This window comes from Hermetia illucens, chromosome 4 (assembly GCF_905115235.1).
Source record: "Hermetia illucens chromosome 4, iHerIll2.2.curated.20191125, whole genome shotgun sequence".
Lineage (NCBI taxonomy): Eukaryota > Metazoa > Arthropoda > Insecta > Diptera > Stratiomyidae > Hermetia > Hermetia illucens.
Genome location: NC_051852.1, coordinates 80020306 through 80164484, shown reverse-complemented (window position 1 = coordinate 80164484; position 144179 = coordinate 80020306). Strand labels below are relative to the sequence as shown.

Sequence of the window (144179 nt, the reverse complement as noted above, 5' to 3'; positions counted from 1 at the left end):
AAACGACAAAAATAAACGTCTACCTTAGTGGAATTCTTACTATGTAGCTGCAAAACATCTCACCACCATGACCATTTTTGGGTTACAGGAAATAATGTTCGGACGAATGAAAATGACCTTTACTAAGAATCCACACATAAATATGACGTTGCTCAGAACTAGTTTTGGGTGTTTACCTTCATGATTGAAATTATTTTTAGCAAACATGAATTGGCTTCGTTAAACTTTTGTGTAAAACCAAACCTTATCAAAATCGGTTTATTGTCTGTCCGGCTGTCCGCCTGTCTGTCCGTTACACGCATTTTTCTCGACAACGGTTAAAAAAAAACTTTAATTAAAAATTAGAATATTATGAATAAACATAAAATCTTTACTGACCATTAATTTGCTACACCTAGTCCATAAACCTTCGGTTTCTTCAAAAAAGGCGTGTAAGGCCTTGGCGTCAATTCTTGCTCTTTAATCAAGGCATTTTTACTTCGTTCGGACGGGTAAATTCATGTTTCATTAAGGCGATCGACATATATCTGACATATGACACTTTACCAGTTTAACACTGTAATTTCCGAACGATTCAGAATATTGAAAAATCATTTTTGCCAAATATTCTACACTACGTTGGTGCAACAAACCATATTGGATCAGGGTCTTCAAGTGTCTTAGAGCACTTCATTCAAGACCGCAACGGTACACTACGGTAACATTGTAGGAGGTAAAGTGGTCAGCATTGCGCCCGCCTGAAGTTATTACCCTGACTTGACTCAGGTACTCATTCATAGCTGAGTCGACTGGTATTCGACGTCAAATACGATACAAATTCCACTGCGGCCAGTGAGATTTGAACCTCGTCGTTCCGTACGAGAGCCTTGTGCTCTAACCACTCAACTATCCGGACACGCTCTGCATTATACCTAGATACAATTGATACAAAAAAATTGATTCCACGAATGTAACATATCGGCTGACCCTTAAGAAGATTTTAACTTATTAAGAACATTATTATACTATGTTCTTACTATTCATCATCATCATCAATGGCGCAACAACCAGTATCGGATCTAGGCCTGCCTTAGGAGGGAACTCCATACATCCCGGTTTTCCCCCGAAGTCCACCCATTCGATATCACTGAAAGTTGTCTGTCGTCCTGGCCTACGCCATCGCTCCAACTGATCCAGGCCCTTATAGACTTCCCGGGCTGGTTCATCTTCACCCATACGGATTGAGTGATCCGCCCAATCTATTGAATCGGATTTTATCCACAACTTAACAAATTTCATCGTTATAGCGGCTACAACTTACTATTACTTATCAATAAGGATTATATCATGAAGTCTCTATGTTCACACATTTCAGTTTTTGTCGACAGAATTTTATATAAGTGTTTACAAGGGTTTTAAAAGGCCTTTCTTCAAATTACAACGGAAAGTTAAACCAGCCAAATCAGACGTAGTTCAAAAGTTATAAAATGTAGAGTACCTATAGAAACACATGAAGGAATATTTTAACTTTTTCTAGTACAAATGGAAAACCTTGCACCCAAATTTTCTCACATAAGAAAAACCCAAAACGGAGCATCCTTACGGTTTGCGGACCTATTTTTCTTGAGTTTCTGATATGCGGCATCGATGGTTTTCGCTAAGTAATGTTCCTGGAAACATGCGCACCTCGTGGAAAATATATCGATCAAACATTTGCAGCTTTGACATTAAAATCAGCAAGGAATATTTTAAGTCATGGTGGAGTAATCGTAAATGATCATCATCATCATCATCAACGGCCCAACAACCGGTATCCGGTCTAGGCCTGCCTTAATAAGGAACTCCAGACATCCCGGTTTTGCGCCGAGGTGCACCAATTCGATATCCCTAAAAGCTGTCTGGCGTCCTGACCTACGCCATCGCTCCATCTTAAGCAGTGTCTGCCTCGTCTTCTTTTTCTACCATAGATATTGCCTTTATAGACTTTCTGGGTGGGATCATCTTCATCCATACGAATTAAGTGACCCGCCCACCGTAACCTATTGAGCCGGATTTTATCCACAACCGGACGGTCATGTTATCGCTTATATTATAGATTTCGTAATTGTGTAGGCTACGGAATCGTCCATTCTCATGTAGGGGCCAAAAATTCTTCAGAGGATTCTTCTCTCGAACGCGGCCAAGAGTTCGCAATTTTTCTTGCTAAGAACCCAAGTTTCCGAGGAATACATGAGGACTAGCAAGATCATAGTCTTGTACAGTAAGAGCTTTGACCCTATGGTGTTGGCTGACAACAACCGTGCGCGGATTTCATCATCGTAGCTGTTATCGGTTGTGATTTTCGACCCTAGATAGGAGAAATTGTCAACGGTCTCAAAGTTGTATTCTCCTATCCTTATTCTTCTTCGTGTTTGACCAGTGCGGTTTGATGTTGTTGGTTGATTCGTCTTCGGTGCTGACGTTGCCACCATATATTTTGTCTTGCCTTCATTGATGTGCAGTCCAAGATCTCGCGCTGCCTGCTCGATCTGGATGAAGGCAATTTGTACGTCTCGGGTGGTTCTTCCCATGATGTCGATATCGTCAGCATAGGCCAGTAGTTGGGTGGACTTGAAGAGGATCGTACCTCCTGAATTTACCTCAGCATCACGGATCACTTTCTCGAGGGTCAGGTTAAAGAGGACGCATGATAGGGCATCTCCTTGTTGTAGACCGTTGTTGATGTCGAATGGTCTTGAGAGTGATCCTGCTGCTTTTATCTGGCATTGCACATTGGTCAGGGTCAACCTAGTCAGTCTTATTAATTTCGTCGTGATACCGAATTCTTTTATGGCCGTGTACAGTTTTATCCTGGCTATGCTATCATAGGCGGCTTTAAAGTCGATGAACAGATGGTGCAACTGTTGTCCATATTCCAACAGTTTTTCCATCGCTTGCCGCAGAGAGAAAATGTGATCTGTTGCTGATTTGCCTGGAGTGAAGCCTCTTTCGTATGGGCCAATGATGTTCTGGGCGTATGGGGTTATCCGCCTTAGCAAGATAGTAGAGAATATCTTTTGGATAGTACTCAGCAACGTGATACCTCTATAATTGCTGCACTGTGTGATATCTCCCTTTTTATGTATGAGACAGATAATGTCTCGTTGCTAATCGTCTGGCATTGTTTCGCTGTCCCATACCTTGAGCACAATCGTAAATGATGGGTTATAAAAACTGTGCATTTCGCCATTTTTCTCTTCCGTAGAAGCATGAGTATTGTCAGGTCTTCAGAAACTTATTGCTTACTGGGATCGCGTACAATTGTTATTTGATGGGTTTGAAGGCTATAACTTGAAGTTTTACGTGATTATCTACAATAATTGGGACCCTAAACTCTCGATTTGACGAAAATTTCCCACTCTTGGATATTCGAATAGTACAATTCGGGCGTTTGTGTGCGTTTCGTAACCATTGAGTCAATCCAATTCAACAGATTCTAAAAGGTTTCTAATAAATGAAGCCGAGTTCTTGGCCATCGGCTAATTCTATACTTGGGCCTTAGGCGATGGTGAAATGCGCATTGACTGTCATGTACTTTATGCCTTGGCGTTGAGACCCAATTCGGAAGGAAGGGCGAAGACTTCTCGGAAAATCACGGAGGGTGCTAAAGTGGATTGCTAGATACTTTTAACAATGGCGTGCAGGTGTAATTGATGACTATGCATGTAAGATTTTATGGTAGCCGCATATGGTAAGATACTAATAATATTTATATTCATCATATAGGGAAAATAGTAAACTTTTCACTTTAAACGTAGCTATAAATATTTAGTCAAATCAGCATTATTTACTACTTTGTCTTCTACAATATACCGTAGTCTTTGGTATACCGTAACGGTCTTAAAATCAAGGCCCAGATTCGATTGAATTGTTGCGGAAACGATTATTATTATTAGACTTACTATACTATACGTGTTCATATGTTCATAGTTCAGATCGTAATTAAAAATGCACGTCGTGCCTTTCCTTTAAATCCTTAAAATTCTTCTTTAATAATTTGACATTTGTCTTTGTTGAGTGCGTGGATATTGACTATATTGGTATTTCTAAATATGCACTTATTTATATCCTATAAACCAATAACTAGAATCCAAAGCAAATGTCACTTTGTCCAGGCCATTCATATGTATCTTAATAGTTATTTTCAGCATCTTATGCTAATCTTATTGAATTGGGAATGATATGCCGTTGTTCTGTACCTTTTCAGAACTAATTCTATAAAAAAGTAAATTCAAACTCTCTTTTCTGGTCATGATTATTTCAGCTGAAACTTCGAAATATGTCATTTCTCGACACGCGCCAAAATATCTACTCGAGGTAATGCTTCAAACCAATATGTTACGGCAGTCATCTGTTTTCGGGGTTTCAAGAAATAATTTTTTTTTGCATATTTCGAATTTTAATTTTATCAGAAACATGGCATAATTTCCTTTGTAGGCATTTTCAAGGGCTTAGCGGACCTCAGTTTCTGGTATAGAACCTTTCTCAGAAAAATTTAGGCTACGATTGTTAACAAGCCAAAAACAATTCCCCAGACGAAGAGCGAGATCCAACTAAGTGTACTTTTGCGGTGTTTTCAGCAATTTAATTAATGTAAACAATTAGATGAGTTTTTATTATTTTAATACGAATATATCGATATTTCGATAGCCATACCCAATAGAGAAGCGATCAAGGCGAAGGCGACTTCACGACTTTTTTTGCGCAAGAAAAATATATAAGGCCATTTTTAAGGCCTTATGTAAAAGAACACGTAATTAAATTCTATTAAATGTCTGTCTGTCTATCTGCCTGTCTGTTCGTCACAGCCAATTTGTTCCGAAACGACTGGACCCTATTCTCACGAAATTCGATGAGAGCGTGTGGTCTGTGAGTCACGTTACATGCAATGACCGGGGTAATTTTTTGTCGGGGTTAAGGGAGAGCTTTTCATACATGTGAAAGGAGTGTAAATTGTTAGAACTACTCAAAAATTTCATATCAGCTTGAAGATGAAGAAACTAAAACCCAAAATGTAGGTACCATAAATTCTAACTAAATCTGAAAATAATCACGAAAATGCATATATAAAATCTAGGCCTCGAAATATAACCACATACATGGAATTACTTTATGATATATTTAGACTCTTGAATGACTTCTGTTGGCGGCCATGGGAGCTTTAATTGTGGCTTGAATTTTTCGGTGATGAGCTGCAACTTTTCTATAAATAAATGGTCCTATTCTTATTACAGGATTTTTTTCAATATAGACTCAGATCACTATCTCATTGAAATTGTGCTCCCGGCTGGAATAACAACACCGCCTGATATTCCCTCTGGCAATCAGGTGAGAGCTAACACTGAAGCCATCCACAACACAGCCCTCCGTAACACCTCTAAGAGGGAAATGGATGCCGCAATAACCGCAGTCAATAGAAGTCCCGATGATTAAGCATCGGCTTCAACCTAGGCAAATCAGAAACAGATCAGATTTTCTGTCTCGGCAAGCGCGTGCTCTGAGGTGGCGGGGAGGAAGACGGGGCGGCAACCCTGTCGGCTGAACCAAAACCAAGTGGCCGAGGAGAACCTCCACGTGGTGGCACCGGGAAACGCTGTATCGCATTGGCTTACCGGCCGTGATGCAGTAGGCGAATGCTCCAAGGCCTATCTTGGGCGATCAGACCCGAGTTTGCACGGGGACTCATCTGAAGTGGCTTCGGTCACGAAACCTTACCAGAGGTATACTGGTACCATGGGAACCGAGGCAGCCCCTGGACTCTTATACTTCAGGAATTCCTGTCTTATCTGAGTACAGCTCGGTTGGCTGCGGTTGGCCCCCTAGTGGGAGTTTCATGGGGGCTGTGGTTGTGCTCGAGCGAGAAGAGACCTTCGGGCCTCGACATGGTGTTGCGTATCAACACGGGTGCCGCACTCCATAGTTCGGTAGAGATTTAGGTAATTCTTGCATCAATCAGTATGAATGCTAAGCCATGCACTTGGTATAGACTGGTACCGTTGCGCTTGTCTCAGCGGGGCTCTGATTGTGGCCACAAAATCAATCCGTGTCTGAAGAGGACTATAGGATTAAGTCTCCACGACAGGTACCTACGTAAAACACCGAGGACTTCACTGTCTTGGCAAGCGATAGAAAACTATTGGAATGTGGCTGTCAATTGACGAATAAGCCAGGCGAGATCAAAGCAATAGGATCACTCTCCAGACCATTCGACATCAACAACGGTCTAAGACTTAGCCCTGGAAAAAGTGATCCGTGATGCTGAGGTAAATGCGAAAGTTAACATTTTCTTTAAGTCCAACCAACTGCTGGGGTCAAAGATCTTACTGTGTTGACAATGATGTCGTCATGCATTCCTCGGGGCTTGGGTTCTTAGCAAGAAAAATTTCGAACCCTTGACCGTGTTCGAGAGCAGAATCCTCCAAAACATGTAGCCCCTATGTAGATTACTCGCTCATCAAAAGCACCAAAATAAAACACGGCCTTCTCTCCATTTTTAAGGTTTTGTGTAAAAGAAAACCTTATTAAAATCGGTTTACTGTCCGTCTGTCTGTCCGTCACACGTATTTTTTTCGGAGACTAGCAGCGATTGACCCCAAATTTGGCGGGAAGGTGGGAACTGTGAACGCTCATGCACACAGTGAGTTACATCCTTTTACGTCGAATTTACATGCACACCAAATATATCCATGTGGGCTATTAAATGAAAGGTTTCGGTTAGTACTTTTCAAAGCTAGTCTTAGTTTTGACATTTGCTGGAAAGGTGGCGAGTTCGAGAGGCCGAACGTGATCATTTATTTAACGGGGCCATTCTCAGAAACTGCACAATCGAAAAATCTGAAAAAAAGCAAGAGGCTGCCACTATATGGTGGCTAGGCTCCGAAATACCTTCCATACCGATATCCCTTCAAATAAAGTTAATAATAGTATGTTACTATAATTTTTAGTAATCGGCTGCAAAACCGCCCTTAAGTCCATCCAAATCACACCATTACTAACAAAGTTATAATAGGTCAAAGTTGTCATTTCTTTGGAAATTCAAGATTTTGAATGTCAATATCACCCGAAAGTGAATATTCTCACATAGTATATGCGTATATTACGTGTTACGTACTAATGGGACAAATTCACACTCAAATGTCTTTATAAAAGAAATACACAAAACCTTTCATACCTGAAGCGTCCCGACTGGTTTATACTCTTTGCCTGGTAGGGGTACACAGAGTAAATATTAGTATTAAGTTGGGTTAGGTTGTAATTTAGTTGTAGGTAGTTTTAAGTAAGTAAGTAATATAAAACTTCCTAGTGCTTGTAGTGTGAGCGCAATTTTCTAAAATATTATTTGTCTTTAAAGAAAAATAGTTATGATTGATTTATAATGTAAAATATACACAAGTAAAGCAAATCACGGGGAAGGTCGGGTAGACCAAACAGCTGCAATGGCCACCCATTGGAATAAAGATAAGCTAAATTTATCTAAATAGACTACGTTAGAAGTAAGACCCTTTTCCTTTGAAAGTAATGGTGGGTCATGGAATTCAGACGAGTTTCAGATAGTAACACCAGGTCCTGGCTGTTGTTTGGCAATTAAATCTATGCGCTTCGCTCTTCGATAGATTCGTATTGTGGTCCCTAGGCTAGTGACGGCGTATGTTCAAAAATTTTACTATATATGCGATTTATTTATTTTCAACGTGTCGCATGCTTCCTCATTTCATCAACATGGTTTCCATCTCGCCACCTAACTCCTACTGTGGCTTTCTGCTACTCTGAGAGAACTATTTTCGCAAATGGGAGTCCCAGTACTTTATACACCAGAGGTGTGCTCACTTTCATGCAGTTATTGTCGCCCCATTTTGAACAATGCAACTTAGGTGATATTTAGCAGAATCCGAAGGGTTAGGTGAATTCAAGTCATTCAAAAAAAGGTCTGAGAACGGAATTTATCTAATTCCGTGCCCCAGCTTGGAACCATGACTCTAATGGATGTTTGTATTTGTTACGCAGCTGCTGAAACGCAGTCTCATTGAAAATGGAACGAGGGATAACAGCAAGGAAGAAGTCACTTGGATATGCCATATGTTCCCCAGAGTAATGAATAAGTGCATTTAAAATAATTACAATTTTTATAGAGTATTTTTCGCAGTATCAATTTCTTCATCCATATCGTAGTCAATTTCAAAATACGCAACTGCATTCCGTTGTCCGTATTTCTAACAAAGCGTGCGATACAATCATACAAATTTTGGAGATTACCATAATCAAAGTATTCGCCGAAAAAATATGAAGCAATTCTAACTTTCTATGAACATCCAGCGCATCGAGCCAGATGCACTACTGCTAGCTACCACTTTTGTCCACCATTTATCAAGATTAGTTGCTTCTGATAAAGCTCTCTAGTGCCATTACCTGCATTGTCGTTACCATAAATATATAGGTCACAAGAAAGTATAGCCTTCATCATAGTTCCAGTTTAATAAATTGAATTTTTGGTTTCATGGAACCAGGTTAAGTTATTGACCCACTATTTATTGGGTTATTATTTACGCCGGTCTTGGAAATCTGATGGATCTTACGATTCATCTTCAGCGTCTTCTTAGCGGTTTTGTGTAAGTTTACTGGAAGTGGTTAGAAAATGATTTTACTTTTGAGCAGATTCGTTCTAGGAAATTATAGAAGACTTTAACTGCTTGGATGATAATGATACAGATAAGAAACTTAGTGGGATGCGTAGAACATGGCAATGGAATGGGATTTCGTGATGGGCTGGAAGTTTTGATTTTTATGTTTTCAAGATTATTGTTGAAAAAAAAAATTGTTCTATTAGCAATTCCAACGATTCTTCAGCCTACATAGCCTCAATCTGGACTTCTCTACCTTTATATTCAAGCAGGCCATGACCTGACTCTAGTCGTACAAGTTTGATATTCTGGCATTGAGTTTGCATAGGAAAATCGACCCACTTTTCAATCTACATTAACATGAATGCAGCTGATTTGAATATATTTAGTTTCTAAATATGCCCGATTTCAACAAAATCATAAAGCCATCGCAGTTATAAGATTAACACAAATTTCCTGGGAGAAAAATCCATACTGGCTATACACTAGATTCGACGAGCTTTAATCTAGAATGGGCATATTCTAAAAGTAAAAAGAGTCAAGTCGAAGAACGATTGAAAGTAAAATTGTTTTTCCGGATTTTCTAGTGTGGAGCAGTCCCGGCTCTGACCGTTATCTAGAAAAGATTTATGGTATTTTTGATTTCAGCATCTCGCTACCACTACGGGGCACACATTTGTATCTATGAGGGTACCTATTGCCAAATCGAAGTTAGTGCCTTACACGAAACGTTACCAAATCGTCGCTGGCTAGACCTGCAAGTATGATGGTTGCAAGCTGAGACTATCGACCGTTGTCGTCGAGTTGGATCTGTGAATTTTTTTCGAGTCAATTCCACCTGAGTGCTTCTGTTTTACCTGTGCCATGCTTTCATGATAAATAAACACACTAAGTAGATACTCCAGTGTGTTATTGTGGTGACGCTAGACTGCAGTGGTGATGTGCATAAACAGTACATGAAATAATTATGAGTTCAGCTATGCATACGTTTATGCTCTAAATAGATGAATGATGCTACATGCTGTTGAAAAACTGTATCAGCAAATAGTGCATATTGTCACAATTCGGCATATGGAAAAGCATGAATTGCTTTTTTAACTAACAGTAAACTTTATTCTTCAAATTGTCGGAAGGGACCTTTGGAGTTTCTTTTGTGATTAGGGTTATTACATGGGATATTTCATTAACAGTATACAGTCAAATAACGAAGTTTCCATTTTGAAATCCGGTCAATGTTATACGTTATAGAATATAACAAATTTCGATTTCCATGGAATCACTTGCATGAGTGAATGCGTTAGGCCCAATTCTTCACGACTTACCCCCAAAAGACCGTGAATATTCCAGGAATTTTACCATGCTCTTTTCTGGGTGCTGTAATGTTGTGCCCAGTTTCGTTGCCATATTGAAAAGTGAATGTTTTGTGGCAGAAAAACTAATTTTTAAAATATTTCTAGCTTGTTTTTATACAAGATTGCTGTTGATTGTGAATCAAGGAATGCCAATAAATAAGTCGGGAAACCGGAAGCTCGGCTCCTCAGGTATGAAAGGTTCTGTTTGTTTCTTCTGTAAGCATATTTGTGTGTAGAACACATTTCAATGTGATATTGATACGTAGTATTTTGGGTTGCAGTAAATTTACACGGTAAACAAAACTTTGAGCTACTGTTACTTTGTTAGTAATAGTACGTTTTTCATCAAATTTGGGGATAATACGATTCATACTATAATCAAAAGAATCCACACACCACACGTTCACGCCGAATTTCGTGACAATAGGTTCAGTCGTTTCCGAGTAAATCGGATGTGATAGACAGACAAATCGATTATAATAAGGTTTTGTTTAAGCACAAAACAGACAGTGGTCAGCCTACGAAAATCTTGTCAGAGCAAACAAAACGGGAGATTTTGCGGAACGTTAGGAACAATTCCAAGTTAACTGCAGTAAATATTGCAAGGAATTTTGGAACAAAGGAATGGTAGCAACTCATCCTCAACCGTTCGACATTTTTTTCGTAGAGAGTGATATAGGACTTATACTCCAAGGATGAAGTCATTGATTTCGTAAAGAAATATTGAAAAACTATTTGAACATACTCAAGAGTTTTTTAATAAGGCAGAAGATCTCTGGAAAACCGTTATTTTTTTCCTAGTGGAAATTCAACATTTTCGGTTGCAGTGGCCCACAATTGGTCCGGAAAAGAGTATGCACTACCTTAGAAGATCGTAATATTGAGCCAACAGTTAAACCACGCGCTGCTAGCATCGTGGTGTAGGATACTAAAGGACCAGTGTCACTGTATATAATCCAAGAAAATGTCACTAAAGCACACTAAACTAGTATACTAAGGCACCACATGCCAGCTTCGGTAACTATATTGGACTTGTCATCAGATATGATGGCTCTTTCTCAGAGCCCGGAACACTGCGTAAGGAACAAAAAGTACTTGAAGAATCACATTAAGGATATCTGCGGCATAGTCAAAAGGGTAACACAAATCGATATGTTTTCTAACACAGTGCAGCCCTTTTTGCACCTCCTTTTGTATTTTATAGCATTCAGGTACACACCCACACTACGATCTGGCAATACGATGCTTATTTCAATTTCGGTAATTTGGCCGCGAAGTATGTTTTTTAAATTAAGCACTTTCTCGGGCTATAGTAACGATAATACAGTCTGTTACATAAGATTGTGGTCACTGTTACACGTAGATAAAAAATCAGAGCGTCCTGTGTCTTTTATTGAGTGGTTTTTCGAAATGAGTGCTGTTTACGCCTCTCGCTTTGAGGCAATTTTTCTATATTTGCATGAAAAAGGACCCAAATTAACGCCAACTGCTGCTGCGAAATATATGGGAAAGTCGAAGCAGTTCGTTAGCAAGTGGATACATCGCTATAAAAAGGTCGGTAACGTTGATGATTTTCCTGATGCGGAAGTGCAAGCAAAGTCTCAAAAAAGACGAAAAAAGATTCTCGCATTGTTCTCGAAAGATCCAACTTTGACTTTACGTGGAGCTGCTGTGAAATTGAAAGCAAAAGGTGTTGACATATCTTACGGAACGATTCGCACGCAACTGAAATATCGCAGTACTTTGGAAAAACCAATGTTCAGTGCAAAACACGTTGAAAAACGAATGGAATGGGCGAAGGAAAACTTGGACCGCGATTGGAGCAACGTAATTTTTTTCTGATGAATCCTCCTTCTGGGCATTTCCGAGCATCAAACACGCCTGGACAACCTCCACCAGTAGGATGCTTCAACGGACTGTTAAACACCCCATCAAGGTCCATGTTTGGGGGTGCTTCTCAAACAAACGTTTCGGTACTTTGTTCTTATTTACCGAAAATTTAAATGCCGAAAAAATGAATAAAATATATTAAAAGGCTTTGTTACCATCTGCTAAGCAATGGTATATTAAGAAAAATGAAAGCTGGATCCTTCAAGAGGACAACGATCCGAAACATCGGAATCGAGCGTGTAGCGTGTGGAAGGCGCAAAACGGAGTTGTCACTTTAGATTGGCCATCTCAGTCACCGGATGCAAATCCCATAGAAAATGTGTGAGCTCTGATGAAAAAGCAGCTTCGCAGACGCAAGCCATGTAATTTACATCAACTTTCTCGATAAATTCGGAAAATTTGGAGGTCTTTTCCGGTAGAATATGCAGAAAAACTAGTGGAAAGTATGCCCCGACGGTGCCAGGCCATAATTGACAATGCAGCAGATTGGACTTGCTACTGAGGTGTTTGCATTGAGTATTGACGTCAAATTATCAATAAATTTGCGAATTTTCGAAAAATCAATTGTTATTATTTAACAGTGACCACGCTCTTATGCAACAGATTGTATAAAAGAAATATGAATGAACACTTGCCACCAGACTTTGATATGAGCCCCTTTTACCAATCGGATATGGGAAAACTATCTGCGATATGAAGGTTCGGGGATATCGATCATCGTTAATTTTACACAGATTCTACCCATTACATTTTTGTGCAATACTATCCGAATCTGATGATGACTTATAATCCGACAATTTTTGAATGAGGCTTCACTCCAGGCAAATCAGCGACAGATCAGATTTTCTCTCTGCGGCAAGCTATTGAAAAACCGTTGGAATATGGACATCAGTTGCACTATATTTTCATCGACTTTAACGCCGTCTATGATAGCATAGCCAGGGTAAAACTGTACACGGCCATGAGAGAATTCAGTATCCCGACGAAATTGATAAGACTGACTAGGCTGACATTGACCGTTGTGCGAGGCAAAGACCACGTTTTGCCAACTGCTTCAAAAATTTTGAAATACTTTGAAAAGAATGCCTAAATCAGGTTTTTATAGTTACTTTTCGTAAATGTGTTACCATTACTATGGATGGATAATATGGAGGGATAGGTAAAAGCACACTTTCTGGAAGAGGGGAATGGGAGTAGGATTTCCATTTAGTTCATATTCTATTCAAAAGTCTTACAGGTATAACATGAAAGGTTTGTTGGGAAAATTAATATTTTTAAGAAGCTATATCAAAAAATTCTCTCAGCTGGGACTGTAAAATGTTTTCTTCCCATTATAGGAGTTACAAAAATTTTTTCACTGTTCTGGAAATGATGTCATTTTAACCTTGTTTTGGTACTCTACCCTCGATTTAATTAACCTGAATACTGCTATGGCCGTGAATCAATGCAAGTTAAATTTTTCACATTACAAAAGCCAATAGACATCATAACAGATATTTGAAATTATTTTCTATAAATAACTAAGAAATTCAAAAAAGGAAAATTTAAAATGTTTAAAATGACGTCACACACGCCTTAGGGTACAATAAATTCGCGTTAGGTATACCACTCTCACCTGCAATAACTTTGTAATTAATGGTTGGATTTTCTTCAAACTTTATTATGGCCCATATTATCCCTAATAATGGTGCCAAAATTTGTGCTTCTGGGATGAATTTAAGAAGGTTTCCGGGAAGTTTCCAAAATTTGGTAATATACTACTATTAACTTTATTTGAGTAGATATTGGAGTGGGATGTATTTTGAAGCCTGGGATATATTTTGAGGCCTTTACTCCGCTATGTTCTACCCAATATCAGAAATAGGGTCAGTTTCGAAAAGTACAAATTCAGTCCATTCATGACCGTGTTATGTGAAAAAAATTTGCGCTTCCTTTTCCTATGTATGGGACCCCCTTAAACTCAACAGAAAGTGGGGCCACTTACTACATATAAAGGGAGTCACAGACCATATGATCTCATCGAATTTCATGACAATAATTTCAGCCGTTTCTGAGTAAGTCGGGTGTGACAAACAGATAGACATCGATTTTAATAAGATAAGTTTTTTTATTTTACACAAAACCTTAACAAGTTGGAAACCGAAAGCTCGGCGCTTCAGATATGAAAGTTTTTGGTGATATTTTGTTTAAGAATATTTGAGTAGACGATGATTCGAATTATACATACACACGTATATACGTTGAATATACCCGAAATTCAGTTCGATTTGGTACTGACAAATAACAGTAGGATTTCTTCCCAACCAATCCAACTATTGGACCAAAACTCCATACAAACGTTACTGATGCTGCCTATTGGCTCTATAATAGAACTTTTAGTATTATGACTAAAAGTCGTATTGCGGCTTATCCTTTTCCATGTTTACTCGAAGTTCATTCGGTGCCACCCAGTCTTTGCAATGGAGCTAATGAAATATTACCGCTCAGCCGATAATAAACCATTTTAGCCCATATTCCCTGAAAAACACAAGCAATGAACGTTATTCTCTACAAAACCTCCAACTTTGAAATAAGCCTTAAATTTGGGAACTGCAAACAATAGAAAACTTTTGTGTTTTATTTATGTACGAATGAATAACGTTCCATTCTAATATAGTACTGAGAATCTGTGATATCTAATATGATTGGCATTATCTCCAAAATGGGACAGCTCAATCACAGGTGTTTATTTTTAATCTGACTTTTCTTGCCTCCTCTAAAAGTCTGCGATCTGGTGATAGAGCAAGCATATGTCCTCGGTGTAGTGAGGGTTTTTGATGAAAGATGTTAGAATCTCCCGTCCTCCGGAAAAAGCAGTATAGAATGATTACATTCTGTACTTCAAATTCTTCTGAAATTTTACCTCGAGACAGCACGTGACATTTTCGGTCGTCATGTGTCGCATTATATTTTTCCAAATATAAAACGATGACGGTACCACAATGAGCCACAAAATGTTAATGTGGCCAGCGTAAGAGACTTCAAAGTGTAAATTACCCTGCTCTCTGTGAATCAAACTTTCAAGGTGTTTTTTTGCCATGTTCTAGGATTATTTGGACTTTTATCTTTGGGAGTACGCAAATACTCCTAAAATGATCGTCATTAAGATGGACGCCGCTTGTTGGAATCGTAACAGTCATTCCTTTCTTCCATTCACAGGGGAAGATCTGAGATTTCTGGAATTGCTCTGAAGAAACTGCAGGGACGACAAAGAACAGTTCGATTTTATTTGGAAGAACACTTTGTATTTACATGGTATAGTGGCGTCCCATGTAAACCACAACAGGTTACGTCCGCTATTTAGGTCCAGTCTCATGGTCTTCTTTAGATAGAGATTGATTTGGTAACCACAATCAGAGCCCCGCTGTGACAAGCCAAACGATACCAGTCTATAATCGATGACGAGTTTTCCTAAAGTCTCTACCGAACTAATGGAATACCGCATCTGGGTTGTACAGCGCAACTCCACGCTTGAGGCTCGAAGGTCTCTGTCCGCAATATGGACGTAATAGTAACTTCTTCTTTTTCTTCAGTTTTTGTCCCGTTTACAAGCGGGGTCGGCTCGTCGCGATCGGTTTTGCCATTTGGTTCTATCAAAAGCCTGATCTGGATGCAATCGCGAGGCTTTCGAATTCCCATCCAGCGTATCAAGCCACTGTTGTTTCGGTTGGGCTTTTGGTCGTTTACAATAGACTTCAATGTTCAGACCAATCTTGGCAAGTGAATTCTCTTGAGACATAAGAATTCAGAGGGCTATTCCGGTTCCCATGGTACCAAATAACTTCTGTCGAGGCTTTGTGTTCAGAATCACTTCAGATGAGGGCAGTGCAGACTGTAGTTTCATCACCTTACCGCCGACCAGCAAGTCAATATGAATAGCGTTTCCCGGTGCCACCGGTAGTGTGGTGTTGATTCGACGACAGGGTTGTTACTCCGTCTGCCTTCTCGCCACCTTAAAGCCAACTCAAAGAAGTGGAACTTCACCCGATCTTATAGGGTTGGGGATCGTGGTGGAGTGTTTCTTGCATCTCTACAACCACTCATCGTAAATGCCTTCAGTTAAAATTTTTCACCGGGCCATCAAAAGACTTGCCACCATCTGGAAGTTTTTTTCTTGTGATTCGGGATACGGTACTGATATTGTCATTTGCCCAAATGTCTGCCTCTCTAACTAGCGCAATGACAAAGTATCTTTTACTACGGCAAACACTATATTGTTTTTCCAAAGATTTGCCGCTGTGGCGCAACTTAAGCGCATCACGTTCCTCCTCACTCGCAGTGATAATAAGCCTTCAGTTCCTTACACTCCGCGATACAGTTGCCAGCAGTCAACCAGATTTGATTACGCACTATCGGAAAGTGGCCGACAACTTGACTCGGGCCAAAGAAACACAAATTTTGATGGCGACAAGATCACATCAAAACTCAAGACATCAACATTCTCCAGTGAGCTGTTGAAAATGTTTGAGAACGGATTCTCCCGTTGCAAACGACAGCCGGATTACGTAAGCGCATCGCATCTAGCTTGGTCGATCGAAGCTTACTGTTCCTGCGAGTAGATGCAGATATTACGCCCGCGATCATCAAAGGATGATCTCGCTTGTTGCACCTCTCTTGTTATACGCATCCAGAAGGCAACTCCTAAATCCACTGATGATGTGTAAATGTTCAAGAAAAGCATGCTTCCGAAATCCTATGACTTCGTTAGTTATGGTTACGATCGAGCAGCTTAATCGCTAAACTACTTGCAGGAGCGAACCACTGTAAGATTCTCTGCTTACGTCCTTTTCTTTATCTCCAGAAATTGAACGAATGGTAATAAAAAAGAATGAAAGAGAACAAAAAATCTGTCTACAACTCTCGAATAATCTAAGGACAACCTGAAATATGAAAATTGTTGCTTAAAAAGATTCTAGTCAGAAATTAACCGCTGATTCAATTCCGAAGAGGTGGGATCGCCTTGAGTCTAAAGTTTGGAAAAAATTTCTTTGTTCTTGCAGTTCTAGAGATAATAGCGAAAACAATTTAAGCAATGAACATTAGGAAATATGTATATGCATCTGCAAGGTCTCCTTCTTGTTTCGTTATTTTCTACTCCTTTCTGATTGTCATCTCAACATCACGCTTGATGATTTACAAGTAATGTGGGGCATAACATAGCCAAACGCAAATATTCATAACGAACTGAGATTCGAACCTGGGGAGACGATATCGAGAGGCTGCCGTTCAACCAATTCGGCTACCGCACCTTCAAACCCAATCAATTTATTCATTCATGATTTTTATGAAAGAAAATTATATTATAATAGTTTCCATTGCAGATTTTTTATATCAATCTCATGAAACAGAGCAGAATTTTTATTTTCAATCTATTACCACAATGAGAACAATTTTAGGTTTAGATTATGTTTAGCAAATTGCGGCTTAATTGCTAGGAGGTGAAGTTGAATATGCTATTGATCTGCTTCCTGGACCATCTTTGTATATGCACTGGACAATTGGAAGTAGAGTTTTTTTATCACCAAGGAAGAGGATGCATCCCAGTACAATTTCACTATTGTATGTAGTGATTTGGGTGAAATCCTTCAGGAGACATATCTCATCCGCAATCTTTTCTAATTTCATCAGAGCTGTCGCGCAATATCATTGTAAAGGAAGATATGTTCTATTCTATAGATATGGTTGATACAAATTGTTTACCCTCAATTAGTATATTTTACCACTTCACGCTTCCTGACGTTTAAAGTACATATGTATGTACGTACAATTTTCATGTGTGGTGTTAATTTTATCAAGAAGCATTTAGACCGAACATTTTACAATTTTCTTCCGAATACTTTCGAGCCACAGTGCGACGAGGCCGCAGCACGATGCATGCTCTTTAGATTCGCGGATACTTGTTTACTATGGTAGCTCGGAAACTAGCCCATACCCGCCGTAAACACCACTCCAAGTTCCGAACTACTGCTGCTACCAAAGCAGAGACTTGGGGGCTCATAGGCACATAAGAAAAAGAGAGCACTGGAGCATGGAGTCATGGTGAACGTTCAGAGGACATTGGCACATATTCGCGGGAATGCGAACGAGTTTCAAGTCAGTTCTTTTTTCTCCATCTTTATTCATTTCGATTCAATTTGTTGTCTTCACTTGTGCTCTTCACGAGCTCCCCACATCTGACGACTCATTCGCGCACTCGGGCCCCCAATGCCCCATTCATCATTTCGCTTGCTCGCTCGTTCGCCTGCTCGGACGCATTTGGCTGGCTGCAGGTTGCCCAGCTCGCTGGGTTGTATCTTTCGAAAGCTTGGCGCGCTCCATGTCGCAATCGCTGGTTGATTTGGAGGTTTCACCTACATTCGGGAATTGGTTATCTCCGTACAGGTTGGACGGTTTTTCTGGCCTAGTTACCCATTTTGATGCTATGCCCCAGTTCAGCCTTCATATTTGCTAGTGCCCGGGCTTTTGAGCGTAACTTTCGCGCCACATATCCATTGTGGGTCTGCTGCATACACATGTAGTTGGGAAAAGGTTAGTTGGTTGCTCGGTTAGTTGCCGGTGAGGAGACAAAATGAAATCGATTGTACACACGAACGTAATAACAATGTGGGACTGGTACTTAAAACATGGAGTATTATCTAGAGTATTATGCAGCATTGTGTGTGGAATTCATTTTCTCTATCATATTCCAAACGTACCCAGGAGCACGGGCTTGAACTGGAGTCTTTGGGGCGCTGGGTACTTTGGGCAGAGCTCAGGTTTTTCCGTTACAAGTTCGCATCGACCTCTTTTGCCCATTCGATTAGTGTAGCGTTAAATTCTAATTGGTGAAATTTCTACAGGTTTCGCTTGTGTAATCTTGTGCGAAGTAAATGAAGGCACGGATGGTGGGTTGGAAGTGTATCAGAGATTATATTTGGAACATAAATAAACGAAGAAAGTCTGGTTAGCTCGGGAAATGCAATTAAGACCGAGGAACAATGAAGTCGACAAATGAATCGAAATGGAGTTTTCATTATTACAATGTAGAGCGGCGCTTGTAATGGGTGGAAATATTGTACTTCTAAATGCAGAACAATATGTATTCCTCAAATTTATATATTTAAGGGAGCTACAGGACCTCACTTTGCTGGACATCAGCTTCCATTTTGTACTAACGATAAAGGATTTAGGTATTTGAGTGCCGGATTAAAAACAAACTCAGATGCACGTAATTTAATTTAAAGTAAGGATTTATTTATTGATTGATTTGATATTAGACGGATGTGATTAAAGGGTAATGACAGCAAATAATCACTACGAGATAGATAATCGCGCCGTTCTTTCTACGCTTTTTCGCGTTGGTTGGTGATATCAACGATTATGATATTACATTAAGGTTTTGTGTGCAAATTAAAATAGGCTTACTGGGTGGGTACCTGCCTGTTTTTCACACGTACACTTGTACCACCAAATAGGAACTGTGGGCTTCCACGCATGCAGTGATTAACATCTTTCTACGTTGAGTTTAATGGGGACTCTGTAGGAGTTAACAGTATAAAATTACTGTAACTTTTGGTAATTAACTCTAAACCTCCCTCAAGTTTATCCTAGAATCATGAGAGTTTTCAGTAACATAGGTTACAACATGATCTTACCAAATTTGGTGGTAATAGCACTATTATGAAGAAAGTTAGAATAGATCAAAGTTGTCGCTCCTGTGGAAATTTACTGCAGCCTAATACTTTGAATGTCAGTATCACGCTAAAGTGAGTAGTCTGACATAATATATGGGTATACATACATTATGAGCTAGTTATGAAAGGATGTCTTTTCAAATATTTTTATATAAAAAATACACAAAACCTTTCGTACCTGAAACGCCCAGCTTCTGGTTTCCCGACTTGTTGAAATTACTCCTTCGTATTAACTAAGATAAATCAATGATAAGAAATGGTTCCTCAACTGAAGATTTGTTGTTTTATATCGATAACTCCTGCATAGCGTGAGCATTTCAAGTTGTCTTCGTTAAAGAGGAATTGAAGAAGAAGATCTATCATAGAAAATTAATCCATGTTATATTTAGAATCAATGAATACATATGTTTTTGAATCTAATTGTTAAGTATATGCTCCCTGCATAGAGAACGAGAGAAAGTCTGCAATGGTCCCTGTAAGTGGTAATGACACTTATAAGCAGTGGAACTCCGAAACCGCGAGAAAAGGCACTGGAGTCAAGAATGTCGTAAATGTCGAAAGTGATTTTGGTTTTTCTTATTACAGCATGAAAGCGAACAGCGATAGTAACGGAATTTATGAATGTTAAAATTGCTGAAGTGCGATATGGCTGTTGGAAATTTTGTGCTTAATCATATCCAATGACACTGTCGTATTCTTACTTAGGATTCTCTGAGTCTTGTTCCATATTGCGAAACTTGTAGTTTTCAACGTTACATCATCTCGATTAATCTGCTTAGAATGAACTGAGTCCACTATAAGCAAAAGCTATGATATTTCATTATATTTGCTTCTAGGCTCTTATGTTGAAGGAAAAGCAGGTAAACCTTACATTTTAAAATAAACTTGGGGATTACTGGCTTTTAGTTAGCTTATTATTTCGATAGTGAAAGTACTAAGGCCTGGTTTTACAAGGTAATCACGTATACATTCATGGAATTAGAGATTATTTGGAATCTGACTACAGTTAAGAAAACACGTGTTATACAGAAGATCCTAACCGAGTTAGAAAATGAGTGATCTCAAAATTCCCAGTTTTGGGAATTTTCAGTTTTGAAATGAAAGAATCGATAGAATCGTGCAGAAGCTATTAGATCATTTTGCTGCAGATGGCGACTCTAGCATTCTGTTCTGTATTCGTGATAAAATGGGTAATATGAGTCAATTTTGAATAAAATTGATTGTCTGTAATATGGTACTGTTTTTTTTTATTTTTGAAACACAAATTTTTTTAAACATGCTATTTTTAAGGTTTTATGTGAAACAAAAGGTAAATCGAGTTGGTGTCTGTTTGTCTGTCTGTCACACTCGATTTATTTGAAAACGGCTTGACTGATTATCACGAAAATCAGTAAGAGTGTGTAATCTGCTGTTTCCTTTACATGCAGCAAGTGGCGCCATTTTTTGTTAAATTTTAGGGGGGGGCTCCCCATACATGTGAATGGAGGGTGCAATATTTTTTTTCATAAAATGTGACCATGTGGGGTGTCAAATGAAAGGTCTCAATTAGTACTTTTCAAAACTGGTTACATAAAATATAGGGGGAGTGAGGGCTCATAATATGACCCACAAAAAGTGTAACAGGTTTCGTTTTCAGGACCTATCCTACTGAAAAATCTGGAAAAAAATCACAGTGGTGCCGCTCTACAAAATCTAGGCCTCAAAATAGATCGGGTTTCGATATCTGCACAAATAAAGTTAATAATAGTATATTTCTACATTTTTGAAATTTACACGGCAATCTCCCTTATGTTCATCCTAGAAGTACAAAATGCATGGGTGTAATGAAGAACATAATGCACAATTTGGTCAAGTTTGAAAAAATCCCGCTATTATTAACAAAGTTATAGGGGGTGAAACTGCCATTTTTTGTGAATTTCGTGCATTCTACCACCTGTATGACGTCATCATCACGAATCAGTTCATCAATACCATAACAAAATGAGTTCTTATGAATGGAGTCGCAAACAATCATTTTGTTTTATTTTTTTAGTCGTTTGTAGATGAATATCAATTACCCCAGCCAGACATGTGTGTATATAGGAATATAGTAAATGCATGTTAATGAAGTTTGCGGGTAGTGTCTAATTCAGATAGATATATTTGTACATTAAACCAGCCGCATTTAATATACGTACTATATATGTACTTATGTATGCTTTTGTGCACGAAGTAAATCGGAAATATGGGTACGAGTTTATATACGTGCATATAAATGTACAGTATTTGGAAATAGGTAGTTTGTTTGCTTAGGGTGAGTATAATATGGCTGTAATATGTGCGTATGTTTTGTAGTTTGGAAAAATATGAAGGGATAGGATGGATTTGTAGCTATATACGGATAGAAAAATGTGCGTTGAAGTTTCTTACATAAGATGAACACAAAACCTTTTTACCCGAAGTGCGCGATTTCGGTATTCCGACTTGTTTTCTGAACTCAGGAATATTAGATGTCATTGTATTAAATAGAAAGCAATAATAATAATCTCCCAGAGTTTCATTACAATTGGAGTTATGGATTTTCAGATAGGATGCAAAAAAGGTGTGAAAATAATTTTCTGAGAGGACCTGATCTTGTTGGTGTGCCTTTGTCTCCCTGTCTGTCACACATGTTTCTTAGTGAGTAATATCGTTCTACGTGGAATTGAGAGGGCCTGCATATAAACAAAACCGAAGTGTCCATTTTTTCACCGAACACCGCAACTTTCCGCTACGACAGAACAACGCTCTAACCACTTGAGCCATTCGGATACGAATATAGTCATATGGGGCATCAAATGGAATATGGAATGAAAAGGGGATTGCGGGGGCTGGAAAGTGATCCATTCTTTCATGGACCCTTCAATCGCAGCGTGTTTTGAATAATTGCGAACTATTCGCGGGAATTTCATCTTTCAAATCGATTGCTTGGAAATGTTAGATCTGCACTTGGAAATGTTGGAACTATTCAACTTTTTTTTTGGTATATTCTACCCCATCCATTTATTTTTTCCGGGGCGCACAACTTGGTAGTGCATAATGGGTTTTTCATTTCCATAATAATATGAAAGTGAACTTCACTGTATTTCTAAATAAATTGATTGTCAAAAAAACACGAGAAAGTTTCTTCAAAAAATTATTATTCCATAAACAAAAGGTACACGCATTAGGCTATCGCAAAGTAAAAGTTATTTTTTTTTGATTCTTTGATAAATGCTTTGTTAATACTTTTTCATTACCAAGTACGTGAAATGATATCCATGGTGATTCCTGAAAAATGCTAATACTAGCAACAAAGTCGACTCGTCTAAATCGAATTCGCTACTTTTTTCGGCGATAGGCTTATTTCCAGTAAACTCTATACTTTAGAAATTGTCTAATGTTTCGAATTCTGCGCATTTTTCAATTTCTACTGTGCTTTCTTAAAAATTATGCTACTTACTAATCGGAAAAATTTTCGGTAATGATTGTTCTGAAACTTAAAATTAAAGATTGATAATAAAAAAAATATTTTAATCCGAGATATCCCCTCCTCCCGCGCTCTAATAATCACTTAAGAAAGCTATCTTTTCATAAATATAGCGTGGTTTATAACGGAAAATTGTAAAGTACTAAACTAGCATAGACAGTGAGAATGATATGTTAAAGTGGAAAACATTACATACCAATAGTTTCTGTGGAATAGCATCCTTAGTTACGTTTATATATGACAAGCACAAAGCGTTGATATCTGACGCCCCAATTTCCAGTTTTCCAGTTTATTTAAACCAGTGTTTGAATTCAACGAATTGGCCAAGATTTATGATTTCTTATTTGTTAATAGTTACATTGCGATTGGACTTTGACCGTTAAGGTAGTTCTGGCTAGCGTCTCCTAATTAATGAAGACGTGTGGGCACGTCTTCATTAATTAGGAGACGCTTTTCCCCTATTACCCTATTTCTTACTGAAATTTGTCTTTACACAATGGTGCTTTCCCTTTTTGCTATTCGTGAAAATTTGTTCGGAAACGATCGTGTTTAAAAAAAAGTTACATAAATATTAGAAGTAGAAACCACCATGAACCATGAAATCAATGAATGTCAAAATATAGTAGCTTCGAAGGATTCTGAACTTCAAATGTAAAAAATGCATGTCGAATTTTTACCCGAATACTTTACATATCGATTAGTATTTCTCAAAAAAAATATCATATTTGGGTTTGAATAAAAAGAGAGTGGGTAGGGGGAATATAAAATTTAAACAGCGAAGCCAGGGGGTTAGAAATTATCCAACCGCAAAATGATATTAACATATCTTTAAAGCACAAATCATTTCGAGATCTTCATAATAACAGTAATTTTTTTTTGGAAATCAACTAAAAACCCAGCTTAGGTCCTTGGAAGAGGCCATTTTGCTCTGTATAAATGTTGTTCGCATGTTCCTGAAAAGTTTACCATAGGGGAAACAAAAATCTATCAGCGGTGATCCTTCTTACAGGATGTCAGTTTATTTTTCACCATTTTATAGTAGTGTTTCCAGGAACTACTTCGTACTCCAAAGTGATCTGCATCTGAGCGATTACTTCACTCAACGGACAAGGTTTTTGTTATTATTCTAAACTATAAACTGGATATCATACATTTCGTTCATAAAATCACTTTGAATATTATAGATAGATATTTTTCAAACCTACTACGAAAAATAAGATATTACAATCCATTGGCCTATTGCTCATGTCGGACTTGTAGAGAGGGAGCTTTCAATCAGCTGGAAAAATACAAGGGGATCATGTTGCTGAATATGTATGTAAGCAATAGAAACATTTGACGAAGCATAAGCTTTTTTATGGTCTACCAGCACCGTGAACTTATGAGCTTAATTTTTAAATGAAAAAACCATTCACGGGAAGTTGGGAACGAGGTGATTAATCGGCTCATGTTAGTTGAGAGATGAGCCGGAAGACAGCATTCTTACGAGATCCAATAAATCGTCAACTAGCCCATTTGGATTTCTGAGTTTGGTGGATTTCTACCTTAATTTGGTTTTTCCCGGTGTTTCTACTCTTCTGACATCCAATATCGAAATAAAATGATCCATAATTTTATGCTACCTTACAATTCCCCTCAAGATTAGAGTAGCAATGGTTCCACGACGCCGAATGGAATATTCATATATGCATGCAAGCATGTACATCATACACAATAGTAGTACGACAGCAAACTTGAGAAATAATAATACAACCTCGACCGCATGGAAAAGTTCAAAAATAGCAAAGAAACGACCATTAAGAAACCGAAACCAAAAGCGAACCATCCATCGTCAATCCAAAAGTGAATGTTTTTGGCAAATATGGGCCAATAGATAGACGCTACCACACTCCATAGACACTACGTATTTCGAAACACCCACCTTTCAGTTCGTTAGTCGAAATAAGAAATAAGTTCAACACAATGATTGTAACTTTGGGGGCTTTTCTTTTTGGGCAAAATTAGACAAAAAAGACGGTTCAATCCTCTTGTGTTTCGGCAGCAACCTGAGGTTACAACATACTAGCGGTTGGTTGACCACTTATATGAATATTCGTTTTGTAAATTACATTTGTCCGAATTTCAACTTGTGTGTTTTAATATGGACGGTGTAGGTACAGAGAATAATAAATGGACGGATGAATTGGGCTCTTAGCATACATAGTTTTTCCTAAGGGCAGTTGGCCAGTTGGCGATTTGAGAATTGATGGTGATTAGTATTGCGAAAGGCTCCGATGCGCTGAGAGGGAAGATAATGAGCGCAAATCAACTTTTAAATACTTTCTTTATAGTTTCATCTCAAGCGAATAAAATAAAATGTAGGAAAAAGTAAATTTATGGCAAATGGCAAATACTTTAATCCTTTCAATGCGGATTTTGTTTCGATGAATCTGTTGGTACATAAAACCTGCTTATTGAAAATTTTCCGCGAACTTATGAATTTATGAAGACAGTCATTAAATACAATTTGGCATTTCTACCAGAACTGTGTTCTTATCCCCAAGATATGTACACAGTGTGGTTACTAAGCTTCAGGAACGGTCTTCAGAAAATGGAGCAAAGAAGGCACCAAAAATATTCTATTTGAATTACTGTATGTAAAGAGCATTTAAATTATGCCCTGTTGAATATATTCCGCCAGCCTCTCTAGAACGTATTTGTAGCCTGGTCCTGTAATTGTTTCAATTCGATGTTTACATTTTTTTGTAATATCAATTTCAGCTTGGGAAATAAAAAATATTCGTCCGGAAATAGCTGAGATAAAGAGAACAGGGGGTGGTGGTGCAAGCATCTCTTTTTTGTTAACAATTGGTGACTGGATGTCGTGTTATGGGCTTGCGCATTGTCAGGCGAGAGAAATTAATTTTTAGACGCCGCAAAGTGCAGACGATCGCCAGTAATGGCTTTAAGGATCCGACCCATTACTCCTTTATAGAATTCGGTGTTGTTTTACCAGCGGACAAAATTCTTGCGAATTAAGCCCTTGAAAGTGAAAAATGCCACCAAAATTGTTTTGAAACACCGCTCCTTAAAGCGGATTTTTTTCTCTTAGGGGGATTTGATCCAACTCAGAATGCTTTTGTGGTCATGGGCAAAATACCAGTATTTATCACAGGTCATTGCTAATCATGCACATGCAATGTCAAGAAGATCATGATAAGAAGCTCTGTGTTCTGGCTGCTAACGCATGTGATACGCACCAATTCTTTTTTCCAAAGTCTTCTATAATAATTCTACGAAAGTTTGCTTTTTCCTTCCACGAACGTTCTGCCAACACTCTGATCGTTGTATAGCAATCCTTTGCTAAACATTCAGCTGGTGCGTCCCACTTTCGGATCATCATCAACCTTCTTTTGCCGGTCTCGAACTCTTTTTCTCTAACACTCGAAAGCATTTGCACGGATAAAAATTCACCACCGTATATTTTTTCCATCATTTTAAATGTGCGACTGTCCGACTTCCTTTAAAAGAAAATTGGATTGCCCGCCACTGCTCCAGATAGCTTTCCATTACAATGAAAAACAAAAATCAAAGTGAATCGCGAATTATGTAGGTTCTATCCAAAGGGTCGTACTACATGCTATAACACGTGGATAATGCCACTTATACATTTTTTATAAAAGCAGTTCCGAAACTTTAGCTACACTGTGTTGTACGTCTAAACAATAGAAAAGCATACCATTTTAGCATATCCCTATTCGTTTTGGAAGTTTTCCATTTTTCCTTCTTTTTCAACACCTTTGCCTTTGGTGTCCCCTAAACAAGGAAAATGTATAGTTCAATTCTCTATATAATACACATTTATTCGAAGTTTCAAACCCTAAAAATTTTGGACGACTTTTTGCAGCATTTATTGCTTCTTCTGCCATGGTTATAGCATGCACTGCATTGATAAACCTAATTAACTCCACCCATGTACAGAAGTAACACTCGCTTGTCCGCTTGCTGTGTGTCACCTTTTTGGGTCAATCAGGCTTCAGGAAATTTCTGTTCACGGAAGTTAGTTATCGTCGGGATTTCTTCCATATCTTTCTATTTGATAGCCAGTGAAGAAATATTGCTATGTTTATAAGTTTTCTCGCTCAGAGTTCTCAGTTATTTTTGTCACATTTTTGTTGGTTGTGTACGTTTCCACCCTGAGAAATGCCAAGGTCTTCAGTAGTTGTACTGTAGTAGAAATCCTGTTAAAGTGTAGTGTTACTTGTGGGGTGCGTTCTTCTAATATAGTTCCTGGAGGACGTGTAACCTATCCTGAATTTTGCTATGGATTCACCTATACTTTGATGGTTACTTTGAGTATGATATCTTGTAAACATCCATGTCTATGTGTCTCAAGGAGTACTATTCAATGGTTTTATTGCAAATATAATTTGGAGCCTAGTAACGAAAATCTGTCCCTGCGTATATTATCGCTGATTGTCCTTTTGTCAACTTATGCATGGCCAGAGTTCTGTTCTAATTTTTGAATTTCCGGTACGTTTTCCCCTTTTTGTGGAGTAACGCCCGTACTCTTTAATTCTTAAGGGGATATGATGGGTCCAATTTTTTCGAAAAATTTTTTTTATGATTGACTTTGGTCATGAATACCTCTGGAAATATTTTTTTAATAATATAAAAGCCTAACGGTTTTACAAATGAGTAGGCAGTGTACATATGTAGCTCGAGTAAATTTTCCTTATTTCTGGTATCGTACCTTTGTTTCAAAGGATTTGCTTCTTTCTCTCATACTTTTTATGCATATATTATACATAGCGCAGCGTATGAGGAGGAAAAAAGATACTAAATGGTGCAGGTATCGCAGGTCAAAGGTTTTTCATTCAAAAAGTATTATATTTGATAAAACGTTAGATGTGTTTTTATCAACACAACATTTTTCGAGTTGGCGTGAAATTCAAAATTAATTTGCACCCAGTGTCAAAACTAACATTTGTTTCGAAAAGTATTAATGGAGGCCTTTCATTTGATAACCCATATGATTATATTCGGCGAAAATGGCAGCAAGCAGTTCGCAAAGAAGACTTGGCGAACCCTGCCTGAGATATAGTGATGGCGTAGATCAAGGCGCCAGACAGCTTTTAGAGATATCGAATTGGAGGACTTCGGCGCTAAACCGGGATGTCTGGAGTTCCTTACTAAGGCAGGCCTAGATCGGATACCTGTTGTTGCGACGTTGATGATGATCATAAAGATGTAATCTTCTTATTTCGTTTACACAAATGTTTTTATAGAACTAACAATCTCATCTAATCAAATCTTATAGACTAAAGAAAACATGTAAATTCCTCCCTAAAGTAGGTTTGAACGGTATTCAAAGGTACAATTGTGGACATTAATTATAACATGTCCATTGGAGCATGTAAGTTCCTGGCAAGAATATTTAGATGCTCTTTGAGTTTTTCTCGATGTATTTTAACTTGACAAAATATTTCAACGTGTCCCGATAGCTGAGTGATTAGAACACAAAGCTTTTGTACGGAAGGTTGCGGTTCAAATCTCACTGGTGGTAGTGGGATTTTGTCGTGGGAGTTTGACGTCGGATACCAGTTCACTCAGCTGTGAATGAGTACGTGAGTCAAATCAGGGTAATGATCTTGGGCGAACGCAGTGCTGACCACATTGCTTCGTACAGGGTAGTGCAATCCTGTAGTATATCGTTACGGTATTGAATGAAGTGCTCTAACACACTTCAAAGCCATGATCCAACTGGATTGGTGCGCCAACAATTATTATTATTATTAAAGTATTTCATCATCTGATGAACCAAGTTGCATTTGCTATCATTCGTGGAATCTTTGATTGCGTTTGTTGGAGCAGTTTAATGTTAATAATTTTCGTTGCGTTCCATAACTGAATTCCATAGGTGCAGTTTTAAAGATTTTCGAGTCACACTTCCCAATTTAATGGTAAATTGCATCGCGCCATTGTGATTTTTTTCAAATATTGAGAAAATCGTGTGCCAAAATCTCGATCACTTTCCATACCTAATATTTTCTTAGTCTGCCTACTTTCGTGTTATTAAAGAGGAGCTGGTAATCCACCACTCCAGTCGTTTCTTTGTAAAACCATCTCATTTCCGTACTCAGATATGCAAAGCAAAATCTGATGTTTTTGACATTGTGCTGTGTATTAACTGTTTAGTTTGAATAACCAAACTTATATTGAAGAATAAGAGCTCGTGAACAAACAAACCTTATAACAGTAATTCTATTATAAGGCAGGTATTGTTAAAATAATGAAGTCCGTCATATTTCGCTTGAAAAAGGTTTCTCTATACTATTCTGTTCTTTTTTATACACATAGGTTCAGTATGTTTAAAATACCGAATACCGACGATAATAATATATAGTTATCTGAATCGCCTAGCGAAGTTACTGCATCTTGTTTTGATATCCAACAAAAGAATCCGTGTTTGGTGACATTTATGTCAGAAGTTTAATCAATCATGATCAACAACATCTACCAAATTAAGTCAACTGTATCAACGGCTGTCGAAATAAGAAAGGCTTGAAAGTCTAGGCCATGTCTCATAGCGGTTCACTCAATTATGTGAGTAGAAAAGTTCACCTGGTGATGCAATTTCAACGGTGGCGATTTACTAAAATTTTTTTTTGCGTATGTTCAACCAAACTATCTGCCTGCCATTCAGAAGTTCTTATTGGTTATGATAGTATTTAGGAGTCCAACAAACATTACGCTATTATCTTGCTTTTGAAAAGAAGATAAAGAAGGCTCTGTGACAAACTATAAAACTAAATTGACAATGAGGCATGGCTGGCCCCGGATCAAATATATCAACCGGAAATACAGGGAATCAATTGTTTATTCTCATTATGCTCATCATTAATTCTATTTTTCCACATAATCTCTTTCGTTGAACATGCATTTTCCCCAACGCTTGGTTTCTATTTGTAACATAAATCACGTTCGCTAACTTGGTAACTGTTTATGGGAAGCATCTAGCTGTTATTCAGAAAGATGACTTGGAATGCACCTAACGGAAACTTTGATAACTAAGTTCATCCATAATGATTGTTTGTCTACTCTTACATCTGATTTCAATTCTAGCAACTTCCATAACCTGTAAACGACGATTATTATTCGCCAGCGAAAAGATTCTGTTTTCAGTTCCCACACTATAAATTTGATTGAGGTGAGGTGTAGTAAGTCCGCGGATTTTTTAAATACCACAATATATATCTGTCTTCCTTGTGTTTGTGTTCTCAAATTTACTGCCTTACCTGTTAGCAAACCTCCTCGTCACACCAAAACACTACTTTGCCACGCTCTACCTGGGTCCTGTTGAACGTTTGGTCAAGATGCACGCTGCAAATTCTTTTTTGAATTGTTTTGGTTTTCTTTTTCATCGTATACAGCGATATTGTAAAAGCCACTTCACTTATCAAACGGTCGAGAAATTTTACTGCAACTCGAACATGAGATCTACCAGTTGAACAATTGAAGTCGAACGCCTTCGTGGCCGAGGATCATTTCTACTTGACTGACGATCACTTTCAAATCGGGAAAATCATTCATAACATTACGTTTGACCTATGTTAAAGCTTCATGTTCGTAAGAATTTGAAACATTTTGCCTGGAAGTTTTAAACAAAATTAGATGGTTACAGCTGAGTTTCTGTGCAATGCAACCGATGTCCGTAAACATGTGTAATTTGAAATGTTCAGTTTTTTTCCAGAACAGACTTCGTATGCTAAAAATGTTAATCAAATTAAGCTTTTGAACATAGCGTACCTGATTTTTGCTGTGTTTTTCATTGGGAAAGTGCTCCGAAAATTACAAAATTCAGTAGTATTTCTTCTTTCATTTGCAACCTTAAAAAGCTAGAAATTAAAAAATCGGAATATCAGAAGCTGGTGCTTCGGGTATAAAGGTTTTCAGGTTCATCTTCCACATTCACATCTCCATTCGTATATAGCTAAAAACCCAAAATATTCCTTCATAATTTTTTCAAACTACAAGATATACGTATACATTATAGACGTAGATGTTATGCTCGCCCTAAACAAACAATAGTTGGATTTCTTTCACAGTTCCCAGAGTTATGCCGTATGTACTTCCTTATATCACTGCCGTACTTCTAGCACGAAGTTAAGGGGGGTTTCCAGCTAAATTTCTAAAATATGGAAATATACTATTAGCAGATATCGGAACGGGATGCATTTTGAGGCCTAGATTTCGTTTAGATACACTATTGTGATTTTTTCAGGTATTTCGGTTAGATAGGTTCTGAGAACGAGACACTTTTTGAGGATTATATTCTGAACCTTCATTCCTCTACGTTTCACCCGAGATCAAATATGAGTTCCGTACTAATTGAACCCATACATGCAAAAGGGGGATGTAAATTTTTTTTCATCAAATATCGGTTAGTACTTTTCGAAGCCGGTCTTAGATTTGACATTTGTTGGAAAGGTGGGGAGTGCGGGCGGTTGAAATTGACCCAACCGAAAAATCTGAAAAAAATCAGGGCGCTCCCACTATATGGTGCCTGGGCTCCGAAATACTTTCCTTACTGATATCTGTACTAATAAAAATAGTATACTACTATAGTTTTTAGTAATTGGCTGCAAAACCCCCCTTAAGTTCATGCTAGCACCACCAACACTACGCAACAATATAGAATATAACATAGAGCATGATCTCACCAAACTTTATGGAAATTGCACTATTACTAAGATAGTTATAATACGTCAAAGTTGTCTTTTCTTTGCAAATTCAAGACTATAGATGTCAATATCATCCGAAAGTGGATATTCTCACATAATATATGCATATATTACGTGCTACGGACTAAGGAATACACAAAACCTTTCATACCTGAAGCGTCCAGTTTCCGGTTTCCCGACTCGTTTCTTGGTAGTTATCTTCAATCCTAATCTCATTACCTCATTCTCTCAATTAGGAGCTATTTGACCAGAATCTACTCGGTTTGAGAGTGAAAATACGTCATAAACGTAGCCGAGGTGTAAGAGGAAAGATAACATGGTCAGTGAAACCCTTTACCTCCTCCGGAAAAAGCAGCATGCAGAACGTAACCAATAATAAGAAGAGATATATATGTAATATCGGTGGCAGGAAGCAACCCTGGCAAACTGCACCTTGGACTTCAAATTTCTCACTTCAATGCAACACAGTATTTGTTTCAACGTGAAACGTATTCGTGAAAGGGGAACAATCGAAAATTTCAAACGTTAAAATATAGTTTCGCTGGCGTTTAGTGAATTTAGAAATGATGAAGGCTTGTTGAGACATAGTTTTCCTATCTCTTGAATAAATTGCACTAATTGAATTCTCTCATTTAATAAGTACACACTACGGAAAAACTTGTTGCTCCTTTTCTAAAATGATGCCGTTCAATCCATGCATGTAATTTCATAGACTGCATACTTCCGCAACATTGCGTGACAATAAATTAAACGTATTTCAAATGACTTGTCGACTTTAGTAAGGTTTGTTTTGCACAAAAACTCAATTAAAGAATAAATTGCATGTAGGACCTCCTTTCATAAGGAAACAAAATGGAATTCTCCAAAGTAAATGTCGCCAAAATCCTCAAATTTTGTTTCCAGTTTCCAGTAAAATGAATATAACAGATGGGTAGGTAGGCAGACAGAGAGTAAATGGATATTAGACCAAGAAGGTCACTAAAAAATAGAATCTACACAAAAACTATTTCTAGAGATTTCGAGGATGCTTAATCAGGATCCATTTAAAATCAAGCCATTTAAAAAGGAATTAAACGGCTACAAATTGTTGTTAGGCAGACTCTAGGTGTTATTTTTAATTTCTCTATTTCTAATGAAATCTCTTTCATAGAAGCTTGAGACGCTTACTCAGAATACTGCATATGCAATAATTAAATTAATAGCTCTGAGCAACAAATGCTTTAATTAATGTGTTGAGACCATAACGGTACACTACTCAAATGTGTCCTGCAATTACACTTGCCATAACTAAAGTACACTCCAAACTAACCCTCACCAGCAATTAAGAACAAATTGCATATTAATGAAAAAACTTAAAAAGTTTCGGAGCACATTCCAAAATATCCAAACTTTAATAATTTATTAATATATACACATATCTATTGAATTATATATCTCAATTTCATCTCCGCCTTTTATGAAAAATTGTGAAAAGTCTTACATGCACATAATTCCACGTTGATGAGTATTCATTGTATCCGATTAGGAAACTTTTCCAGTTTTCAAAATGATTTAATGTATGAGTAGAGGAGCAGTCCGACGGGATTTTTTTTCTGCCGTCAATTTGGATACTGCACACATTTTTGGTGGAATGTCATAAGAGTGGTGATAGCGTTACTATTCGAAATGTGTATGTAATTCAATTTGCAATGATGTTATGCATATTTTATAATGGCTGACGACCTTTAACTTTGAACTTTTTGGGACAGGTGATTTCAGTTAGTGGGACTTGACGCCTTCACTCACAGCCGTGAACCTAGTTTGCTTGAACTTTTCGATTTGCAAATTGCCATCGTCAATGTTCTATATTTCGTAACTATGTAGGTAAGGTAACAAGTAAACAGTAATTATGCTTCCTTTATTTATAATCATCTATTGGGTTGTTCACTAAATGGAAAAATTTTGTGCTGGAAAAAACGTTTTACTCAAAAAGGATTTACCATGTTTCAAGCAATTTATCTTCGAACAACAACAAAGGTGTTCCGAAATTGAGTGAAACAAGTTGGGCTACACGTTAACGTCTGCAAACACGTTAGCTTTTCCTAACGAAGATCAACTACAAAATTTGTCATATTTAATATTTCACTTAATAAGGCTACATCTTCTATTATCTTCATCTTCCGGCTCATCCGGAAACCAGTCTAGAGGCAACAACTTGCTTTTGTATTGCTTGTTGAGTTCGGCTGGTTTATACTAACTGATTGAATACATTCCGCTGAAGAAGCAAGCAAATGACTGTCGAAATACTTATATCCGCTGCCACTTCCACCTTCTAAACGCCAACAAAGCTCTTTTTAAGTTTTTGTGTAAAACAAAACATTAAAATCGATTTATTATCTATCTGTCCGTCCGTCTATCTGTCACATGCATTTTTCTCAGAAACGGTTACTCCTATTGATATGAAATTCGCTGAGGACTGTGAACCCCCACACATGCAATGAGTAACATCTTTCTACGTTGAATTTAAGGGTCTCACACATGTGAAAGGGGAGTTTGAAATTTTTTCACTGAATGTGGTCATATTGGGTATCAAATGAAAGGTCTCGATCGGAACTTTCAAGAACTGGCCTTAATTTTACCATTTCAGTGAAAACGGGGAAGTGCGCGTGCTATAAAGTGATCATTTCTTTCACGAACCCATTCTCAGAAACTATACAGCTGAAAAATCTGAAAATCGCAATCATAAAGCAGCCACTATGAGATGTCTAGACTTCCGTTATATACCCGTTTTAAGTTCATCCTAGAATCATGAAATACAATAATATCATTATCAGCAACGGCGCAACAACCGGTATCTGGTCTAGGCCTGCCTTAATAAGAAACTCCAGACATCCCGGTTTTGCGCCGAGGTCCACCAATTCGATATCCCTAAAAACTGTCCGGCGTCCTGATCTACGCCATCGCTCCATCTCAGGCACGGTCTTTTTTTGCCCTTATAGATTTTCCGGGCTGGATCATCCTTATCCATACGGATTAAGTGACCCGCCCACCGTAACCTATTGAGCCGGATTTTATCCACAACCTGACATGATATCGTTCATAGTTTTCGTCGTTATGTAGGCTACGGAATCGTCCATCCTCATGTAGGGGACAAAAATTCCTCGCAGGATTCTTCTCTCGAACGCGGCCAAGAGTTCGTAATTCTTCTTGCTAAGAACCCAAGTCTCCGAGGAATACATGAAGACTGGCAAGACCATAGTCTTATACAGTAAGAGCTTTGACACTAGGGTGAGACGTTTCGAGCGGAACAGTTTTTGCAAGCTGAAATAGGCTCCGTTGGCTGTCAACAACCGTGCGCGGATTTCATCATGGAAGTTGTTATCAGTTGTGATTTTCGACCCTAGATAGGAGAAATCAACAATCTCAAAGTTGTAGTCTCCTATCTTCATTCTTCCCGTTTGACCAGTGCGATTTGATGTTGTTGGTTGGTAGGTGTTTGGTGCTGATGTTGCCACCATATACTTTGTCTTGCCTTCATTGATGTGCAGCCCAAGATCTCGCGCCGCCTGCTCGATCTGGATGAAGGCAGTTTGTACGTCTCGGGTTGTTCTTCCCATGTTGGGTGGACTTAAAGAGGATTGTACCTTTTGCATTTACCTCAGCATCACGGATCATTTTCTCGAGGGCCAGGTTAAAGAGAACCCATAATAGGTCATCCCCTTGTCTTAGATCGTTGTTGATGTCGAATGGTCTTGAGAGTGATCCTACTGCTTTTATCTGGCCTCGCACATTAGTCAGGGTCAGCCTAGTAAGTCTTATAAATTTCGTCGGGATACCGAATTTTCTCATAGCCGTGTATAGTTTTACCCTGATTATGCTGTCATAGGCGGCTTTAAAGTCTATGAATAGATGATGCAACTGATGTCCATATTCCAACAGTTTTTTCATCGCTTGCCGCACAGAGAAAATCTGATCTGTTACTGATTTGATTGGAGTGAAGCCTCTTTGTTATGGGCCAATAATGTTTTGGGCGTATGGGGCTATCCGGCCTAGCAAGATAGTGGAGAATATCTTATAGATGGTACTCAGCAACGTGATACCTCTATAATTGCTGTATTGTGTGATATCTCCCTTTTTATGTATGAGACAGATAATGCTTCGTTGCCAATCGTCAGGCATTGATTCGCTGCCCCATATCTTGAGCACAAGTTGATGAACCACTTGGTCGCCTCCATCTTTAACCAATTCGGCTGTAATTCCATCGGCTCCTAGCGACTTATGATTTTTTAGCCGATGAATTGCACGGACTGTTTCTCCTAAACTTGGTGGTGGCAGTATTTGTCCGTCGTATTCAGTTGGCGGGACCTCCAACTCTTCGATTTTCTGATTGTCCAGTAGTTCATCAAAGTACTCAACCCATCGCTCCAATATGCCCATTCTGTTGGAAATCAGATTTCCCTCTTTATCTCGGCAGGATGAACATCGGAGTGTATAAAGCTTCATATTGCTAACTTGTTGGTAAAACTTGGCCGGCTGGTGTCGTTGCTCCCTGTACTTTTCAAGTTCATAGACCTGTTGGTTATCCCAGGCTTCCTTTTTCCGTATGGGAAGTCGCGTCTCTGCTCGCCGAAGTTCGTGATAAGTCTCCGCGCGTGCCCGCGTCCTTTGAGAATGCAGCATTACTCGGTATGCAGCATTCTTCCGTTCCGTTGCTAGCTTACATTCATCGTCAAACCAGCCGCTCCGACTTTTTTTGCGGCTGGGGCCAAGTATATTCGTGGCCATATTTATGCTAACGTTCTTCAGGTGATTGTGAAGATCATTTGTTGATGCTTCATCTCCAGGATCTCTGTTGACTGCGGTTATTGAAGCATCTATTTCCCTCTTATAGGTGTTGTGGATGGCTTGAGTGTTAACTCTCATCTGCTTATCAGAGGAGATTAATGTAGGCTATAATATAATGCATGATTCTACCAAGTTCAGTGGAAATCACACTATTATTAACAAAGCTATAATGAGTCGAAGTTGTCGCTTTTGTGCAAATTTGCTGCAATCTAGGGCTTTGAATGTCAGGATCACACTAAAATGAATAGTCTAGCATAATATATGCATATAAATTACGAGCTAAGTATAAATGTGCATTAAAATATATATAAAAAATATGCAAAACCTTTCATACCTGAAGCTTCTGATTTCCCGACTTGTTTTGTTGTTGTCCCAGGTCAGAATTTTCCGATGACACGACACATACTGGAACTGATGAAAACTTAGAGCTTTGGAGTTAAAATTTCTTCTCTTTTGATCTCGATGTCATTTCATTTTGATAACAGTTATAGGTTTTTCCACAAGCTACAACTACAAACCCCTAAGACCATGGCTGCTGTGACAAGTGCAAGGGGGCAGAGTCCAGATCTTCAGAGCCAGCCTATTAAGCTTCGTTCTGTTGTACTTTTCGCGACTCACCCTTCTTCAATATACTCGCAAGAAGAAAGTTATCCTACTGCAAGGCGACACTCCTGTTGAGTTCAGTCTTATTGTTATCAACTTTACTTTTATTCTACTTTTGATATTCATAATACTTTATTAACTTCTTGCTATTCTTAGTATCATAAATGTAGAAAGCATAATTCTATTAATATAAATTTAATTCAAAAGGAAGCCTTTTCCTGAATCTTGACGTCAGCTCAATTAATTTAAGAAACAAATTTTTGGTGGTTGATAAACATTTTTTATTTCAAAATTATGGCCGACTCTTTCCAGAGAGTTTACAATTGTATGTGTCCGCCAAAGTCCGATCGCAGGAACGATCCGTGGTGAACTTTTGGTGAAAGTGCTCTGCTTCTTTCTGAGCAACCGCAGTAGTGGCACGCAATCGTAGGTCAGCGACCATCAGACGGTGATCTTTTTCGAAACCGATGTCAGCATCCTTTTTATTACACACAATCAAAAAACAACTCCCTAAATGATGATTAGATGTTCGTTGCTAGTGAGTCTAAACCCAAATGAACATATGGCAGGCCCTGTTTTTGAACAGTGTGTAGTCGATCACCTGTTGCCAAGGAAGCTGCGCACATTTCAGAAACTAATCAAAAACGGGTTTCAACAGGCAAAAATCGTAGTTGTGAAGTGAGTCCCCATACGAGGCACTGTTGATGTTCCGGTAGCAAGATCGCTTCGAAATTTGCCGGCTATCACATGCAGCTGGAGTATATTTTCAGGAGATATTAACTTCTTCCAGCAAACTATTGCACGTGCACTGTAGAAATTATTTTGTAATTGGGCTAGGACAAAGGAGAGATAGAGAAAGGCAACTCATATACAGGATCAGAAAGTTGCAAAACTCTTACATACCGAGCATATAATATAGAGAGGCGTCGTTTCACGATAGGTGTTCGAGTAAAAGATATGGAAAACGGATCTTGGTGCCTTTACAATCCATCTATAATATCTGCTTAAATAAATAAAACTTCCCCTGAAGAGTTCGTTACTAAAAATTTAAACATTTTAATTTATGTTTACAATTTTATAAATGCAGTTATGCTGCCTCCTTGCATTGTTGGTTTTAATAGCTGAGTTTTATTTTCTTTCGCGTTACAGATTTTCTGGTTGGAATTAAGAGAAGGTTGGAAGAAGAGAAGAAAAATAGTGCTTCTTTATATTTCCTTCATATTATTTAGTAATTTGGAATGCCTAGGCAAGATAAAGTATTCAAAAATAAAGGAAGAATATTTGCGAGTAAATGAAAGGAAGTTTTAGCTCGAAATGTACATGAAATTTTAACTACACAGCCTACTTTAATGCTAACTCATAGACCCCGGTAGGTAGGTATCAGTGGCCGCTCCGAGCACCCCAATTAGCGCTTTGGTGCGCCGTTTTGATGCCACAAACTCCTAAGACCGTGACTGTTGTTATGGGAGCAGGGAGGCAGAGTCCAGCCGCCCCGGATCTTCAGGGCCAACCCGTAGCAGTCACGAAGGAAAGCAGCTCTCCAACCCTGCAGCTAGAAATCTCTCTGAGGTCCCCAAAGAATGGTTTACCCAGTGTCCGCAGCCTGACTCTAGCCAGAGCTGGGCAATCGCAGAGAAACTGCATGTGAGTTTCTCTTCTTTCTCCGCAGCTTCGGCAGTGTGTGTTGTAGGGTATGCCGTGATCGAGTTATGTTATAAGCGGGCTATATTCTCCTTGACTTGGCACAACTTGTAAGCCTTCACCATCTGAGACCCACGGCTGCTAGACAGTGCGAGTAGACTCGGCCCCCAACAGCCGCCAGCGGAACACCGACTGTATTCGGCGAGGGACTGCCAAGAGCAGAGCCTTGCCTGGCCAATCCGTCAGCCCGCTCATTCCCCTCTATGTTCCTACGCCCGGGAACCCAGAGGAGAGTGACCTTGAGCGTGCCGCCCAGACGGTTGAGCGCGTCTCTGCACTGCCCCATCAGCCGGGAAGATGTCGTCGTTGAGTACAAGGCCTTGATGGCCGCTTGGCTGTCGGTCAGAATGGCTATGTTACGCTTGGAGCTCGAATCACGCTCCAGCCATCGACAGACTTCCAATATCTCCAGTACTTCCGCCTGGAATACACCGGCGAAACCTGGGAGACCATACGACTTGGATACACCGTATGTATTCGAGAAAATCCCCGCGCCGACTCCATAGGCCATCTTTGATCCTTTCGTAAAGAATACTGTGTCATAGTCTTGCAACACGCCGTCGGTATTCCACTTTGCCCTGGTTGGAAGGACCACAGCAAAGTTTCTCGTGAAGTTCAGCTTGCGTGTGACATAGTCCGTGGGGGATGCCCAGATTTCCCGAGGCATTTCATCTAGGATGTTGCTGTGGCCGTAGGACTTCGGTGCCCAGCATCCGGACTCACGTTGTGCAATCTGCCAAACAAAAACGAGAAAGCTTAGAAAGCAAGATTGATAAATTTCAAAGATATCAGTGTTTCATAATTTATGTAGCAGTAGCTTGAATAATAATCGTTGGCGCAACATTCCATATTGAACCAGGGCTTTGAAGACCGTAACGTTACACTACAGTAACTGCAGGAGGCAATGTAGTCAGCATTGCGTTCATCTGAGATTATTACCTTGATTTGACTCAGATACTCATTCACAGCTAAGTCGACTGGTATCCGACATCCAGTCCCGATAACAAATTCCTCTGCCACGAGTGAGATCTGAACCGCGATCTTCCGCTACGACAGCCCAGCGCTTTAACTGCTAGAGCCATCCGGGTACGCGAATAAGCAAGTTAAAAGCATAATTTCTTGTCAATTTTGTCAGTTGCTTGAAAAGAAGTTTAGCATCTACGATATTAATAACACGCTTGAATCGCCGAAAGACTGTATAAAACCACTTGTGAAAGATGATCAACATATATTATATGGAACTGAAAAAGATGCCCAAAATATAATAAAAGAAGGGAGTCAAAAACTCGCAAGAACTATAAATGACTTGCTATAACCCTTTGGAGCAATAAGCTAGGTTTTTGCCAATTTGGACAGTTCGATCGAAGCAGCACTAGGCTGTCCACCTAGTCGAGTCGCCTCCCCATTTCAATCTGATCAGATTTTAGATCACAAATTCGCTAAAAAACAATTTGTTTACATAATTGAGTGTAAGATAGGAATCTGTAATGGAATTTCAAAATTTAGCTTTTTTGCTTCAAGTACAACTTTACTAGAAATTCTTCTTCTTTTACAGCCAAATGGCCGACGAGGCTGATTCCGGAACCAGTAACACAACAGCTATATACCCACCCGAACCGCCTACAACCAATGAAGATCCCGATAATGAAAATGAAAAAGTTTCGGCATCGAACTCCAACTATGATTCCAATGATGGAAGTTCCCCTATATTCCGCTGCGAACGCTGTGATAAATTTGAAACACAGTCGCAACCATTGCTTTTGGTGCACTATGTTCAATGCAACAACACTGCAAATGCTAGTAGTAGTATTAAACAACAGGATGCCGAAGAAAATGAATTGGACAATTCGCTGGGTTCGGCGACCGTGTCGGAAAGCGAAAAACAACAACAGTCCCGAAAGTTGTTCGAATGTGATGTATGTAATATGAAATTTTCGAATGGTGCCAATATGCGACGGCACAAAATGAGACATACAGGAGTTAAGCCTTACGAATGTCGAGTATGTCAAAAAAGGTGAGGTCTAGTGGCTAAGATTTCAATTCAACCTTTAACAATTTAAATGACATAGTGCGTTACGTAATCCACATCTTTGGTTTTGGAAAAGACGTTTCATTTCAAAGAATGATGTGCGTTATAGTGGATTCCAGATTTCTCTTAAATAGAGCCCCATTTTATACTTGTAAATTCAAGTTTACTTTCTACTCGCAACTTCTTCAACAGAAAATTAAACTAAGGGCCTAATCTAGATATAAGACATCAATTAATTATTTCAAGACAATTTATTTTTCACTTCTTCCATTTTCCAGGTTTTTCCGCAAGGACCATTTAGCTGAGCACTTCACAACACACACGAAAACTTTACCCTATCACTGCCCAATATGCAATAGAGGATTCCAAAGACAAATTGCAATGAGAGCACACTTTCAAAACGAGCATGTAGGTCAACATGATTTAGTTAAAACATGTCCGTTGTGTAGCTTTCGAGCGGGAACGATGAAATCCTTGCGAGTTCACTTTTTCAATAGGTTTGGCAATGAAACAATTTTTTTTCCTGATTTGAGTGTGCATTATAAATTGCATTAAACTGGATTACACAATTTTTTTCCACAGGCACGGTATCGATTTAGATAATCCCGGACCGGGTGGCCCGTCCTCCTTACTATTAGCCTTAGAGCCACAGAATGCTGCACACTATTTGCCTTCATTAAGTACAACAGTTGCGCCTGCACCTAGTTATAGTGATAGTGGAGATTCCTTAAGATCTGCTGACAATGCAACACCACCAATGCATTTTCTTACACCACATGTAGAAATTTCAATGGCAGAAAATGCTGATTCATTTCATGTAAGTAGTTTATGATGAAGTGCTACATAAGAATTGTGAAAGGAAGTTGTGGAAACGTTAGAGGATGGTACATAGTTAAATTAGGCTTGAGAAGAAAATTAATGGAGGGAAAATGATTTTATTTTAGGAACAAATACGAAAGACAAGGAATCTTGTGATACTATCTAATTAAATGTAGCGTATAGAATACGTCAAACAGGTCATAACTATGCACTTGGATTTGATGTATATTTTAGGGGTATAGATCAATCTCCATAATCGAGTGAATTGACTTTTTGTTATTTTGAGGTAAAACCAATTGTGCGCTCTGACATTCGACTTTCACGTTTCTTTTCAATTGTATATTTGTGGCAAATAACGAAACATTTGGTATTACCATAGGGTGACACGGGAACTTCAAAAGTGCCCAATTCGACGCTTGAAGTGCAACCATCAAATGGTCCATGTGGAGGCTCACCATCATCACCTCAATCGGCCGATTCAAACTCAAATATTCCATCTAGCTCACATACCTTAGCTTCTTTAGTACAAAGTCCACGACCAAATCATTCCGAAGGACACATAACACCGTCAATCAGTTTGATTCCTATAAAACAAGTAAGAAATGTCATTTGAAGAGTGAGAGCACACCCAAGGACTAATCGTAATATTTTCATTCAGGAACCCACCAGTGAGGAGTATTCGGAAAATAAAAATGGAATTGCAAATTCTAGTGATCAAATTTCAGTGAACTCAGGAGTAACGAATTCACCAGAATCGGCAACGCCTACTAGTAGTTTAACATCGCTAATTAAGGTAAGTTCAAATTTTGTCAAGAAGGAATCTGCTGAGCAACAAAAAAATCAACTAGTTACTTTAAAAACTCTTTAGATCCATATGAAATTGTTAACATGTAATACAAGGTAGTAACACATTAGTAGATGGCTATACGGAACGGTTTGAACTCTTAATTATATTGGGGTTTCCCTTATCCTATTTATTCTGGTATTTTCATGATAGTTTTTAACGAATTCGATGGCAAATGTTTCAAGGCTACCTAGCATTCAATGATACTTCTCTTCTCATAACAGGAATTATGCTATGTGCTGATAAAGAAACATTTTAAAATATGCTATCAAAGCTAAAGCAGTCGCAGATATACGACAATAATAACATCTATGTATGTATAGTAATAATGAAATTTTTGTTTAAATTCCGAAATGCAAATGCTGGGCCATTGCCATCCTTTGCATTCTAAGAGCTTATGTCAGATGAAGGATTGCAACATTCGAATTAATGCTAAGCTGGACTATCTTAGCGGAAGGTCACTGCTCAAATCTCACTAGTGGTAGAGGGATTTGTTATCGTGATCTGGATGTCAGACACCAGTCGACCCAGCTATGAATGAGTACCTGAATCAAATCAGATTAATAATCTCAGGCAAGCTAAATGGTGACCACATCGCCTCCTACAGTATACTGTAGTGTACCGTTACGGTCTTGAATAAAGTGCTCTAACGCACTTTAAGGCCCGTGATCCAATATGGATTGTTGCGCCAATGATTATTATTATTATGAAGTGATATCAGTTCGAATGGGAAATGAATTTATAAGTAAAGGAAAGCAGCCGAAAAGGATCTTCCTCAAACGTTTATTGTTGTATAGAAAATCAGAATGATAAGAAGAAGGGTTGTAGATCAGGGAAAGAGATAAATGAAGTATAGTTGGAGTTACATGTAATCATGATTATGATGCCATTAATCCGATTGTAATCATAATTAACATGATGCCATGATTACGATTGTAATCATGTATCGATAATCGATTGTAATCATGTAATCGTTCAATCATAATCACTGTAATCATAATCATGCCATAATATGAAATCGTCATTAAATCATGGGCAGTGCCGTTTGTGCTTTACGAATCAGCTTACTGGGTTAACCTTTGAGCTAAGAAAACTTGCGGATAATTTGCGATAAGACAACATTGATGTCGTTAAAAACAAAAGCGATCGTGTTGAATACCTCAGCCAACAGAACTGGTCCCGTTCCTGGAGCTGGTAAAAGCCATTCGGAAAAGACGAATTGACATTTGCGCTTTACAGGAAACTCGATGGTATGGTACTAAAAGCTGCGGTATAGAGCGCGAATGAGGCAAAAATAGCTAAATGCTTCACTACTTTGGTAGCCCCGCCACTCAATATGATGTAGGCATTACCATCTCAGAAAGTTTCCGTAGTCTCGTTAAAGAAGTCGAGCGATTTGATGACGGGCTAGTAAAGCTCACCATTATATCAGCTGATTGTTCTATTCACATCTTCACCGCACACGCAGCATCAGAGACAGGTCGACCTGGTGTCGAACATGATGCCTTCGGGCAACTACTTGACATAGAGATCTGTAATGTGCCTACCAATGACTAGATCGTCATTGCGTGTGATTGTAATGGTCATGTAAGTGGAAAGGCAGACTACAATAGGTGCCATAGGAGAAAACGATCTCGAGCACGCAATGAGGGTGGTGACCATTGCACTTCAACATCGGCCGTTGATTGTTGTTTTGTGAATGAAGCCACCACCATCGTGTATTAAATGGTGGCGATTTCGTGAGAAAAGAAAAGAAATTATCCCATTTACGCGATTATTAATCCTAACGGATATCGAAGAATTGTGGAACCAAGTTAAAAACACGATCCGCAAATCGGATTATGCAACTCTCGGGTTCACCAAGCCAGGTAGGCGGTTCATTAACCGAGATAGTTGGCTTTGCAATGAGGATGTTCAAATGAAAGTCCATGAAAGGAAACGCGTCCACTGTAAGTTTCTCGACAAATTGACAAATTTACAATAATGCTAACTAGGAAGCAAAGAAAACCATCGCATTCTTGACAACCGTATTTACAATATCGTTCAAAAATCCGTGAATCCGGCTTTGTCAAGAACTGTGGAACTACTAACTCAATAGACGCTGCGTGGTTACTCCTGGAGAAACGCCACAAGAACTATCGCCCTCTTAACATTGTATTTTTAGATCTAGAGAAGACATTTGACCGTGTGCCACACTAACTCATCTGGCATACTCTGCAGTGGATTACTATGAATCGCAGAATAAAGCTCGATGTGTGGCGGATATACCAAAACCACTTAGTGTCTTTGTTGACGTTTTTCAAGGAAGCGCTCTCTCGCCTTTCCTCTTTGTTCCTGTTATGGACAGTGTCACGCGTCCAGCGCCCTATATACTGTTCTATGCAGACGATGTTTTTTTTTCTCATAACAAAGCTGATCTCGAGCAACTTGTTCAAAAATGGAATGATCGTCTCATCCAACATGGTCTCAGCCTGAATCTGAATATAATAGAACGACCAGCCCCAATGAAACATGCACCATAAGTACCAGCATTGAGCGATTTAATGGGTTATATATAGCTGTGAAGGCCGCCGATATCGAAAAAAAGTTGTTGCATATTCTTTAAATATATTATCTCAAGAATATTCTCACCACATTTATTAACGATGAGAGCATTAGGTCTGAAGTTATAGTTATTTATAATGCATTATCTCACTGCTCCATCCCAGTTGTGCATAGACTTTAGAACCTTCATCGCCGTATACACTGTTTGTACTACAGCCGCAAAAGAGGCGATAATGGCTTGTAGCCAGCATCCAATCGATGTTTTAGACTGTGCAGAGGGCATACTGTAAGGCCCTGGAATCCAAAACCGATGTAAATAAATAAGTTAAAAGTTAAAAAACACAAACTTGAAACTTTAAACGCGATTATCTCAGAATCGTGTTTTTGAAAAGTGCCTAAAAAACTATTGGTCTAAATTTTTACCACTTATTTATTATGATAATAGCTCAACAATGGATTTTCAATTCTTATAAAAAAATATTTTTTCAAGTAAAAAAATCTAAATTTTTTTTGTATATAATCCCTTAAATATCTTGGATCAATGCTATCAGCCAATAGTGAGCTGCTTTATTGCACCACGCATCGACACAACTTGGATGAAGTGTTTGTTAATGAACGCCTCAAATCCAAAATTTATCGCAGTGTCGTCCGCACTGTCGCAGTAGAGTATTAGACACAATGAACGACATCTCGTGGTAATGGAGACGAAGATGCGTTGGATCAGTACCGTTGCATGTCATGATCACATCCGAAATAAGAGCATCTGCGATCGATATATGGTTCCACCGATCGTGGAAAAATTGCGAGAGAGGATTCCTCGATGGTATGGACATCAGGTCTGATGAGGGGTGGAGCGATTTCACCCCGGCTCAGAATTTTTGGGGCCCGTAATAGAAATTCCAATGGAAAAAGGGATAATAGGAGGCCCGCATAACTTTTACACCGAGACCCGTATAATTTCCACCTTGGACCATGTTTTTCCGTGTAATTTTCATGCCGGGCGCGGATTTTGTCTGGTGGACATTTACTAACTGAAGTGACTTACTAAGATTGGTCTGAACATCTGGGCGATACGACCAAAGCGCTGGCTGAAACAACGATGACTTGATACGCTCGATGGTGATTTGACCGCCTCTCGACTCCATTCAAATCAGACCTTTGACTGAGCAAAATGGCTCAAACGTTCAAGACAAGCCGATCTTACTTCTGAACGAGAGAAAGCTGAAGAAGGAGTTTGACTTGTTGTGTGTGTGAAGTTTCTGCTCTAGATACCCCTGCACTGTTCACATCAAACACCATTGAAAAAATAATAACTACAATAATTCTGGAGAGCATTAAAGAATACCTCAAAAGCTTGGTTGACAGTGCAGACTGATTTTCGCTTTGGAACCTCTTGCCGCTAGCGCAACTATACCCTTTGAATCACTGGGAAGTAGTGTGCAGGGTTCAGATTTCCGCTTCACCTGCTCTTCATCGATTTCAAGAAGGCTTTCGACAGCGTCAACAGGGGTGTACCTGGAATGTAATGCACTGCATCTTGGTAAACTTTCTGCGGAATTTGAAGTTCAAAGCGGCGGCACCAAAGTTAGTTTCAGCCGACACATTAACAGCGCTAGATCCACCTTTGCTGGTCTGTCTAAAATGGGTAAATGCGTATACCTTAACATCCACATCAAGTTGAGATTGTTCCGCGTCAATGTTCTCTTTGGGCTTTTATATGGAAGTAGCCTTCATTAATACTTATCTTCGCCGTGTCATCGGTGTACTCTGGCTGAGAAAATGTGAGTTCAGCCAACTCAAAATTTGTTCTTTTGAGGAAAACGCGTTTAAAGTTTTAAGGGGGTCATGACGCGTGAACGCCTTTTTTTGCTTTTTTTAGAAATTTTTTGTGAAGATACAAATACGAATTTTTCACCATAGCTTTACTAATATCTTGATCGTGCATAGTAAGTTTTCCAGCCCGATCGCATAGTTCTTTATTGAAATACAGAGCAATTTATACACCCATCTCCAAAAAAAGGTGTTTTTCTGCTGCACGCTAGAGAGCGCTGCGATCAGCTTAAAAAAAAAGTTAACGGCATGTTAACGTACAGACGTAACTACAGTCCGCAAACTAGGATTATTAAAAAATATTAAAAGCTAAATTTTTGGTGCCGCATTAAACTTTTTTTTTGTGAATTTAGGTGTTTTTTCACGGCTTCTTTAATGAATAAAAAAACTACTGAATGAATCGCAATTATCCTAGTTTGCGGTTAAATGCGGTTAAAAAAGACACGCGTGCGCGTCTCCAAGAGTGTGGTACGTATCCGAAAAAAGCAGTTCCGATAAATCTGGAGAAGTCACGGCACAACAATTTCTTGCGGTTTCAGTAGTATGACTGGCATTGTGCCATCTAGGCACAGAGATTTGTATGCGGAGAAACTGTTTATAGTCCAACCAGATTTATCTTCGGTAATTACTAACTCGTCTGTCGTTCCATTGTTGGAGAGTCTGTTCTTGATAACTTGACCAAACTGAAGGGATCTGTGACCTCTACAGTAATTTTTGGAGTGCAAAGTACCCAACTGTGATCTGAGAAGAATCTCTGGCCATTCACTCCAGTTATCTACCCAAAAACCTCCATTATCGGTTAGTAGGGTGATCTCACGGACCTTCTCCCAACCGAGCTGGGGAAATTGAAAGTTGGTGTACTGCCCGTGTTATACACCGATAAGTTTGTGTTATTAAGAAAATTAAAGAGAGACTCACCTCGTTCGTTGATTTCTGAACTGTCCTAAGCCCTACATTGGCGCCGTAGCGTATCTACAGGTTAGCTTCCTTTGCGCTAGCGAAAATTCGCCAGTCAGAGTCCGCATACTAGGGACTGAGCGGTCCATTGTCTTCGGTGTGTGTCGCTCCACTTTGGCCTCGGGTTATATTAACACCTTTTCCAATGCAGGGAAGACGTTCTCTGGACTTTTGCTTCGGTTCATGCGCTTGCCTCTAAAACATGGCCAATATGCAAACAGAGCCTCATCAGTTGTATGATTCTCCTCCCAGCCTGACCCTACACACTCTTGGTCCGTCCAAAGACGGTTTTGAGCGGTCGTGTGAGGACTTGTCGAATTATGCAACCTTAGTCTCAAGCATAATCAGATCAGGCCGCTATATAAGGAAGGTAGCTCCTTTTTTAATTGCCACTTTCTTAATTCGATGTTGACGCAACTCTGATCTATTTTCAATGTTTTAGTATAGTATGCTTTGTAAATACAAAACGAAAAGCAAATATGATCAAATCAAGAATCGATTTTACAGTCATTCACTCGAATCAAGGAATCTGCTCTTTTTCTCTAGTTATAAGACGTAGTTGTACCTTCAATTCATTTTTACATTTGCTAAAGCCATAGCATCTTTGTTTCGTCCTTCTCTATATTTGGAATTTGTTTTTCAGGTGTCACCATTAAAGTCGCTTCTGCGGGAGGACCTGAAACGAAGAATCTGTGCACGGGCTAGCAACCGAATAACTCGAAATGGAGGTAATGTCAATAGTAATAGCGCGACTACGTCACCCGAAGCTGCGAGTTGCAACGCTGCCACAACATCGAATGGAGTTATCACGTCAACGGGACAAGAGGGCGACTTACTAGCACTCAGTCGAAAAAAACAACTGCAATGCTTATTCTGCGGAATAGAATTCCCTGATCAGACATTGTACTTCTTACACAAGGGCTGTCATAGTGAAAGTAATCCATGGAAATGTAATATATGCGGTGAACAGTGTAATAACGTTTATGAATTTAATTCGCACTTGTTAAGTAAAAGTCACCAATGAGAATAGAAGAATTATATTTTAAAATTTCAAAAGAAACGAACTAGATACAGTTTTAAAAAAGTTAGAAAAGGACAAAATATTTTAATGAACAAAGAGTACATGAAAGGGTTAAAAGTAGTTCAAAAACCACATTCCTTCTCCACTCCTCAAGTGAAAATGAAAAACATGATAGAAAGAGTTTACTATATATATGAGAGTATATTTTTACTAGTAGAATTAAAGATACATTAGTTTTATACACAAAGAAGAAAAACCACAAAGAGTACTTAATATATTGCATAGTAAATAATTTCATAGAAATTAAATGGTAAAAAGTACAGTATTTTTATATTACGAGAACCTGTAGAAGGTCTCTCGAGTCTTGCCTGATGTAAATTATGAAAACAAAAGAAGCGAAAGGAAATTAGGTGAAAAAAGATAAAAAGACAACAGGAAATTCAATTGACAAAAACGAAGCGGTAAAAGTTATCAAATGACCAAGCCACAATGTAGCTAGTAGGTTAATCAACAAATATATGAAAGTGAAGGCATTACAAAGGAACAGGATCAAAGTCGTAAAACGACTCTAAAAACCCAACAAAGCGATTATAAAAAGACGTTTTAGAAGATATTGTGTATGAGAACAAGAACAAAAACATTTCGAATTCCATTTTAATTTATGATTTTACGATAGTCTCTCCCTTTTTGGCAATTGGAAACGCAACGAGGGAAGTTTATGTATAAAAATTAGATGAAAGTTCTGTGGTTAAATCCGTCCAGAAAATTTAATTTTCATTTATTTTCAATCTTTGATTTGGCATTTTGCTATGTATATCTCTTATTTCCTTAGTTTGTATGAACATATGTGAATAAGTACTAGTTTAAACGTATACATATTTTTTTATTTTACTTTTTATTTGGGAGGTACTGTTATTGTGAATTCAACATGGATAATTATTATATAAATGAATGTAATAGGTAGTTGTTAAATTTGTTTTGTTGTATTCTAAGTAAATTTTATTGTTGTTGTACATTTGAAATATATATTACGAGAATTCCATAATTTCAATTAATGCTGCTTAATTTTGGGTTCCATTCTTTCGTCGTTTGGTATGTTTTTGCCGATTTGCATGCTAATACGAACGGTATACCAAATTTTTTATTTGATAGGACGGAAAATTTCAGTGATTTATTTTTTCGTTCGTATTTTTGTCTTTGTTTTACTTTGTTCTAATTTTACCCTTTAAAGAAAAGGGAAAATCTAGTAGATAAAGGTCTCGTTTCCCTTAGACCACCCGCCATTTGCCGTTTTTATAGTTCAAGTTATTGAATCATATATTTGAAAAGGTTTCTATTGTCATTCGAATTGATTTGAAGCTTATCCATTTCGCCGTCTTTACATGCTTCCTTTCTTTTTATTTAATTGCATCTGCGTGTCTGCCTTACAAAATTTACTGACGTTACCACGTCTTCCATATTTCAAACAACCATTTTAGAAATGCGTAAAACTTTTAATTTTGTGGAACACATGTTGGTACTTTGAGGATGACTAGATGCTTCTTTCCTTACTTGTGGTGGCAATTGGGAAAACGACAACCAGCACTAAGAGCTCCTCAAATAGAAGTGCGCTGCCGCTCAACTGAATAGGTTCAACATTCATGCGAAAGTGAAATAATTTTATTTGTCCAACCAATAGGACGCTTTCAGTGAAGAAAATTTTATCGATAGAGCTGTCAATAGAACATCACTCTTTTCGTTATATATTTGCCTTTTGTTTTCCCAGAAAGCATAACAAAAGTTATCATTATTTTCTGACTCAATTGAATGGATTCAGTAGCAATATTACATATAGGTAACAATTTCTGAGAAAGAAGAGATAATATGGGCGTGTATATGCTTTGCCAAAAAAATAAAATATTGTAGAAGGGGAGGGGATGCTGTCTTCTAGAAGTTTTGTATGATAGTTACAGACTTTAAATACTTTTTTGTTATATTGAATCGAAACTTAATTCTAATTGCGCCGTCCCACTAAGCATCAGATTAAATTCCTTTACCGAATGATGACATGAGTATGGCAGAAAGTGGACTTTAAGGGTTTATGCATCTGCACACTATCAGAAAGCATCGTTTCCTATACTACCAGTGGATAGGTATCTCAAATGGGCTTTCCCCAATACCATGCCTTGCCAAGTGATTCTCGGTAAAACTTGGATTTCAGTTACGCTAGTTTCATTTTTCTCGAACTCAATTTAAAATTTATGAATGCATCTTTCACTACTGAAACATAAAATATTTCTAACACAAAACAACGAATTTCATATTTTAAACGCCTATGCGCATTGCCTACATTGCCCTTATATCCTTGTTTTAGGGAGTAACCTGATTTTCTACATTTTTACATGCACAAATATGTTTTTCATTGTCCTTATGCGATCGTTTCCGTTTTTGTCATTATTATGATTGTTTGCAACTCTTCATTAATAATATTTTTTTGTCAATTAATAACGGATTATCCGCCGTAAGCAGCTAAATAACTTAGTTACTCGGGCCATATTTGTAACTCATCACATCAACCAAAACTTGTTAATCTATTTTTTGTCATTTCCCTCCGCTTCCCACAACTGCGGCAATTTGAGGCATATGGCAAACATGCTTACTACGAAAGATTTATAATATTTTTGGAAAACATTGCGAAACAATAGAAATAATAAGGGTTTCAATTTATTCTTGAAAGTACGGTTAATAGCGGTCACATGCACTTTTCAACTTTGAATGCTCTGCATGAATCTTCGTTATTTTTTTATTTCTCACCAATTTTTTAACAAAGAGTTTCTCACGAACTTCTCGGCGATAATCTGATTTTTTTTTGTGTAAAACAAAGCCTTATTAAAATCGGTTTATTGCCTGTCTGTCTGTCTGACACGCGCACTTTTCTCAAAAATGGTTGTGCCGATATCCATTTCCATACGTGCAAAAGGGGATGTTTTACTAAATGTGGTCATGTGGGGTACCAAATGAAAAGTCCCGATAACTACTTTTCAAAGCCGGCCTCAGCTCTTGATGGAAATGAGAGAGGGCTGGTGCCGGAAAGTGGTCATTTTTTTCACGGACCTAGAACCTACTCAACCGAAAAATTTGAAAAAAATCACAAAGCTGCCATTGTACCATACCTAGGCTCCGAAATATTTTCCATACCGATATCTGTTCAAATAAACTTAATTGGCTGCAAAACCCCGCTTAAGTTCATCCTAGAATCATGATATTTTATTTAAGTTATAATGAGAAGCATGATCCCACCTGCTGCTGGTTTCCCGATTTGGTATTCTCATCTTTTTGTTGGAACGTTTTTTTTAAAACGTTTATTTTGCCATCATCCTTAGAGCGCTAGGGGTGGGAAATATGAGTCGATAAGTCAACCGTGTTCGACTCACTCACTTTATTGATTTGATACAAAAGACTACCTCAAAAGGATCCAATATCAATATTCAATTCAAGCAGTTCGGTAGCTAGATTAAAAGCATGGACTAAACATTTGGTCGATTGAAATGTTACTGCTCTATTAATTTCTGGTGCGTGTTGATACCTTTGCATTTCGCTATTAGATTATTGCAATTTTAACGTTATATTCATTGATTTTGAAGAGGAATTTATAAGTCAGGGGAAATGCCTTTGTAGTTATTACAAGTCAACTTATTGCTTCTTTTGAATACTGGACATCTAATACCTTTTTCTGAGAATGGCCCCCTTAAAGAAATGATCACTTTCAACCCCCCGCACTCCCCACCTTTCTAACAAATGTCAGAACTAAGACCGGCTTCGTACTAAGTACTAACCGAGACCTTTAATTTGATACCCCACATGACTATATTTTATGAAAAAAAACTTTAAACCCCCCTTTTGCATGTATGGGGACACCCCCCTTAAATTCAACGTAACATAAAAAGATGTAACTCGCTATATGTGTGACCGTTCACAGTTCCCACCTTTCTACCAAGTTTGGTGTCAATCACTATAACGGTCTCCGAGAAAAATGCGTGTGACGGACAGACAGAGAGTAAACCGATTTTATAAGGTTTTGTGTTTACATAAAACCTTAAAAATGGGTGGCTCCTACAATTATATGACCAGCACCGAGAGACAGTTTTCAATGGCATTTACATACATCCGGGAAAATTTCAGTTCTAAAAACAATTGAAATGAATTTGCGCCGCAGGTATCTCTAAGTCCGGCTCGCCGTTCTGGACAAATGGATAATCTTAAATGTTTTCTTGGCATTTATGTTCATATCTGGCAACAAAACATCTTTCATAACTTCCACCTACTGTTCGCTGTTTGGTCAACAAAATATTGTATATAGTCCCAAGACCTTCAGCAGAAATGCAGCTCCATCCTCCTTATAAATTATATGTAAGAAGATGTAACTCATTGTATTTGTTTTACACAAAACCTTAAAAATCAGAAAATTCTTATGAATTGAAATTTTTAGGAAGGAAGTTCGCCAAATTTCAAAAGAGCAATTCTTTTGACCGCTAACCTTATTCCAGTTGTTTTGCTCTCGTGTGTAATGTATTCAGGTCGGAATTGGCCTTCGTTTAGGCATGCGTGGAGTCAACAGACAGTGTGTCAAAAAAGTACTCTTCTGCTTACCTTTTCCGTTATCAAGCTAGAATTTCAACAACAAAAATTTAATTCATGTCCCCAATATTTCTTTATTATCTATTCTTTAGAAATTAAATGAAAATAAGCATTTCTCTCCATTATTACAAGGGAAAAACAGAAACAAAAAATAAACGTCATCATTACACACCAATAAAGTATGCGTCTCTATGCATTTTCTCTTGAAATATTACTGGATAACGGTATATACCAAAACATTTTGTTGTGTAGTGAATCGGCATTGTGTTCGAATCTATTTAGTACTACATCTTAAAGCGATAGATTTCTCGTAAATAATTTTAAAAAAAACATAGGCAAAATGCGCCAAAAATAGCTGCTGAGATGAAGAAAGCGGTAGGTGAAATCGTATCGGGTGAAACTGTACGGAATGTTCTTCGTGAGGCTGGATATCACGGGCTTGAGCTCCTAAAAAGGTACAGGAATGATCCCCTGAACTTTTAGGAAAAAGTCGTCTTCACTTATGAAAGCAAATTCATTATATTTCAATCGGACGGTAAAATAAAAATATGGAGGAAGCTAGCAACTGCGAAATAGACGAGAGAGACGAGAATCTAATTCCTACAATAAAACATGGAGGAGGATTAGTGCTGGTATGGGATGGGGACTTGCACATTTTCGATGAGAATATGGATCGCAAACCTATATCAATATTTTCAAATGTCATCTCCACAGAAGCGCAATGCCAACTTACTACAGACCACAATGTATTGGTAAGTACCGTTATCTGGTAATATTTCTAGAGAAAATGCATAAAGACGAATACTTTTTCGTTGTGTATTGATGGCGTTTATTTTGTGTTTTTGTTTTTTCTTTATAATAACGGAGTGGAGTGCTTATTTTTCATTTCATTTCTAAAGAATAAATAATGGGGAATAATTCAGAAGATAAACTGAGTATTATTTTTTTATAAAGCAGGAGAATACTTTTTTTAAACATAATTTTGATGGCAGTGACAGTTTAAAATTGTCCATGTAAATCTTCGTTCAGCTTCTTCAAGTCTTTTACAATTTCTTCCAAAGCTTCTCTCCTTATTTTTTGTAGCCATTTTCACTACTTTCCTTTTAATTCCTTCAGAGATCATCACGTTGTGGCAGCGATATCGGCTGTAGGGTGAAATCAAATTATCGAAAATCTCGTTATCGTTTCATAATTTTGAATTAGAAATCAACAAACATTAACATTTACCATAAAACGCAAAATTTCATTAGAAACCTCAAAAGCGGTTGTGCGAAGTGGAATAGTTGGGATGAGAAATGCTGCTTCCGAAGAAGAGAGCAAAGAACTCGGAATTTATATGTGAAATGGCAGTCTCAAAAGCCTTATAACTGTTATTAATTTTTATTTATTTTTTATCCGATTTCTATTCTAGGACCGAAAGCTACCTCTCCTTTGAAATTACAAATTTCCAAGTTATTCTAATTATTTAGGGATTTCGCAATTGTACTATATTGTGAAGCTATTATCCACTATATACACGGAACGAAGGTTAGCTGTACTTTTGTTTTATGCCGGCATGGATAGTTCTGTTTCTTAAGAATAAATATAAATCAGTTTTGGGCTCCCAACAATTGGTTTCTTGATTGTGCGTTATTTTGTTTTTCTTCTTTCTTTATTTTACGCTAGCAAATTTAATAACTGATCAACTTCAAACTAAGTTCAAAGTCCCACAGAATTACTGGTTAATTCATATGATTTCTACTTTATCAACAAAAAAAGTAAAGAAAGCTACCAAGCAAATTGGAAAAACAGAATTTTGTATTCATATTAGAAGCTCTTTCACGAAAAATTAACGTTCGAATGAATGTAACAAAGTTAAATGCAGATTACAAAAATACAGGTGCCTTTTGTACAGTTTACAAAACATAATAAAATTTTATTAAAAGTGTTTGATATTCATTGGCATGTAAAGTACTTCAAATCAAACTAAGGATAAGTTATGATCTTTTAGTTAAAATTCGGAAACAATTGCTGATCGGATCCGTCCTTCAGAAAATCATTGACATTATTTTAGTTGAACAATTTAAATATCAATTTGTTGAATGAGTATTTGGTAAATAGCAGCGGCTTAAAGTTTTTATAACAACATACAACGAACTAAAATCACTTCAGCAAAGTAACGTTAATGATTATGACGAATTCTCCAAAAAAGAATATATGGGGATAAAAAAAAATCACAATAAATATTCATCAGATTATCAAAATATTTTCGAGAAAAAAATTTAACAACTTATGAAAGTATACAAATCAGGATTTGGCAATAAAGCTGCAAAGATTGTTTGAACAATATTTTCGGAAGTGGCATCATCTTAGACGGATCAGTTTCGACTTGCTGACATTATTCAAGGATTTAAACCTTCGTCAAATTAGAAAATGTGGTTTACCATATGCCGCAGTGAATCGCAGCAAGTTTCGAGCACTAAATTTTCGCCCATTTCATCAATTATGATTTTTATTAAATCTGGATTTTATTATTAGTTAAAGGTTGATATCTAAAGTTTTATAAAGTGAGCATCCACAGAGTATGGTTTGTTTTAACGTGAGTACCTGCCATTATCGAAATCGAATCAACGCTAAGAGGTCATAATTTTATATGAAAAAATATATATTATTATAGAATAGTGCAAAAGGAAACTTAGGCCTTTTAAAAAATTACAAATAGCTTAACTAGTTTTAATTCCATCGTTGTGATGTAAAATGTACTTTTTTGGTGATGAAGAATAATGTTTAACAATAAAATTCTCATTGGAATTCCCTAAATTAATATGTACTTACATATATTTGAGTCAATGCGTGCTTCTAGGAGTTGTGATGGTTAAAATAATCATCCGGATTGCCCTCAACCGTGAGGGCTGAGGTATTCCAAAACCTACATAAAAACGAATTGAGTTAGGTCGGCCAGCATTTAAGTGCAGTTCTATTGAAGTGTTCCGTCGACACGCCTCCGTGTCAGCCAGGTACGGGAATTGGCCGGGGGAGAGTCCTTTTGGGCACTTCAGTCCTTCCCAGGTCATTATTAAAAATTTCGGAACCTGGAAAATAAACACGCGCAAAATTATGCAAATAAACGAGATGGTACATGGGAAAATGAAGTATTATAAAACAACTGGAAGTTCGACTCTTCTGGTGTAAATGGTTTTGTTTTTTTAGGTGAGCAACCTCGAGTGTACGACATTTCAACTTGTGCATAGTTAAACATTCAATTGTTTACTATTTTCCAGAACTATTTACATAATTGATTTGTCCTGGAAACTACTGTATCGATAACAGTCTGCTTTCGTTAGTACCGCACTGAGAGTTGAATATTATCTAAAGCAAAAAATATAAAATAAATACAAACAAATTAGAAAACCTTAACAAATCGGAATAACGGAAGCTTGGTTATTCAGGTATTAAAGTTTTGTGTTCATCTTACTTTCTATGCAAGTTTTCAATTCATACATAGCTAAGAATACAAAATATTACTTTTTATGCTCCCCAACTCCAAGGTATAATGACGCACCTGACCACTTGGGAAGCAACTTACTTCCTCTTTTGTAGTCCACGGACGCCTCTTTTTTGGGTTAAACACCCAAAAAAAAGGAAAAAATTGACTGACAGTTTCGTCCAGGGCAGAAACAACTCATCAGACGCTGCCTCACCTCTAACCTGAAAGCAGCGTGACCCAGGGCAGTGGGTCCTAAAACTGAAGTCAAAAGGCATTATGATGCGTTCTGTTTCCAAATGTTTATACCGGACCTTTTGTATTTTGCGTAATGCCCTTAAATCACAAAAGTCACCCATCAAATTTCGTGTCAATCGCTATAGCCGTTTCTGAGAAAAGTATGTGTCACAGACAGATAAACAGACATTGAACCGATTTTACTAAGATTTTGTTTTGCAAACAAAAATCTACTCGCAAAAATAGCAGGAGAGCACATTTGGTACGCTCACGTCATTTAAGGAGTAGATGAAATTTGTGAATTGTCGAGTTCGAATTTGAGTTATTTTCCAATAATTATGCATGTCACGTGTGTAAACCTAACGGCAAAAAATTCCTACAGAAAGCGAACCACAGCTAGCGAGTATTATGGCACATAGCGGGTTGTCTTGGTATGACATACAAACAGAAGGAAGGAGAACGAGAATTGGACACTGAAAAGAAAGCTATCCTCGGAAGCTAGAATCAAGTTGGTAGTGGCTCCAATTCAAATCCCACTGCTGCTTCCAGTGAGATTTGAACCGTGACCTAAGGTTCTTTTACACAAAACTATAAAAACTGCTCAACAGCACGTGTGGAGCCATTCAATTCGCAACGAAGAAGAATCTTTACCTCATCAATGTTTCGCCTGCCTTAGGTTCCATATTAGAGAGCGATGGAAAAGGGGTCCTCAAGTAAAAAGAACTACTACAATTTTACTAAAAAAAATATAACATATATAAATTCAAATCGAAAGCAAATAACATAAGAGTAAACCTAGGAAGAAAGTAAGCAGCAAAGAAATTAGAAAAACCTATTGGTAACATAATAGAATGAACCTATACATAGGAAATCATCAAATTAAATGAAACTAAATCTACGCACATAACTTTGCTTTACTAACAATACAAATCGGAAGCGTATGTGCTCCGGGTCCTCTTGTTCGTTTATACACTCAGGACCCGCGGTATCCACCATGTCCAATTAGAAATTGGGTCAAGTTATAGTGGACATCTCCATGGCTGCGCGTGATCCAACGTTGGATATTTGGAATCAGCCCGTGCGTTTGCCTCTCTTTATGAGAATTATCCAAACGTTCTTGCCACACCCTAATTGTGCGCGCTCTTTCTTCTCATCATCGATCTTCGGTACTATGGTCACTACATGCTTTCCAATTGTATAGTGTTCGGATCTCCTCAGCCAAAATATCAATGGGCACCATTCCTGCAACTATGAAAGCCGCTTCATCTGAGTTGGTCGGAATGCGCTAGCCACTCTTAACGCACCCAGACGATGATCCAGCTTAACGCCGAGGTATTTGATGAAAGGCTTGGACTCTATCACATGCTGCCCCACACGAAACCGTAGAGTTTCTTTCAGTTTACGACTGTTGACCAGCACAGCCTCAGTTTCGTGTTCCGCTAAATCGAATCAATGTGATACCAACCAATCCTTGATCAGCCTAACCGAGGTTTCATATGCCCTGTTAAAATCCTGCGGGTGATAAGAGTTGCTTGTGGTGGAAGTTTGCTAGGCAGCAAATGGTCGCACATCATGTTCCAGATTAGTGAGCCCAGCACCGATTCTGAAGACACTCCGCCGGTTATCAAATATTTAACTGGGCCTACGTGAGTGTCATAGAAGAGTTTTCTATCCACGAACTAATTCCTGATGATTAGTTGAATATACGTGGGAACACTCAGCTGGTTTAAGGATCTTATTATATGCTGCCATTGCGCTGAGTAGAAAACATTCCACTCATCGAGGGTGATGATGGCATCATATTAGTTGGTACCACCCTGCCACCTTATACCTGGAATTACTTCCTCTGCCAGATTGAGTACTGCGTTGATAGCATCCACCGTTGATCGGCCGACATGCCTCCTGCTTCTTCTACAATTGGGAACAGCTTGTTGCATATAATACTCTCCAGCAACTTTCCTATACTATCCAGCAAACAAATGAGACGATACGACGATGGCTCTCCAAGTGGTTTACCACTCTTGGGTAACAGCATCAACATTTGTCTTTCCACTGAGTCGGGAAGATGCCATCTTGCAAGCAGATATTAAAAGTGGAAACGAACCACTCCGGTCTTGCTTTCATCGCCGCCTTCAAAACCATGTTCGGTATTCCATTCAGCCTGGGTGCTTTTTTAGCCCCTACCTTTTCGCAGCAAATGGTAAGCTCATCCTGTATTATACTTGGGATATTCGTTGTGAAATGCTCTCTTTCGACCGCAATAGTGCATTTGGGTACTTTATTAGTTGGGTGCTTCTTCCTTTCAACTTAGACATTACCGCGGTCTATAGGCTCTCCCCACAGGTTGATGTGAGTCTCTTCGCAGAGTTCTTTAAAGGAATTTCTTTTACTTCTATGGATTGCCTTCCGAAGCTCTCTTCGACTAGTTTTGTACCTTGCATTCCTCTGTGCAATTTCCTGCTCATCATTTGGCCGTTGGTAGTTTCTTTTCGCTTGCAGGCATATCGCACCTAGTTGCCTGATTTCGTCGTTCTACCACGGTTTCGGTGATTTGTGAGCGTGATTTCTGCCCCTGGCATAGAAGCATCACAGGTTGCGACCATGTTTCTGACAATTTGTTCAGATTATTCATTCGCTGTACCTGTTGGCGTGGAACTATTCCTAAATATCTCAATGAACGTTTCCACGTCAAACATCTTTGATCCGGCATGACTTTAATTATTTTAGATGCTCCATTCTTCCCCACTACACTAAACAGTATAATTTCATGATCGCTATGCATGTAGAGTTCACTAATTGGCCTGTTAATGTCCCTCATCAACGCACTGCTTAAGAAGGTAATATCTACCACTGAACCTATCCCCTATTTCCGGAAGGTATATATATGATGTTAGCAAGAACAATGTCCAGCGAAGAAAACGCTTCCAGCAATATGAGCGCTCTTTTATTAGAAACCTTGCTTCCCCATTCGATCGACTATGCGATGAAGTCTTCCGCGATGACAATTAGGGATCGTACACTTGCGTCTAACGCCAGTTCATATAACATTCACTCATATTCCACCCTTGCTGCACCTATAGACATGAACACCGTTAATTTTAGCTCTTACGAACCCATTCCCAAGCATTGCGGTCATTTCTTCAAACGGGTATCTTTCTGTCGTCCAAATTGCGCACTTTCCACTTTTGTCGGTGGCTCATACCACGTTATCTTTTCTGCTCTTGGACTGACTCGCTAAAAAGATCGTGTTCGGCCTCACAATGGTTGAGATTTATCTGAATAAATCTCATATACTGTTTGCTTTTAGTTCTTTCCAAGACAACGGGCATTTTCCGCTTCCTGCGGCGTAGCCCTTATTCCCAAAGCCTGCATCTTTACACAACATGCATTCAGGGTCTTTCTCTCAATTTCGTGCCAGGTGTCCGTTTTCGCCACACCGCCTGCGCCCGTCAGACCTATCGTGCTTGCTTGTGCAAGATCTGGCTATGTTTCTCCCGAATCCTACAGACAACCCATCCGATCTTCACTTTGCCAGCTTCAAGCAACTTTGCCCAAGCAGCTGACAAGCTAATGATTGCCTTTTCCGTGCCGCCGTATAATAATAATCGCTGGCGCAACAATCCATATTGGATCAGAGCCTTGAAGTGTGTTAGAGCACTTCATTCAAGACCGAAACGGTACACTACAATACACTGTAGGGGGCAATGTGGTCAGCACTGCGCTCGCCCGAGATTATTACCCTGATTTGACTCAGGAGCTCATTCACAGCTGAGTCGACTGGTATCCGACGTCAAATCACGATACAAATCCCACTGTCACCAGTGAGATTGGAACCGCGACCTTCCGTACGATAGCCTTGTGCTCTAACCACTAGCTATCCGTGCCGCCGTATGCTTTCCGTAAATTCTTTACTCCGTCGACATTGCCGTCTGAAATTGCCGCACCAGTTCTCTCCATATGTCCTCCTTCATCGTAATCTTTTCAAGGTCCCTACACTCCACAGTTATCTCGTGTGTTAACTGTCTTACCGTAACTTTTTCACCCCAGTTCTTACCGTAACTTCTTCAACCCAGTTCTGGTAGTTCAGCGTCCTTTCGTCCTGCGTCTTCCGAAGTTCCAGGAGTAGTTCTGCCTTCTGCGTTCTTCTGATCCGTGTAACATTGTCTCCCAGACCCCTTAGCGTCGGACCTACCTTGACCTTCCGCAGAATCTCAGCGTAAGAGAGGTCACTTATGCTTTCGATAACAATTGCATCCGAACGGGGTCTCCTTCTTTTTACCTGCTTTCTTTGCTTCACGGTTGTTTAAATATTTGCTCCCATTTTCTGGGATTTCATTTGTGGAGCCTATTTTGAGTCCAAACGTTGCACTCCTTCCGTTACTGGTTCCTTGGACCCTCGGCTTTTGTTTGGCTTTTAGCTTTACACAAGTATCCTCCATTCTTTCTCTCATCACGCCTTCTACAACTTTCCACTTTGGACTTGTTTGAGTGGCTCGTTCCGCCCTTTTGGTAGCATTAGGTAATTGTCGCAATGGAGTCACCGTAGGAGCTCGTAACTGTCGTGTATTTGCTGATTATTGATTCGTCGAACCTAACTCTCCCATTTCCCATAAAGGTTTCAAACAACCACCCTAATATGGCGATGAGCGTTATGCTTCGGCCTGACAAATTCGTATAGCGTATTCAGTATGTTGCCCATCTCCTTCAGGCAATTTTTCACCCTGAGTACTTTTGCTAGGACTGCATCAATTTTCTCATGGTTGGCATGTACCGCTTTCTGGGCCTGGTACAGCCTTTGCCCTAATCAATACTTGGTCGTCCATCCGTCTTCACGGACCTGGGTAGAGAACGCGGCATTTTACCACTTGGTTTAAAGGGATCCAGATTCGTTACCTCCTCTTTATCACTTGTTACAGTATTTACTTCGATGGTTCCATAATTAACAAGAATGGCGTTAATATCCTCTTTTTCCTTCAATAGTGTTGGTATGGCTCGCATATATTGAGTGCTCCTTTATATAATTCGTAGAACACAACATGACTACGAATCACATTGAGCGCAAATCCGCCTTATGGCCAGAGCTGAAAATGTTTTTTTGAGAATGATGGGGTCCTAAGTCCGCATCAACTTAATGCTGGACCGGACCAGATGGGGAGCAACTTACTCCCTTTTTCCTGGTCCACGGACCCCTGCACCCAAACTTTTCAAAAATGTCAACTGATGACGGCTTTACGGTTTCTTATCAGGGCAGAGGCAAATCGTCAGACGCTGCCTCACCTCTGCCCCATTTGGTCCGGTCCAGCATTAAGTTGATGCGGACTTAGGACCCCATCATTCTCAAAAAAAACATTTTCAGCTCTGGTCGTTGAACCGATTTTTATAAGGTTTTTTTTCAAACAAAGTCTTAAAAATGGAGACGCACCTCGAAAATACTACGCTGGATTAATACTGCAATAGTTGGTATAATAATTACCTATATGACGGTAATATGATCAGAACCCAGAACAACATCCCGGGAGCTACACAAACTTCAAAAACTGGCTCATGTGTGTATCATTTAGGTAATGAGGACATGCCTAACGGCATTGCTGGAGCCCCTTCTAGAGTTAACTCTTCTCTATCGTCACAAAGAGATGTAGGCAATGAGGGCAATATTCAAAATGTCCGGGGGTATCAACCAAGCGGAGAGCTGACAAGAGAATGAGGTTTCATTTCGACACGTAATTTGGAACACGATGGAGGAACAGAGCAAACTGGGAGAGCGTGGCAGTTACCTATTGCTTAAACCAGCAGCTGATCACCTGATAGACTCAAAGGTCCTTTACAGCGTAGAGAGTGCGCTCCAAGGTCATTGATCCAAGGAAGACGTGCTGTGAATCAATTGGTAGGCGCCATAGATAGATGGGCCTCCTTCGATCTCCAAAGGAATTATAGTGGGTAGAACATTGCTATTTTGACAGACAGTTCTTAAATCTCTTAGGTCCGACCAGATGAATTCTAAACTGGTGTGGGAATGCCTTAAGAAACTGGATATGCTCGGCTGGCACAAAAAGATTTGGATACTCGGTGTTCCAAACCATATTGGGTCAGAAAGCAAAAAGCAAGCAGATGAGATGGCTAGAAATAGAACAGGAATACCGTTATACGAGCGAGAACCCTTCTGTGAAATCAGAAAGGGATACCAGGTTATGAGGCTAAGGAAAGAAGAGGAACGGTTGAGAGAGCTATACTGGAGAATTTATCAGGAATGAAATAGCTCAGGGTGTTCATAGGGGCACACGAAACCAAAACCCAAAGGATTGTTTAAATCTCGCCAAGAAGAACCATTAAGAAAACTTATTGGTCTTTCTTTTTTTTCTCTTCAGCCTTTGTCCCGTCCGCTTGTCGGCTCGTCGTGATCGGTTTCGTCATTTGGCCCTATCGAATGCCTGATCTGGGTACAATCTCGAGACTTTTAAATCCCCATCCAGTGTATCAAGCCACCGTTGTTTAGGTCTGCCTTTTGGTCGTTTACCATCGATTTCGATGTACAGGCCAATCTTGGCAAGTGAAGTCCCGTTAGCACGAATTGCGTGACCATCAAAGTCGCCTCTCTGGCAACTTTTCCACGATCGGTGCAACCCCATAACGATCGCGGATATCCTCATTTCGGATGTGATCGAAAAGTGTTACGCCACTAGTCCAACGCAACATCTTCGTCCCCATTGCCGCAAGACGCCGTTTATTGTCTTTTATAGTCGGCCAACACTCAGAACCATAGAGAGCGACGGGACGGACGACATTGCGTTAAATTTTAGATTTGAGACGTTCGTTGATACGTCGATCACAAAGAACCGCTGACAGTGATTGTGCCTGTTTCATGGAGATCGGTTGTCAAAAATTCAGTTTTGTTTAGATTCAATTTGAGACCGTGTTGCATGAGGCGATCATTCCATTTTTGGACAAGTTGCTCGAGATCATTTTTCCTATAGATGCTAGATTGCTATAGATGCTAGAGGGCGCTTCCTTGGTGAACACCAACGGAGACACGAAGCGGTTTTGATACATCCGTCATACTTCGAACTTTACTTTTCGGATCGTGATACAGCAATTGAACCCAGTGCACGAGTTCTTCTGGCACTAAGTGTTGTCGTAGAGCATACCAGATGAGTTCGTGTGGCACACGGTCAAACGCTTTCTCTAGATCCAGAAATGCAATGTAAAGAGGGCGACATTTCTCATGGTATTTCTTCATGAGTAACCGCGCAGCGTGTATTGCATCAGTAGTTCCGGAGTTTTTGTGAAACCCGGCTTGATTCACGGTTATTTCAACGATTTCGCGAATACGGTTGTCAAGAATGTGTTCAAAAATCTTCATGGTATGGAAAAGTAACCGGATCGGACGGTAATTTGAACATTCTGCTGGAATACCTTTCTTTTTCCATATTGGAACAGTGGTACTTTTTTGCCAGTCAGATGGTGTTCTTCCTTCCTGAATAACCCGATTAAAGAATTCACTGAGCCACAGTGTTGGGTCCCAGCTATTCGCTTTCCAGAGCTCAGATGCGATGACGTCAGGTCCTGTGGCAAGCAACGGCCGATATTGAGGTGCGATGGTCTCATAGGGAACGACTTTGCAATCAGTGACAGTGGTAAAATGTTGGCGTCTTATGAGAATATAGTCGATTTGCGTTTTACTGTTTCCACTATAAAATATAGGAATATGAGAGAATCGTTTGATGAACCATGTATTCACAAGTACAAGGTCATTGGTGTCCGCAAAATCGGTTATACGCTCGCCACCCTCATTGCGCGCTCCGAACCTTTTCCCCATGGCACCTGTTATCGTGTGCCTTTTCACCCACATGACCATTAAGGTCGCCGGCAATAATAATATAGTCGTGAGCAGGCACGTCGGAGTCGGAACGGCTGGTTTGACGATGAATGTAAGCTAGCAACGGAACGGAAGAATGCCGCATACCGAGTAATGTTGCATTCTCAAAGAACGCGGGCACGCGCAGAGACTTATCACGAACTCCGTCGAGCGGAGAAGCGACTTCACAGACGGAAAAAGGAAGCCTGGGAGAACCAACAATTCTGTGAACTAGAAAAGTACAGGGAGCAATCGCACCAGGCGCGGAAGTTTTACCAACAAGTCAGCAGGATGAAGCCTTATATACCTCGATGCTCATCCTGCCGAGACAAAGAGGGAAATCTGATTTCCGACAGAATGGGCATATTAGAGCGATGGGTTGAGGACTTTGATGAGCTACTGAACAACCAGAACATCGGCGAGTTGGAGGTCCCGCCAACTGAAGACGACGGACAAATACTGCCACCACCAAGTTTAGGAGAAACAGTCCGTGCAATTCATCGGCTAAAAAATCATAAGTCGCCAGGAGCCGATGGAATTACCGCCGAATTGGTTAAATATGGAGGCGACCAGTTACACCAAGTGGTTCTTCAACTTGTGCTCAAGGTATGGGACAGCGAATCAATGCCTGACGATTGGCAGCGAGGCATAATCTGTCTCATACATAAAAAGGGAGATATCACACAGTGCAGCAATTATAGAGGTATCACGTGTGTGGAGTTGCCAAATCTCCCATCAGGCGCGTCCCTTCGTGCGGATAAGGGAATGCTCGGCGAATGTGTCATGGCCATGCACATGCACGCATCCGGAGATGTGCGTGTATGGGCATGTTTATGCGCAGGCCGGGTAGGTGGGAAGTAAACACCCACCCGTGGATAAAAATTGGCTATGGGAAGGATACCCAGAAATAAAACCAAACATGGAGGAGCAGAAGAAGAATGAAGTTACGGTGCAGGGCTTCGGAAACCCAGTGCCGGCGGTTTTTGGGAGTGAGCAAGCGGGCTCCCGGCCGTCGATATCCAACGACCGCAGTGCCTCAGTAGTGGGAACCTTGGCTACTGTGGCATCTAATGTTACAAGCGTACGGGAGGAACTTGAACTGACTCCAGTGATGGATCCGTTCAGAAGGAGCTCGATTTTTCGCAGATCCCCTCCCACACGGGCACACGCCCCCACGATCGCTACCCCCAGTGGGAAGCGTATAGCGGGAGTCTTCGATGAGGAAGAATCGCTGACGCCGATTCACCCGAGCGATGTTTTGGGCAATGATCAGTCTGGAGCTGCCTTTACTGCCCTCGGTAAAAAGATCATGGAGCTGTGTGAGTTTATAAAGGAGCGCAGGAACATTCACCAAAATATAAGGGCCATGATAAGAGGCATCCGTTTGACGTACGGCAAGGCCCAGGATGAACGAGTAGGGAAGTCGCCGATTGGAAAAGTGAACCAGGCAACTCAAGTAACGCCGGTTCAAAACACAAAAGGGGAGAAACCGGGGAAGAGGCTGCGCGAGAAGTTGAATGACTCAACAGGCCAGCAAACCCCGAAAAGAAAAAAGGACTCAACTCCCAAAAAGGCGGAAGTCATGAAAAGTACGTCTGAAGCTACCAGGGAGAATACTGCAGTGGCTACCTCGAGAAAAGGGATCGAACCTTCAAAGGCGGATGCGGAAGCTTGGAGGAAGGTAGAACCGCGGAAAAGAAATTATCGGAGGAAGATTAGACCGGAGGTGATTTTCATTTCCAAACGAGGCGAAGGGTCATACGCCGACATTCTCAGGAAAGTGAAGGCAGACCCCGAACTCACCAATTTGGGAGACAACGTCAGCCGTATTAGACGGTCGCAGAAGGGAGATCTTATGTTGGAACTTAAGAAATCCAAGGATGTAACCGCGGAAAAATTCTTAAGCCAAATCGGGAAGACTTTAGGGCAGGAAGCTGACATAAGAGCTAGCAGGCCGGAGATCACTATAATCTGCAAAGATATAGATGAAATCACGACGAAAGAGGAGGTTCGCGAAGCATTGGAGAAACAGTTCGATCTTGCCGGACTACAAGAGTCAGCGGTGAAAACGCTAAGGAAAGCCTATGGGGGAACACAAACCGCCATCATCAGCCTACCAGTGGAGAACGCACTCAAACTGTTAGCAGCAGGGAGAGTGAGAATAGGCTGGGTTATGTGTCGCCTTAGGGAACAGGTGGCGTTAAAACGGTGCTTTAGATGCCTTGGCTTTGGTCACATTGCGAAGTCATGCACTAACCCAAATGACAGGTCAAAGCAATGCAGGAGATGCGGAGTGGAAGGCCACATCAGCAAGGACTGCGGAGCTGACCCAAATTGTCTACTGTGCAAAGGAAAGGAGGGTGTGGACCATCGGCACATTGCAGGCAGCAGCAGGTGCCCGGAATACAGCAGAGCCCTTAGCACAAATCGCAGATGAGGTTGATACAAATCAACCTCAACCACTGCGAGGCGGCGCAGGCTCTACTCGCGCAAACCATCCGCGAGAAAAACATCGATGTGGCCATACTAAGTGAACCATACCGAAACCGCGGTGGTAGCGTTTGGGTCAAAGACCAAACGGGCCAAGCAGCGCTGTGGACTTGTGGAGAACAAGCCTTCCAGGAAATAATGGAGCACCCGGAGGAGGGCTTCATCAGAGCGAAGGTGAAGGGCATCCACATCTACAGCTGCTATGCTCCACCCAGCGCTACACTCGTCGAGTATGAGCGGATGCTTGCTGCTCTTGTTTTGGATGCAAGAGGACGTTGGCCGATCATAATAGGAGGCGATTTCAACGCGTGGGCTCTTGAATGGGGCAGCCGGATAACTAATGTCAGGGGACGTGTTCTCCTCGAAGCATTCGCGGAGCTGGACGTGGTACTGGCGAATGTTGGGTCTTCGTACACTTTCCGGGGAAGGGGCCTGGGGTCTATAGTGGACCTGACATACGTGAGTGCCACTTTAGCCAGTAGAATCGCTTGGCATGTCAGTGAGGACTATACTCACAGCGACCACCAGGCAATCTGCATAGAGATCAAGGGCGGATCGAGCTCGAAAAAGAGTTTTCGCAAAATGCCGGGTGGTATGCTTGGCTGGACAGTGAAAGCTTTCGAGGGGGACACGTTTTCCGTGGTGCTCAAATCCGACATATCCCTGAATGGTACGGCTGGAGAGAAAGCCACCCAGATCACTCGATGGGTGACGGAAGCATGCGATGCTACTATGCCCAGAAGGCGATTGCTCCCCAGTAGGCAACCCAACTACTGGTGGAACAATGAAATCGCAAGTTTGCGAGCCGCATGTTTTCGGGCAAGGAGGCTTTGCCAGAGACTCAGGGGAAAACCCGGTGGCGACGGTCGAGAGGAGGCACACAAGCAATTGCGCGGCCGCCTAAAGGAAGCCATTCGGAGGAGCAAAAAGAACTGCTTCAAACAGCTGTGCGACCATGCCCACATAAACCCTTGGGGCGAGGCTTACAGAGTGGTGATGAAAAGGCTGCGGAAATCACCCCAGGTGACCTGTCCGCGCCTCCTGAAACAGATTGTTACCACTCTGTTCCCTCACCACGAAAATAGGGGAAGGCAAGTTTGTGTCCAGCCAAATGACGGCATAATACCGCCTGTAACTGTGGAGGAGCTGCGGGAAATATGTGGTAGGGTCGGTGACAACAAGGCCCCAGGTTTGGATGGCATCCCCAACCGAGCTTTGAAACTGGCAGTGAAGACTAGGCCCGACCTTTTCGCCAACACCTTCGAGGCGTGCCTAAAAGAAGGAATATTCCCTGCCCAGTGGAAAAAGCAAAAGTTGGTGTTGCTTCCGAAGCCTGGCAAGCAACCTGGAAACCCAGCGTCGTATCGTCCTATCTGCCTGTTGGATACAATGGGGAAGATGATGGAGAGAGTCATCTACAACAGACTTCTGCCCATCGTCGAAGCCAGCAATGGTTTGTCGGAACGCCAGTTTGGTTTCCGACGAGCCCACTCTACGGTGGACGCAATTGGCATGGTGGTAAACCTGGCAAAAGGTGCACTGATTTCTGGCGGCTGCTGTGCCGTGGTGGCGTTGGATGTCAAAAACGCATTCAACTCGGCCAACTGGAATAGAATTAAAGGGGCGTTGGCTGACATAGGTGTCCCCGGATAGTTAGCGAATTTGGTGGAAAACTACCTCTCAGAGAGGACTCTCTGGTACGGGACGGATGAGGGCCCCAAAGAGTACATTGTCACAGCCGGGGTACCACAGGGATCGGTACTTGGTCCCCTGTTGTGGAATATCATGTATAATGGGGTGCTTGCTCTTCCCGTCCCAGAGGGGACTACGATTGTCGGCTTTGCTGATGACCTAGCTGTGGTTGTTGCAGCAAAACACCCAGAAGATGTGGAGGTTTACGCAACGGAAACAGTGAGAGCGGTAAAGTCCTGGCTAGAAAAGGCCGGGCTGACCTTGGCGGACGCGAAAACGGAAGCGGTCTTGATAACGAAACGCAGGAAAAATAATACTGTAAAAGTGGAGGTCGGTGGACATACGGTCGTATCAAAGCCGGCTATCAAATACCTGGGGGTAATAATTGACACCAAATTGAGTTTTAGGGAGCACCTAGAGTATGCATGCCAAAAGGCAGCCAGTGCCACCACGGCACTTGCAAAAATGTTGCCAAATATTGGTGGGCCGAAACATTGCCGGAGGTTGGTGCTAGCCGGAGTGGTGCGCTCCATCCTGCTCTACCCGTCGCCTGTGTGGGCAGAGGCGCTTGCAAACTCTCAGAGACGGAAGCAGGTGGACTCGGTTTACCGGCGGATGGCTTTGAGGGTTTGCAGTGCTTTTAGAACCACATCAGATGAGGCAGTATTGGTGGTGGCAGGCATGATCCCGGTTGACATTCTGGCCAAAGAAATGAGTGTCCTGTACAATGCAAGACATATGGAGGGGCATGCACAGCGTAGAAATGCGGCAAGGCCAGAGTCGCTTGATCTCTGGCAACGCAGATGGGACGAGTCTGCGAAAGGTCGGTGGACGCGCAGGCTCATTCCCAACATTAGGGTGTGGCTTGAGCGAAAACATGGGGATACCAACTACCACATTACCCAGTTCCTCACGGGACACGGTGGTTGCTACAGGCAGTATCTGCACCGCTTTGGGTTGGATGACTTTCCGAACTGTCCCAGATGCGATGGCATACCGGAGGATCCAGAGCATGTGATGTTTCACTGCCCACGATTTGCGATGGAGAGAAGGAGCTTAAACCAGGTGCTGGGCAGGAGTGTGACCCCGGAGAGCTTGGTTACTGAGATGCTGGAGTCCGAGGAGAAGTGGCTTGCGGTTGGCTCCGCAATCATCCAAATGCAGGAGGAGTTGCTGAAAGAACAAAGAAGGAGGAAAGCTGCAAATAGGAGAAGGATGAGTGCCTAAGGGCAAACCTACCCCGCGAAGTAATACCTCAATGGTGGTCCCGCGGGGCTGGGGCTGGAGAGACCGGGGGTGGTTTTTAGTGGGTGTGAATCCCACACGCGCCCGCTGTTGTTCCGCCGTTCGGGCGGCGGAGCTGCGGCGGACGTGTCTTTCTAAGATTTTCCACCTCCGTGTACGCACAAAAAAAAAAAAAAAAAAAAAAAAAAAAAAAAAAAAAGAGGTATCACGTTGCTGAGTACCATCTATAAGATATTCTCCACTATCTTGCTAGGCCGGATAGCCCCATACGCCCAGAACATCATTGGCCCATACCAAAGAGGCTTCACTCCAGGCAAATCAGCAACAGATCAGATTTTCTCTCTGCGGCAGGCGATGGAAAAACTGTTGGAATATGGACAACAGTTGCACCATCTGTTCATCGACTTTAAAGCCGCCTATGATACCATAGCCAGGGTAAAACTGTACACGGCCATGAGAGAATTCGGTATCCCGACGAAATTAATAAGACTGACTAGGCTGACCCTGACCAATGTGCGAGGCCAGATAAAAGCAGCAGGATCACTCTCAAGACCATTCGACATCAACAACGGTCTACGACAAGGGGATGTGCTATCATGCGTCCTCTTTAACCTGGCCCTCGAGAAGGTGATCCGTGATGCTGAGGTGAATGCAAGAGATACGATCCTCTTCAAGTCCACCCAACTACTGGCCTATGCTGACGATATCGACATCATGGGAAGAACCACCCGAGACGTTCAAACTGCCTTCATCCAGATCGAGCAGGCGGCGCGAAATCTTGGGCTGCACATCAATGAAGGCAAGACAAAATATATGGTGGCAACGTCAGCACCGAAGACGAATCAACTAACAACATCAAACCGCATTGGTCAAACGAAAACACGAACAAGAATAAGGATAGGGGAATACAACTTTGAGACCGTTGACAATTTCTCCTATCTAGGGTCGAAAATCACAACCGATAACAACTACGATGATGAAATCCGCGCACGGTTGTTGTCAGCCAACAGAGCCTACTTCAGCTTACAAAGACTGTTCCGCTCGAAACGTCTCACCATAGGGTCAAAGCTCTTACTGTACAAGACTATGATCTTGCCAGCCCTCATGTATTCCTCGGAAACTTGGGTTCTTAGCAAGAAAAATTGCGAACTCTTGGCCGCGTTCGAGAGAAGAATCCTCCGAAGAATTTTTGGCCCCCTACATGAGGATGGACGATTCCGTAGCCTACACAATGACGAAATCTATGAGCGATACCATGACCGTCCGGTTGTGGATAAAATCCGGCTCAATAGGTTACGGTGGGCGGGTCACTTAATCCGTATGGATGAAGATGATCCCACCCGAAAAGTCTATAAGGGCAATATCTATGGTAGGAAAAGAAGACGAGGCAGACCCTGCCTAAGATGGAGCGATGGCGTGGGCCAGGACGCCAGACAGCTTTTAGGGATATCGAATTGGTGCACCTCGGCGCAAAACCGGGATGTCTGGAGTTCCTTATTAAGGCAGGCCCAGACCGGATACCGGTTGTTGCGCCGTTGATGATGATGATGAGCAGGCACGTGACAAGTCTTTTCATCGAGAAGTTGCCAGAAGGCATCTTTCTCGGCACCATGTCGACCTGTCTGTGGTGCGTACGCAGTGAAGTGAATAGTGCGATCAGCTGATATAATGGTGAGCTTCATCAGCCGATCATCAAATCGTTCGACTTCTTTAATGGCATCACGGAAACTCTCTGAGATGGCAATGCCAACACCATATTGAGTGTGTGAGTTACCAAAATAGAGAAATTTATAGCCATTTTTACCGCGTTCGCGTTCAATGTCGCAGCTTTTGGCACCACACCATCGGGTTTCTTGCAGAGTGCAGATATCAATGCGCCTTTTCCGAAGGGCTCTTGCGAGTTCCTCGGTCTTTCCAGTTAGGGTACCAACATTTAGCGTGCAGACACGTATTTGTTTTGTTTGGACTAACCTGCTTACGTCCTGACGCCGTCCATGCGTCAAGAACCCTTGCCCATTTCTCGACAGGACGGGGCCCGTCCTGCCGCGTCGACTAAGGTGGACGCGCTAGCATTTTTCCGAGGCTTATAACTCAATCCGATCATCATGTTTCTAACGACAATGTGTGGATTTTCTTGGTCGGCCTGTCACGGGACCTGTCACCAAGAGAGATCAGGTAGGATTTAGCATAGTGGAATATCTCCACTATATTCTATTTATCTCTTTCCCTGATCTCAGCACTTTATTTTTGTTTCACTGAGGATAGTACAAAGTCCGTTGCCTCAAACCCTAATCCTTTACCTGAGCTTGGGACCAGCATACTATGTTAATAGCATGGCGGAGTTTTAAGAAAACATACTGGTATTTGTAGACCAAACTACTAGGCATATTCGTAAGGAGAACGACGATATTTCCTTCCATGTTTTGGGACAGTATCCAACACTTGTACAAAGTAGGAGTACCTAGGAAAATCTTTAATAAAAGATGCCTGACTAAAAGATCTGGAAATAGGCTAGGATTGGCATACTACAGGTAATAGGTATAACATACTATACCATTATAAATGTGTCGCCTAACACAAAGCTAGTACAGCTTATGACGAGAGTCATGGAAGGGTGGCATACTACCTTGACGAAGTTCTTGTTTAGGGGTTCCAACACCTTAGAGTCAATCCGCTTATAGGGAGGCATTCTCTAACGGGACTCGTTGAGTCTTCTATGAGTTTTTATGACTCCTGAATGATGGTTAGAGTCATATGTACTAAGTGCAACCAGATATAACTAAAAAAAAAACCCTCTGAAAAAGGCGGTGAATATGGACTATTATGTTCAAATGCCGAATGCATTACATGCCTTGAAATCCCGTGTCCCGTGTCCTTTTACTTTTATAACAAGGGGCAGCACGTTCTTCTATGTAAATTGCCCTTTGCAGGGACGTACCGATTTATGGTTGTAGTTACTCAATTTAGATCCCTATACAGTAGAACACTGATTTATACTATCTGCGTCAACCCTCACGAAGTTATTAAAACTGTAACAGACTGGGATGTGCAATGAACGAATGCAGAATTTATCGTCGTACGTTAAAAAGTAGAGTTCAAGAATTCAATTGCTACGAATTGCAGATTGCTTTTCAAATAATTAAACTGAAGGACGCGATCATTGATTTGAGAAAATAAGAATGTGCTCGGTCGATAAAACTTATAGTATGCATAGGGTTTAATACATTTTACGGATGGTGATTTCTAGATCCCACCACCGTTTTGACATTGGTAGCATAACATAAGAAGGAATAATGAAAATACTTTATTTGTTTTGTTCGAATCAGCACATTAAAGGAGCTATTTTCAAAAGAATAGAACTTAATTACAACCAATCAGGTTATTTCCATACTACATAGTATCATTAAATACATTCAGAAACTTTGTATCTTCTTCGATATTTCAAGATTTTTAACATATTGATTGTCGGCAGTCTTCAAAAACGCAACTGAAAGGGAAAATAAAAAATACATTAACTGTACAAAAGGGGCTGGTAAGCTTACGTGAAGAGGCACCCTTCCCGTTACTTTTTACATAGAGTCGGCGTGATGTTTCTGGTAAATGGTATCCATCTCCCGCATTGACTTCGTCTAAAGCAGCATTAAGGGAGGCATATTCTGCAGCAGACATTACTAAAAAAGGACGGGTCAAGAATACAATTGAAAAACCTTCAACATGTTACCTTTCAACTTAGGGTCCATGGCAATCCATTCCGAATTTAATACTTGTTCGGCCGTGAGGCGCTTCTTTACATCAGGCTCCAAAAGACCTTTCACTAACTGTTTTACTTGGGGGGAAAGGGACTTTTCGTATTTACTACGAAATTTCCAAGTTTTCGATTTCTGCAACGTCAGTAGTAGTTTACGATTCTCCTCGGTGAAGGGGTTCGCTTTATTAAGCATCGTAAACACTGCAATGCCAAAGGACCACATGTCAGCAATTTTAGCTGAATAAGGTATACCGCCTATAATTTCAGGTGGAGCGCAAGCCAGTGTGCCGCAAAACGTTTCACTTTTCACCTGCTTGTTCTTGGCATCGATCACGTACCTACGCAGTAATAATTGGAAACTGAGGTTGCACATATCAAACGTAATTAAGTTCAGATTTCTAATATAATATATAATCCTAACGTTGGAAATACATATCTGTTTTATTTTTTAATTAATTGTGTGTGTATGGTGGGGGCCCATTGTGGGGGCCCATTGTACTTAATTAATTAATTGGTGGAGACAGTAATTTTTCTAACTGTGCACTTATCGATATTTCAAAAGCTAGATGGTCGCTTCCTCAGTGCCTTTTACAATTTGGGTATAGGTAACCAGTACGTAGTCCGTAATGCATACGCATTTAGAATGTTAAACTGTGTGTGTGATGTTGATATTTACGGTTTTGGCTTGCAGTAAATTAACAGCACTCTCGACCTTTCCAACGAATGTCAAAATGAAGACCGGCTTCGAAAGTACTAATCGATACCTTTTATTTGATACCCGACACGATAATGTGTGGTGAGAAAAACTTGTATTATGCAGACAAGTACTAATTAGTGACGTTGCTTACATTAGCTTCATCGATTCTACACTTTATAACCGAATCCAGCCTAAGGTGGGTGGGTTTTTACTTATTTTTAAAGGAACTTCTCTCTACAACCAGTTTATTTTGTCTAAAGTGAACTGCAGATCCTCAGCATTCCTAAAACATTATTAATTTTGTGTGACTGGATGTTGACATGGGATTTATTTTGAGTGTAGGTTGCGTCCTATTTGTACGCAGAGACATTGCAGGAATTCTGCATAATGAACCTAAATGAGTCGTTAATAAGTCACAAACCAGGAATTTGTCGCATCCCTTATGAACTGTTTCATGGATCTAGTTCGTAGTGAATCCGTCCTCACTTCAATGTAATAGCGATACTTTATGTCTTAGGGTACAGTAATTTCAAGCGAAAGAGATAACTTTGATCTATTATAAATTTTAGCTATAATAGTAGGTGTTCACTAAAGCACTTGTTGCCTTTTCTTGCACATTGCGTCAAAGAGCTACCATGGTGGAACCGAACCTCAATATTTGGCGTGTGTCAGACGATCCTCATTTACAAGGAAATGATTATAAGAGATACCTCGATCTGCTAGAAGGAGTAAGTGTCTTCATCAACCTCACATCGGAATGAGCATCTACATAAATCGAATGAGCAACTACATTAATCGAGAGGTTTGCTGACTACCATAGCACAGAATCCCCGGGAAGCTACCGGATGGAGACTACGAGAAACACCAATTGGTGTACTACTATCAAGACATTGCGGATTGCCAGAAGATATTTTATTTTAAGGTAAACTTTTCTGCAACCAACGGGAGTTATCGAGTGGCATGGAAAACACTTACATTTACTGGTGAAATGATTGGACAAGCCAACATACATATTATACCAGCAATCGCTAAAAAATCAAGGAGAGGATTTAAAACCATTAATGAATTTTTGAAATTCCTTGAATTCGGTTTCCAGTTACTTAGAGCGTTAATATTGAAAAGTAAGTCACCCAGCGATAAACAGCCACCATCAAGAACAACTCAAATATTCACATCAGTAGTATCATCAGCATGTGTCATTTGCAAGGAAGATGATGCGTCGCATGCTTCCAACGGTCCTTAAATAAAAACCTTAACGAGAGTGAGGAAGCAACCACCTGTGTACCAACTGCCTCAAATTCAATCATTATTTCAATACTGTGGGACGAGTACTTGTCGAAAAGGTTCACGCTTGCATGCAACATCGCTGTCAAAGTAAGAAGTGGACTTTTAACTACCTATTAAAGAGACGTGAAGGGTTCAAATTTTGATGTTTTTATTTTATTCCCACGGTTTATTTTTTGGGAGAAAGACTGATATTTGGATGAAATTTCGCATATATATTTTCATAATTTTAAAGTTTCAAAAAAATATTTACGAAATTTTTTTTAAGAGACTCAAAATGCGACCTTGATCTACCGGATATGGCTTTCATATCCTAATCACAATTTTCAGATGTACGAGGGCGGTCCGATAAGTACTTAGCCTACCAAAAAAAAAATGAAAATTTTTGAAAAGTGGCGATTTATTTCTCGACATAGTCTCCTTTTAACTCGATACACTTCTCCCAGCGATGCTCCAACTTCTTTAACCCGTCTGAAAAATACGTTTTCTCGAGGTCTGCAAAGTGGGCTTCCGTGGCGGCTATAACCTCCTCATTCGACTCAAATTTCTGCCCGGCGAGTGACTTTTTCAAGTTAGGAAATAAATAATAGTCGCACGGGGCCAAATCTGGGGAATACGGTGGATGGGGCAGCAGTTCGTAGCCCAATTCGACCAATTTGGCCGTGGCGACGGCGGAAGTGTGAGCCGGTGCGTTATCGTGGTGGAAGAGCACTTTTTTCTTCACCAAATGCGGCCGTTTTTTCCGCAATTCGGCGTCAAATCGGCTCAATAATTCGGCATAGTACAGCCCTGTGATCGTTTTGTCCTTCTTCAGGTAGTCGATGTAGATCACACCTTGTGAATCCCAGAAAACGGCGGCCATCACCTTTCCTGCCGATTGCACAGTCTTTGCCTTCTTGGGAGCACGTTTGCCGGGTAAAGTCCACTGTTTCGACTGTTCCTTGGTCTCTGGAGTGTACCAGTGGATCCATGTTTCGTCGACGGTCACGAAACGATGAAGAAACTCCTTCGAATTGCGCTTAAACAGCGTCAAACACTGCTCTGAAGTGGTTTCACGGTTGCGCTTGTTGTCCGGAGTGAGCAAACGCGGCACCCATCTCGCCGACAGCTTTCTCATGCCCAAAATTTCGTGCAGGATATGACCCACGCGGTCTTTTGAGATGCCTACTGTCTAGGCTATCTCGCGTACCTTCAATCGGCGGTCTGCCAATACAAGGTCATGGATTTTTGTAACGTTCTTCTCCGCAGTAGCCGTTTTCGGGGCACCGGGGCGTGCTCATCAAAAACTGACGTGCGACCACGTTGAAATTCATTAAACCAATTTTTGACGGTCGCTATCGAAGGAGAAGCGTCACCGTACACAGCATCCAAGCGTTCTTTGATTTCGCTGCATGATTTCCCTTCCAAAAACAAGAATCGAATCACCGACCGATATTGTTCTTTTTCAATTTTTCTAAAATTCGCCCGCACGCCCGCTTCTACACGCGCTAAAAACAAAACTACAAGTCCTATTCGACTAAAATTTAGACAGTAGCCGTCTACGAGAATGTTCTACACGACAGTAAATACTTCTTGCGATAGTAGCGCCATCGGGCGGAGAGGCTAAGTACTTATCGGACCGCCCTCGTATTTTCAATCAATATCAATAATAAAAAAAAATTTTTACAAAAATTGGACCAGTCATTAAGTATCGATGAGACGAGTCCTTCTCGATAAAGTTCATACAAGCACACGCAAAGCCTAGAAATCGCGCAAAGATAGCTCCGATTTTAAGGGATTTTTAAGCTGGCCCAGAGGATCCTAGCCAACGAAATCAATTATTGATTTCACCATAATTTATTGGTGTCTGGGAATAGTCATCAGGCTAATTGGAATAATCTGCTGAACGAGTAGGGCTTGGTTCTTCAAGCATAACTATTGCATATATTAAATGTTACACTCACAACATTTTTAATTATCGCATTAGATTTTGCCGGTCCCCAGAGAAAATCTCGATAAGTGGTGTAAAAGCAATGTATTCAAACCCGTCCGTAATTCGTATTATTTCTCTGCTCGAAATCACTTTAAACCTTTTTTTTCTTTAAGAATTGGGGGATTCTAAGTCCGCTTCTACTTCATATCGGACCGATGATGATGAGCAACTTGCTCCCAATGTTGTGGTCAACTGACTCAATATTTCCTTTAAATCTTATATCAAAGGTCGGTCATTCTGATTGAAATGCAGCAGCTTCTCATCCGAAGAAAATTTTATCGTGTCCTCTATGGAAGCGTGCTAAGGGCATTTCTGATATATGTTTCTGACTTGCCAGTTCATGATAACCCGGAAATATGTCAGCCCATTTCATTAAACTTGGTTGTCACCTCATTCGGCGTCTTACTTGGGGAAGACACATCGAAGCTAAAAGAACGCAAGTAAAAAGAAAAGTAAAAAGTATCTACTGGCTGATCAACCGAAATTCTAGTTTAGTAAGACGCGACCTCTGAGGTTCCTACCCTTCCTTGACATCTTCAGGCCACTCAAGGTGGTCGTTTGGCCATCGTCAACTAATTTAGTCATTACAAATGGCCCCAAGCTGGGCGCCATGTCAAAGAAGAGTGGAAACCTCAGAGGTCGCGCCTCACCTGAACTCGGAAAATGTAATTTCGAGAAAAACGCTTTTGAAGTTTTTGGTATGTTCGCAATGGATCAAGAGGGGTTACGTCAAAATTCAAAATAAAAGTATGTGTTAAGATATTTTCCCCATCTTAATTGTTTGAGTATATCATTCTTAAGTTGTCAGGAAATTCATTCAGCAAAAATCAAATGATGGATTTTTTGAAATTGCTACTGTGACCTAACTCCTTAATATGATACACGAGTAATTGATGTAACATTTCAAATTGTACATTGTAAAATTGTAATATAGGTTAAGCTAACATTAGAATAATAGAAGACTCCAAATATTAGGGAAAAATTTCTATTTTTTTTTTCGCCCGTGAGATAAGATTACTTATTGTTACTGTATAAACGGAAAATCCGATAATAAAAGAAGGCGTGATCCAAAAACAAAAGTCGAATGGGGTGGAAGATTTTGTGTCCTTATATGAGGAACTTTGAGTGCCTGCCAGTTCCACTTGTACATATGTTAGTTTAATTCAATTTTGTATTTTCCAAAAGTAATTTACGTAAATAGTAGTCAAGTTTGTACCATATTAGCAAGTGTGCGGAAATTCAGCTAGCCTATACATATATAAACAAGTCGGAATACAGGAAGCTGAACGGTTACATAGCTGAAACTTCAAAATATTTCTTCATTTATTCCCAAACTTTCAGATATATGTATGTACATATTGAAGGCATAAGGACCCAAATAAATCTTGACTATTACCGCATTCTGATGCATACATATGTACATATACATATATCTAAATTGGTGGCGCACATCTAAATATTTCCATTCAGTGTGCCAAGGCATACATATGTAACATACATCTATAACTACGTAGATTGAATGCCGCTGGTAGAAACGTAGATATACAGTGCGACATAATATAACGATTTACTTGGTATAAAATTTTTTTCGAAATCCCCTCGAAGTGCCCGTGAGAGTTAATCAAAGTATACTCATCTATTACCAATACATTTGTCGAAAACCTTTTTATAACGAGTTTTCAATCAGTGCTGAATATAAACAAAGTATAATTTACCTTTATTTAACGAGTTTTATATATAACTTTTACATAACGTATCCTACCAATTAATCATATGCAATTCTACAAGAAAAACAACAATTCATGTGTGGATAGGTTCAGATATGTTAAATTTTTCCGGTTAGTCACTGTTTGTACCGTGTTAAAACGAATCGAAGACCAACCTAACCTCTATGTAACAACCCTCACTGTAACGAATTATTTGGTATAGAGAATATGTTGTATATTAGGGTTGCACTGTCTATCCGTTTGGATATACATGCATACGTCTGTTTCAAGTGATTTAAAAAGCCAAAAAAGGAAAACTAAAATATCTCTAGGAACCCCGCCGTTTATATAAGTTCACTTTATATGGTGATGACTGCATATGGTGCAATAAATTTAAATGGAATGCGAAATTTTGATCTTCTTTAACTTTGTTAATAATGCTTTAATTGGATGGATGGACCCATCCTCCTTTTGCATGTATGGAGTGCGTATGATATTTTAATATGGTTATGGTTTAGATAAATTCTGAAAAAAGAGCGAAATCTATTCAGAAGAAACTCAATGATTTTGAGCTCTTTAACCATTCTGAAATGTGGGAAAGGAGGAACACAGCACACAGTAATTGGCTTTTTTATCGCCCAAATCCCTTAATTGATATTAGAAATATGATTTTTTTATTCGACCTCAAATAAATACCATTTAAAATAAATACACATCCTCTCTTCTACTATAAAACAAATCAATTCTCTAGTCATCTTTTTTATTTATCTCCGACTTAGCAAGTCCGAATTCATTCTGTGTCCCTAGGTGAGCCTTATGTAGTTTCACTGAAATGAATGAATCAATTACATGAAGTAGCCTCACTGGAATTCTTATGTTCATACATTTGTCCTTGGTAATATTTCTCAGGTTGAATGATACGCTCCTGACCATTTGGGCCTTCTCAGCTTGCAGGCCCTGTGCTTCTTCCATAGCCGCTGATATAGCTGCGAATTCAGCTGCATTCAGTGCTTGAATTTGAAACAGATTTTCAAATTAATATTATTTTTTCAGCGCGAAACAAATTTCAAGTGTTTCTTACATTTCAATTTCGGATCCATTGCAATCCAGCTTGAGTTGATTACTTCGTCTATTGAGAAACGTTTGGTTGCAACTGGTTCTAGAAGGTTTGATACCAAATCCTTTGCTTCCGGTGATATATTATTGGCCACTTGAGATCGAAATTTCCACTTTTTGTTCACTTGTAGTGAGTGCAGAGTTCGATGATTTTTCTCATTGAAAGGGTTCGCTTTATTTAGCATGGTGAACATAACTACCCCAAAAGACCACATGTCCGCTACCTTAGGGTGATACGGTGTCCCCTTTATTATTTCCGGCGGGGCATATTGTAAAGACCCACAAAATGTTTCGCTTGTAAGCCGTCTACCATCGGTATCCAGAACTCTTCTACATGTTCAAATACGAATTTATATATATGTATATATGTCATATGTGTCTAAATAATTATTTATATGTATATCACAGTGGAATCTTTAAAAGAGCAATCCATTACATTATTATACAGTATTGGCTACAATGAGGGGCGCATCCGATGCAGTTAACACCGATATAGGAAGCACTGCTGGCTTGGAGTAAATATTACAGGTGAAACTTGAAGTGGCCTTAGCAGGTTAAATTGTGACCACGCCTTAGTGACTGGAGTCGGAGCGACGCACAGTACCGGCAATGAACTCGATCGTGATCTATCAATGTCCTCTAGTTAGGTGTCGGCCACTCATCCAATACAAGGGATGATAAAGATGAGAAGTTCCGCACACTATACATATGTATGAGTTGTAGAATGTTTGCCAAATAATTATAAAACATTATTCTTCAACGTGCATTATTGCATTCCGCGTGTTAACTACTTCTCCATTATGATTTTCTTAGATAGATAGCACTCCTTTGACTCTCTAACCCAAAAGAATCATAATAATGATTTCAGTGAATCGGAGTATTATGAACTTTATTGAATATTGTCCGAAAAAGAAATGATTCTTCAAATGTGAACCCTATTGGCCTTACAGTGTAGCGCATCCGAAGCAAGGACGTCAAACGCCCCATAAAATTTAATTATTTATTTTGCAGCTTGAGTACACAAAACTTCTAAGCTAAAAAACTTCGCATATAGAAACAAGTCGGGAAACCGTCCAGCTTTCGGTTCAGGTTTTCAAGGTTTTGTGTCTTGGTATATAAAGAATTTTGTGTGCATAGCTATTCCATTTGTAAGTTGCTAAAAATTCTTTGCCGTATTTCCAAATTCTAATATGTCGAAGATACAATTAATACATCCATCCAAAACAAACAAACAGTGGACATTGTCTCTTACCCAGGGCGTACCTACAGAAGAAAAACATGCATGCATACGCATATTTACGTAATTTTGTAACCTAAAAGTGGAAAATTTGCTTCTATAATATTTTTTAGGATAGTGAGGGATCCTAGGTCCACATCCACTTGGTGTCGGAGGCGGCGTCTGATGAGTTGAGTTTGAAAGCCATTCTTCAATTTTTTTTCGCAAAGTTCGCTCCAAAATTTCCACGCCAGCATCATGAATCCATTTATTGAGCTTGACTTTGACTTTTTATCATCCACAGTTTGCCGCTTTGAAGAAATCTCAGATTATTGGAGACCTGGGCCGCTATATAAGGTAAAACTCCCTGAAGACGAGATTTTCTCTTATTAAGTGATTCTCTGTTTTCCTGTGATTCCCTGTTCTCAGCAGTGCACGTTTTTATCATAGAGATATCCGTCACAAATAAAAGGTATCGATTGGTACTTTTCGAAACTTGTTTCAGTTTTGACATTTATTTAAAAGTGGTCATTTTTTTGACGGCCCCATTGTCAGAACCTATCCAACCGAAAAATACGACCCTATACACACTACGCACCAGCCTGGCAACCAATTACAAACAACTACATATTTTGACATTTTAACGGGTGGATACAAATGAAAACTGAAAAATCGTAGTTGTAACTGAGTTCGTTATTGATCATGAAATTTATACGTGATACTGCAAAATATCCTCTGCTAGGCAACTCGGCCGCGTCGCGTCGTTTGGCTGAATGCCGCGTCGCGCAGACCAGTCTGCTCTCTGCTGAAGAAAAAAGTTCTCGCACCCAAGACTCTGGTAATTGTCTCAGATTCCCAAGATTTCCGTACAAGTATAATAGAAGTAGCAAATCTCCACGTTTTCACAATCAATCAGGTCTTGGTTGCCATTCCAAAAAAGGTAAGTGACCATCAAGTTATGGTCCTCTTCAAGGACGATGTCGACAACTCTTTAGTTATACACATTCAGAAGACAACTCCTAAATATACTGATTAGATGTCTCGTGCCCGCCAGTCGAAACCCAACTGTGTGCGAACAGTTTGCTGCGATAACGAGGCAGCGGAAATTGCGAAAGCCTACACATCCTCCACCTTTTCAATCATGATCACCAGAACCAGCGAATAATTGTGATGCTTTTTAACATAGATCGGAATCTCGCAATCCTATCCTGTCTGAAACCCCTGTTTATTCACCTCGAGAGCACGCCTTGAGGTAGCCGTCAGCAGTGATGTGAGACCGAGTTTACATCAACTTCCACGAGGTTTTCTAGAGAATGAAAGGGAAAAAGTGGAACTTTCACCATTTCAGTTCGCCCAGTTTCAAAATATTCTGAGAGTCGTTATCGAGGAACCTACGCACCCCACCCAGAAACCAATCACAATTGTAAAAAGTCGCAACTATGAGATCAACCATATTTCGAAATTGAACCGCATTTTACCATAAGTGGCAAATATTTTTATGGGTCAAGTCGAGTTAGGATCCATTTCAAATGTTTAAATTGCTAGTTAATGGAGTTTTCACAGCGGTGATTATAATAAAGGTTTTACAAAAAGCAATGCTCGTTTTCAAGACTTATTGAAAAACGTTTTTGAAAGTCTTTCAGAAGTTTTTCGGTGATCACAAAAATATATTCGCACACATAGCAAGACAAAGTCAAAACCCAAGTAACCTCCCGAGATCCAGGCAAGGAATGGCTGAAACAGTAATTAGCAATGGTTACCAAAACTGAATAGAGCTCTCAAACAGGATCGATATTCAGATCTCCTATTTGAGCCATTTGTCTTTGTCAACAACACTTGATTACTCACTTAGGAAGGTAACTAAAGAGAAGAAGTGCTAACAACAATGTGAATATTCCACAAAACTAGAGAATTACTCCGAGGCAAGCATTTATTGTCCATATTCTTTTACTTGCTGAAATAACAGTAATCAAGGAGAAGCAATATTCTAAGCCGGAGTTTCCAAATAAAACTTAACTTGTCTCACTTTTATAATTCAATCAAGGTGGTAGGTGGATTAACATCAAATGTGGACAACTGTCTAGTGGAAAAATCTTTCCATTTTATATTATAGATGAGCCCTTGACGCCACATCTTACCAAGTATTTGCGCTATATCCAGAAATAGGATGGAGCAATTTCAAATACTTTGCTAACCACTGAAACTATCAGTAAGTCCATTCAAATGTTTCATATCCTCCTCGGATTTCCTTTAAGTGAGACAAGAACATGGTTAGCAATGTCAGAGATTGAGTCGCTTGCTACTCCCGTGTTAGTTTCCTTTGCTTGCTTGCTTGCTACTTTGAAGAAGACCTCTACAGATCTTTGGCATTGATTTTGGGGAATCAAATATCAAATCCATTAGTTTGTGCAGAACAGACAAGAATGACAGACGATTTTGCTAAGGCGACTCCGCAAATCTGCAAACGTGTGGATGGGTCGCAAACACTTACGGAAAATTCTTTTTGATTTGTGCTAAAAACCCAATCACTCGATTGATAATGGTGGCACCTATATATGACATCTAGGTACCAAAATACTCTCCATTGCAGTCATAACACGAGCATCATACCGGAAAGTTTAGTGTAAATCGAACGATTATGAACAAAGCTATTATTGTCAAAGTTGCCTCTTTCATGTGGATTTGCTGCACTCCAAGTTCAGTATCACATGGGAGTGATTTCCTGGACATGCACACGACGTACAAATGGAACCATCGAAGGTCCAAATATTCCTATTTAAAAAACTTTAACAGTGAGCCGAAATTCTAGCGGAATCTAATCGATACAATATTTTCCGGAGCAAAATGGTTGTGTAACGGGGCCTTAAAGAAGAAAGAAAGAATACTACACAACTTAAACCTTTCGTACTTAAAGCGTCCAGCTTCCGGTTTCCCGACTTGCTGCTTATATCAACGTACCAGTATCTTTCGAATGTGTTTGACAAACTTACAGGTTAGCAGCACACTTGCAATTAACATTAACTTGAAATTAATGTAAAAGGAAACTTTGAAGTACACCACTCGATTAAGATAATCGAGTCGAGCAAAGCTACATTTGCTACTGGTGAAAGTGATAATATCTCTAATTTAAAAGAGCGGCGTTGGAAACACCGTATAAACCGGGATTGTAACCTCGATTGACGCAAGATTTACCACTTCTTAACTTCCATTCTTTCGAATTTGTGTTGCCCTATTGTCTAACGGCAAAGAGCATTTTCTTGCCTCTGCCTTGATTATTAAAAATTGATTGAAAGGAAATCACATTAACATATTAATAAACGTTTTCGTTGCCTACAATCTGGCCAAGTTGCTTTGGTACTACAAATGGAAGAAATGCAGAGATTGACAGATTCATTTGACTGTCCGTGCTCCAAAAAAAGACCAACTTAGGCGTTAACGGCGGACCAGAATCCATTAAAAGGATAATCCGAAAGTACCTTTGTGTTCATCATCAACTCGAATGTCCAGTATGGACTTAAATATGCCTGAAGTAGAGTCACTTTGCTATTTTTCTTTTGGGATACCTCTCCCATTCCCCTTCCCCTTCCCATTCATGTTCAATCAATCCTGATAGTCAATCTGACCATTCTCAACTTTGATATTTATTTAAGAGTGTAAAAAAAAATTAATCCGAAGGATATAGCAAAGCAATTTTGTCCCATTTAAATCCGCACATCGAAATGCGTAAACTTTTACTTTCGACCTGAGGATTGCAGCGTATTTGAATACAATTTGTTTACATACCTGGAAAAACCGAAATCCGCTAATTTCACATTATAATTATTCGTAACTAACACATTTTCACACTTTATATCTCTATGCGCTATTTCCAGGGTGTGGAGATACTGTAAAGCTAATGCCAGTTGACGGACCCAGATCCTTGCTTGACGTTCCTTCAAAGCTCCATTAGCTAAAAGAAAATCCAATAGATCACCCTTTTCTGCGTATCTAGAAATTAAAAAAAAATTAAATTAAAATTAATCTATAAGCAACGCAACGCTTTCCTTCAAAAAACTGGAAACAATTAAAATATGTCCATATGATTGTTCGGTGCAAGAAGATTGAAAAAGGAATTTTCATTTGAAATTTGTTGCTAGTGAATAATAGTTTTTAAAGCTTTGTATTAAACAAAACTTTTTGAAAATCGTTTGTCTGCCCCATGGGCTTTTCTGGAAAATGGTTACATCTATTGAAACGAAATTTGCTCAACGTATGGGAAACATTATATCCTGTGAATATTTTTTTGGGAATTGTGGGGTCCTAAGTCATAACCTTAGTGCCAAACCGGACCAAATGGGGAGCAACTTACTCCCTCTTTCTGTGGTCCACGGACCCCTCGTTTAGGGCTTATCACCCAAACTTTAAAAAATGTTACCAAAGCAGAGGCAAATTATCAGACGCTGCCTCACCTCTGCCCTGGGAGCAGCGCGACCGAAGCGGTTCGCAGATGTTAAGGTTCCTACCTTAACCTTAGTAGAAATTTTGATTGGAGGCAGAAATTTACCATGGTTTGGGGTTAGGTGAACGTCATTGGGTAGGTGAACTTATGTTTATTAATATCACCATGAATTCAACGCAGTAAATATTTCATTTAAATATAACACATCGTTCAATAAGTCCCGGGACTAACTATGAAAACAACATTTTATCGGCAAAATTCTTTATTATTCATCAACATAATCTCCTTCAAGGGTTATACAATCATTCCAACGCTTCTCTAACTTTTCAATGCCATGTTTGTAGAACTCCGGATTGAAATGGTGAATCCATGTTTCGTCCAATGTCACATATCGACGCAAAAAATCCTGTTTATTGCGAGTAAACAGTGCCAAACAGCTCTCCGAATCATTGATACGTTGTTGCTTTTGTTCCATTGTGAGCAAACGCGGCAGCCATTTGGAAAAAACCTTTTTCATAGCCAATTTTTGGTGCAAAATAGTAAATGCACTACCAGTTGATATGTTCACCATCTTAGCTATCTTGCGCACTTTCATTTTGCGGTCACCCATCACGATTTTCAATACTTGCTTGGTGTTTTCGGGAATTACTCCCTCATTTGGCCGACCCGAACGTTCCGCATCATTTGTATCAGCACGACCGCGTTTCACGTCGAAAACCACCGACAAATGGTTGTTTTCAACGGAGTAGAGTCCGGATAACGTTTTTCAAGCCATTGCTGAGATTGACCAGTGTTTTTTCCCCATTAGAAAACAATGTTTTATCAACACACGAAACTCGTTTTGGTCCATTTTTTCACGATTGCAAAGGTAGCGTCAGTTTAACCACTATAGCTTTCTTGGTTATGTTTCGAATTACATCAAATTTTGACACATCTTATCTGAAGGTTGGTACTTCTGAACCTTGGTATATAAATGGCATTATTAGCGCCATTTCTACGCTAGTCCCGGGACTTATTAAACGATGTGTTATTGTTACGTATTTGCTTTACGTAGATGTCTACTTGGATACTGAGACTTTCGCACTTCAACTGGTTTTGCGTAAACAGCCTGGAACTTACTAACCCCTTTAAGGGGTCATCCCCTGTGTAGGCCGCTTTTTTAGAAATTCATTGTGAAGAACTGGATGAAGATACAAATACAAATTTTTTTTCACCATAGATTTATTAATATCTTGAGCGTGCATAGTAATTTTTCCAGCCCGATCGTATAGTTCGTTATTGAAATACAGAGCAATTTATACACCCATCTCCAAAAAAAGGTGTTTTTCTGCTGCCACCCTAGAGGGCACTATGATCATCTTAAAGAAAAAAAGTAAACGGCATTTTAACGTACAGGATTATTAAAAAATATTAAAAGCTAAATTTTTGGTGCCGTGTTAAACCTTTTTTTATGAATTTTGGTTTTTTTTTCACGGCTTTTTCAATGAATGAAAAAAAACTACTAAATGAATCGCAATTATCCTAGTTTGCAGACCGCAGAAATATATTCTAAATAAGTCGTGAAAATTTGAAAGAATTTCGTTGTATAGATTTTGGGCTATGGTGGCAGCCGATTTTCAAAATGCAGTTTCGAGAAAAGCCCACCTACAAAGTAGAATGTGGTTTTTAGCCATAAAATCTTAACTGATCGTTAATCTGCTATACCTAATCCATAAACCTTAGGTTTCTTCAAGAAACACATGTACAACTTTGGCTTCAATTTTTGTCCTTTTAGCGAAGTCATTCCAACATCATTCGGGCCAATAAATACGAGCTTTATTACGGGGATCGCCATAAATCTGGCATGTGACTGATCACGTGTTTAACACTATAATTTCCGAACGACTCCGAAAATCAAAAAATCACATTGCCCATATATTTTACGCTATATCTAGATACAATTGATGCCAAAAAAATTCGATTCCGCGGATCCGACGCACGGGATGCCCCTCTTAACTTGAAACCTCTAGAGCGCCGTAAACGGAATCCGCCAATGTAATTCACAACACCCGAATAGTTCGTTAGAAAACTACTTTGCCCTTTTTACTGGATCTACTTTTACAGTCATCTGTTATCATTCATCCTAAATATTCGCTCTACTACAATTTTGGTATCCTCGTTAATTGTCATTCCTACGATTTAAATTGACGGCACACATATTTTTCCCACAGAGATTTTCGCCACAATACACAATAGCGGATATAGAAATGTTAACAGGTAGTCTAACTGCATTTAGAGGGACATAAAAGCGTTACGCTGTGTTTCTGCCAATGAAAATGATAAGATGAACATTTACTATATATACTATATACTATGATAATTTTAGTTTGAGTGATATTGCTAGCAGCGTCGTGTTAAGTAGACTTTTTAAAGGCACACCGGGCTGCTTGTACTATTGAGAAGAAAAAGACGTCCGGGAGGGTCGGAAAAAGCACCGCTGGTGAAGATCCCTTGGTAAAATGAATATGTTTGTGGGATCGGCTCCAAACTATAGAGTACATTTGCAATACGGTGGCGCTTTTCGTTTCCGGCTGTTACTTTTGAATTTAATTAATTTGAATGAATTTGTTTAGAGAAGTGCAGTTGCAAGTACTAATTATGAATGTCACTTGCATTAGTCCCGTCGCTCCGCCAAATTGCAAATGACGTAATTTGGCATCAGAATGAACCTTGCCGATGTCGACCGAACTCTGCCGACCTGAACTCTTCATTGTACATTGAAATTGCGTGCGGTCCGCAGCTTCTTTCGTCCGCATTCCGCAAGCATCGTAATTTATTTCCCGCTTATTATCTAACATGGTGTTGAGCAATTGGCACTGATCAAAAGATAGGTAAATAAAAATATGTATTTGTACCGATTCAGGTTGAATGATTCTCCCGTTTGTCCTGAATATGGTAGCGCATCTGAAAACCCAGAGCATAATATTTTTTGTTGTCCACGATTTTGCTCAGAGAAGAGAGGTTTGAAAAACCTCGCCAACCATTATTACTATTATTATATAAATTTGGGATGGGCGGAAAACTCCCAAAAAAAAAAGCATTGCTTTGTAAGGCCATTTTAACCAAATTTCATTACATTTGGAGCATTAGGCTCTAGCTTATAGCTATTTATCCACATTAACACGAACTTCTTTAACAAGTGCAAGGTTTATACATATGTACCAAACTAGAACCTTTTTTTAAAAGATAACTAATAACAATTCCACTTACCTCATAAATATGAAAAATATTTTATTCCGCTGGAAAATGCTATGAATATGAATAATATGGGGATGATTGATTTTCACAAGAATTTTCATTTCACGGGGCAAAAATTTGTTTGTATATTTCTCGGGGGCTCCATTAGTATTAATCACTTTACACGCCAGGGGGTAAACCTTTTCCGTGTTCTTCGAGCGGAATTCGCCTAAAAACACCTATTTACGTAATAGGTACTCTCATTAAATACAACTTGAAGGGAAACATGATAAACTGTCTACTTTAGCATAACCACCTTCTCCAATCTTCTTGATCAGTTTGTAGCCATGCTCTTGTAACAGTTTCTCTTCAGATGAAGTCGGAATTTTGGTCATAATGCATTATTTACTTTTAGGTACTAACAATTTTCTCGTTGCAATCAAAATAAACAAATCTAGTTGCTAACTAACGGATTCAGTGACACTTTGAATGCACAAACCATGCTTACTGAGACTAATGCATGATGAGTATGATTTGGTATCTGGAAACACTGTCGTTCTCTTCAGGGAGCCGGGTACAAGTGTAAACAAGTCGGAATACCGAAAGCTCGCGTGAATGTGAGAAACAGCTGCGCACATTTTTCCATCCGTATTTAGCTACAAATCTAACATATTCCTTAATATTTTCCCAAACTACAAGATGTGCGTACATATTACAGACAAATCTTATTCTCACCTTGAACAAGCAAACTGCCTATTACCGAATACTGTACATATTCATGCACGTATATAAATTGATCGTACCCATATTTCTGGTTTACTTCATGCACAAAAGTATACATATGTACGTATGTAGTACGTATATTGAATACCATTAGTTTAATGTACAAATACATCTGTGTGGATTAACTACGCTCAAACTTCATTAGCACGTACCTGTCTGGAGTAATTGATATTGATATACAAATGACCCAAAAACTTAAAATAAAATGTTTCTTGCTGACCCCCCCAATCACATCAGGTGACTTTGTTCTGGTATTGACGAGTCGATATGTGATGATGACGTCATACACGTTGTAGAATAGACGAAATTCACAGAAAATGGCAAAGTTTCACTCTCTATAACTTTGTTAATAATAGTTGTGTTCTGGCATGAACTTAAGAGGGGTTTCTGGGAAAATTTTTAAAATATGCTAATACACTATTATTGACTTTATTTATGCAGATTTCGGAACCGGATGTACTTTGAGGCATAGACTTCTTAGAGATGCACTACTGTGATTTTTTCCAGATTTTTCGTTTGGATAGGTTCTGAGAACACTTTTTGATGGTCATATTTGAAACCCTCATTCCCCTATCTTTCACGCGAAATCTAATATAGAGCCAGTTTCAAAAAGTACTAATTGAGCCCTTTCATTTTATATTCCACATGGCTACATTTTATGAAAAAAAACGTTGCACCCTCCATTCACATGCATGGGAAGCTCCCCCCTTAAAGTTGACACAAAATGGCGCTACTTGCTTCGTGCAAAGGGAACAACAAATCACGCACTACCAATTTTTGTGACAATTGGTCTAACTGTTTCCGAATAAATCGGGTGTGACGGACAGACAGACATCGACTCGATTTTAATAACGTTTCGTGGACACAAAACCTTGAAAAGAAATACGCTTAAAAAGAATAATACATTCAAAATATTTACGTAGCATTTTCCAAAAAATCTGATTTACCAAACAAAAACTTTTTGATTTTTTACAAAAAAATGCCCTTTAGGTTTTGTGTGAAACCTTCGATGTCTGTCTGTCCGTCTGTCTATTTGTCTGTCCATCTGTCTGTCACACCTGATCTATTCGGAAACGGCTAGACCGATTGTCGCGAAAATTGGTGAGAGCGTGTGATCTGTTGTTCCTTTTGCATGTAATAAGTGGCGCCATTTTGCGTTAAGTTTAAAGAGGGACTCCCCATACATGTGAATGGAGAGTGCAAATTTTTTTTTCACAAAATGTCGTCATGTGGGGTATCAAATGAAAGGGTATGGTATGGGGATAAGGAATAACATAAAGAACAATTTGGTTAAGTTTGAAGAAAATCCAATTAATATTAACAAAGTTCGAGGATGTAAAACTTTGCCATTTTTTGTGAATTTCGTGCATTCTACCCCCTGTATGACGTCAACATCCCATCAATTCGTCAATACCACAACGAAGTAAGTTCATATAAATGGGGTTGCAAAGAATTATTTTGTTTTAATTTTTTAGTTATTTGTATATGCATATCAATTACTCTAAACAGATATGTGTGTGTATAGAAATCCGCCATGCTATTGACATAGTATGCTGGTCCCAAGCCCAGGTAAAGGAGGAGGGTTTGAGGCAACGTACTCTGTAATATCCTCAGTAAAACAAAAATAAAATGCTGAGATCAGGGAAAGAGATAAATAGAGTATAGTTGGAGTTATTCCACTATGCTAAATCCTACCTGATCTCTCTTGGTGACAGATCCCGTGACAGGCCGACCAAGAAAATCCACACACTGTCGTTACAAACATGATGATCGGATTGAGTTACAAGCCTCGGAGAAATGCTAGGACGTCCACCTTAGTCGACGCGGCAGGACGGGCCCGGGTCCTGTCGAGAAATGGGCAAGGGTTCTTGACGCATGGACGGCGTCAGGACGTAAGCAAGTTAGTCCGAACAAAACAAACAAAACAAATACGTGTCTGCACGCTAAATGTTGGTACCCTAACTGGAAAGACCGAGGAACTCGCAAGAGCCCTTCGGAAAAGGTGCATTGTTATCCGCGCTCTGCAAGAAATCCGATGGTCTGGTGCCAAAAGCTGCGACATTGAACGTGAACGCAGTAAAAATGCCTATAAACTTCTCTATTTCGGTAGCCCACACACTCAATATGGTGTTGGCATTGCCATCTTAGAGGATTTCCGTGATGCCATTAAAGAAGTCGAACGATTTGATCATTGGTTGATGAAGCTCGCATTATATCAGCTGATCGCACTATTCACTTCTTCACCGCGTAAGCGCCACAGACCTGTCGAGAAAAATGCCTTCTAGCAACTTCTCGATGAAAAAAACTTGTCACGTGCCTGCTCACGACTATATTATCATTGCCGGCGACCTTAATGGTCATGTGGGTGAAAAGGCAGACGGTAATAGGTGCCATGGGGAAAAGGGGTTCGGAGCGCGCAATGAGGATGGCGACCGTATAATCGATTTTGCGGACACCCATGACCTTGTACTTATGAATACATGGTTCATCAAACGATTGTCTCATCTTCCTACATTTTATAGTGGGAACAGTAAAACGCAAATCGGCTACATTCTCATAGGACGCCAACATTTTATCACCGTCACTGATTGCAAAGCCGTTCCCTATGAGACAACACCGGCGGTTAATTGGCATCCTGCGAATTAAGCTATCGATAAAACAGCGTGAGGAACACACTGGCCCGCCGCCCATTAATTGGTGGCGATTTCGTGAGAAGAAACAAGAAATGATGATGATGGCAAATTTAGAAGAATGCCAACCAGGAAGCAAAGAAAGCGGTTGCTGTCACCAGAGCGGACCATTACAAAAATCTTTACGATAAACTGGACACTTGGGACGGCGAGAAAGATCTCTATCGAATTTCCAAAAGCCATAACGAACACACACAGGATATCGAACATTCCTGTTGCGTTAATGACAAAAACGGTACTTTGCTTACCAACTGTCGAGTCGCAACGGATAGATGGTGAGAATATTTCGAGGAGATTTCAACTGAAGAATTTGCTCATCCTCCACTTCCACAATCACTGCCGAAATTTGGACCAGTTCCACCTGTCAGTGCAACTGAAGTCCAGGTGGCAATAAAACGAATGAAATCGGGGAAAGCCACAGGACCTGACGACATCGCATCTGAGCTCTGGAAAGCGAAGAGCTGGGACCCAGCACCGTGGTTCAGTGAATTGTTTAATCGGATTATTCAGGAAGCTGGAACACCATCTGACCGGCAAGAAAGTACCACTGTTCCAATATGGAAAAAGAAAGGTAGTCCAGCAGAATGTTCAAATTACCGTCCGATCCGGTTACTTTCCTATACAATTAAGATTTTGTGAACGCATTCTTGACAACCGTATTCGCGAAATCGTTGAAATAACCATTAATCAAGCTGGATTTGACAAAAACTACGGAACTACTGATGCAATACACGCTGCGCGGTTACTCATGGAGAAATACCGTGAGAACCATCTCCCTCTTTACATTGTATTTTTGGATCTAAAGAAAGCGTTTGACCGTGTGCCACACGAACTCATTTGGTATGCTTTACGACAACACTTAGTGCCAGAAGAACTCGTGCGCTGGGTTCAATTGCTCTACCACGATCCGAAAAGTAAAGTTCGAAGTATGGCGGATGTATCAAAGCCGCTTCGCGTCACTGTTGGTGTGCATCAAGGAAGCGTCTCTCACCACTCCTCTCTGTTCTTGTTATGGATACCGTCACACGGATCAACGCTATCAGCCAATGGAGAACTGCCTAATGAAATTGCTTCCCGCATTAACGCAACCTGTGGCGTTCCACAACTGGTGTTCTTTGTGATCGATGTATCAACAAGCGTCTTAAATCTAAAATTTATCGCAATCTCGTCCGTCCTGTCGCCCTCTACGATTTTGAGTGTTGGCTGACTTTAAAAAATAATGGAGTAATGGGTAATGCGGTAATGGAGACGAAGATGTTGCGTTGGACTAGTGGCATGACACGTTTTGATCACATCCGTGCACCTATCGTGGAACAACTGCGAGAGAGGCGTCTTCGATGGCGTGGTCCCGCAATTCGACCTAACGAGAATTCACTTGCCAATATTGGTCTGAACCACAGTAGATCTACTATAGCCAGTACCCACACAAAAATGACCCCACTTGCTAATGTGCTTGCAGAAGCTTATCTGTACACATCAGAGACGCTAAACAAGGAAAAGACATAATCTTCGTCAAATCGTATTGGTAAGAGAGAGATCGGTGAGCTTTTGCTATTCTGGTACTACGGCGTGCTCACCCATCTAGCAAAAAGTTGTTTCACGTATTCACTTATCCATAAGCAAAAACTTGCCGATCTCACCAATATATTGGTAAGTCCGGGCGGTATGTCAAAAAAACACAGCTGATCGGATTTTCGTTACATCTCGCTCATGCTCAAGGGCAAAACAATTTGAAATCGTGCGTACTGATTTCCCCCCTTGCGGGGCAAGGGGGAGTGTGGTAGCTGTCTAGTATCACTGTGGTCTGAACATCGAAGTCGATGGTAAACTATCAAAAGGCAGGCCGAAACAACGGTGGCTTGATACGCTGGATGGAGATATAAAAACCTCGAGATTGCATCCAGATCAGGCATTTGATAGAGCCAAATGGTGAAACCAATCACGATAAGTCGACTCCGCTTGTGAACGGCACAAAGGCTGAAGGAAAAGAAGAAGATAAAAATACGAGTATACCAAATGCAAACATATAGATTGGGGTGATTTTCGAGGTGTCCAAGGGTAGAAATGTTCAAAATGTTGTAAAGTAAAAAACAATTTATTTACGACATTCTTATCTAATAAATAAAGTATTAAATGAACTTAATTTATATTTTTTTCCAAAAGGGGGTGGTTTCCACTCCCTTAAAACAAAAAGGGCATATTGAGCACGAATGGATAGAAACCATAAAGCCGTCATCGCTTAACGAATGTAATGCTAAACTCTCACGTAAATCCCTTTTGACCGGAAGATTTTGGAGGTCACATAATTTTAAACTTCAGTTACTGGACTAAATATACTAATAATAAAACGGATTCCAGAAACTGGTTTCCGCTCTGAATCCTGCATTGACAATATTAACACAATTCTGATCATATTACTTTTCATCAATTTTAAGAAGACTTTTGATAGCGTGAACATGGAATGCATCAGGCGAGCACTACGGAAGAGGGACGTTCCAGGGAAACGCTATAGCTATTATTAAAGCGACATATTATGGCGCAAAGTGTCAGTTGTTACATTGAGGTAAAAGCTCAGAAGAATTTGAAGTCCAAAGCGGAGTGCATCGGGGTTGTATCTTGTCACTATTTCTTCTTGCTATCGGTGACGTTTTTCATCCTGCATTGTCCAAAGAATGTGAAGAACCATGACATCTTTCCTTAAAAAGACCATGACATCTTTCCTTAAAAATCTGACCATGACATCTTTCCTTAAAAATCTCGACTACGGTGGAGACATCTGTTTGCTTTCTTACCGGCTCATGGACATTGGCCTAATGGTCTGAAGATAAATACCGACAATCATAAAAGTTTGTTTATAACTCTTCCTTGATGAGTAGATCTGCTTTTGCTTCCTTGTTTGAAATCTAAAAATGGAATTATCTCAACACCAAGATCAACTTGAGACTGCTCCGTGGTAGTACATGGAAAGTGGCACCACTATTATTCAAAAACTCCAAGCCTTCGTCAACACTTGGGCTCGATGTGTCATGGGGGTACTCTGGCGTGGTACAATTTTTAACGATAAATTTCGTCGGCGCACAGAGGAATACCCCATAGACGAGTTGGTCAGAACGCGGAACTGGCAGTGGATAGATGGCACATTAAGGAAGGATGACATCTTCATTGCCGGCTACTTCATGCATCCACTATCCCTAGATGGCTAATGGGTGGGTCGCCCGTACGTATTATTTAGTGAAGATTTGACCAAAATCCAAATTTTAAATGACATCTCCTGTTGACAGATTCCAAGGATGGCGAGCCCTGAAAATGAATTTAATATTGTTAATGTATTAAAATATCATACTAAGACCTGCATGACGTGTCACTGCAGCTGCCGCACTGTAAGGGTACTTGACGCAAGGACGACCTTAAGACATTAGTAAATTAGTCTAAAATAATGTCTACACACTCGATACCCCCGCTACTTGGACTATGGTTGTAACCTTGTGAGAGCGTTCCCGAAGATACGCATCGTATTGAAAACAAGTCGAAAACCGGAAGCCTGGCGCTTTAGGTATAAAAGTTGTTGTTGAATTTTTATGAAAGAATATTTGGCTGTACGATGATTCCACTTATATATAATTCGTAGTGAATATATGTTGAATATATTCAAAGTGGTAACTTTGACCTACTATAACTTGGTTAATAAAAAGAGAATTTCCACCAAACTTTACAGTATGATCCTTCCTATTAAAGTTTATCTTGCTTTGGATCTAGGATAGACTTAAGGGGAGCTCGCATCAAAATTTTCATGTTGAGGTCTAGATAATATATGCACGGAGCACCAGGATTTTTCAGATTTATAGGTTGAGTAGTTTCTGAGAACGGGTCCTTGCAATAATTGATCCCTTTCAGACCTCCGCACTCCTTCTCTTTGCAACCAGTCTCAAACTAATATCTGCCTACTGCCTGCTAATCAATAGTTTTCTCAATGTGCTTCGTAATTTTTGAGAGAAAAACGCTTTTTCTCTCTCGCCTAAATTTGTGTCACTAATTGTGTGTTATCTGTTACAATAATTCATAATTTTTCGTTACAAAGAGCTTTCTCACGAGGATTAAGTACTTTCAATTTACCTCTCATCTACTTCGCCACAACCTATAGTGTTCACCATTTAAACAATTTCATTATTGACATTTTCTAAATCTTTGTCAGTACCAATGTTAGAGGAAAACTCAGCGTTTCTATCTTATATCTTACATCTTGCATTAAATTTGCAGCATACGTTTCCACAAGTCGAGAACCCAAGTTATTCAAATAGAAAATTCGATTCGACTATTCTTAAATTCTTCAAACTTCAATTTGTAAAACGGGTTGGTTATTTGCTGAGGCAACCAGTATCTGTTTGCCGTTAAACTCGTATTTCAAACATTACGGGAATGAAGGTTAGTCTAGTCGCAGACGGTGAAAATGCGGTATAATCCCCGCAATATGGATTTACATAAAAATTTGGGATTAGTTTCTTGTTACAAAGAATTACAAAGAATTCCAACTGAACACAATTATATACGGGGCAGCATCAGCAAACTATTCCACCAAATTCTGCAAATTTTATGCATCTACTCAATAATCGATATTTATCAAACCTTGATCATTATAATTGTTTAATCCGAAGAGGGTATCGGGGGAGCGATAATGGAAAGATATTCACGTACTGGTGCCGAAAAGATAATAGCCAAAATTATCCTGGGACGTTTCGTAGAATACCTCACTCCTGGACCCTTCTAGACTGACGACGCTATGACCCTTCGGATCATTTGGGAACATTGTGAGGAGTTAAAATCTTCGTTTGACCTACCCTTCATTGACTTTGAGATAGCTTTTAGCGTGAATAGTAAGCGTTTTTGAAGTGGTCGGGCTAGGAGAAGCATTCGGAGAAATCCAAATTTATTATCGCAGCGATGTACCATCATTATCAACGGCACAATAACCAATATCCGGTCTAAGAAGTGTAGACATCGTTGTTTTGTGCCGAGGTCCACCAATTTGCTATCACTAAAAACTGCCTGGTATCGTGACTTACACCCTCGCTCCATCATTTGAGACAGGATCTGCCACGTCTTCTTATCATAGATATTGGCCTTATAAGCTTCTAAGACTCCGAGGAATACTGAACTGACAAGGTCTCGTCTAGTACAGTAAGAGCTTTCACGAAACGTTTCGAGAGGAACAGTTTTTGTAAGCTGAAACAGGCTCTGTTAGGCTCCAACAATCGTGCCCGGATTTCATCGTCGTAACTTAGATAGGAGAAATTAACAACGGTTTCAAAGTTGTATTTTCCTGCCTTTATTGATCTCAGTTGACCACTGCTAATTGATGTTGCAGTCATTATATACTAATAATAATAATAATCGTTGGCTCAACAATCCAATTGGATCGGGGCCTTGAAGTGTAACGGTACACAACAGTACACTGTAGGAGGCAATGCACACATTGTATGATGGTATAATGTGGTCAGCATTGTGCTCGCACGAGATTATTACCCTGATTTGACTCAGGTACTCATGCACAGCTGAGTCGACTGGTATCCGATGTCAAATCCCACTCCCACCAGTTAGATTTGAACCGCGACCTTCCTGTCCCTATACATCTCCCATTGTTCTTCCCATGGTGTCGATATCATCAGGGTGAACTTGGAAAAGAGCAGTCATTTCGGCTTTTCTTCCGACTGGAGCCAAGTATGTTTCTGCCCGTACCAATGATAACGTTCTTCAGGTGGTTGTAAAGATTATTTATTGATGCTTCATCTCTTGCACCTCTGTTGATTACGGTCATTGTGGTATTCACTACCCCCAAAAATCCCCCCCCCCCACCCCTCCCCGAAGGACTTTGTTAATGATGGCTTCAGTGTTCACTCTTACCCGATAGTCAGAAAGGATTCGACGAGATATGTAAACGAGGTAGTGGATTTCCATAAAGGGTGAAAGGTGGCAGCGTTCAATCAACATGTGGTCAATTTGGCAGCAAGTTATCCCATCTGGAGAGATCCATGTTGACATTGCTAGTTGTCCCTTATTATTGGTGTGTGCTTGGCTGTTAAAATCTGTACGTTTGCGAGGGATCGTTCTGTTACCTTGTAGAAAATATCCTACCTCGCATCTCCAGTCTCCTTTTTAGGGACGTGGATGTTAATGAGGCTTATATCTCGAAATTTATCTCGCAAACGCCGAGTACATAGCCTTTCCATCAAGTTTTCAAAGCCAAAACCAGCGGATTTCATTTTTGATCTGATTAAGAAACCTTCTCCAGGAAAACGTTCCCATCCAGCGCATCTCTTGTAACGCTATGACATCAGTTTTATATTGGAATTAAGTGTCGGCTATTTGTTTAGTGTGTCCGGAGGGCTCAAGTGGTTAGAACGCTGGGCTAACCTCACTGGTGGCAAAAGGATTTGTTTTGGTGACTGGATGTCGGATACCAGTCGACTCAGCTCAGGTACTAACCGAGTCAAATCAAGTTCATAATCTCGGGCGAGCGCAATGCTGACTACATTGCCTCCTACAGTGTACTGAAATGTACCGTTACGGTCTTGGATGAAGTACTCTAACACACTTCAAGGCCATTATACAATATCAATTGTTGCGCCAATGACTATTATTATCTGTTTAGCAGCTCTATTCCTTACAGGGACTACACGTTCCAAGAGAAAATGCACAAATCGTTTGTCCATTTTCATTTTCGTGTCCACCGTTATGTAATCCATCCATTCTGAGGCTGGACAACAATAACAACAATTGATTTCAGTGTAGGATTATCAGTCATACCCAAACCCACACTGAAGAACTAGTTGATAGAGTTTGTCCCGTTTTTAGGCACAGAACAGGATGAGGAGGATGAATCCCAGTCTTTTTCCGTCTGCACTTTTTCATTAGAAAAAGCTCATAGGTTTGATAGTAAAACTGTCGATGTTCATTTAGCAAATGTTTCTCAACTGTTATGCTCCATCGCCTCTCCTCTCTTTCCACGAATGCTTTCATGAGCTCAGAGTGCTCTCTCTTCATAAGCGGCGGTTTTCTTATTTCCATCCGCTTTTATGAGGTGTATAGACCTCGCTCTGCAGTACGGAACTCGTAAAAGTTGTGGCTTTGAAAGTTCGCTGAGCGCTTGCAATACATCTCCCTACTGGCAGTGTTAGTCCATACTTCGGAACCGGTATCGTACTTATCCATGTCCAGTGGATAAAGGAACTGTGTCATTGGACATCGGCCGAAAAATCACAAATATTCCAGATACAATCTTATCAACGGTATTCCGTATTTGCTAGAAGGAACTCTTCAATTCTATCATGATGTCGAATTATTTCATTCCCGGGTTCGACAAGACCATGGTTCCACGAACCTGAATACGAAGAAGTTTGAGAACCCTCAGCTTGCTCAGGCCGATTGTCATTGTCAGTCATTTATCTGGTGGTTCCCCGTATCATCACATCCACGGTGCGTGCAGCAACCAGCCGCAACATTATCCGGATACCCGATCAAGAGTTCCAAAGATCCGACCAAGGATAGATCCCTAAATCGCCCCGATTTGGCACTTAGGGCGTAATATCCGCAAAAGTAAGGTTAGAATAAGGAAATGATTTTCTAGCCCCTTGAGCATTTCGAACCACCTGTCGACAGCTAGTTTCACCGCTTGGACCAATTGCTTAATAGCATTATTTTTGGCTTGCCTCGCTTTAAAACCATATTGTTTGGTGAGAAGTCAGGTATTACAGTCGGTCACTCGTGGCTTGGTTAACTTGTCAATCAATTTTCTGGCTATGTCCAATATACTGAGAAGACGATACGCTAACGGCGCCTCGGGGTAGCCCTTGCCTTTGCTTATCACCACGAGCCTCGCAACCTTCCAGAATAAGTGAAAAACGCCTTCTATTTAACATGCCTTGAAATCACTGGGTAAAAACTCCGGCTTATACTTAATGTAAGTTTCAGCTTTGGGCTTCATGGATGAAACTGCTTCTTCGAGTTCCTTTATAGTCAAGTGTGGATATTTCTCAGCACCCCTCCCTTATCGACAGCGGCAACTCAAAGTGGGCGGATAAGAAAAAGTGCCTGCACGATTTTTTCCATCTTCATTACTTTACTGGAACATAGTGATCGATAGGCACCGAGTTTTTTAATAACCGGGTCCCTCTTAATATTACTGACTAGTTCCCGCTGATGACGTGCTTTTGTTTGTTAATTTTATGGCGAATTCCTTTTTCGATCTCTCGTATTCTGTGGCTCCCGTGACGGAATCTCTCTCGGCAAATTTGTCAATGTCAATTTTCCTGAGAGAAAATCTGAAAGTCTCTTCAAGTCGAGTTGGAAAGCGGATAAACATTCGTTCGAAAAGTCACTTCTGCACAACGAGCGCGCCATCTCATCAGCCATGGTCCCGCATTCGCGTCATCTTCTCAGAGACGGTGATCAGTTTGGTCAGCTTTTGTCCTCTGGGGTTGACAGATGTTACTCCCACCTCAGCGTGCTCACATTTGGGTAATCCATTTTTATCGCTTCCTCTATCTTATTTTTGTTCGCCACACTTTCTAGGCTCCTTATTTCAAGGGCGCACATGGGTTATGGACTGGAAACCACTGCTTTGTGCCTAAAATACTCTAGACTCAAAAATTCCTTATCTTGCGTTCTTCTTGTTATTCTTCGATTCAAATACGACAAGCATACTGAGGATTTGAGTCCGCCGAATGGGTTTGACTTCTACCTCAGCGTCTCCTGGTTTGCCATCGTTGTAGCTTTCTGATTCTTGCAAAAGGGTTTATAGGAGAATCCCCCATTTTAGCTTTCAGAAACGGTGAACGTAGTGTATTGAATTAAAAACTTCGACTAATACCCGTTATGCCGGGTTGTCGCCATCACCAGCAGGCTGACAGGTGGTTATCGGGGCCTACTAACTAATAGTCGACTTGGTTTGGAAATACACAAAGATTGTTGCAATCAAGCAACTTTGCTCTGTCTATCCGAGCTCATTTGGTTTTACTGTATTGGCGCACTACATGGAAAATAACCACCACTGGTACTCGAAAGCCCGAAGCCTACATTAACACATTATGCATACATCATGCCACCGAACGAAGAACTACTTCAGAGTACAGGCTAAGTACCGATAAACGTATTGATTATAGGACGTGGGTAGGTTGAACTTTGCCGTACAATGAAATCCAGTGGTCAACGAGTGGGTTACGTTAGACACACGAAGCGCAAAACAGTAGAGGGGGAGTATAAGCTCCTGGAGAAGATCCGGAAGGAACTGAAATGTATTTCATTAAGCTGACAGTAATGGAGATGTAGTTGACGCGCTATGGGCTATTTAGAGGATAATGACAAACATAGATATAATTCTTCAATTAATAGGGAACGGTGGTGCCTTGGTATTGCAAAGCGGCAAGAGCTCTCATCATTCGTCAAATGTACATATTAGTGTTTCCTGTTCACTCCTTAGTGGAGTATAGTATAGGGGCTCCTGATTGGAATTTCTACCATTTTATTCTAAATTCAGCCTCGCCAATTTAGTGTTAGATGGTATATAAGGGTGTTTCAAACCTATTGCCTGCAATTCTAAGCAAAAATATGAAGCAAATTTTTTTCGACTTCTTAACTCTCAATTGCTACAGCGACTTAAATTTGTTAAAAAAAAGCGCTGCTTTACACCACTAAAATCATAACTCAACAAGTCGGGAAACCGGAAGCTGGGCGTTTCAGGTATGAAAGGTTTTGTTTGCTTTTTCTGTGAGTATATCGGAGTGTAGAACTATCCCATTTGTAGATAGCTCGTTAAGAATATGCATTTAGCATGTCAGATTTAGTACTTCGGGTTGTAAATTTACACGGTAAAGACAACTTCGAGCTACTGTAACTTTGTTACTAATAGTATGATTTTGATCTTTGAACTTGGAGATAATATGCCTCATATTATATTTTATACTACTACCAACTTTTATAACTCTGAGATAAACTTAAGGAGGGTTTTACTCAATTTCCCCAAAAATATGGTAATATACTATTGTTAACTTAATTTGAACAGACATCGATATGGAGAGTATTTTGAGACCTGGGCAACATATAGAGGCAGCTTCATGAATTTTTGTCAGATTTTTCGGTTGGGTAGTTTCGGAGAATGGGTCCGTTAAAGAAATCATCACTCTCCACCCCTCACACTCCCCGCCTTTCTAACAAATCTCAAAAGTAAGACCGGCTTCGAAAAGTACTAATTAAGTCCTTTCATTTGATATTACACATGACTATATTTGGTGAAAAAAATTTTACACCACCCTTTTACATGTATGGGGACCCCCCCTAAATCTCAACCTAGAAGGATATCACTCACTGCATGTCTGGGGGTCCACAGACAGACAGACAGACGGGCAGACAGACATTGAACCGATTTTAATAAGGTTTTGCTTTGCAAACAAAACGTTAAAAACGTTGAATCGATCTAGGACGTCACTCTAGAATACAAGACTTTACTTGTGGAAGTAAAAGTGTAGAAGTAAAAGCTTTCCAAACACAAAAGTTGGTCGAATTTTGACATACACAATGTACAATTTTTTTACAAAAGAAATCTCTGTTTCACCATGACAAAAATTTTGCTGTAATCATTTTATCCTAATTACCCGATCAGTGGGAGTTACGGGCCTGGAGATGTGAACTATAAAAATGAAATAAAAAACACACTCAATTTGACAAAATATAAAAAAAAATTCTACTATTGCCAATGATTTATCATTCAATTAGAAGTGGTTATAAAATGTGCAAAATAAAATCTCATTGAAAGGAAACAACAGATTTGGATTTCAGATTGGTGATCAACAGATCATTCAATATTAATTTAGTTTTTATTCAGGCATTATTGAACTGGACATTATTGGAGTGGCATCAGTGGAGAACAAGTCGGAAAACCGGAAGCTAGCCGCTTCAGGTATGAAAGGTTTTGTGTATTTCTTAGTACGTAGCACGTAATATATACATATATAATTTGAGAGTATCCACTTTCGGATGATACTGACATTTATAATCTTGAATTTGCAAAGAAGCGACAACTTTGACGTATTAGAACTTTGTTAGCAATAGTGCAATTTCTCATAGATCATGCTCTATGTTATACCCTATATTGTTACGAAATTTCATGGTGCTAGCATGAACTTAAGGGGATTTTGCAGCGAATTACTAAAAATTATAGTAATATATTATTATTAACTTTATTTGTACAGATATCAGTATGGAAGGTATTTCGGAGCCCAGGCACCATATAGTGGCAGCGTCCTGGTTTTTTTTTCAGATTTTTCGGTTTCGTAGTTTCTGAGAATGGCCCCCTTAAAGGAATGATCACTTTTAATCCACCGCACTCCCCATCTTTTCAACAAATGTCAAAACTAAGCCCGGCTTCGAAAAGTACTAATCGATACCTTTAATTTGACTATATTTAATGAAAAAAAAATTACACCCCCCTTTTACATGGATGCGGACCCCCTCCCCTTAAATTCATCGTAAAAGGATGTAACTCACTGTATGCGTGAACGTTCACAGTTCCCAAATTTGGTGTCAATCGCTGTAACCATCTCCAAGAAAATACCTGTGATGGACAGACAGACAGACAGACAGACAGTAAACCGATTTGAATAGGGTTTTGTGTTTATATAAAACCTTAACAAGTCAGGAAACCGGAAGCTGGGCGTTTCAGGTATGAAAGGTTTTGTTTGCTTCTTGTGTGAGTATATTTGAGTGTAGAACTATCCCATTTGTACGTAGCCCATTAAGAATATGCATTTAGCATATCAGATTTAGTGCTTCGGATTGTAAATTTACACGGTAAGGCAACTGTGAGCTACTGTAACATTGTTACTAATAGTATGATTTTTATCAAACTTGGAGATAATATGCTTCCTATTATATTTTATACTACTACCAACTTTTATAACTATGACATAAACTTGAAGGGGTTTTACTCAATTTTCCCAAAAATACGGTAATATAATATTATTAACTTCATTTGAACAGATATCGATATGGGGAGTATTTTGAGGCCTGGGTATCGTATAGAGGCAGCTTCATGATTTTTTTCAGATTTTTCGGTTGGGTAGTTTCTGAGAATGGCTCCATTAGAGAAATCATCACTTTGCACCCCTCCCACTCCCCGCGTTTTTAACAAATCTCAAAACTAAGATCGGCTTCGAAAAGTATTAATCGAGACCTTTCATTTGATACCCCACATGACTATATTTGGTGAAAAAAAATTTTACACCTCCCTTTTACATGTATGGGGCCCCCCCCCCCTAAATCTTAACGTAGGAGGATATCACTCACTGCGTGTCTGGGGGTCCACAGGTTCGCAATTTCGCATCAATCGGTATAGCCGTTTCTGAGAAAAGTGCCTGTGACCGACAGACAGACCTGTGAGGAGTGGCCAGATCTCCCATCAGGCGCGACCCCAGCTGGCAGATTGGGGCATACCTATTGATGTGTAAATATGTGTTCATGCACTTTTCTTTTCTGACTGTGCATGGGCTAGTGTTTGCTCATCTCTGGTGCGCGGACGAAAATGGCTATGGGAAGGATACCCAGAACATAAAACCACCATGGAAAACGAGAGAAGGAGTAAACTTACAGTGCAAGGGCTCGGAACCCCAGTACCGGCGGCTTTTGGGAGTGAGCAAGCAGGCTCCCGGCCGTCGATATCCCTCGACCGCAGTGCCTCGGTGGTGGACAACTGGTGGTGATTTGGATCAGGAGAGGGAAATGTTCAAGCAAAGTACGACCTTACCGAGAACACCAGTAGCAAGAACAACTAAGGATGAACTGAAGACGGATCGTTGGACGACAAAAACCGTGACAACACCCACCACATATGTTCAAGATGCGCGACAGCAGGAGGTGCTTCAGGAACAAGAAAAGGATCCTTTCAAAAGAAGCTCATCAACTTTGAGATCTCCACCAATGCCAAAGACGATGAAGGATAAAGCACAGGCAAGATCGATAACCGCCAAAAGTGAAGCAGCGTATAAAAGGAGTAACCCTGTCGGGGCTTATAGGGAGCGGAGTCCCGATCCGGAGGAATTACCCTTTATCCAGCTTGGGGCAAAAATAGTTGAGCTGTCCGAGTTCATCAAGGACAAGCACAACGTGCATCAAGCCATAAAGAATATGGTGAGAACTATTAGAGTCCTCTATAATAGATCGCAGATGGAGGAAAAGAATACCAAGGATACGCCGAACCCCGCTGTGCCAACAGTGTCACAAGCGACCCAAGTGACGCCTAACCGTACTACAACTGAATCAGGGCGAAATAAACGAGTACGTGAAAAAGAGGGGGATCCTTTAAATAATCAGCAGGCGCCTAAGAGAAAAAAAGGCGGATAGGAAACTCTGAAAACCAGCACTAATAGCTCTGAAAGACGAAAGCGTACAGCGAATGTAGAAAAGTCGACCAGCGTTGTGAAGCCCAAGACGAATGGAAACGATGGATGGACTAAGGTTGCGAGCAAAAAAGCGAAAGGAAAAGTAAAAGTGGGAACCCGTCCAGATGCGATTGTTATCTCCAGTAAAGGCAATCTGTCCTACGCGGAGATACTCAGAAAGGTCAAAGCGGATCCCGACCTAATAGATCTGAGCGGAAATGTGAATCGAATTCGAAGAACCCAGAAAGGGGATCTCATGTTCGAGCTAAAAAGATCCACCGTGGGCAAAGCTGATGACTTTCGCCCTCAAGTGAAAAACTCACTTGGGGAGAATGCCGCAGTGCGTGCCCAAAAACATGAGATCTACATAAAATGTAAGGATCTCGATGAAATAACATCAAAAGCAGAAATTTGTACTGCTCTGAAGGAGCAATTCAAGTTGCAAGAACTAGCCGAGGAGTCTGTTGTGAGTTTACGAAAAGCCTATGGCGGTACTCAAACAGCCACAATACAAGTACCAGCGGAGACAGCGCAGAAGTTGTTGGCGGCCGGAAAAGTTCGGATTGGATGGGTTGTCTGTCGTTTAAGAGAACAGACTTCACTAAAGAGGTGCTTTAAATGCCTCATGTTTGGGCACTTCGCCAAGGTATGCACCAGCAGCATTGATCGATCCGATCGATGCAGAAAGTGTGGGGAGAAGGGCCATATTGCCAGGGAGTGCAATAGGGACCCCAAATGCCTATTGTGCGAGGTGAAAGAGGCACAAGATAACCGGCATATTGTCGGAAGTAGTAAATGTCCGGAATTTAGGAAGGGGCTCACTGCAATAAGAAAATGAGGTTTATTCAAATAAACCTCAATCATTGCAGGGTCGCTCAGGATTTACTTGAGCAGACCACGTTCGAATCTGAGATGGAAATTGCCATCATAAGTGAGTCGTCCAAAAACCGTCACGGTGGCGTATGGGTCACAGATTCGACTGGTGCAACGGCAATATGGGCTTGTGGTCGACAGGCCATACAATGTACTGCAGGTCAGGCAGCCAGTGGCTTTGTGTGGGCGAAAATAAGTGGTGTATATGTATACAGCTGCTACGCCCCACCAAGTTTGACACTGTCTGAATTCAAGCAAATGCTTGATAATCTTGTTCTTGACGCGAGGGGACGAAGTCTAAAGGTGATTGCTGGTGATTTCAATGCTTGGGCACTAGAGTGGGGTAGCAGAGAATCAAATGCTAGGGGGCGCAATTTAATAGAAGCTTTCGCGCAGATGGACATGGTTTTGGCTAACGAAGGTGCTGTAAACACCTTCCAGAAAGGGGGTCAGGCTTGGTTGTAGACCTGACCTTTGTCAGTCCTTCGCTGGCGCGTGGTATGTCTTGGTGCGTCAGCGAACGCTACACCCACAGAGATCACCAGGCAATCTTCTTTGGAACATGTGTCGAGCCTCAGGGCAAAGAGCTATCATGCCTGAAACCGAAAAAGATTTCAGGCTGGTCTGCAAAATCTGTGGTTGAGCAGACCTTCATAGAGGTGTGGTTAGATCAACCTGATAAAGCAGGCGCCTCTACGGAAAGAGCCGTCTATCTGGCTCAATGCATCGCCAAAGCATGTGACGCGTCCATGCCAAGGAGGTGCTCATTCCCCCGTAGAAGACCAAACTACTGGTGGAATGATGAACTGATCGGTCTTCGATCAGCCTGCCACCGAGCCAGAAGAGCGGCTCAGAGGGCGATAGGTAGAGTCAATCAAGGACAGAAAGAGTGCGCCTACAAGGCAGCCCGCAAAACCCTCAAGCTCGCTATCCAGCGAAGCAAGAGAAAATGCTTTAAGGAGCTCTGCTCAGAAGCGGATGTAAACCCGTGGAGGAGAGCTTATGGAATCGTGATGGGACGATTCAGAGGCCGTTTATCTCCGCAGATCACGTGTCCCACCTTCTTGCTGAAAATCATCCAGGGGTTATTCCCCCAGCAAGAGGAGAACACCGACACATTCCAACCACCTCTGAATGTGACGGCAATCCGGCCAGTCACCAGAGACGAGCTGCTGGAGATCTGCGGTAGAATAGGAGACAATAAAGCGCAGCGCCGGGCCTGGACGGAGTACCGAATAAGGCCCTTAAGCTTGCCGTGAAATCCAGGCCGGACATGTTCGCTGAGTTGTTCGAAGCGTGCATGTCCGAGGGAATATTTCCAGCGGCATGGAAGCGACAGAAGTTGGTACCTCCAGGTGAACCATCGTCATACCGACCCATATGTCTTTTGGACACTGTGGGGAAAATGTTAGAGCGGGTAATCTATAATAGATTACTCCCGGTTGTTGAGAGTCAAGGCGGCCTTTCAAATCGGCAGTATGGGTTCCGAAAAGCCAGATCAACCATTGATGCCATCAAATTGCTTACTGGCTTGGACGAAGATGCAATTCACGGAAAGGGTGGTACCAGCAAATATTGCGTGGTAGTAACCCTGGATGTGAAAAATGCATTCAATTCGGCTAATTGGAATTTAATATGGAAATCTTTAGCGAAGGTTGGTATTCCCGCCTATCTCGCTGCTATCGTCGATAGTTATTTAACTGAAAGGAGGCTCTGGTTTTACAAACAAAACCTTAAACAAGTCGGGAAACCGGAAGCTGGACGCTTCAGCTACGAAAGGTTTTATGTATTTCTTAGTACGTAGCACGTAATATATCCATATATTATGTGAGAGTATCCACTTTCGGGTGATATTGACATTCATAGTCTTCAATTTTCAAAGAAGCAACAAATTTGAGGTATTATAATTTTGTTAGTAATAGTGCCCAAACTTGGTAAGATCATGCTCTATGTTATAACCTATATCACTGCAAAATTTCATGGTACTAGGATGAACTTAAGGGGGGTTTCTAACCAATTACAAAAAATTGTAGTAATATACTATTATTAACTTTATTTAAACAGATATCGGCATGGAAGGTATTTCGGAGCCCAGGCACCATATAGTGGCAGCCTCCTGATTTTTTTCAGATTTTTCGGTTTGGTAGTTTCTGAGAATGGCTCCCTTAAAGAAGTGGTCACTTTCAACCCCCCGCGCTCCCCACCCCTCCAACGAATGTCAAAACTAAGATCGGCTTTGAAAAGTACTAATCGAGACCTTTAATTTGATACCCCACATGACTATATTTGATAAAAAAAAATTTTACACCCCCCTTTTGCATGTATGGGGACCCCCCTTAAATTCGTCGTAAAAGGATGTAATTCACTGTATGCGTGAGCGTTCACAGTTCCCACCTTTCAACCAAATTTGGTGTCAATCGCTATAACCGTCTCCGAGAAAAATGCGTGTGACGGACAGACAGACAGACAGACAGACGGACAGACACCTTGGCCTATAACCATTGATGCCATCAAATTGCTTACTGGCTTGGCCGAAGATGCAATCCACGGAAAGGGTAGTACCAGCAAATATTGCGTGGTAGTAACCCTGGACGTGAAAAATGCATTCGATTCGGCCAATTGGAATCTAATCCGGAAATCCCTAGCGAAGGTTGGTATTCCCGCCTACCTCGCCGCAATTGTCGATAGTTATTTAACTGAAAGGAGGCTCTGGTACGACACTGATGACGGACCGCAGGAGTACGTCGTTTCCGCGGGTGTCCCGCAGGGCTCCGTATTGGGCCCACTACTGTGGAACATCATGTACAACGATGTACTTAATCTTCCCCTTCCGGAGGAAGCCACAGTGGTGGGTTACGCTGATGACATTGCACTGGTTGTTGTCGCAAAGCATCTCGAAGATGCTGAGTTATACTCAAGCGAGGCAATCAGTGCTGTCAAATGCTGGTTGGAGAGCTCTGGTCTGACGCTTGCGGAGGAAAAAACCGAGGCGGTCCTCATCACTAAGCGGCGGAAGAGAAATTACGCCTGTGTTAGAGTCGGGAATCATATCATCACTTCCAAGCCGGCCATCAAATACTTGGGGGTGGTGATAGATAGGAAGCTCAGCTATAAGCAACACGTACAGTATGTTTGTGATAAATCATCCACTGCCAGTATGGCCCTGGCCAGGATGATGCCGAACGTGGGAGGACCACGGCATACCTCTAGGTTGCTTATAGCCAGGGTGGTGACCTCAATCATGCTCTATGCGACCCCAGTTTGGAGCGAGGCGTTGCGGATGTCAGTTAACACTAGCAAACTGAATGCAGTCTACAGGAGGGCAGCTCTGAGGGTATGCTCTGCCTTCAGGACTGTCTCAGATGATGCAGCATTCGTCATCTCTGGAATGATGCCCATTGACATCTTGGCAGATGAGATGGCGAATATATACCATGCGAAGCCAATCTCTCCCTTATTGCAGACGAAGAAGGCTGAGAGGGAGAGATCCATAAATAGATGACAAGGGCGGTGGGAACGCTCGGGAAAGGGTCGGTGGACTCACAGGCTCATTCCTGCCATCAAGGAGTGATTGGTGGGACGACACGGTGAGATTAATTATAATCTCACCCAGTTTCTCACGGAACATGGAGGATATCTCCAATACCTTCACAGGTTTAAATTGGAGACCTCACCCGACTGTCCAAATTGCGATGGAGTCCCAGAGGACCCAGAGCATGTATTCTTCCACTGTCGGAGATTTGTGGAAGAAAGGAGGAATCTAGAGGAGACTCTAGGAGAGGTGCTGGTACCAGAAAATCTGGTGCCGAAAATGCTAGCACATCAAGAGAATTGGGATGCGGTCAACTCCATGATCGCATCTATTCAAGATAAATTGCGAAAGACAGAGGAAAGGAGAAAAGCGCGGTCACGTGCGCCGCGCATAGTAGAAATGGGATTAAACTAGAGTGAGCTGACTCCGCTCCGTGATGTAATACCTTATGGTGGTTCCGCGGGGCAGGGAGGGAGTCGGGGGTGGTTTTAGTGGGTAAAAATCCCACACGCTGGTGTGTCCAGACCAGCGTCTTTTGAAGATCTCCACCTCCTCAAAAAAAAAAAAGACAGACAGACAGACGGACAGACAGACATTGAACCGATTTTAATAAGGTTTTGTTTTACAAACAAAACCTTAAAAAAGGGAGATAGAAATTTTTATTTTGCTACTTTTGTTAAAAAATTGCTGTTTGCCTGCTCTCTTTCAGATTGACCAACATTTTGATGATTTTGATAATCACTTTGTGGAATGAACTTCGAAGCTAGTACATAAATGTAAGCGTAGCTATCGGGTTTCAAATTCCAAATTTCCCCTTCTCGCACTTCCAATGTATTACCTCCTCTTTTGTATCCACCCACCTAACAGCAGTTCATGTTATCTGCAACCAACCGTTCTATATTTGCGCGCCTGTTTATTGCGATCGAGTTCAGTATTTTGTGAGTCTTGTGTGTCGACGGTAACTTAATGTGTTTTTTGCCAGTGAGTGAGTGTTTTCTCAGTTTAAGGAAGTTCAGTGCAATTTTATAAAGTGTTTTGCTAAACATAAAAGGAGAAAGTGATTTGCCGATTATCACAGTTGATTCAAAATTTGATCCAATACAACGAGGAAAACAGAAGAAATATGAGTGTAAGTTGAGATAATCATGTTGTTAACAACCTTCCGAAGCAAGTTTATTATTTTCTAGGAAATAATTAGTCATTCAGAACTAGCAGAAATTCCAACGGAAGCTCTACATTACGTACAATATCGCCATAAAGGATCATCCGAGAAAAAGTACCTCTTAAAATGTTCTTCAGTTGTGGGATTTGATGTGAAATGCGCACTGTGTAAAATAGGATTGAAAATGGAAGATGTTCTCGACCATTTCCAAAAGTCAAAACACATGAAAAAACTACTAGACGTTGCAGAATTTTACCTCCCAGTTACTGTTGTAGAACCAGATTCACAGTCACTAAGTTCTCTAAATGCAAATGAGGAAGAGGTACTAGCGCCGTTAATTCCCTCGGAAACAGTTAGTTCCAGTACAGTTAATCAGCAGGAGCAAGAAGCACATGGTGAGTACTTATTGTTTCCACAGTTTCCTTCCAATAAAATTATGAAAAACTTACATGAAAAATAAAACAAAATTTAGAGACTTTCCTCTTTCATTCTAACATTCTACAGAAGATTTTTAAAGATATTCACACCTAAGTTTTATTCATTTTATAAGAAATAATATTATTAAATTATGGTTTATTAAACGAACCTTCTTCAATTTATAGTGCATTACATGTGATCCTATGCAATCTACTTCAATTACTTTCTAATCGATTCATTTAGTATCTTCGTTTCGTTTTGGCATATTTTTGTATTCGCGAAAGAGCAAGCGAAAATTTCATATTTCACACATGCACAGTGTGGAAATCCGAGCCTGAGAAATTAGTGGGGCCTATTCATTATTCCTTTAGCTTTGCTATTTATCAAAGTGTAGAATGTAGAATCCTCAACCATACTACTGAAATTCTAACTTTCAAATCCTATGTTGGAATATTGTGAATTTTGTAGGGAAGCATTATTTTTATAGTACGAATTTTGCTGTTCTCTAAATAATAACAAGTTGGAATACCGGAAGCTCGCGCTTCAGGTATAAAGGTTTTGTGTTCTATGTAAGAAACTTCAACGCACATTTTACTACCCGTATATAGCTATTATACAAATCCAACCAATTCCTTTATATTTTTCCAAACTACAAGCAACACGTACATATTACAGACATAGATATTATCTTCACCCTAAACAAACAAACTGCCTATTTCCGAACACTCTACATATATATGCACGTAGATAAATTGATCGCGTCCATATTTCCGATGTACTTCGTGCACAAAATATATATATATATCTATCTGAATTAGAAACTCCTCGCAAACTTCATAAGAACTCATTTCGTTATGGTATTGATGATTAGAAATGTAATGATGACGTCATACAGGTTGTAAAATGCTCGAAATTCACAAAAAATGGCCCATAACTTTGTTAATAATAGTTGGATTTTCTTCAAACTTGACCAACTTGTGCAGTATGCTCTTCGTTACATCTATGCCAAATTTTATACTTCTATGATAAACATAAGGAGAGTTGCCGGGTAAATTTCTAAAATGTGGAAATATACTATTATTAACTTTATTTGTGCAGATATAAGAACCAGCTGTATTTTGAGGCCTAGATTTAGTAGAGATGCACTACTGTGATTTTTTTCAGATTTTTCGATTGGGTAGGTTCTGAGAACGAGACCTGTTACACTTTTTGGGGGTCATATTTTGAGCCCTCACTCCCCTACGTTTTACCCAATATCAAATATGGAACCAGATTCGAAAAGTACTAATTGAGCCCTTTAATTTGATACCCCACATGGAGACATTTTATAAAAAAAAATTTGCACCCTCCATTCACATGTATGGAGTCCTTAAATTTAACACAAAATGGCGCCACTTGCTGCATGTAAAGGGAACAACAGATCACATACTCTAACCAATTTTTGTGACAATCGATCCAGCCGTTTCCGAATAAATCGGCTATAGCAGACAGACAGACAGACATCGACTCGATTCTAATAAGGTTTTGTTTCACACAAAACCTTAAAAATGGGTCATTGTAGCGTAGAATGGCACCTCACCGGCTTAAGCAATAAACTTTTCTTCATGACAGTTGCCGCCAAAGGGATTCGGTTTGCATGGCAATTCTTATTCAGCTTTCAATTATACTATCACGTTTTAAAAGCCTTTCTTTTAAAATCTTATTTTTGTTTATATTGGAGCTTTTCATCGCTTTATATAGCACCCGACAGAAGATAAACATCAATAAAATCAAGGTTCGCAGTCTGACTGATCAACGGGGTCTTCCTATCTGTATTAACGGGCAGAACATCGAGGACATCGATCAATTTGTCTATCTGTGCTAAATGCGCTTTCGCTGTTCTATTTTAAATTTGAAAATGCAGACACCTAACAACAACAAATTTAGGCTGTTCCGCGCCAATGCTCTCTCGGTGCTGTTATCTGGAAACAGTATATGGAAAGTGGCCAGTTACTCAAAAACTCCTTTAAACAAATCGGGAAACCGGAAGCTGGACGCTTCAGGTATGAAAGGTTTTATGTTTTTCTTGTATAAAAACATTTGAGTGGACATTTGTCCGATTAGAATATGGCACGTAATATATAATGCATATATTCTATGAAAATATCCACTTTCGCGTGATATTGACGTTCAAAGTCTTGGATTTGCAAAGAAGCGACAAATTTTACCTATTATAACTTTGTTAGTAATAATAGTAGGATTGTGCTCTATTTTACAGCGTACGTGACGGCAAATGATGGATGAACTTAAAGGGTCCGATTACTAAAAATTATACCACCATAATATTATTAACTCTGTTTGAACAGATATTGGTTTGAAGGGTATTTCGGAGCCAGGCACCATATAGTGGCAGCCTCCTGATTTTTCGGTTGGATAATTTCTGGGAATGGGTTCGTTAAAGAAAGGATTAATTTCGGCCCCCCGCGCTCCCCACCTTTCTAACAGATGTCAAAGCTAAGATCGACATCGGAAAGTACTAATCGAGGCTTTTCATTTGATATCCCACATGGCTGCATTTGGTGAAAAAAATGCATATATGGAAACCCTCCCACTCCTTAACTTTGACATAGAATGATAATGATAATTCACTGTATACGTGAGTGTTCACAGTTCCCACCTTTCCACCAAATTTGGTGTCAATCGCTACTATCGTCTCCGAAAAAAATGCGTGTCACGGACAGAGGAACAGACAGACAGACAATAAACCGATTTTAATAAGGTTTTGTTTTACACAAAACCTTAAAAAGGACATTGTTATCTATAATAGGTAATGGATTCCACTATTCCGGAATGGTCGACTAGTAGGCCGCCTTAAAAACACATGGCGCAGAACTGTAGAGGAGAAGGTTAGGCGTTTTGGGGAGACCTGGAGAAAGCTGAAGCATCGTACAGTTAACAATGGTACTTGGGTGTGATGAGCGCGTTATGAGCCATTTAGGGGATATTGGCGATCATAATAATAAATATCGGAAATTCTAGCGCTTTGTAACTATAGAACCATTTCAAAAAAATCCAATTTATTTTAAGGGCGATAAATAAGTTCATTAATACAGATTCTCACGCATTCGACGAGGTTCTGCATATTGATTGTTCGGTAGTATTCCACACTGAAAGTACTTGTCGTCTTAGGACCATTGACGTTATTATACTCCTAGTTATTGTAAATACGGTAAACAATGATTGCTTAAAGGTTCTCCATAGGTTTCTGATGGGCGATCAAGCGGGATATTACAGAACATCGTTCTGTTGACCAGCAAATCAGTGACTAATTTTATATATTCTGTGAACCTGAACATTGCCTTCCTGTTATGTAAAATAAGTTCGAGGGAGATGGTGCATGTAAAGCTTCAGATAATTTTCCAGGGCTACAAGATATTCAGCAATGGCTATATGAGATTTTAATATGAGATAACATATGGGTGAAAGTAAAACTATAGTGAAAAGTAAAACTATTGAAAAAAAGTTTCAGATTTTACTATAGATTTATTGTGGTTTTTGAAAAATGCAGATACGTTTTTCGGACACAACATGTGTCCTTCTTCAGTGGCGGTTTTGTACTTGTACAGCATTTTTCAAAAACCACAACAAATCTATTGTAAAACCTGATACTATACTTAAAACGAACTAAAGAAAACAAAAGAACTACTTTTAGGAAACCAATTTGGTTGAAACTATCCAAAAAATTGTAAACACAAAACCTTATAAAATCGGTTTACTGTCTGTCTGTCCGTCTGTCTGTCTGTCCGTCACACGTATTTTTCTCGGAGACGGTTATAGCGATTGACACCAAATTTGGTAGAAAGGTGGGAACTGTGAACGCTCACACATACAGTGAATTACATCCTTTTACGTTGAATTTAAAGGGGGGTCCCCATACATGCAAAAGAGGGGTGTAAAATTTTTTTTCATCAAATATAGTCATGTGGGGTATCAAATTAAAGGTCTCGATTAGTACTTTTCAAAGCCGATCTTAGTTTCGACATTCGTTGGAAAGGTGGGGAGCGCGGGGGGTTGAAAGTGATCACTTCTTTAAGGAGCCATTCTCAGAAACTACGAAACCGAAAAATCTGAAAAAAATCAGGAGGCTGCCACTATATGGTGCCTGGGCTCCGAAATACCTTCCATGCCGATATCTGTTTAAATAAAGTTAATAATAGTATATTACTACAATTTTTTGTAATTGCCCATGTACCATGCAATTTTGCAGTGATATAGGCTAAAATATAGAGCATGATCTTACCAAGTTTGGTGGAAATCGCACTATTACTAACAAAGTTATAATACCTCAAATTTGTTGCTTCTTTGAAAATTGAAGACTATGAATGTCAATATCACCCGAAAGTGGATACTCTCACATAATGTATGGATATATTACGTGCTACGTACCAGGAAATACACAAAACCTTTCGTACCTGAAGCGTCCAGCTTCCGGTTTCCCGACTTGTTATTTTTTGTAACGACCAGGATGAATTTATCGCCCTTATTTGAATTTTTACTATTTATTTAGAAAGCTAACAACTTATAAACTGATCTATAATTTCGAATGAAAATGAAAAAGTCCTTAAGTGTGCATGTGATAAACTGCATACATATTTTTCAAAGTAATGCAAGAAAACCTGGCGGCTACATATCTTTTCTTCAATAAAGCTTTCTTTTTTGAAGATCGCATGGCCGATCCAATTGCACTTACAATTTTTACTTTATGAATAGATATTTTTTTTCGATAATAAATTCATATGTATATATAGCTATAGAAGTAGTGGTTAGTGTTTGGAAAAACGGTGCAATGATAAAAACCGTTCAAAATTTTCAAGAAAAATCGTCTGAAAATTATTTATAAAATAAAACAACAACGTAATTTACTGCAAAATACGATGTTGTTTCATGTAGAATGGAAATGGAAATATTTATTTAGATATTTTTCCCACTTCAATCCCTTATATCATTGTCGTCATTGTCAATCTCTTAGAGCTTTTTTTAGGAAACGAAAACAATAGAGCGATTTTTTGAAGTTTCTGCAGTGGTCTAACCACTTAACTAAGCACTTCGAATACTTGCTCCCCAAACACTAACAACCATTTTGGAAAATAATTTTACCAGCATGTTCTCAACTTGTTAAGCAATCAGTTTATGCAAAAGCAATGCAAAAAAATCGATTTTGTCAACCCCTCACATGGACCCCCTGAAGGGGGGTCATCCCGTGTGTCGGATTCGCGGAATCGAATTTTTTTTTTGGCATCAATTGTATCTAAGTATAGTGTAGAATATATGGGCAAAGTGATTTTTTGATATTCGGAGTCGTTCGGAAATTATAGTGTTAAACACGTGATAAGTCACATGTCAGATTTATGTCGATCGCCGTAATGAAGCTCATATTTATCGATCCGAATGACCTTCGAATGACTTCGCTAAAAGGACAAGAATTGAAGCCAAGAATGTACACGTGTTTCTTGAAGAAACCTAAGGTTTATGGATTAGGTATAGCAGATTAATGGTCAGTTAGGGTTTTAGGGCTAAAAATCGCATTCTACTTTTTAAATGCGTTTTTCTCCAAACTGCATTTTGAAAATCGGCTGCCACCACAGCCCAAAATCTGTCCAACGTAATTTTTTGAAATTTTGAGGGCTTATTCGGAACATATTTCTACGGTCCGCAAACTAGGATAATTGCGATTTGTGCAGTAGTTTTTTTTTTATTCATTGAAGAAACCGTGAAAAACCACCGAAATTCGCAAAGAAAAGTTTAACACGGCACCAACAATTTAGCTTTTAATATTTTCTAATAATCCTAGTTTGCAGACTGTAGTTAAGTCTGTATGTTAAAATACCGTTTACTTTTTTCTTTAAGATGATCACAGCGCCCTCTAGCGTGGCAGCAGGGAAACACCTGTTTTGGAGATGGGTGCATAAGTTGCCCTGTATTTCAATAATCAATTATGCTATCGGGGTGGAATTACTATGCACGCTCAAGATATTAACAAATCTATGGTGAATAATTCATATTTTTATCTTCATCCAGTTCTTCACAAAAAAATTTCCAAAAAAAGCCAAAAAAAACGACCTCCACATGGGATGACTCCCTAACGCTAATTTATATATTCGATGACTTAAGATAAAATTATATTCAAAAACAGTTGTGATCGGTTGAGATAAGAATGTCATGGGACGTTATTATTCATCAATTATTCGGTCGCTTGACCATTTAATTCAATCAACATAAATGCATTTTGTTTGAGGATTGAAGGATCCTAAATCCGCATCCACTTGATGTCCGACCGGACCAAATGGGAAGCAACTACTTTTTCAGTATCTTGCTTTCCCTGGTCGGTATACGATGAATGACATTGTTCTATCTTGTGTTTAAGGAGGTCCCCATTCAGACAAAAAGAGATGTAAATATTTGTTCACGAAATAAAGTCATCATGTGGGGTATTAAATGAAAGGTCTCGATTAGTACTTTCCAAACCAGGTCTTAGTTTTGATACCAGTTGTAGGGGGCTAAAGTGACGAGGTTTGAACGAGGCACTTAAATTGATGAACTATTAAAAAAGTCCGAATGATGATGCTATTAAGGTGCAGTAAAGTTTACTATATGTAGTGTTGTTTTGGTCATTTTTCTGCTACACTTATTTTACAATACTTTCAAGCTTGTTTCTCACAAATCATTATTCATCCGACCAAAGTATCTTAGTACATAAATGCTAATCAAAACAATATATGATGCAGAAAAGACAATAAGAACAATATTTTGAAGCAACAGCTTCAGCATTATGTCCTTGAGCACACGCAACAAACTGATAGTGTTGAGTGCCAACCTAATGTCGAGAACAGGGTTGCTGGGGAGTCTCAGGTTCTCGACGTATACCAACTCCGCGGGACTCGCAACAAATTCTTGGCGATTGGCTGTCCAGAGGCCTAGTAGAACGAGTGGTAGGACTCACGACCAAGAAGAGTTATTTTGGACCGTTATAGCAGCCTTCACCGACCTGTGCCACCTTTTAAGCATCCATTGGACTCCGGGTGGTACGCAGTTGTCCGTTAGCGTTTAAAGCCGAGGATTTTGCCCAACTTTAAGAAAAGAAAGAACCCAAACTGCATTAAATAATTATAATTGCCGGCATATCAAAGCGTTGAATCCATTCTCGACAGAGGGCCTCAGCACAAGATTGTCTAGTACTATCTTTTAGAGGTATCGCCTCAGGCCACCGCATGAACCCGCCGATGATTGTGAGACAATACCTGAAACCTTGCAAGTATCGCAAAGGGTCAATTAAATCAAAGTAGATAGTGTGGAAACACTTGGTGGACCGAGGGAATACGTCTACCTCTTTCCTCACATGCTTTGTAGTTCTGCACTTCCGGCACGCGATGCACTGTCTGGCTCAAGAATTAATGTCTTTGTTCATGGACGACCAGAAATACTTCGTAGTGACTGATCGATTCGTTGTCCGAATGCCTGGGTGTGCCACATCGTGAACGGAACTGGATGCTGAGCCGAAGATAGGAAACTCCGCAAATGTTGATCCTCAAGCTCTGAAAAATTGCGTCGTCCTTCTGCGCTTCCACGATTGCCGGAAAATCGTTGATGGCGGTTATCTTGATCTCTGCAACATGTGACAAAACGCCAGCAAATAAGTTCTTTTTTCTAGACACGTATTGAATATCGGAAGTGCACCGGCTGATAAAGTTCAAGTACCGAAGTTGGCTCTGTCAGGAGCCAGGTAGTCTTCGGTCTTCAGCCCAGTGTTAAGGATCGACTGATGATGGGCGGCCTTTGGTAAGAAACGACGGTAGAAGTTTAACATATCCAAGAACCTTCCCAGATACTTAATCGTTTTCAAAAGCGAGAAACTCGAAATCGCTTGAAATTTGATTGGGTCCGGTTGTGTACCTTCAGAGGTAATCACCTGCGATTATAGGAATTTGCATTTCTCAACGTTAAATACTAGACCGGTCTCAAGGAGATGTGCTCTAACTGCTCAGACTTAGAGGAAGACGCTACCAGAACACCATCGAAATATACGAAGCAGAAGTGTAGATTTCGCAGCACAGAGTGGATGAATCTCTGAAAGGTTAGTGCCGCGTTGCACTGTCCAAAACTCATCCTAGTAAACTCGAAGAGTCCGGAAGTAGTGCATATCACCGTTGTCGGAATGTCTTTGGGACCTACAGGGATAGTATGCCTTGACCAAGTCCAATGGCGAGAAAATACGGAGAATGCGCAAAATTGTGGATGAGTGCAATTTGGCATCGGTCTGGAATCGTCTGAGAAGAAGACGAAGACGAGAAGTCTCCATTCGCCATTGGGTTTAGGAACCAAATGAAGTGGCGAAAACCAACAACGTTTCGAAAGTCTGCAAATACCCTACTTAAGAAGTTTTCGAACTCGTTCCGCGCAACTGCGAGCTTTTATGGTGGTAAAGGACGCACTTTAGAAAAGTTCGGGGAGCCAGTATTGTTAATGTCGTGCTAAACATCATGCTTAACGGACTCAGAGAGACTACAGTGGGTAATGATATTACGGCATTTTTGAAGATGTGCACGGATACGTGGGTCATCAACGTCTTCAAAAATGATTGAAAAAGGTGAGCAGGATGAGATTCTTTCTGATGACCTAAGAGAAGTTGTGCAATTCATAGTGACAAAGGACATCCACGCCTAAAATGGGAATGCTGATGTCGGCGATAATGAAGGAACGAGCGGAGAAAAGAGCAGAAAGAAAAAGCGGAAAAGAAAACGATCCTGCGAAATCTCTTGCGGCATACTTTTTCTGTTAAGTTTTTTTTTATGTTTGTTTTTTCTCTCAAGATAACAAATTTAAATGTATTTAAACAACAACACCAATAAAAAACTAACTGGTTATTTCCCTTAACGTTTTTTTCATCATCATCAATGGCGAAACGACCGGTATCCGGTCTAGGCCTGCCTTAATAAGGAACTCCAGACATCCCGGTTTTTTGCCGAGGTCCACCAATTCGATATCCCTAAAAGCTGTCTGGCGTCTTGACCTACGCCATTGTTCCATCTCAGGCAGGGTCTGCCTCGTCTTCTCTTTCTACCATAGATATTGCCCTTATAGACTTTCCCGGCTGGATCATCCTCACCCATACGGATAAAGTGATCCGCCCACCGTACTCTATTGAGCTGGATTTTATCCACACCTGACGGTCATGGTATCGCTCATAGATTTCATCGTTGTGTAGGCTGCGTTATCGTCCATCCTCATGTAGGGGGCCAAAAATTCTTCGGATGATTCTTCTTTTGAACGCCGGCAAGAGTTCGCAATTCTTCTTGCTAAGAACCCAATTCTCCGAGGAATTCAATCGACTTTCACTAGGCTTGTAGCTGTTGTGCTGTTGTAGCAGTCTCCTGGCTAAGGGGTTATGATAGGAAGCTAACCTTGCTTTGTACTACTACCTGAAATGAGATCTTCTCTCCCAATGTCGAGTCCCTTAGTATCCTGGACTGGGCTCTTTGTAGCAGCTCGATGTTAGATGTGCACACTGAACTACACAGTTGAATTCCGTATCCATATTAGCTTTATTACGGCTTTGGGGAGCGGGCGTTTGTAGGCGAGTCCCAGAATAGAGTTTTTGTTTAGAAGCTTCATGTGCATTTCCTTCCACTTAACATGCTTTCTCCGCGTTAGTCGTCTATCCAGGTGCAAACGGAGATACTTTGCATCATTCTGTTGAGGGATCATTGCACCATTAATTGGGACCTTAGGGCAATTACGCAGTTCAGGGTGAAAGTGACGTAACAGCACTTCGTTTCGCTTACGTGAATTTTCCATTTTGTAATAATAACAAAAGTTGGCGCAACAATCCATTTTGGATCAGGGCCTTAAAATGTGTTAGAGTACTTCATTCAAAACCATAACGGTACACTACAGTAGGCAATATGGTCAGCATTGCGCTCGCCCGAGATTATTACCCTGATTTGACTCAGGTACTCATTCACACCTGAGTCGGCTGGTATCCGACGTCAAATCACGATATAAATCCCACTGCCACCAGTGAGATTTGAACCGCGGATTAAGTAATCCGCCCACCGTAACCTATTGAGCCAGATTTTATCCACAACCGGACGATCATGGTATCGCTCATAGATTTCGTCATTGTGTAGGCTACGGAATCGTCCATCTTCATGTAAGAGGCCGAAAATTCTTCGGAGGATTCTTCTCTCAAACGCGGCCAAGAGTTCGCAATTTTTCTTGCTAAGAACCCAAGTTTCCGAGGAATACATGAGGTACTAGTCCTCATAGTCTTGTACAGTAAGAGATTTGACCCTATGGTGAGACGTTTCGAGCGGAACAGTTTTTGTAAGCTGAAATAGGCTCTGTTGGCTGATAACAAGCCTGCGTGGATTTCACCATCGTAGCTGTTATCGGTTTTCGATCCTAGATAGGGGAAACTGTCAACGGTCTCAAAGTTGTATTCTCCTATCTTTATTCTTCCCGTTTGACCACCATATATTTTGTCTTGCCTTCATTGATGTGCAGCTCAAGATCCCGTCCCAATGGCCGCCTGCTCGATCTGGATGAAGGCAGTTTGTACATCTCGGGTGGTTCTTCCCATCATGTCGATATCGTCAGCATAGGCCAGTAGTTGGGTGGACTTAAAGAGGATCGTAACTCCTGTATTTACATCAGCATCAGGGATCACTTTCTCGAGGGCCAGGTTAAAGGGGACGCATGGTAGGGCATCCTCTTGTCATAGACATCATGATGTCGAATGGTCTTGAGAGTGATCCTGCTGCTTTTATCTGGCCTCGCACATTGGTCAGGGTCAGCCTAGTCAGTCTTATCAATTTCGTCGGAATACCGAATTCTCTCATGGCCGTGTACAGTGTTACCATGGCTATGCTATCATAGCCGGCTTTAAAGTCGATGAATAGATGGTGCAACTGTTGAAATGGCAATATAATCTGAAAATGTTGAAGTTATCGGATTAGGATCAGTTGATACATCCGATGTATAAATGAGATGGAGTATCGGTCCAAGGACACTGTCTTGAGGGACTCCAGCTTAGGTTTATACTCGCAAGACGTGAAGTGTTTGCAATTCACTCTGCGCTCCAAAAGAAAGGATTGGAAAGAGTGTACTGCAAGCAATTGCCTTATCTTAGAAATCAATCTTTCGTGCTACACTTTGTCAAAGGCATGCGCCACATCCGAAAAGACCGCTGAGCAATACTTTCTATTCTCCAGTGCATTCCTTATCTCAGAGACGATCCTGTGAACTTGTTCGATTACACCATGCTTCTCTCGAAAGCCAAACTTGTGCTGAGGAATTATTTGACTCCATCTCCGCCAAGTGGGTGAGGAATAACTTTTACAGGTGTTTTGCATATGTTGTCCCTTTTTCGGCGTCATGTCTTACCCAGCTGCCTTCTGTGCTGATCCTAGAGGTGATTCGCATTGATCATAGGAAAAAATCAGTTGATGCAGTAGGCGATACACCTCGTAAGTAACTTTGTAACTCCTGTTCCCGTTGATCCTTTAGGGCTTCATGGAGCGACCGACTTGTTCTGGCCAATTGTTTTTTTTAGGTCTGGAAATCTGTAAGCCTGACATTGTCTTCGCAACGTCCGCTTTATTTGGACTACATGTAGTATGCTATGTGGTGTACTATCCCTGAATTTTACATACAAACAAGTTGGGAAACCGGAAGATGGACGCTCCAGGTATGAAAGGTTTTGTGTATTTCTTATATAAAGATCATTTGAGGGTGCATTTGCTTCATTAGTACGTAGCACGTAATATATGCATATATTATGTGAGAGTATCCACCCCAATTTTATTTCATTTTATATTATGCAATATAAATGAATGTGATAATAACGGAAATGTCACACATTCTCTGAAATGTATATACCTTTTCTTCAACTTACAACTTAAGAGATGACGATTATCATTATCGGCTTTTCTCTTCCGTCTCGTCAACGAATAAATAAACCTAAAAGTCTTATTTCTAATTTAAACTCTTTTTGTTGCAGTTTGTTAGTAAATATATAATATAGAAAAGAACTATTCATATATGAATATATGTATCTTATTTAAAAACGAATTTCAATTATTTACTATAGAAACCGTTGCCACTTCAACTACCACCTCCAAGGATGTTTCTACATCATCGGTGGCATTATGTAAAACTACAACAGAAACCCTGTTGGAGAAGACGAGAAAGATTTCTTCCCAACAACTAACAGACATCAACATTCAAGTGAATTCCGAAGTTTTCTCGGGCGAACAACTTGATGTAAGAAACGAATCTTGAAAATAACGGTATTTTTATTTTCAATGCCTCGTGTATTTTCAGCTATTAAAGCCGATATTCTCTGAGCTATGCAAGTACAACCTTAGTCAAGTTGAACACTATGACAATGGCAACGACTGGAAAATTTTGTTGGTGCAAGTCCCAGGAAATTTTGCTTGGTGCTTACATAAAACAGGGAAGATAGCTACTTGCCTTACAGACAGCACTTTGACAGTTTCTGCAAAAGATAGAAATCAATGTTCATTGTTAGTGTCAGTACATCGACGGATCACTGAGGAACCAAGAATATTACCACTGAACGCAAGCTCACGCTTTGTATAAACAGAATTAGTCAATGTCATATTCTTGTAAACTATATAAACTGTTTTCTAGCAACTAATATGGCGTGATTTAGATGTCCAAGAAGAACAAGGAAACAGAAACGAGGGCAATTCTCAACTGGAAGTTCTCGAAAACATGAATGCCGGTATCGAAGACGAATTAACAAAAAAGGACGAAGTGACTGTTAGTACTGAACCTAATGAAAGTGGTTTGAAAATGTACAATGAAATGTTAATATCATTCTAGGTGGTCGACGAGAAATATGAACCGAAAGCAGTAATACCAACTTCAGAAGTATGCAAATATATAATTTGTTAAAATATGTGGATTCTATTTTTATTTATTTTCAAGGTGATTAAGTGTTCACCAAAACATAACAATGAAGACTCTGAAAAAACAAAAGATTCATCGGACGAAGAAAACCAGACGGAACAAAATAACGGAAATCACTTATCTAATATAATCGATAATCTGACAGTAGACGTGAGCATTATATTTTTATTGTGTTTTTTGTGTTTATTTGCTAGTGTTTATTGGTTCTCATGGTAAAGCACAAAAAAGTGGACATAAAAACCCTATCTACTGCTCCATTTTTTAATGAATCATCCACTCCTAATATTTACTTTACCAGCTTTATTACTTCCTTAACTCCATTCCTGATTTTTAGTAACATGATAGTTGTACCTTTTCACATCTATAGTATAATTTCTTTGCTGGGAGTCATGTACAACTCTCACGTCACTAAATTTCGATCCAACTTTGATAACTTTAAATTTAAGCTGATCTGAAATTTGTACATATGCGAGTTTTATTTTAAATTAGATGGTTCAAATAACAAGCTAAAAGGTGTCAATTTTAGCAGATCTTTAGTCTTTGCCATTTTCTCCGAGTCTTTTTGATAATTTAAGTTACAAATTTAAAATATCGATATTCAATGATTCTGTGTCGGTCTTTAGTGGATACTTGGTTATTGTATTCAACCTAAATATTTTCTTGACATGCATATTTCAGTAATATAAATTCTTAGTAAATAAAAACAGCATATCCTTTCCATATCTTTGCAAAGGCAGCATTTTCCTTTCGAAAATGGAGATTAGCATAGCTTAAAACGATCGTTACGGAAATCTGGCGTCGATATCGATTTCAGGATTCCTCATCATACTTTTAGGATTCAGAGAGGTTACTCATATTTAATAGTAACATTAAGTGCCAAATGTGAAGGGGTGGGTTTTTACCTCCTTCTCTTATTCCAGACATTACACCAGATCAGAATAGTGGGGGGAAATGTCTAAAAGTATATTATTAGAGGGTCTTCTTTTAAAAAATCATCCCCCTATATGAAATTTAACCAGACTATCGAATATTTAATTTAAGTTCGCTCCGCCTTGAAATGGCCACAAATGTCTACCAAAAAGTGTTTTATTGTTCTAACAAGCACTAACTAACCATTGATTTGATGACCAGGTCTCGCGCCAAGGTCCGCCAGCTCATCACTCCCACTGAATTCTTGGCGTCCTGATACCTGGTCTATGCATAAGCTTTTACCGGTTTGACTAAAAGATGCCGTCCACGAAAAGTACGCTACCTATTGATTTGACATATACGTTATTTCGTTCATCTGGCAGCAAACTACAAACAAACACAAGTTGAACTCGGTGCTGAAAGTCGTCGTTTGCTGGTAGAAACCTATGGTGAACTTGCTCCTTGGATACAAACATCTGAGTCAAGGTGTCGAAAATTCAAAAGTGGTAAATTCAATGGAAAGATGAGGCCCGCTCTTGTAGACCACAAAAGTATGATGACGAGTAATTGCAGGACTTATCGCATGAAGATCTAACTCAAACTCAACAGCTATTGCCAAAGGCATTAAATGTGCCATAAGAAACATCAGCAGCAGACATTTACGAGCAATGGGAAGATCAATAAATTCGGCAGACGGATCCCCCATGATGGGTGTCAAATGGAACATTGCAAAGGCTCATTCAATCCTACGAATAAAAATCATTTTTGCATACAATTGGGACGAGTGATGAAAAATCGATTTATTTTGAAAACCTGAAGTGAAAAAATCAGTGTGTCCTTCAAATCGAAATCGCTTCTGAAAAATCTGGAAAATGGTTCGTCGAATATTATGTCGCAAAAGACAAGCAGTATTTCTGGAATACTATAATTTACTATCAAGGTGAAAGATGGGAAAAACATTATATTATAAAAGCCAATGTTTTGAAAAAAAGTAACTCCCCACTACGTGTTTTTTTTGTTCTGGAGAGTTTGTGTTTTTTAACAAAAAAACGACAAAAACTTGTGCATACGCCTGATATACAAAATTGCTTTTAACTTTATGGACAGTCTTTCTCGTCTATTCGAGTCAGGTGACCCATCCACCGCAACTGTTCGTCGTTATACAGGAATCAATCAAAACAAATGAAACCTTTGTACTTAAAACACCAATTTATCATTTAATCGAAATCAAATTAAGATTTGTCTACCATTTGCAATTTATTCAGCATACCTACCTGTAGAAATGCTCTACAGAGCCTGCGCTAAATTCTATCGGAAGGCTTATCATTTAATCGAATGTGAAATGCATATTTCCATAGCATACAGTGAATTGGGTTGAACTGTCAGCAGATAAGCATTGCTCAGGCTATCTGACCGCTTTTTCTACAAAATTACTCAACTACTAAATCAGAGCTCTAAAAGAAAAACTTGCAGTACGTAATTTCAAAAAGCTGGTAATGTATTATTACTAAGTTTATTTGCTCAGCGGAATGGGACACATTTTCAGGCGTAGGTAAGCGCATCACACTGATTTTTGTAGATTTTTCGGTTGGATAGTTTCCGAAAATGAATTCTGTCTCATTTCAAATGTGCACTCTATTAGAGCCTACCTGAAATAATATATAATTTATAATATCTCAAAATCGGTTTCAATTGCCTGACGTAAACACAACTATTCCAGAAGCTTATCAGGCGTATGAATGGTTACTAATAATTCTAAGCCCTATAACACTTCAGCTCATCGATTTAACGCTAGTTTTGGGGAATAATTTAGCTACTTACCATATTTCATAGATACGTTTGTAAACGAATCACATTTTCAAAGGTTTTATATTCGAGGTTCTCACGCAACACACTCAATGCTATTTGTCTGCATTATGAGCACCTTCTTGATTTGAATTTTAATTTGAAGTGTTTTCAGTAACTATATAAAAAGTGGTCATGACGTCAACCAACTGCAGGGGTAGAACCATGTCAGTTCTCCACTTTATTTTTTAACCGCGTCAGTTCTTCACTTTATTTTAACCTCAACCGCGATGCAATGTTGATGATGAAACGATAACATTTCAGAAGGCGCCAAACGACACAGACTTTGATGGTTCTGCTCAGATCGATCGTTTCTGGCCCTTCTTCCAAGCCGATTTAACCGACATTTCGGTGAAAGAACAAACTCTTGGTAACCAAATCCAAAAGGTTTTCCAACCAAGAAAGGATAAAGCAAACTACAAAAGGAGGTGGTTTATAGTGAAAAGCATGTATTGTTGGGCTCCGTTATTCACTTAAAATGCTTCTCCAAGATATTTGTTCGACCCACTTCTCATATCCAACACACTCAGTCAACTAAATTTCAATATTAGTTCTGCGCACTACCGAAGCTCCTCAAAATATGTTGGGTCGACTTCGCGGATATAACCTAAATATAAACAAACTATGGAGGTTCAATACATTCACAGTAGTGCATTGTCATTGGAATGGTTTGTCAGTCCTAAAATTAAAGGCATAGGATGCTTTGCCCCCCAATATCCTGCTTGGTTTAAAGTCTATTAGTTTGCTAAAAGTGCTGCTTGGGTTATATAGTTCTTATATTATAACTCATTGACATCCAGCGCATTTGCAAAGAAATTAATAAAATGTTAAAGGAAATTGTGTATAAATATAAAACCCTTAAAACAATTTGATGCTAGCACCGCAAACACCTGCCAATGTTGACTTTTCAATATGTAATAGTTTTTCCCCAAACGGGATGTTTCGTTGGCAAAATAAGACAAATTTCATAATTTCGTCTACACAGAATGTTCTACTTTCAAGTTTGATCCCAATGGTATCAACTCCAATTAAAATTTCAGATCGAGTTTGCCTTATTCTCTCAAATTAGTAAGCCACATAGTGAGACTCCTATAATATAACCAGCTGCGCCTTGCAATTTTTTTGATTTTTGGTTGGCTACACTTCTAATTCTCTTAAATATGAAAAAAAGTATTTTGATTTGAAACGAACTCTATTCACATCCATTGTCAAAAATATTATTTTACTCTTTAGAAATTTGTGTCTACTAGTAACCAGTTGACTAAGAAAAGTGATATTGAGTTTTCGCATAAACCAGACCCTCCAAATCATCAGATCATGCCTTTAGAGGTAAAACTGAATTTCAAATTTGAAGGTAGATGTTCTATTAAGAATCTTTTAGGTATTCATTTCCAAATACAATGAGTTAAAAATTGACGATATACTGGAAATTCAGTATAAAAACTACTTAAACCAATGGAACTTCTTGATAACAAGCAGCAGAAAGAAATATAGATGCACTTTATGTAGTGTTTATGTTGGAAGTGGTTCCAATGTTTTAACACACGTAAAAGGATTTTTACACAATCAAAACATGAAGTACATTCTGGATTTGCATCATCCCTTATACCGGGCTGTAGCGGGAAAATCTCAAAGTGAAAATAATGTAAGTAGGACATTCATTTTATGTAATAAGATTGCATGATTGTAATATTATTTTCTAGCAAACCCCACCAAGTAACGAAGGTATACCAGTGGAACCGGTCACAGTTTGTAAAAAAGTGACTTTACAAGTGAGTACGAAATACATAGAAGATCAACAAAGTTTGAATTGAACGTTTTGCAGGAATTTAAGTTAGAATACACCCGGTTGAACAATGGCGATTTGCTCCTAGTTCAGTATCGACTAGACGTAGATTGGCACCATATGATAGTCACAGAAAATGCACAGTATTGGTGCCATCTTTGTGATAAGTTACATCTGGGGAAAGCTTCCTATATTAAAACGCATATTAAAGGATCTCGCCACTTGAAAAATTTGGACAGAGTAATAGAGATGAGCCAACCCCTTTACTCTATATCATCTAAAGTGAGAAAATGAATATGGTAGATCAACTGAATATCCTAAATAATTTCCCATGTTTGCAGAAGCCATCTCAAAAAAGAGAATTTGAACTAAGTGACAATCATAAGAAATGTACTTTAAAAGTGAGTAATTTTAAGTTTCCGACACACTGCCTACATCAATAATGAACAGTCGCTTGTTTTTTTAAATACTGCTTCGCCATAAAGCCATCCCACAATTTGCTCGTTTATGTGAAGTACTACGACAAAGTTAATAAAGCGACAGTTCGGTTAGGGTGCTTGATCTGTTCTGCGATTTCTTATAAGGATCTATACCCTAAACCACATCATTAATGTTAGCGTTCAATGGTGCAGTTTATAATTTTGCTGCTCTTTTATAATTTTTCGTTGAAAATACTCCAATCGTAAAAAAGACGTGCTGACGCTATCATTCAGATTTTCACCTTCATCATGATCATCATTGATTAAAAAAGCGCAGTGTGTTAAAAACATAAATTATAATTTTGTATTTCAACACTGTTTATTTCAGCAATTCAAGCAACTATATCTTGAATTTGACGTGATGGAGCTGATGAAAATTCAGTATCGGTTTCAGTCGAAGGATTGGTATGACCTCATAGTGACAGATGGAGTACGATATATTTGCAACCTTTGCGGACATGTGCCGTTGGGTGGTGCTGCCAGTATAAAGTTACATATAAGCGGTGTGCGGCACTCAACTCAAATGGACAACATTACAGAAATACATCATCCTCTCTATTCCATCCGCGCAGATTGCTCTTCTGACAATGAAAATGTAAGTCCAGTACTTGCTATTCTTTTTCCAGTTTGGTGGAAAACAAAACCTTATTAAGATAGGCCGCTGTTTGTCCATATGAACTCAGATGGATGCAGTAAACGACATCGTTCTACATTGAATTTAAGGAAGGAGTCGTTACAAGGGTTGTAAAATGACTTTCACCGAATATAGTCATGTGGTGTATCAGATGAAAATTCTCGATCAGTACCTTGCAAGGCACTACTGCTGTCAGTTATAAAGTTACTTAATATAATACCTGGGTTTGAAACCTAAGCAAATCAGAATACTGGGTAGATGCTTCGGGTATAAAGGTTTTGTGCTCATCTTGTGGGGCAAGTTTTTCCAATCATACATAGCTAAAATTCCAAAATATTCCTTGTTATATGTGTTTTCAAACTTCAACTGCGCCGTTCATATTAGTTATATTTATATAATAATGACATCAGACGTGTCTTAGAGCGCAATCAATTTTTACCACTTCAACTCAGTAATAGTTGGATTTCCTCAAAGCTTCCACAATTATGCCCTATATTATCCCTTATAATGATGCCAAAATTAAGATGAACCTAAGGGGGGGTTTTGCGGGTAAATTTCGAAATGGGATGTATTTTGAGGCCTAGATTTCGATCAAATGCTCTATTGTCAACTTTTAGAAATTTTTCGGTTGGATGAGAACGGGACATGTTAAATTTTTTTTGGCCACACTCTTGAGCCCTCACTCTTCTATCAGCTTCGAAGAGCAATAACCGACCCCTCTCATTTGATACCCTACATGACTGCATTCTGTGAAGAAAATGTTGCACCTCCGTTTCGGGTGTATGAGGAACTTACCAACCCAGCCATATGTACAACAACCGGACACATTTTTGATTTCATTCTTTATCTTTGAAATTAAAATTGGCTAAATTAATGTTATTTCATTTTTGAGAAATCACAATCTTAAAAACACTATTAATTGCGCTCTGCGTGTGCAAACTGCCCTTAATGCATATACCATGTGAGCCTTGTACAAATGAAACCATGGATCACCCAAATATTCTTACATAAAAAACACAAAATCTTTCATACTTAAAGTGCAGAACTTCCGTTTTGAGACTTGTTAATATTTTCCCGCTTTCAATATTTTTTTCAGAAGACAATAGGCAATAGTCTCGGCTTGTTTGGACATAGACCAGTCGTTACTTTAGAGGTAAATAAATTGATGCAGCTGTTGCTTGTTCTAATCTCTTATTTATGCAGCAATTCAAATACGAATACCTTAAATTGAATGCTGCTGATATAGTGCATATTCAATATCGGGTAAATCAAGATGACTGGAGTTACATGATATCGACACGTGTAAATGAAGTCAGGTGCAATCTTTGCGGGAATGTTTCGCTAGGCAATATTGAAAATATTATTCCGCATATTCGAAGCAAACGACATATGGAGAATATGAATCGCGTCATCCAAATGTTCCATCCATCGTTTACCATTCTGGATGATGAACCGAATTTAAATTATGTAGGCAGATTTCCATTAATAAATATGACGGTATTAATTTTTTTTTTCACGATTCATATAAACAGGATTCCCAAAGTCGATTAGAATTTACTTTAGAAGTAAGTGATCACATTTGGCTCTTTTCATTTTTTCAAATATCTTTTTTTTCAGGAATTTAAAGAGGAATGTAAGAACCTCAACATTGAAGATTTACTAGAAGTTCAGTACCGTCTGAATGATGGAAGCTGGGACTATATGATAGTAGTGAAGAAAACACGATACTTTTGTAATCTTTGTGGAAATCTATATATAGGAGATGCCAACAGTGTAATACCGCACATTGCAAGCTATCGCCACCATTGCAGCGCTAGAGATATTGTAGAAATGTTTCATCCTTTCTATTCCATTCGAGGAGCGCAAGTAAGATTTTTTTCGCAGTAATCCAGGACTTATTGATAATGCGTTGGCCGATGTAGTTGAACTTTAACTCTCGAGGTAGTTGTCAGAGTTCAAATTTTGGTTTCAACTTTAAAAATTTGTGTTTGACCATATGTTAATCACACAACGAAAAGCGAAAAAACCTTAGTAACATAAAGCAAGCAGAACTGATTCAACCATATTAATTTTGACCTTCGTCTCTCTTCTATTACCGACTCTTTATTTACTTTATAAACTTAGTTTATATGTTTTGAAGACATCCCCAATTAGGTGTCTATGACTGTGCCTCCCATTAAAAGGCATGAGTCTCACATCGATGTTAAAAGATATTAGACTATGTATTCAGTCAACATGAAAATCTTGTAAGAAGCTCTAAACTCTGTTCAATAGAAACGTCTTTCAAAAATGCATTTCCTTGCTCTTAGATGTGTGTATTTCTCCGAGCAGGAGTCAAGAAAAAAGCCCATTTTGTGTGAATAAGACGACGAAGTAAGAGTATTTCATGATTTCTTGCGAAACGATGAAATCGAAACAACAAATAACCAAATATTGGTGTTTATCTTCAGGTCGACTCTAATGCCTCTCTTCTCAAATCCCCTTGGCCAAGATCCATGATCTGGTGTAAGAGCAAACAAATGCCACCGGCGCAATCGAGGTGTTTGAGGAAAAATGCCATGCTCCATTGAAGGCGTCTATGTCCTCCAAACGAGGCAGCATTTGGCCATCATATGTCGCTTTGATAATAGGAATGCCTTTTCTGTGTAGAACGCTTTAAATACGGTCTGTGTTAACGAAAGCATTCTCGAAATCAATAAAAGCAGGTGAAGCGGAGACTTAAGTTCGCGCACTGTTCCAAAATGATCTGTCGAGCAACGATGCGTTCCAGGATTACTTTGTCTATATCTTTGCGACAGCAGGGAGCAGGAGCACACCCTCTAATTGCCGCACTTAAGACGGGTACCCTTCTTTGGAATCTTAACGATAATATCCTTCTTCGACTCTCTGGGAAAGGTTTCTGATCCCCAGGATTATCATATAAGTGGAAGCAGCAGATCTTCAGAAACTTCAAGGCCACTGATGAATAATTCTGAAGGAAGTCCAACGACTCTAATCCATTTAAGTGGATTGATGGCTGAGATAATTTCTTTTCTATTTTGAGGAGCAGTCCATACCCGCATTTTGCAGTGACTAACCATTTCATTCACAAGAGACAACACTTCACCGGAGGCATACGGTTAAGAACAATGATGAAATGTTCCTCCCACCTCTTCAACTGCTTGGCATCTTGAATGAGGAGTTGTCCAATAACGTACCTGACATCACAAAACATCGAATGATTTGCAACCACATGCAAGTTCTTTGCGGGGTAATTCTCCGGCCCTGCCAGAAGCAGCAGAAACAATATTCAAGCGGAGATAAGGGACCAGCAAATGGTGACCCACTATCGGCCGACGTCAGTACATCCAGAAGACATCACCCAAATCTACTCCTGATCGCAAGGTGGTCAATCTGATTGCCCGTACGATGTCGGTGTAGTGAAACCTAACTGCCTTTTAGCAACCTCCAGCTCAAACATTGTGCCACCAATGACGAGTAGGTGGAAATTGCAAAAATCTACAAACCTCCCACCATTATCATTACGATCACGAAGACCGTGTTTTCCTATCACTTGTCCAAATAAGGTATTGTCAGAGCCCACCTTGACATTCAGGTCAACAATCACGGTTACAACTGTATTGTAATGATGTTCCTTAACCTGGACCTAAATCTTACCGTCAAGATCCTGTCAGCCTATATCGCTGGAATTCTGGTTCGAGTTGGAGAAAGCCAGCATTTCGAGGAGTAGTGCAAAATTTAGATATAGATTTGGAAATATACTTTAGAACTTTCCCAAATTCTCGTCAATATCTATCCAATTTTAATATCCATGAATTGTTTCTTATAGTAGATACTGTAATATAGTATTTCCTATAGTAGATTTTCAATTTTTTGTCACTCACGAAAATTTTTCACATTTTTATCCTTTTAAATTGACTCTTTAAAGATGATCTGTGTGTTTCACCCTCATACTTTTTTATTTAAATTCTTAAAACCCTTAACATGACGAAAAGGGTGCAATATTCCAGGCGAAGATATATGCAGGAAGATTTCCGTGGCAAAACTGACAGGGTTTAGCGATTGGGATTTTTTTCGACAGATGGTCCGCCTCTGGTTCCTCTCCGCATTTCTGTAATCTAACTCAACTCAATAATTCTAAAATTTGGATATACAGATTCATATCTACCCTTGGACCTGCTCTAAGATGGCTTTGGATTGATCAATCAGATATTCAAAGCGTTGGCAACAGCTTCGCCATAATCGATTAAGCCATTCATCCCTAAAAACAAATAAAAACCATAAAGAAGTCGAAAATCCCGAAAATCGGTACATCATGCCCGAATGGTTTTGTGTATATCTTATGAAAGGATACTTGAGTACACAATTGTCCCATTTGAACGTGCAGTGGTCTCATGGTCTTTTCAGGTTTCCCGGGTGTGTAGTTTCTGAGAATGGGTCCTTGGAATAAGTGGCCACCTCTGGAGTGTCATTTCACAAAAATGCACGTCTCCTTTCCGATGCGTGGTTTCGCACCCGACCCTGAAAATTCACAAACATTTGATTTCACGCGAGCTTACAGAACGACCAATACGCGAGCTAAAACTGAAATGATAATAAAAAATAATGGCTGGACCACATGCGTGGATCGGAGGATCCACGACGGAACACATCCCCGATCGATGTTACTCCTGCCTCAAGTGTATGATGAGGCGCGGGCTTCGAGATCTCTTCTCTGCCTTGGCATCCTCAGGCCATTATATTGGGGGAGTAGAGTTTTGCGGAGGTAAAGAGGAAGTCTTTAAGTCAAAGAGAGATTTAGTTCCTTTTCATATTTGTATTTAGTGAACAAAGATCGAAAATAAAAATAAACAAAAAAAGAAACAACAATTCAGTAAAAATTTTCAAAAAAGAGAAGGAAGTAAATTATCAGAAATAAAAAGAAAATGGCATATAGGCATATGGAAAATAAAATCAAAGAAATTAAAAAATGGGAAAGATATTGACTGAAATAAAGTTAATTAAAAGGAAATAATAATACAATATAATCAGTAAATATATAAGAATCAGATTAAACACCCCTCACCCAGAGCTCTAGGTTGGTTTACATGAATATAACATATCGGCAGAAACGTCCCTAGTTCTGTACCGATTGGGAACTTTTGTCTTGTCGCAGGATAATACTAATGCATTAGTTAGATCAAAATAGTTTTTCTATTTAGAACCTCCCGAATCAGAAGTTAATCAGTGAAACTTCTATGAATGTATGTCCTTTATTGTTATTCTGGGTAACCTATTAGTACAACTTCTTGAAATAGTTCCTCACATCACCACTTTGACGATTTGAAGTCGTGTTTGCTTGGCACTCTAATTACACCACTCACCCGCTACTAACTAGTTTCCGTTCCTCAAGTTCATTTAAGTTCTTATACCTCGATCAACGCTTCTCTCACTCCCAAAACTTCAAATCTTCCCACAGAATGAAATTCTTCTCCAAAATCACTCGCTATTCTCATGAAATGGACACAGGTGAAAGTTACTTCAATACTTTTTCTCTAGTCTCGCATCCTCACTTCAGCCAAAAACGCCTAAATTATTTTTAGCCTGTTCGTCTGTCTAACGTAATTATTCATTTTCCTTAGAATAATTTGCAATGCTTATTCTATAGCAGACTCCACTTCACCCGAAATAACAAAACGATGCTACTTCCTCCGAGACAAAAAACGAACTCCTCCTGTGTCCAGCTGCCCATCCAATCAGCTAGTCCCGGCCCCGCTAGTTTCTTATTCCTTCGACCTTCAACTTCAAAATCAAAATTTTCTCAATGCAAAATACATTTACAGTCGCCTCATCCAGAAGTAAAACGTTAGGCCTGCATCCAATAATATAAGATGTGGGCAAGTTTATGTGCAAGGTAAAACAAAGTTCCCTTTTAACCAGTCATGCAATAGTAGAGAACTATCATTATGTACAAATTAAAATTTTTCAAAAATATGAATGGTGGTAGGTTTTAGTAAATAAAATGAAATTATTATTATCATTATTAAATGGTTGATGTAAATGAATGTCAGGGTGAGAAGTAGGATATTGGGAAAGCTTAGTGGAAGAAAAGAGGAAAATATGGCATATTATTAGATGCAGATACCTTATAAGATTGTCTCTGGAAAAGGCGAATGAAGTACTGCACTGCATGTTGCAATGCCGCGGACACTACACATTAGACCGATTTTACTCAGGTTGTGTTTTACACAAAGCTCTAAAGACAGGTAGATTGCAAATAGGAATTCCTCTCATTGTTTTAAAATAACCTCAATCTTCAATGGCATCAGTACAAAAGGATTTTAATCAAATTCAATTTGCTTTTTGTCGATTAAAATAGAGACAATAGCGAACCCGCATTTTCATATCTAGTTAATTCAACTCAACAAACGACTCACTCTCAACTGTTGTTGCTAAAATCCAACCAATTTTCCCATAACTTTTCATCGAAGTACTCAGTAAATCAGTACTCCTCTGTGCGTTTCATAGCAGTGTACAAGTATTTTATTTCCTTTCATGTCTCCAGGATATTCCAACACCAGAATACAATTTACGACGTCAAGGGTCAAGGTTGTGGGACCGCGAGTGGACTCCAGAAGTAAGGCATACTAATATTTCAAATTGCTGTTTTATGTGAATGGTTCATTACAGGAATTTTTATTGGAACATATGTATTTGGATATCGAGGACCTACTGGAGGTTCAATACAGACCTGTCGATTCCTATGAATCATATTTCATGATAACAGAAATAGCAGGCCAATTTAATTGCAATTTATGCGGCATTGGCGGCTTCAATACTCGCGAGGAGATTACTGCCCATGTACGAAGCGGTTGCCATTTCGAGAATACAAAATATGTTTTGGCTATTCATCATCCTACGTTCTGGTCCGCAGAGGAAAATGCAAGTTTAAAATTGTGTTAAATTGGCGATTAAAGTTTATTTTGGGAAACAATTTTTAGGGCGATTTTCTGAATGTTGGCAGTGATGTTAGGTACACAAGGGCTGAGAATATACTTGGCCCGAAGGAGTTTATAAAAAAGTGGACAATAGAAGTAAGAATGATTTTTTAGAAAATTCATTTTTCAGTTCCATTTATTGCAGATATTTCAATCTCAATATATCAGCTGGGACCATGAGCATATACTCAAGATTCAATATCAAGCCACGGATACAGGAAAATGGTACTATATGATAGTGCATGAATCAGGTCAATATATTTGTAACCTTTGCGGACGTATGAACTTGATGGGCAGAAGTAGAATTCACCCACATGTTCGTAGTAAGATACATACTGACAACGTAAATAGCATCGACATAATGTATCACCCCGTATACGGCACTGTAAGAAAAGTTACAGAAACAAATGCAGCTGTAAGTCATATTTGCAAGTATTTCATAAAGTTATCCCTTTTTCAAAAAATTCCAGGCGTCTATCTCACCATCACAATATACGTCTGAAGATGACCTGAGTGAGGTCAATCAAATATGGACGACGACTGTATGTAGTTATGCGTTTGTATGTTGCATTAAAAACTTAATGGGATTATTTGTAGGAATTTAAACGAATGTATGTTGAGTTAGATATTAAGCAGTTACTTGAAGTTCAGTATCAAGAAGTTGATAGCGAGACTTGGACTTACATGGTAACTCAACACTCAGCTGGATTTACCTGCAACCTATGCGGCATTACTAAATTTCGGAATGTCAGAAGTCTCTATATCCACTTCGGTCGTGGCTATCATATAAACAAATTAAGATGTGTGTCTGCAATGCATCATCCATTCTACTGTTCCGCAATGAAGCAGGTAGTAAATCAGTTTTTGGTAATGGTTGATTGAATGATTACGTTTTTTTAATGTTTTTAATTCAGGACATTTTACTATTGAATCGTAGTAATCGTTCCAATAGTGTCGAATCACTCACCAGTTCTGTAAGATCGTATGAAGAATCAAGGCTAGAAGTAAGGAATATTCAGCGTTGAAATATTTGTGTAGTTTAATTTGCATAAGCGAGTTCAGGCAAAAAATACAGGCCGCATATTCTTTTTTCCATTTTTATGTCATTTATAGAGCGTCCACTAATTGAATCCTCTGTCTCCACCACGGGCAAATAAAATAAGAAAAATATTTTACGGTCTAAGCTCGTTGCTTTATCTTAAGCATCATTTACCTTATAATACATGAATTATTTCACAGGAATTTAAAATTCAACATATTCAGCTGGAAGTTGGCGACTTACTCGAAATTCAATATCAAACTTATGATTCGTGTGAGTGGCGCTCTATGATAGAGCAAATGAATGGTCGATATATGTGCAGTCTTTGCTATAATATCAGCTTACGGGATGAGGAGGGCGTTTTAACACACATTCGCAGCAACTTCCATTCAGTCAATTTAGACAGGATTTCTGCGATGCACCATCCTTCACATTATCCTCGGAAGATACTTCCACCAATTTCAACCCATAATTCTGACAATATGGCTGAATATTTATGCTTATATTTCAATGCCGCCACGACTCCAGATGAAATATCCCGCATACTTGGTCAAAAAACAATGGAGGAATCAAGTGAAAAGTCAGTAGTTGTAGAATATACAAAAAGAGAATTAAAAGAAATAGAGAGAAACACACAACGAGCCATTGAAAACAGTAAGTGGTTTACATATCTTACCAATTTTAAAGGTTTGTATGAAGCATTAATAAATAAGTGGTAGTGGTTATCTTCGAACTCTGCATATGGTGGCGAGATTACCGGGACTATGCAACAAATGCATGCAGTAAATGGAATTATACACTGCTTTTTCCTAAAGGGTGTCGTTAAATTAAAGGTGTTCGTGACTACTATTAAAACAGGTCTTTCGTTGTAGGTTGCAGGAGAGTGGAGTTAAAAAGTGCACCTAACTGTGCATTAATAATAAATTTTGATCAAAAATCATTCCATAATTGCTTCAAACCAAAATGAATGTGATATTTTTATATACGTTAGAAATTAGCTAAGATATTTCCTTGAGTTAGTTTCAACAATCCAATTTTTCATTTATAAAGGATTTGCCAGAGGAACCAGACACATTTCAAATGAGTATTTGTCTTCTTCAGTGACGGGAAATAACACCATGAAAACAGAAGTTCAAAACATATAACTTAATGTTTACTTTGGTCTAATTAAGAAATATTATACCTAATTCATGCAGCGAAGAATATTAAACACAGGAAGAGCAGATCAAGTGTCTAGAGGGCACTGGAGGTCATTGCGTATTCGCGGGTGGGGAAGAGGTAGCTAACTGGCCCGTGACTCTTATGGTTCATGAATTGGTGTGTCCGTGAGTCGATGGCGTCTAGACCACAGTAGATCTACTATAGGCAGTACCCACAATTAGATACTAGACAGCTACCTCACTCCCCCTTGCCCCTCAAGGGGGGAAATCAGTGCGAGTACACACGATTTCAAATTGTTTTGCTTTTGAGCATGAGCGAGATGTAACGAAAATCCGATCAGCAGCCTGGACTTGCCAATGTATTGGTGAGATTGGCAAGTTTTTGCTTATGTATAAGTGAATACGTGAAACAACGTTTTGCTATATGGGTGAGCACGCCGTAGTACCAGAGTAGCAAAAGCTCACCGATCTCTCTCTTACCAATACGATTTGACGAAGATTATGCATTTTCCTTGTTTAGCGTCTCTGATGTGTACAGATAAGCTTCTGCAAGCACATTTGCAAGTGGGGTCATTTTTGTAAGAGTACTGCCTATAGTAGATCTACTGTGGTCTAGAGGCGATCGGTGAGCTTTTGCTATTCTGGTACTACGGCGTGCTCACCCATATAGCAAAACGTTGTTTCACGTATTCACTTATACATAAGCAAAAACTTGCCAATCTCACCAATACAGTGGCAAGTCCAGGCTGCTGATCGGATTTTCGTTACATCTCGCTCATGTTCAAGAGCAAAACAATTTGAAATCGTGTGTACTCGCACTGATTTCCCCCCTTGAGGGGCAAGGGGGAGTGTGGTAGCTGTCTAGTATCTAACTGTGGTCTAGACGGTTTTCCTGTGTTTCCCCATCTCATGAGCCATAAACAGCTCTCCTCGCTAGCAATGCAATGGCCGCATACCAATGCAATGCATCACATACACGGCGTTAATAACAGAGTAGTGCCGCATTTACGATGCGCGTAATCAAGTGTTGCTTGTTGTAAGACACCTATCGTAAAACGTTGTCACGTAATGTTTTACGTATATCATTTCGTAAGAACATATAGTGGCAGTTAGTCTCCCTTCGGTTTAAATCATAATTTATGAAAAGTAGTGAAACAGGCAATGACACCGAAATTATCTACATATCTACTTGGCTACATACTTTAAGCGGGCTTGGCTACATACTTCAAACGGGCGTGGCGAAAGAAAATAATGAAATAGTACGGATGTAGAAATACTCCACTTAAAAAGTCCATCTTCGATTATAATTTAAAGGGGACTCGGCGGGTAAGTGTAATCGCCGTCGGTATTTGATCTGCCTGTTGGATAGTTTTCTGTAGTCTTTTTGAGGCGACCGTTGAAAATTCTTGTAAAATTGCTTAGAATGCGATTTATACGGGTCATGGTTATATGATGAATATTGTCCCAACACTTTGTATGATGAACTTAAAACAGGAGGTAAAAATAAATTTATGTAAACGTCAATTCGTTATAAGATTCCATTGTTGTCCTGTATTGTTCATCGCAAGGGCAACATTTTTAATAGCTGGATTTTTAAAACCAAATTGGAATTTTTCGTAGAGCACCTTATACGCATCGTAAATGCTGCATAAATGATTAAAATCGTTCTCGCGTAAGCGACCGAAAAAAGTTGACATGACACGACAATGATTTTCTTCCACCGTACAAATTCAAGCAAATGCGCTGGGGGTCAAATATCCTGTGTGCCAGATATCACCGCGGCCGGCTATTTTTCAAAGCAAGTCAAGCAAAATTTTCGCCATATGGCATGTGATGCGACTTCATTTGAAAATTGTTTGGCTTAGTTTCCTCCAGCAGTTCCGATATCCCCTGTATTGGCGATACCTTGCAATGACCGATAATTACACTTCTGCACCTGAAAATCCATACGGTGAATTTTTATGAGTGGCAATCACTTGTGGATTCTCGTTGGCGCAATAAAAGCAATTTTATTTGTCGACACAATAATTTCAATAAAAAGGAATGATGAGCAAGCAACCTCTACACCACTTCTTAGTCACTGAACACGAATGCGCTGTATGGCGTATTCCACTTCTCCAAGATAAGAGTAACTGGGAAAAACTATTTTCACCTTTTTTGTTGAATAAGGCACTTATACCTTACTTCGGTAGACACCTATTCTTGAATTTAAAATATGTCAGGCTCCCGTGGCCAACTTGTATACGAAGTAATATAGACGCAACTGGTGAAAACCCTACTAATGGTAACTATTGCTATAATAGGGCAAAGACTTTTTAGTGAAAAGTTACTTCACTCGAAGGTAATATGAGGTGAAAGTGCACGCAATTTAACAAAACCTAACATAATTACAGTTCTTCTTCATATGAAAAACGGCAGACATTCAGACAGAAATCTTCTAATTTTCCACCTCCAGCTTGTTTACTAATATTGTCCTTTTTTAAAGAAGATAAGAATTGCTTTCGGTCTAATGGTGATTTCTCCCTATTTGTATGTTTCTTATCCCTGGAAATACAGAGAATTAGCTGTTTTCTTAGTTGGCAACAGTAGCAAATCTAGAGTGAAGGCAAAACGCCAGGCTAGGAAATATATATTGCAGAGGTTCATTTTGATAGTACAGTGGAATTCCGATAATTCATACATCGACTATTCGCATTTCCGGCTAATTCGTAGAAATTAGTCCCCAGAATTATTTTCTTTATTTTGGATTCCAGATAATTGGTAATCCCGATATTTCGTACCAACTCGAATTATCGGGACTCTACGGTATGAATATTTTTCGGAGCGCATGTCGGACGGTACCCATACGTTAAAAATCATAAAAGCTTTTTCTCAAAACATGTTTTTTGGTACGTGGAATAGCATAGAGAAAAATCTGATTAACCGATTTATTCCATTTTTTTGAAATTTATGGCATAATTAACGACTGCACGCACCTAAAAGAAGAATATTAAATTTTGATAATGTGGGGACATGTGCAAAACAAAACCTTATTAAAATCGGTTCAATGTCTATCTGTCCGTCTGTGTCGTCACACGCACTTTTCTCAGAAACGGCTATACCAATTGACACGAAACTTGATGAGAAGGTGGGAACTATTACGCCCAGACATGCAGTGAGTGATATCCTTCTACGTTGAGATTTAGGGGGGTCCCCATACCTACAAAAGGGGAGTGTAAAATTTTTTTTCATCGAATATAATCAGACAGGTCTCGATTAGTACTTTTTGAAGCCGGTCTTAGTTTTGAGATTTTTTAGAAATGCGGGGAGTGGGAGGGGTGGAAAGTGATGATTTCTTTAACGGATCCATTCTCAGAAAGTACCCAAACGAAAAATATGAAAACAATCATGATGCTGCCTCTACTCGTATATGGTATCCAGGGGTCAAAATACTGTCCATATCGATAGCTCAAATTAAGTTAATAATATTATATTTCCATATTTTTAGGGAAATTGAGTAAAAACCCCCTTAAGTTCATCCTAGAATTATAAAAGTTGGT

The 144179-nt window shown here is 39.7% G+C and overlaps 5 protein-coding genes across 6 annotated transcripts in view; 3 read left to right on the top strand and 2 right to left on the bottom strand.

The window, feature by feature from the left end:
* The window catches only part of LOC119654647 (zinc finger protein ztf-16), a 52697-nt gene extending 2674 nt beyond the window's left edge, over window positions 1–50023 (top strand). Inside the window, exons 2-7 of the mRNA XM_038060127.1 lie at window positions 40484–40942; window positions 41236–41454; window positions 41540–41774; window positions 42156–42371; window positions 42435–42569; window positions 48595–50023. Coding sequence (XP_037916055.1) covers window positions 40488–40942; window positions 41236–41454; window positions 41540–41774; window positions 42156–42371; window positions 42435–42569; window positions 48595–48975 — 1641 coding nt within the window. The 5' untranslated portion in view covers window positions 40484–40487 and the 3' untranslated portion in view covers window positions 48976–50023. The remainder of the gene's footprint in view (window positions 1–40483; window positions 40943–41235; window positions 41455–41539; window positions 41775–42155; window positions 42372–42434; window positions 42570–48594) is intronic.
* Window positions 50024–73890: 23867 nt separating this feature from the next.
* On the bottom strand, window positions 73891–75066 carry LOC119655020. Its single transcript, XM_038060694.1, has 4 exons — window positions 74993–75066; window positions 74290–74517; window positions 74111–74239; window positions 73891–74055 (listed from the first exon to the last, which is right to left on the bottom strand). Exons 2-4 carry the CDS (start codon window positions 74507–74509, stop codon window positions 73982–73984), a joined length of 423 nt encoding a protein of 140 aa, XP_037916622.1. The 5' UTR covers window positions 74510–74517; window positions 74993–75066; the 3' UTR covers window positions 73891–73981.
* Window positions 75067–80626: 5560 nt separating this feature from the next.
* On the bottom strand, window positions 80627–90457 carry LOC119655019 (testis-specific serine/threonine-protein kinase 2-like). 2 transcript variants are annotated; one of them, XM_038060691.1, is made up of 6 exons: window positions 90264–90457; window positions 89995–90200; window positions 86091–86294; window positions 81057–81421; window positions 80860–80985; window positions 80627–80802 (listed from the first exon to the last, which is right to left on the bottom strand). In XM_038060691.1, exons 1-6 carry the CDS (start codon window positions 90354–90356, stop codon window positions 80723–80725), a joined length of 1074 nt encoding a protein of 357 aa, XP_037916619.1. In that variant the 5' UTR covers window positions 90357–90457; the 3' UTR covers window positions 80627–80722. The 2 variants fall into 2 exon arrangements, with proteins under 2 accessions (XP_037916619.1, XP_037916620.1); XM_038060692.1 differs by having other exon boundaries at window positions 90278–90416.
* Window positions 90458–112183: 21726 nt separating this feature from the next.
* On the top strand, window positions 112184–126543 carry LOC119654920. The gene is made up of 7 exons (XM_038060569.1): window positions 112184–112392; window positions 112451–112820; window positions 124967–125139; window positions 125200–125472; window positions 125530–125661; window positions 125725–125772; window positions 125830–126543. Exons 1-7 carry the CDS (start codon window positions 112387–112389, stop codon window positions 126025–126027), a joined length of 1200 nt encoding a protein of 399 aa, XP_037916497.1. The 5' UTR covers window positions 112184–112386; the 3' UTR covers window positions 126028–126543.
* A 3034-nt stretch (window positions 126544–129577) lies between these two features.
* The window catches only part of LOC119653979, a 17266-nt gene continuing 2664 nt past the window's right edge, over window positions 129578–144179 (top strand). The window contains exons 1-19 of the mRNA XM_038059141.1: window positions 129578–129610; window positions 129799–129894; window positions 129947–130210; window positions 130269–130337; window positions 130391–130633; window positions 130693–130752; window positions 131159–131425; window positions 132561–132617; window positions 132668–132931; window positions 132997–133029; window positions 133082–133330; window positions 138009–138080; window positions 138134–138385; window positions 138445–138537; window positions 138587–138856; window positions 138912–138983; window positions 139039–139290; window positions 139356–139445; window positions 139681–140134. Coding sequence (XP_037915069.1) covers window positions 129578–129610; window positions 129799–129894; window positions 129947–130210; window positions 130269–130337; window positions 130391–130633; window positions 130693–130752; window positions 131159–131425; window positions 132561–132617; window positions 132668–132931; window positions 132997–133029; window positions 133082–133330; window positions 138009–138080; window positions 138134–138385; window positions 138445–138537; window positions 138587–138856; window positions 138912–138983; window positions 139039–139290; window positions 139356–139445; window positions 139681–140134 — 3190 coding nt within the window. The remainder of the gene's footprint in view (window positions 129611–129798; window positions 129895–129946; window positions 130211–130268; window positions 130338–130390; window positions 130634–130692; window positions 130753–131158; window positions 131426–132560; window positions 132618–132667; window positions 132932–132996; window positions 133030–133081; window positions 133331–138008; window positions 138081–138133; window positions 138386–138444; window positions 138538–138586; window positions 138857–138911; window positions 138984–139038; window positions 139291–139355; window positions 139446–139680; window positions 140135–144179) is intronic.

Coding starts and splice junctions, on each gene's coding strand:
- LOC119655020 (XM_038060694.1), bottom strand. CDS start 74,509: ATGCTTAATAAAGCGAACCCCTTCACCGAGGAGAATCGTAAACTACTA. Junction 74,240..74,289: donor CATGGACCCTAAGTTGAAAG/GTAACATGTTGA, acceptor GTCCTTTTTTAG/TAATGTCTGCTGCAGAATAT. Junction 74,056..74,110: donor CGGGAAGGGTGCCTCTTCAC/GTAAGCTTACCA, acceptor TTTCCCTTTCAG/TTGCGTTTTTGAAGACTGCC.
- LOC119655019 (XM_038060691.1), bottom strand. CDS start 90,356: ATGACCAAAATTCCGACTTCATCTGAAGAGAAACTGTTACAAGAGCAT. Junction 81,422..86,090: donor GCGGATTTCGGTTTTTCCAG/GTATGTAAACAA, acceptor TTGAACATGTAG/AAGAGTTCTGGATACCGATG. Junction 80,986..81,056: donor AATGGATCCGAAATTGAAAT/GTAAGAAACACT, acceptor TTCAAATTCAAG/CACTGAATGCAGCTGAATTC.
- LOC119654920 (XM_038060569.1), top strand. Junction 125,140..125,199: donor TCTCGGGCGAACAACTTGAT/GTAAGAAACGAA, acceptor GTGTATTTTCAG/CTATTAAAGCCGATATTCTC. Junction 125,662..125,724: donor CAAAAAAGGACGAAGTGACT/GTTAGTACTGAA, acceptor ATATCATTCTAG/GTGGTCGACGAGAAATATGA.